The 129,778-nt window shown below is 38.1% G+C and overlaps 2 protein-coding genes, 1 long non-coding RNA gene and 1 other non-coding gene across 11 annotated transcripts; 2 read left to right on the top strand and 2 right to left on the bottom strand.

The window, feature by feature from the left end:
* Positions 1 to 17,462: 17,462 nt before the first annotated feature.
* On the bottom strand, positions 17,463 to 106,725 carry CFAP91 (cilia and flagella associated protein 91). 7 transcript variants are annotated; one of them, XM_053903408.1, is made up of 19 exons: positions 106,613 to 106,725; positions 103,784 to 103,842; positions 97,406 to 97,482; positions 96,738 to 96,895; positions 94,489 to 94,572; positions 92,901 to 92,957; positions 80,084 to 80,265; positions 64,826 to 65,003; positions 54,023 to 54,180; positions 51,575 to 51,757; positions 50,544 to 50,686; positions 43,326 to 43,442; positions 41,892 to 41,963; positions 40,177 to 40,323; positions 38,472 to 38,693; positions 34,420 to 34,568; positions 33,745 to 33,836; positions 21,747 to 21,908; positions 17,463 to 20,579 (listed from the first exon to the last, which is right to left on the bottom strand). In XM_053903408.1, the coding sequence occupies exons 4-18, from the start codon at positions 96,869 to 96,871 to the stop codon at positions 21,748 to 21,750; spliced, it is 2,079 nt and encodes a 692-aa protein (XP_053759383.1). In that variant the 5' UTR covers positions 96,872 to 96,895; positions 97,406 to 97,482; positions 103,784 to 103,842; positions 106,613 to 106,725; the 3' UTR covers positions 17,463 to 20,579; position 21,747. The 7 variants fall into 7 exon arrangements, with proteins under 7 accessions (XP_053759383.1, XP_053759378.1, XP_053759379.1 ...); XM_053903403.1 differs by lacking the exons at positions 103,784 to 103,842; positions 106,613 to 106,725 and adding an exon at positions 102,653 to 102,879; XM_053903404.1 differs by lacking the exons at positions 103,784 to 103,842; positions 106,613 to 106,725 and adding an exon at positions 102,604 to 102,779.
* LOC128777506 (small nucleolar RNA SNORA70) lies at positions 29,653 to 29,786 on the bottom strand. The gene has a single exon (XR_008422752.1). It is a non-coding gene; the product is annotated as a small nucleolar RNA SNORA70 (small nucleolar RNA).
* LOC109266440 (uncharacterized) lies at positions 35,217 to 44,341 on the top strand. The gene is made up of 3 exons (XR_002079717.2): positions 35,217 to 35,370; positions 35,891 to 35,990; positions 43,868 to 44,341. It is a non-coding gene; the product is annotated as an uncharacterized LOC109266440 (long non-coding RNA).
* Positions 106,726 to 115,549: 8,824 nt separating the features above from the next.
* Positions 115,550 to 124,352, top strand: LOC109266438 (cytochrome c oxidase copper chaperone). Of its 2 annotated transcripts, none has more exons than XM_053903402.1 (3): positions 115,550 to 115,752; positions 117,937 to 118,025; positions 120,794 to 120,816. In XM_053903402.1, the coding sequence occupies exons 1-2, from the start codon at positions 115,646 to 115,648 to the stop codon at positions 118,019 to 118,021; spliced, it is 192 nt and encodes a 63-aa protein (XP_053759377.1). In that variant the 5' UTR covers positions 115,550 to 115,645; the 3' UTR covers positions 118,022 to 118,025; positions 120,794 to 120,816. The 2 variants fall into 2 exon arrangements, with proteins under 2 accessions (XP_053759377.1, XP_019304012.1); XM_019448467.2 differs by lacking the exon at positions 120,794 to 120,816 and adding an exon at positions 123,009 to 124,352 and having other exon boundaries at positions 115,551 to 115,752.
* The last annotated feature ends 5,426 nt before the right edge of the window (positions 124,353 to 129,778 follow it).

Below are 129,778 nucleotides of genomic sequence, written 5' to 3'. Positions count from 1 at the left end.
TATCTGTTTTGTTAAGGACTGTGTTTCAAGGACTTTGTCCATTCCATCTAAGCTCTCAAATTTATTGTTATGTTTTCCAAATATTCCCTTATTCTTTTAATGCCTGTAGGGTCAATAGTGACATTTCTTCTTTCATTGTAGTGATACCCCTTTTCTCATTTTGACATTTGTGTTTTTTTCTTAAAAATTTTAAATGTTTATTTACTTTTGAGAGGCAGAGAGACAGAACATGAGTTGGGGAGGGGCAAAGACAGAGGGAGACACAGAATACAAAGAAGGCTCCAGGCTCTGAGTTGTCAGCACCAAGCCCAATGCAGGGCTCAAACCCACAAACCGTGAGATCATGACCTGAGCCAAAGTCAGATGCTTAACCAATGAGCCACCCACATGCCCCAAGAGTTGGACACTCAATGAACTGAGCCACCCAGGCACCTCTTGTGTTTTCTTTTTTAAACTAGTTTTGCTAGAAATTAGTTTTATTAATCTTTTTAAAGAACTAAACTTTGGCTTTGTTATCTCTACTGTTTGTAAGTTTTGTTTCATTGATTTGTTCTTACCTTAAAGTATCTGCCTTACTACTACTTACTTTGGGTTTATTTTTTCTTTTTGTATCTTTCTATGTGGGAACTTAATTGGTTTTAAACCTCTTTTCTAATAGGAGTATATAAAATTATATATTTCTCTCTAACCCCTGCTTTAGTTGCATCCCATAAATTTCAAAGTTCTATTTTTTCAATCTAAATAACCTTTATTTTTTTAGCCTTTATTAAAAGGTTATTTTTCTAACTTTTCTTTTCTTTTTCTTTCTTTTTTTTTTTTTTTTTTTTTTTTTTTGCTCCGATTTCCAATGTAATTATTTCTGTGGCTGGAGAATATATTTCATAAGATATCAATTCTTTGAAATTTTTTGAGACTTTTTTTATGGCACAGGATATGGCCTATCTCAGCAAATATTCTATGTACACTTGAAAATAATATATATATCCTGTAACAGTTAGGTGTAGTGTTCTAATTATCATTAGGTCACGGCTGTGAGTAGTGTTCAAATCATCTAAAACTGTACTGATTTCTTGTTTAATTTTTCTATCAACTACTGAGAAGAATGTGCTACCTTTACCATGTAACATCACAAGATTTCTCCCCTTTTTCCCACCCTAAATCAAGCCTTTCTCTGGCTGATGGGTTGGAAGACTGCCATTCATGCTGACTGAGCTGGGTGGGAGTTGCTGTTCTTATCAGAATCTTCAGCAGGTTTTAAATTTGTTGACCATCTCTGATGGATATCTAGTGCCCTAAAATGGGTGTTTTTGACAATTTTGTCTAGGTATATCTATCTATCTATCTATCTATCTATCTATCATCATCTATCATCAGTAGAGATATTGTAGAGAATTGCTGACCTCTTCTATCATAATTAGAAGCTGACTTTATGGTTATGTTTTAATATGTCTTTAACTTTTATTAAAAATAGAACATTTCTGCATCTCCTCTAAAATCTGTTGGAGGTTCTTAAGTTGTTGAATGTTGTTTGTGCAGATAAACTCCCTTCAGGATGTAGTATAGAAGGCCCCTGCTACCTTGGTGACTTACTTGGTTCGGTCTATGGCCAAAGCACCCTGATTGCCTGATCTGGTCTGATCTCAGAAGCTAAACAGGGCCGGGCCTGCCTAGTTGGTTCCTTCCTAACATTCACCAGTTGAATCACAAAAAGTTAAACCTTTGTTTGCTGGAAATGAATATTACAAATTAAAATTTTGTTTTTGCAAACTGATTTATTTCATACCATAAAATACCAAGACATCACATCATAAAGTATTTGCTTTTACAAACATTAAGTATGTAGAATTTCATTCATTATATACTTAGAGATTACCATGTGCCAGAGACGGCCAGGTACCAGGAATAAAACAAATGTATTCAGGAGGCACTGCTCCTGCCCTCCCTGCCCTCAGAGCTAACCGGCCAGTTGTTAAGAGAGATGATTATGCAGGCAATTACAATCAAGTGTGATATCTGCTACTGCAGAGGAAGTACAAGTGTTATGGTTGTGCCCAGTGCCTGAGTTTCCTCCCACAATTGTTTCCCCTGTTTTTGGAATTGTTGAGGAGTTAGAAATAAAATATCATTAAAACTAAAGACCTGCCTCCCATGGTAAATTTCTGAATGGTAAATACTTGGGGAGGGACGGTTTCCTTGGGAAAGATTTCTCCTATTCTAAATCTTGAATGTACATTAGATCACTTGGGAAGTTAAACAAACAAACAAACAAACAAAGAAACAAACAAACAAACACTTGCCTGGCTCCACTTCTAAAGATTCTATCTTAATTGGTCTGGAGAGGTCTAAGAACCAATGGTTTTAAAGTACTCAATGACTTTAGCATGCAGCCACGGTTGAGAACTATTATAGCCTGTTTCCAGTTTCCTCAACATTTGACACCTATAACAAAAGAAGCCTCCTTCAATGGTTTTTAGTTAAGTTTTCTGGGAAATTCTTCTTCACAATACTTATGGCTTCCCTCTACTGCTCTGATGTCTGGTAGAGAGTGAGCCCTTATTGTCAATATTCCAGGACTCTAAAGAACATGGGGGCACTCATTCCTCTCACTCTTCCCCAAGTGAGATGGAGAAATTCATCTAATTGGCTAGTGGCTAGTGCTGAGCCACTTTCTGCATAGGAGATGTAATTACTTTGGTATACCCATTTCTCTTTTACTTCTATCCTATAGTAATAACAAAAATAGCTAAATGGTACTTATTGAGTGCTTACCATATGCCAGCTGCTGTCCTAAGCCTTTTACATGAATGAATTCATCACATCCTCATACCAACCCCATGATGTACATTCTATGGTTATGCAATTTTAGCTATGAGGAAGCCAAAGCTTAATGAGATCAAGTAACTTGTCTGAGGACACACTGTCATTGGACTGGGATTTCAATCCAGAACACTGGGCTCTTAATCTCTATGCTACTTTACTGCTAAGAGGCTAGCCTAGCCTTTGTTCCACAACAAAGCCATTTGCTTTCAGATACTCTTGCCACTCAGCATTCTCCATTCTATTGGTGACTGGGTCTGTAAGCCTCTGCAGCTTGCTGCATAAAAGTACTTACAAGTTGTCTTAGTAGGTGCAACTCTCCTCACAAGTGGGCACCACGGTCCACAATTGAGAAGAGAGATGGGTGTTCCCTTGAACCAACATATACTTTAATTTGTCTGGGAGCTCTGTACTTAAGGATTTGGAATCTCCAACAATTTTGTGCTTAACAGTTTCTCATCCCAAGGAGATCCTTTATTCACACTACACACTTCTTCCTTGGATTTTACCTTGCCTATTCTTAAAAATGTTGAAAAGAGGCAATGCCTTTGGTAAGTGGCACAAGGATTCACTATCTGATTATGCATCCATGAGAAAAGTTTTTTTACCTTAGAATTCAGTTTATGGTGATGTATATTGCTATTGATTGTACTAATCTGGCCCCAAACCACTACATGGCTCCAGTTGTTATGATCACATAGCTTTAAACATCACTCAAGGTGTTTTATTCTCAAGAGCAAAAGTTATTAAAATTCAGGTGGTTTAACTAAAGCCATTATAAGTAGAACACCGCTACTAACAGAAAAAAGTTTTCCCCTCCTGGTAAACTTCAGCTAGCTAATGAGAATTCTGTAATACCTTGTATTTTCCTTTTTGTCTAAATACAAATCTTAGTTTTAGAAGACTGCATAAAGATTGTTTTAGAAAATATTCTAAGTTGGGGCGCCTGGGTGGCTCAGTCAGTTGAGCGTCTGACTCTTGATTTTGGATCAGGTCGTGATCCCAGGGTCATGGGATGAAGCCCTGCATCAGGCTCTGTGCTGAGTGTGAAGTCTGCTTAAGATTCTCTCTCTCTACCTGCCTGGCTCATGCTCACAGTAAAATTTAAAAAAAAATTTTATTATATCTTCTTTATTAGAAGCCACTTTAAACCCTTTTTCAAAGTACGTATTTATTTTAACTTTAGTTCATTGCTATATAGTAGGAATTGGGAAACTATAGCTCATGGGCCAAATCTGGCTGCTGCCAGTTTTTATAAAGTTTTATTGGAACACAGGCATGTTCCCTCATTTATGTGTTATCCAATGCTGCTTTCATCTAATAATGGCAGAGTTGAGTAATTACAACAGGGACTGGCCCACAAAACCTAAAATAGTTACTATATGGCTCTTTACAGAATAAGTTTGCTATTGTCTATTGTATAGCAACCCTCCTCTTCTATTCCATCATGCCTAATTTGCTTCTTCTCATTTTGTCTTGTGTTCCTGATTTTTTTTTTTTAATTTTACAGGTGAATAACTTTTTTCTTTTTTTTTTTTTCTTCTTTTTTTTAACGTTTATTTATTTTTGAGACAGAGAGAGACAGAGCATGAATGGGGGAGGGTCAGAGAGAGAGGGAGACACAGAATCGGAAGCAGGCCCCAGGCTCTGAGCTGTCAGCACAGAGCCCGACGCGGGGCTCGAACTCACGGACCATGAGATCATGACCTGAGCCAAAGTCGGACGCCTAACCGACCAAGCCACCCAGGCGCCCCAACAGGTGAATAACTTTTACCTCATTCAGGTTAGCATTTTTAAGGAACAAAACTCAACTGCCTCCTCACTTGTGCAGTACTTTTCTGTTTGTCAGTGATCCTCAGGGAAAAAAAAACATTACCCTGATCCTGGTTTTCCCCATACAAGTAAACCTTAGCCAGTTTGTATGATCAAGTATTTTTTCAGCTCAGAAAATATTTTATTACAACTTTATTTTTATTTTGTTTTCTTTCTTCTTCAAGAATTCCTACTGCTTGTAGGATTGGTCATCCCAAGCTAACCTCTTTGTCATTTTCATCTCTTTACCCTATACTTCCCAAACCATACTGGATAACTTGACAAATTTGTCAGCAACATCACCTCTTTTATTCTCTGCTGTGTTTTGTTCTTTTAACTGCATCCAAATTGTGTTTCATTGAGTTTTAATCTTTTTGTATTTTTGTTTTCATTTTAGCCAGCTTTTTCTTCTCAGCTTGCATCTGTTGGTGTCTGCTCTTATTATTCCCTACTTCGGCTTCCTAACAGTCATTTCTTTTTGCTTCCTTAAAATCACCAAGCAGATAGTTTCTGAAGCTCTTTTTGTTTCCTATAAGTAAGATATTTTCTAAGATAGGCTTTTATTCTGTTTTCAGAGTAACATGCATATGAGGCCCATGTAGATTTTTTGTTGATGCTTTTAATTTTTTCCTATTTATCAATCTTTAAATGAGGAGGGATCCTGATGTTTGTCAACACACAGGATGGGCAGATTGCTTTTCAACAGCACTCTCTCTATGGGTGTTGCATGAATATTCTTCTTAGCTCTAAAGCTCAATGGTAAGTTGATGTGCTATTGTATGGATATCCCACAGCTTATTCTTCTATGCCAAGGTCGATAGATGTTTGGGTTTCCAGTTTAGGGGCTATAATGAAAAGTACTGCTATGTACATTCTTGTCATGCCTGTTGGTGTACATACTCATATATTTCTATTGAGTATATATTTCTATTGAGTATATATCTAGGAGATGAAATGTCAGGTCTTGGGGTATGCATGCTTTCCAACCTAGTAGGTAGGGCAATGCACTATGAATAGCAAGCCAAAACTATGTAAGAAATATTCAGTAACATTTCTTTGATTTGGCAAGCCAGAATATCCTCCTAGTTAACAAATGTTGAAATGACACATGAGAAAATTTTCTCTTGAAGTAGAGCATCCGAGAAACACCAAAGAGAAGAAACCTCCTTCATTTGATTATTATTACTGAAAATCATTTAAAATTATTCAAAGTTTATGGAAAATAATTATCTTTTCTCATGAATTACACATTGATAAATCCGTAAGATATGCACATCTTGGGAGAAGTACAGACTATTGGAATTCTTTATGATGATTTGTACAGCTTGTTTTTCAAAAGATCATAATCTGTAAAAACAACCAAACACAAATGTTTATGATTATGTCATCTTTTAAGAAACAATCATTATCAGACCAATATATCCAAAAAATTACTGTGATGCAATTACACAGAGCCTTGGCTCAGAAGCTAGACATCCCCAAGCATATCCCAGCTCTGCCACATATGAGTTTCATGATCCAAATGTTTCTTAACTCACAGGGTCTCAGTTTTCAAATTACAGCTTAAAAACTTTACATTAATGGAGTAATAATTGAAAACTTAATATGTGTACACTGTAAAAAAAAATTCACACTACAAAAGGATATTAATAGCAGGAAAGTATGTCTATTTCCCCCCAGTTCCCTTGCCTACCAACAAATACTTACCAATTGCTTATTGATCTTTCCAGAAATATTTTGTGTATATTGAAGGCATCATGCATGTATATATATGTTTGTATATATGCCGACATATCTAGCTTTTAATTACAGAATATGATGCATATAGGAAAATAAAGAACACCAATGTGCAGCTTAGTGAATGTCATGTTAAATACTCATCTGTGTAAATACCATACCGGTCAAAAAATCGTATATGTTTCCACTTACTCCTTCCCAATCACAACCCTCTCCCTAAAAGTTATCACTATTCTGAATTTTATTTGATTTTTATAGTATTCACTTCCTTGCTTTTCTTTATATCTTTGCATCCTAATTATGCATTCTTACATGCCATAGTTTAGTGCTAATTTTGAAATTTACATCAATGGACTCAGTGTAGATTTATTTTTTGCATTTGGCTTCTTTCAATTCTTATTCTACTTGTGAGATTCATCCATGTTGTATTTAGTCTGTTTCATTCATTTTAACTGGTGCATAGTAGGAATTGACAAATTTTTTCTGCAAAGGGCCTGATAATAAATATTTAGGCTTTGTTGGCCAATAAAATCAAGGATATTATGTCAGTACTCAATGAAACAAAACAAATGTTCACAAATCTCTTACTGATAAAATTCAAAGGACAGTAATAATTGACTATAGTTTTTTTTAATAATTTATTTTGAGAGAGAGAGTGTGTGCATGTGCACAAACGGGATGGGCAGAGAGCTAGGGGAGAGAGAATCCCAAGCAAGTTTTACATGGTCAGCACAGAGCCCGATGTGGGGCTTGATCTCACCAATTGTGAGATCATGATCTGAGCCAAAATCAAGTCAAATGCTAAACTGAGCCACCCAGGCGCCCCATGTAGGTTTCTTTCTTTTTTTTTTTCTTAATACAGGTCTACTAATGAAAAAAAATGGAAGTCTCATTTAGGGGATAACATTTTGCCTGAGATTCAGATCATCAAAACTGATTACATATCACCATTAGCAGATAAACATTTGCAATGAGGCCCTCCCACCCCCATCTCAGCTTTGAAAATGTCTGTCACACAGATAGATGCTGCCGATACTGATATCAATCCATGAGCATATGCTTTTATTGTGCATATTTATTGCTTGGAAGGCATTTACAGAACTCAATTAGATTCTTCTCTTGATATTTCCCTCTAAGCATGTCATTACAATGCATTTTATTTTTTATTTATTTTTATTTTTATTTTTATTTTTTTTAATGGTTAAAGGAGGTTTTATTTATTACATGAACATAACATCATTTAAAAAGGTGACATGGTAAATTTCCCAGACATACAAATTTTATTTTATTTTATTTTATTTATTTATTTTATTCATTTTTTAATATATGAAATTTACTGTCAAATTGGTTTCCATACAACACCCAGTGCTCATCCCAAAAGGTGCCCTTCTCAATACCCATCACCCACCTGCCCTCCCTCCCACCCCCCATCAACCCTCAGTTTGTTCTCAGTTTTTAACAGTCTCTTATGCTTTGGCTCTCTCCCACTCTAATCTCTTTTTTTTTTTTTTTTTTCCTTCCCCTCCCCCATGGGTTTCTGTTAAGTTTCTCAGGATCCACATAAGAGTGAAACCATATGGTATCTGTCTTTCTCTGTATGGCTTATTTCACTTAGCATCACACTCTCCAGTTCCATCCACGTTGCTACAAAAGGCCATATTTCATTTTTTCTCATTGCCACGTAGTATTCCATTGTGTATATAAACCACAATTTCTTTATCCATTCATCAGTTGATGGACATTTAGGCTCTTTCCATAATTTGGCTATTGTTGAGAGTGCTGCTATAAACATTGGGGTACAAGTGCCCCTATGCATCAGTACTCCTGTATCCCTTGGATAAATTCCTAGCAGTGCTATTGCTGGGTCATAGGGTAGGTCTATTTTTAATTTTCTGAGGAACCTCCACACTGTTTTCCAGAGCGGCTACACCAATTTGCATTCCCACCAACAGTGCAAGAGGGTTCCCGTTTCTCCACATCCTCTCCAGCATCTATAGTCTCCTGATTTCTTCATTTTGGCCACTCTGACTGGCGTGAGGTGATATCTGAGTGTGGTTTTGAATTGTATTTCCCTGATAAGGAGCGACGTTGAACATCTTTTCATGTGCCTATTGGCCATCCGGATGTCTTCTTTAGAGAAGTGTCTATTCATGTTTTCTGCCCATTTCTTCACTGGGTTGTTTTTTGGGTGTGGAGTTTGATGAGCTATTTACAGATTGTGGATACTAGCCCTTTGTCCGATATGTCATTTGCAAATATCTTTTCCCATTCCGTTGGTTGCCTTTTAGTTTTGTTGGTTGTTTCCTTTGCTGTGCAGAAGCTTTTTATCTTCATAAGGTCCCAGTAATTCACTTTTGCTTTTAATTCCCTTGCCTTTGGGGATGTGCCGAGTAAGAGATTGCTACAGCTGAGGTCAGAGAGGTCTTTTCCTGCTTTCTCCTCTAAGGTTTTGATGGTTTCCTGTCTCACATTCAGGTCCTTTATCCATTTTGAGTTTATTTTTGTGAATGGTGTGAGAAAGTGTTCTAGTTTCAACCTTCTGCATGTTGCTGTCCAGTTCTCCCAGCACCATTTGTTAAAGAGACTGTCTTTTTTCCATTGGATGTTCTTTCCTGCTTTGTCAAAGATGAGTTGGCCATACTTTTGTGGGTCTAGTTGTGGGGTTTCTATTCTATTCCATTGGTCTATGTGTCTGTTTTTATGCCAATACCATGCTGTCTTGATGATGACAGCTTTGTAGTAGAGGCTAAAGTCTGGGATTGTGATGCCTCCTGCTTTGGTCTTCTTCTTCAAAATTACTTTGGCTATTTGGGGCCTTTTGTGGTTCCATATGAATTTTAGGATTGTTTGTTCTAGCTTTGAGAAGAATGCTGGTGCAATTTTGATTGGGATTGCATTGAATGTGTAGATAGCTTTGGGTAGTATTGACATTTTGACAATATTTATTCTTCCAATCCATGAGCACGGAATGTCTTTCCATTTCTTTATATCTTCTTCAATTACCTGCATAAGCTTTCTATAGTTTTCAGCATACAGATCTTTTACATCTTTGGTTAGATTTATTCCTAGGTATTTTATGCTTCTTGGTGCAATTGTGAATGGGATCAGTTTCTTTATTTGTCTTTCTGTTGCTTCATTGTTAGTGTATAAGAATGCAACTGATTTCTGTACATTGATTTTGTATCCTGCAACTTTGCTGAATTCATGTATCAGTTCTAGCAGGCTTTTGGTGGAGTCTATCGGATTTTCCATGTATAATATCATGTCATCTGCAAAAAGCGAAAGCTTGACTTCATCTTTGCCAATTTTGATGCCTTTGATTTCCTTTTGTTGTCTGATTGCTGATGCTAGAACTTCCAGCACTATGTTAAACAACAGCGGTGACAGTGGGCATCCCTGTCGTGTTCCTGATCTCAGGGAAAAAGCTCTCAGTTTTTCCCCGTAGAGGATGATGTTAGCTGTGGGCTTTTCATAAATGGCTTTTATGATCTTTAAGTATGTTCCTTCTATCCCAACTTTCTCAAGGGTTTTTATTAAGAAAGGGTGCTGGATTTTGTCAAAGGCCTTTTCTGCATCGATTGACAGGATCATATGGTTCTTCTCTTTTTTTTTGTTAATGTGATGTATCACGTTGATCGATTTGCGAATGTTGAACCAGCCCTGCATCCCAGGAATGAATCCCACTTGATCATGGTGAATAATTCTTTTTATATGCTGTTGAATTCGATTTGCTAGTATCTTATTGAGAATTTTTGCATCCATATTCATCAGGCATATTGGCCTGTAGTTCTCTTTTTTTACTGGGTCTCTGGTTTAGGAATCAAAGTAATACTGGCTTCATAGAATGAGTCTGGAAGTTTTCCTTCCCTTTCTATTTCTTGGAATAGCTTGAGAAGAATAGGTATTATCTCTGCTTTAAACGTCTGGTAGAACTCCCCTGGGAAGCCATCTGGTCCTGGACTCTTACTTGTTGGGAGATTTTTGATAACCAATTCAATTTCTTCGCTGGTTATGGGTCTGTTCAAGCTTTCTATTTCCTCCTGATTGAGTTTTGGAAGAGTGTGGTTGTTTAGGAATTTGTCCATTTCTTCCAGGTTGTCCAATTTGTTGGCATATAATTTTTCATAGTATTCCATGATAATTATTTGTATCTCTGAGGGATTGGTTGTAATCATTCCATTTTCATTCATGATTTTATCTATTTGGGTCATCTCCCTTTTCTTTTTGAGAAGCCTGGCTAGAGGTTTGTCAATTTTGTTTATTTTTTCAAAAAACCAACTCTTGGTTTCGTTGATCTGCTCTACCGTTTTTTTAGATTCTATATTGTTTATTTCTGCTCTGCTCTTTATTATTTCTCTTCTTCTGCTGGGTTTAGGCTGCCTTTGCTGTTCTGCTTCTATTTCCTTTAGGTGTGCTGTTAGATTTTGTATTTGGGATTTTTCTTGTTTCTTGAGATAGGCCTGGATTGCAATGTATTTTCCTCTCAGGACTGCCTTTGCTGCGTCCCAAAGCATTTGGATTGTTGTATTTTCATTTTCGTTTGTTTCCATATATTTTTTAATTTCTTCTCTAATTGCCTGGTTGACCCACTCATTCGTTAGTAGGGTGTTCTTTAACCTCCATGCTTTTGGAGGTTTTCCAGACTTTTTCCTGTGGTTGATTTCAAGCTTCATAGCATTGTGGTCTGAAAGTATGCATGGTATAATTTCAATTCTTGTAAACTTAATGAAGGGCTGTTTTGTGACCCAGTATATGATCTATCTTGGAGAATGTTCCATGTGCACTCGAGAAGAAAGTATATTCTGTTGCTTTGGGATGCAGAGTTCTAAATATATCTGTCAAGTCCATCTGATCAATGTATCATTCAGGGCCCTTGTTTCTTTATTGACTGTGTGTCTAGATGATCTATCCATTTCTGTAAGTGGGGTGTTAAAGTCCCCTGCAATGACCACATTCTTATCAATAAGGTTGCTTATGTTTATGAGTAATTGTTTTATATATTTGGGGGCTCCGGTATTCGGCGCATAGACATTTATAATTGTTAGCTCTTCCTGATGGATAGACCCTGTAATTATTATATAATGCCCTTCTTCATCTCTTGTTACAGCCTTTAATTTAAAGTCTAGTTTGTCTGATATAAGTATGGCTACCCCAGCTTTCTTTTGGCTTCCAGTAGCATGATAAATAGTTCTCCATCCCCTCACTCTCAATCTAAAGGTGTCCTCAGATCTAAAATGAGTCTCTTGTAGACAGCAAATAGATGGGTCTTGTTTTTTTATCCATTCTGATAGCCTATGTCTTTTGGTTGGTGCATTTAATCCATTTACATTCAGTGTTATTATAGAAAGATCCGGGTTTAGAGTCATTGTGATGTCTGTATGTTTTATGCTTGTAGTGATGTCTCTGGTACTTTGTCTCACAGGATCCCCCTTAGGATCTCTTGTAGGGCTGGTTTAGTGGTGACAAATTCCTTCAGTTTTTGTTTGTTTGGGAAGACCTTTATCTCTCCTTCTATTCTAAATGACAGACTTGCTGGATAAAGGATTCTCGGCTGCATATTTTTTCTGTTTAGCACACTGAAGATATTGTGCCAAGCCTTTCTGGCCTGCCAAGTTTCAAAGGAGAGATCAGTCACGAGTCTTATAGGTCTCCCTTTATATGTGAGGGCACGTTTATCCCTTGCTGCTTTCAGAATTTTCTCTTTATCCTTGTATTTTGCCAGTTTCACTATGATATGTCGTGCAGAAGATCGATTCAAGTTACGTCTGAAGGGAGTTCTCTGTGCCTCTTGGATTTCAATGCCTTTTTCCTTCCCCAGTTCAGGGAAGTTCTCAGCTATAATTTCTTCAAGTACCCCTTCAGCACGTTTTCCTCTCTCTTCCTCCTCTGGGATACCAATTATGCGTATATTATTTCTTTTTAGTGTATCACTTAGTTCTCTAATTTTTCCCTCATACTCCTGGATTTTTTAATCTCTCTCTCAGCTTCCTCTTTTTCCATAACTTTATCTTCTAGTTCACCTATTCTCTCCTCTGCCTCTTCAATCCGAGCTGTCGTCGTTTCCATTTTGTTTTGCATTTCGTTTAAAGCGCTTTTTAGGTCCTCGTGACTGTTCCTTAGTCCCTTGATCTCTGTGGCAAGAGATTCTCTGCTGTCCTCTATACTGTTTTCAAGCCCAGCGATTAATTTTATGACTATTATTCTAAATTCACTTTCTGTTATATTATTTAAATCCTTTTTGATCAGTTCATTAGCTGTTGTTATTTCCTGGAGATTCTTCTGAGGGGAATTCTTCCGTTTGGTCATTTTGGATAGTCCCTGGAGTGGTGAGGACCTGCAGGGCACTTCCCCTGTGCTGTGGTGTATAACTGGAGTTGGTGGGCGGGGCCGCAGTCCAACCTGATGTCTGCCCCCAGCCCACTGCTGGGGCCACAGTCAGACTTGTGGTGCTGGGGATCTGGCGTATTAGCTGGGGTGGGTAGGCAGGTCCGTGGCAGGAACTGGTTCTCTTTGGGATTTTGGCTGGGGGATGGGTGGGGGAGATGGCGCTGGCGAGCACCTTTGTTCCCCACCAAACTGAGCTCTGTTGTCCGGGGGCTCAGCAGCTCTCCCTCCCTTTGTCCTCCAGCCTTCCCGCTTTCTGAGCAGAGCTGTTAACTTATGACCTCCCAGACGCTAAGTCGCGCTTGCTGTCGGAACACAGTCCATCAGGCCCCTCCGCTTTTGCCAGCCAGACTTGGGGGCTCTGCTTGGCCGGCGAGCCTCCCCTCCGCCCCGGCTCCCTCCCGCCAGTCCGTGGAGCACGCACCGCCTCGCCGCCTTTCCTACCCTCTTCCGTGGGCCTCTCGTCTGCTCTTGGCTCTGGAGACTCCGTTCTGCTAATCCTCTGGCGGTTTTCTGGGTTATTTAGGCGGGTGTAGGTGGAATCTAAGTGATCAGCAGGACGCAGGATGAGCCCAGCGTCCTCCTATGCCGCCATCTTCCCTCCCTCGACTACAATGCATTTTAATCACTTCCAGTTGAAGGTTAGGTAGACATCCCTCCATTGCACAGGTAAAGAGACTGTGAAATGGGAAAATTTCCTTTGCACTTGTTTCAAGGTCCAAAAAAATGCCCCTAGAAGTGTATATAAGTAGTATATATAAGTCAGAAATCCATAAATGGATTAAACTGTCCACAGGCACTTGCATTATCTAGGAGGAAGATAAAAGTGTTTTTTAACATTATCTTTGATAACTCAGTAATTTAAACTCAAAACACATTCGCTGCAAATATGTGTGGGAATTAACTTCTTGTTTTAACTTTTGATAGCACAGGAAGCATATAAAGCAGCTTGCCATTACTTTGTGATTCAATGTTAGTTGTCACTGAAAAGACTTTACCATAGTGTTAAGTTCTACATATAAACTCTGTTATGCTTTATGATTTTAGGTTCGACTCATTAAAAAATACTACCAAGTCTACAGCAAAAGCTAATTTCCAAAGCCATTCAGGATTCCATAATAGTGGATAAGGGTAGTTTTCTTAGAAAAATCTCAATCTGAGCTCAAAAACTCACACTGAAACTCAACATTGCTAAGCCATCAAGTATCAGTGAGGTAGGGCAAGTCAATAGATGCAGCTATTTATGACTAAAAAAATTTTTCATGTTGCAATAATTAGCAATGGTTAAATCCATGTGACTGAGTGAGGATCACCATTGAGACAGCTGGTTAAATAACACATGATAGATTCAAACATGTTTTCACCAGTAAAAGTTTTATCCACCAAAAACCTAATGCTGATGTTCTGAGGGGAAATTTGGCCTTACATTTGGTGTTCCTCTCAATTGCAATCCATCATGATAGCCCATATGGATTTTAAGAACCTTCCTGGTTTCTGTTTCCCCTAGTAAATTAAGACTCTTCTGTCTTTGGCAAGCCTGAGCCCCAGCTTATGCCCAAACTTGGCTAATGCCCCAAGGCAAGAAAATGGCCAGTTATCTCAGATCACTTAAGAAGGACTTTTCTCTGTCCTTTTAGTTCATCTAGTCCCTTCAATTTCCACAGCTCTCCAATGTCTTTAAAAATGATTTTTACAATGTCTTATTTTCTCTAATTGTTGCAGCTACCTACTACGTCCTACCTAGAATCAGTAAACATGTCTATTTTCTGTTTTATTAAATTCTGTTATTTTAGTGTATTCTTTCTTTCCTTTTGCTTTTTTGCATCTACTTTACTGTTATTTTTCTAATTTCTTGAAAAGAATGTAGTCTTTATTTTCATCTTTTCAGATAAATGCCTTTAAGACTACAAATTTCTATGTAAGCACCACATTAACTGTGTTCCAGAAGTTTGATACGTACATTTTTGTCATTTTTCAAAATATTTTCTAGTTATTATGACACTTTCTTTGATGAACAGATTTATATCTGTAATTTTCAAACATTAGAATTATCTTGTCATTGCATTTTTATCAAAGAATACACTTTGTATGATTTCGACTCTTTGAAAGGGTTGACACTTGGTTTATGACAGTATACAGTTTTTGTAAATGTTGTGTGTGTTCTTGAAAATAATATGCATTCTGTAGTTGTTAGATGTAATATTCTATAAATGTGCGTTAGGTCAAATTTCTTAATTATGTATTTCAAATCTTCTGTTTTTTACTTTTTTCCCCTTTATTTGCTCCATCAGTTCTCAAGAGAGATTAAAGTTTCCTAGCATTACTTTGGATTTGTCTGTTTCTCCTTGCAGTTCTATTAAAATTTCTTTACATAGGTTGAGGCCATGTTATTAGATACATTCATATTTGTGACTCATACTCTCCCAATGAATTAAAACCTTTATCTTTATGAAGTGACCCTCATTTTATCTAACAGAGCTTTATGCCTTAAAGTCTTCTTTGCCTGATATTAATATAGTTGTATCACCTTTCCTGTGGCTGATGTTTTCATGGTATTTTTTTCTCTCCTTGTAAGGATTCTGTATTTTTATATATGCCTCTTACAAACAGCCTTATTTTTTTTTCAATATATGAAATTTATTGTCAAATTGGTTTCCATACAACACCCAGTGCTCATCCCAAAAGGTGCCCTCCTCAATACCCATCAGCCACCCTCCCCTCCCTCCCACCCCCCATCAACCCTCAGTTTGTTCTCAGTTTTTAACAGTCTCTTATGCTTTGGCTCTCTCCCACTCTAACCTCTCTCTTTTTTTTTTCCTTCCCCTCCCCCATGGGTTTCTGTTAAGTTTCTCAGGATCCACATAAGAGTGAAACCATATGGTATCTTTCACTGTATGGCTTATTTCACTTAGCATCACACTCTCCAGTTCCATCCACGTTGCTACAAAGGGCCATATTTCATTCTTTCTCATTGCCATGTAGTACTCCATTGTGTATATAAACCACAATTTCTTTATCCATTCATCACTTGATGGACATTTAGGCTTTTTCCACAATTTGGCTATTGTTGAGAGTGCTGCTATAAACATTGGGGTACAAGTGCCCCTATGCATCAGTACTCCTGTATCCCTTGGGTAAATTCCTAGCAGTGCTATTGCTGGGTCATAGGGTAGGTCTATTTTTAATTTTCTGAGGAACCTCCACACTGTTTTCCAGAGTACAAACAGCCTTATTTTTTATTCAGTCTGAAAAATTCTGACTTTGAGCATTTATTTACATTTAATATAAATTCATGATGAATGAGTGATAAATACCTACCATTTTATTTGGTGCTTTCTACTGGTTTTGTTTCCTTTCTCTCTCCTATCTTCCTTTTGTATTGAGTGGTGGTGGTGGGGGGGTGTGGTTAATTCAATTTTCTCCTATTAGTTTCAATGTCCTACATCTTTTTACTATCCTTTAGGATTCACCTTAGAGGTTACAGAATGTTTCCTTGAGTTATCAAAGATAATATTAAGTAACACTTTTATCTTCCTCCTAGATAATGCAAGTGCCCTAGGACAGTTTAATCTATGGATTTCTGACTTATATACTACTTATGTTGTATAACTGTATTGCTATTTTTTATTGTTGTTTTATACAGTCAATAAATATTTATCTACATGTTCTTCATTTACCTCCAACTTTCCAAGTGGGATAAATTTTCTTCTGTTTGAAAAACACCCTTGTGTTTTTCCTATGGCAATTTCTTCTAGTGACAAATTTTGTTTCATTTATCTGAAAATATCTTTCATTGTCATTCTCAAAGGATATATTTGCAAGGTATAGAATCCTATTTTATTACACTATTTCAGCATTTTGGCAATATTATTCCATTATTTTCTAGTTTTGCTTCTGATGAAAAGTCAACTATCAGCTTAATTATTGCTCTTCTGAAGGTAATTCAACTTTTCTTCTAAAAACTTTTAAGATATTTTTTCTTTTGTTTTCAGCAGTCATATTAAAATATATCTAGGTATAGATTTTTAATTTTTTTCTGTTTGGGGTTAAGAAGAGTTCCTAAATATTGAGTCATTCACTGGTTTTAGAAAATTCACATTTCAGGGGCACCTGCGTGGCTAAGCTGGTTAAGCATCTGACTTCAACTCAGGTCATAATCTCATGGTTTGTGAGTTCAAACCCTGCATCAGGCTCTCTGCTGTCACTGTGGAGCCTGCTTCAGATCCTGTCCCTGTCTCTCTCTGCACCTCCTCTTCTATCAAAAAAAAACACTTAAAAAAAAAAAAAGAAAATTCACATTTCATAAGACTTCCCAACATATTTCTTCTTAGCAGTCAAATATCTAAAATCAGTGTTCGATGTATGTCTACTATCTTTTTGTCTCTTCCTAAGGATTAAGTTATCCTACATCAATCCTTGCATCTCTTCTGTGGTTTCCATCTCTTTGTTCCTGTATTCTTTCTTAAGTAAGTTCTTCTCATCTATTTTCTAATTTACTAGTTTTCACTTTAGCTGTATTTATCCTGCTCTTAATTCCATGCATTGAATTTCTCATGTTGACTACAGTATTTTTAGATTCTAGAATTATTTTCTGTAAATCTGCTTTATCATTTTTATCATTCCAGTTCTCTTGAAAATTTCAATATTGATTTTTATCTCTTTATACATAATGTCTTAGTTCAGGCTGCCATAACAAAATACCATAGAATGGGTAGCTTAAACAACAGAAATTTATTTTTTTCACAGTTCTGCAGGCTAGGAGTCCAAGATGAAGATGTCAGCATGGTCGGTTTCTGGGGCCAACTTTCTTCTTGGTTTGTAGATCACTGCCTTCTTGCCATGTCCTCATATGGCACGGAAAAAAAGAAAAAAACAAAAAACAGAAAAAACAAGCTCTCTGGTGTCTCTTCTTATTAGGGCATCATTCCCATCATGGGGGACTCACCCTCATGATCTCATCTAATCATAATTATCTCCCACAGTCCTTATCTACACATGTCATCATATTGGAGGTTAGAGCTTCAACATCTGAATTTGGGAGGGACACAAGTCCATAGCACTCCACCCCAGCCTTCCCCTCCCCCAATTCATGTCCTTCTCACATGCAAAATACATTCATTCCATCCCAATAGCTCCCAAAGTCTTAACTCATTAGAGCATCAACTAAATCTCATCTAAATATCCTCTAAATCACAAATCGGGTATGGGTGAGAGTCAAGGTATGATTCATCCTGAGGCAAAATCCTCTCCAGCTGTGAATAAGTCATGTACCTCTAAAATATAATGGCAGAACAAATATAGAATAGATATTCTCATTCCAAAGGGAGAAATCAGAAAGAAGAAAGGAGTAATGGGTCCCAAATAAGTCCAAAGCCTAGGTAGACAAATCCTATCAGATTCTTAAGCTTGAAATTAATCCTCTCTGCCTCAATGTCCTGCCTTCTAGGTCTGTGGGGATGGCAGCATTACTCCCATGGATCAGGAGGATGGCCCAATGCTTTGGTTCTGCTGTGTCCCATCGTCCTGGCTCTTGGTGAGGGTCCTATCATTGCACCTCTGCCTGGATCAGGTCCCACGGTGGTCCCACTCTTAGGGTTCTACATCAAGGCCATCTGACCTGTTGAAACTGTTTGAAGAATTGTGTACTTTTGCCTCATAGTAGCTCTATCAGTTCATCCTGTCAAAGCCAAGAGGTCTGACAGCCTTCCTTCATTTCATCCTGCCTCCATCTCCTTCAGTTCAAACTGGCAGTATTCCTACTCTTATAATCCTATAAGCTCTTTATCAAATAGCTGTTCAACCACACCCTTAATGTTCTTTTCAGAATACACTTTCTCATTTTTTTGAAATATGGATAGACTGAGAATTTTCCAAACCTTCAAGTTCTTATTCCTTTTTGTTTAATAATTCCTTCTTCATTTCATCTCCCTTCAATATTTTACTATATCAGCAGTCAGGAGTAACCAAGTCACTCCTTCAATACTTTGTTTAGAAGTCTTCTCAGCTAACTATCCAATTTCATAGCTCACAAGTTCTACCTCCCACAAAACACTACAACAAAGTTCAGCCAAGGTCTTTGCCACTTTATAAATGATTGTGTTCCATCTAGTTTCCAGTAACACGTTCCCTATTTCTGTCTGACACCTTACCAGAATTGCCCTTAATATCCATATTTCTAGTATATACTGCACAACTCTCCTGCCTCTGGCCATTCTCTAGTTTCAAAGCTGCTTCCACATGTTGAACTATTTGTTACAGCAGCTTTCCACTCCTGGCACCAAAATCTGTCTTAGATCAGGTTGTCATAACAACATAGACTGGGTGGCTAAAACAATAGAAATTTATTTTCTCACAATTCTGGAGGCTAGAAGTCCATAGTAGTAAGCATAGTTATTTTTAAATCTAATAATTCCAATAGTTTAGATCCCTTTAGGTTTGTTTCTATTACCTGTAATTTCTGCTACTGCTTGTTCTCATGTACCTGGATATCCTTGATCATATTCTGGAAATTGTATATAAAAACCTGTTTTTGAAAAGAGGTCTAGGATGATGTCATCTTTCTACAAAGAGAATTTAAGTTTTGTTTCTGACAAGTTTTCTGAAGCAACAGGAATCAATGATCTCTTTAATTCAATTTCTGCAACTGAGATTTTTTTGGAGCATTCAGATGACTGGAAGCTAAACTGTAGTCTTTGTGAGGGACAGTTATTTCCAATTAATCCTTACTACTGGCACACAGCCTTTTAGAGTCCAACCTAAATGGAAGAGGCTTACCAGGGCCTCCAATGTGACTCCAGTTTTTGTCCCCTTAGTTTTACAAAGCTGGGGAAAGATTCACTCAGCTTTTCAGCCAAATTTTCTAGAATTTGCACATTCCCTCAGGGGAGAAAAAAAAAAGTGGCTCTAAATGCCAGAACCAACTCTCTGAATTTTGCTCCTAGATATTTGCCCAGCAATTCCTCACTATTAGGTCTCCATTGTTTTCAAGCTAATTAAAAATATTTTTAACTCAACAGTCCATGCCTACATCCTTAAGCATTATTAAATAATCTCACATCTGTCCTTCCCTCCTTCTGACAGAGAAGGGAGAGAGATTAATACATACTATGGGGGCAACTAAACATCATGTTCCAAACATTGTTTTAAGTTTGTTTTTGAGAGAGAGAGAGAGAGAGGGAGAGGGAAAGAGAGAAAGAGAGACTGAGCACAAATGGAGGAGGGGCAGATAGAGAATCCCAAGTGGGCTCCTCACCGTCAGTGCCGAGCCTAATGCAGGGCTTGAAATCACAAACTGGGAGATCATGACCTGAGCCGAAATCAAGAGTCCAATACTTAACCGACTGAGCCACCACATGCCCCTTTGTTCTAAACATTTAATAAAGCAGTAAAGAGATCCTTTATACTCAGAAGTAAATGCATACATATTTAATTTAAATTATGTAAATTATTAATAATATTAAATTTACATGTAAGAAAAATGACTATCCAAACATTAAGGGTAATTTTATCACAATAATAAGATAGGCAAAATGCTATGGTCCTTGAATTTATATTATATAGATGTATGGATAACATTCCATGTAAATACAGGGTTTATATCTTCAGTGATTTCAGAGGTTATTTCATTATTAATTAAAAACAAAAGGTTTTCTGCTATAATTTACAGCCATAGCTAGGTATTTAAGAGTCCTTTATCTGCTTTCTGTCTGCTTTCATTCTTAACTGCCCCCTCGTCTCAACATTCCTTCCATGATCCTCATTGGTTGAAACTTCAGGTCCCAATAGATTCCCCTACAGATGTTCTGTTGGTCACGTAAGTGCAGGCAAACCTGTAGTGAAGGGAATTATTACATAAGATGATGTTAGTGGCAGAGCTGGCCAACACTCAAACCTTCTGAACGCCAGGCTCAAATGTGCCCCTAAGCCTTGTGCCTTCCCTATCCTGACAGCATGCCCTCAGGCCAAAGTAGCAGGAGACATGCTTCCATCAGAGGAGGGTTGAAGAAGGTATAGGCAAAGGGTTCACTTCCTTTCTTATAAAAATTCTCATGAGAATTTTACTTTCAACTGACTCTCTAACTCTTCTCCTAGTAATTCAGTAAGACAGTTTGTCTCAAATATGTTACTAAGTAACACTGCTTGACCCCTGATTGGTAACTAGCATCTAACTGGAAGGAATTATAAATGAACTATTAATACCTAATAGGAAACCACAGGTTTATGTGCTGACTTCTTAGACTAGATGAATCCATCAGGAGGACCCTAGAAACTATGCCTATGGAATTGTTACAAGATATACTGGCCCCTGAGGCATGTAAACCAGGCAGGTCCTGCACCTACCCAATGTGAATTTCTTTTCCTTGCACCTGAGCTTTGTAAGCAGGGGACTAAAGAAAATAGCTAGTGTTCTTCTATGTGGATTTGGCAAGAGCTTCCATAGGAAGAGAAATACCGAATGCTGCCCTGCTTGAAGCTGTGGTTCCCGTCTTGCATCTTTCTGAATAGATAGATACTCAAATCATATCAAACCTGGGCTGTTTGCCTTGTGAGTAGGAATGCTTAGTTGAGCCTAGACCAACTCCTGGTGGGCTAGAATTGGGCAGGCTGTGCCTAATGCTATGCTTACAACTAGCATGATAGGATAGGTAGTTTGTCTACTCCATAAGGGTTTGTTTTTTTTTTTTTTTTTACACAGACACATTTTACAGCTTATTTATGATGGAATACCATCATATACTATGAGGACTCAAAAAATAAAACAAAATCCTCTTTTCTGGTCCCAAGAGTCCAGTTGCTATAATATCAACTCTATTCTCTAATACTTTCAATAGCAGATTCCATAACCTAGATGGAATGTGCCAATTAAAATGGGAGTGTTTCACTTTCTTAAACAGAGGACAATCTTTCCACATTACGGTTTTTAGAGTATAGCAGAGAGCTGAATGAGGCTGCCTCTCCTCCTCTCTGCTTCCTTTCAGATGAAAAATCAAACTCACCTTAGTTGTTTTTCTCATTTTGAGTTTCTTCCTCTAGTAACTGGTCAGTGTCTGAGACCTCGTCTTGCTGTTGCTCAACAAAATTCTTTCTGAGCATGGCTTCTGTGTGTCTGTGGATGATCTGATGGGCTGCAAGGATATGCTTCTGCTGTGCATTCCTCACTGTACCAAAGTGACAAAAATTTTTACTCTGAACAAAATCATTCCCAGAGACTTTCAAGAAGGCAGTGACAGAAATGACAATTTTGTAAACCACATATTCCCTTACTTAAGGCTGACTGGATTAAATGAAAATTAACTGCTGTTTTAGAAGTATACCTTCTATAGGTAACCTGACCCAAAGTTTATTTATTTAAAGTTTATTTATTTTGAGAGAGAGAGAAGAACACAGCATGAGTGGGGGAAGGGCAGAGAGAGAATGAGAGAGAGAATCCCATGCAGGCTCTGCATTGACAGCACATGGAGCCTGACGCAGGGCTTCATCTCGCAAATGGCATGGGCCAAAATCAAGAGTCAGACGCTTAACCGACTGAGCTACCCAGATGCTCCAAGATCCAAAGTTTATTATTGCTGCCCCTCTGTACCCACCCTCCAGTTCAGTCTCACCATATCCCTCCCCACCAGGCTTGCCTCTATTCCCTTCCTCCTCAGCTTCGCTTATCTGGAATATCTATGCTCCAAATCCAACCCTTTCTGCAAAGCCCAACTCAGGTCCCAGCTCCTCCAGAAGTCTCCTCTGACTGCCAGCCACATTTACCATTGCCACTCTTGAGTTTATACAAATCATGCAGCACTGAAGCACTTGATGTGAGTTCCATTTTGTCTTTTAACTAGATTGTAAATGACTTAGAGGTGGAGCACTTGTCTCATACTTCTCTCTGAACTTTTGTTCCTAATACGGGGGATACCTGTTGAGTGACGATGAGTTTCTAAGCCCATGGCTATATAAGGCGGTCCCAGCTCCATATCTTAAGAATATTTATTATTAAGAATTAGTACATTAAGTATCCCATTTCCCTTAGATGCCAGGCATTGTTTTAAACAGTTGGCATATATTGATTTAAAACACCGCACAACCCTAAAAGAGAGTATTATTAATATCCCCATTTACAGATGAGGAAGCTGAGACACAGAGAGATTAGGTAATTTACCCCAAATCCTACAGCTAGTGAAGGACAGTAAGAAGTACTGTGGATTCTGTGCTATGCAGGTATCAGTGAGTTTACATAGGATAAATCACACAGCAACTTACCCGTCACAGTACTATGGTTGAAAGAATGGGTACTTTGGAGTCACACAGACCATCGTTCAAATCTGTAAGTCATATAATGTCTCTAAGCACTAATTTCTATAATTGAAAAATGAGAATACACCTACAGCTACTGTAGGTGTAAGAAACTGAGATAAATCACTTAAATAATTAAGCTGCTTTCCCTCAGAGCCTGGAGAAGCTAGGGGAGAGAGTCACAAACTAGTAACTATTAAACACACTATTTCCCTGCCTCTTTCAAATCCCTCAGGTAGAATTGACTTGAAGCAGGCTGACCTTTGGACCTAGGAAGAATAAAAAGGAGTTGCATATTTTCTTAAAGATCTAGAAAACACATGATCCCTTCCATCAGGTGACACAGAAATATTACTTTATCTGAAAATTAAATATTGTTATCATCACTATTCTACACGGTTGACAGGAATATGAATTAGAACAATCTTTTTGTGGGGGCAATTTGGTAGTATCTAGCAAAATTAAAATGCACATATCCTATTTCCAGTGCTGTACTGCTAGGAATTTACTGTCAGAAGCATGACCAGGATATATGTAAAATATGTTGATTATAGCACTGCTCGTATAGGAAAACACAGTGAAACAAACTAAATGTTTATCACAGAGGGTACTGGTTTAAAAATTATAGTACAATTATGTAATGGGAAAATAAGATATTTTCTTGTTCTCTTCAAATGCATTAGCACTCCACCATTCCTTTATCCCCATTAGGTGGCATGAAATGTTATACCAAAACCTGTACAGAATTTTCCTACACAACACAGAAACCTTTGGAGGTGTTATTTCACTTCTTTTTTTTTCATTTTTTTGACTGTAAACATTTGAGGCTTACAAAGATCATTTTACCTTTTTTAAAAAATTCCACCATAATTAATATAGTATTACATTAGTTTCAGGTGTACAATATAGTAATTCAACAATCCTATACATTACTCAGTGCTCATCACGTCGTGTACTCTTAATCCCCTTCACCTATTTCACCCATTTGCTCACTAACCTCCCAACTGGTAACCATCAGTTCTCTCTATTTAGAAATCCATTTACTTCTTTTTTTCTTTGTTCATTTGTTCTGTTCTAATGTAACATATGGTGTTGGTCTTTCTCTGGCTGACATATATCACTTAGCATTATCCCCTCTAGACCATCCATGTTGTTGCAAAATTTCATTCTTTTTTATGGCTGGGTAATATTCCATTGTGGATATACACCATATCTTCTTTATTCATCTATCGATGGACACTTAGGCTGCTTCCATAATTTGGTTATTGTAAATAAGGCTGCAATAAACATAGAGGTGCATATATCTCTTCAAATGAGTGTTTTCATATTCTTTGGGTAAATTCTCAGTAGTGGAATTACTGGATCATATGGTAATTCTATTTTTTATTTTTTTGAGGAACCTCCATACTGTCCTCTACAGTGGCTACACCAGTTTGCATTCCCATCAACAGTACAAGAGGGTTCCTTTTTCTCCACATCCTTGCAAACACTTGTTTCTTGTTTTTTGTTTTTGTTTGTTTTTTAGCCATTCTGACTGGTATGAGGGGATATTTCACCATGGTTTTAATTGCATTTCCAAGATGATTAGTGATGTGAGCATCTTCATGTGTCTGTTGACCAACTGTGTATCTTCTTTGGAGAAATGTCTGTTCATGTCTTCTGCCCATTTTAAAATTGGATTGTTTTTGGTGTTGAGTTGTAAAAGTTCTTTAGATATTTTGGATACTAAACCTTTATCAGATATGTTATTTGCAAATATCTTCTCCCATTCAGTTGATTGGCTTTTAGTTTTGTTGAATATTTCCTTTGTGGTACAGATTTTTTTTTTGATGTAGTCCCAGTAGTTTATTTTTGCTTTTATTTTCTTTGCCTCAGGAGACATATTTAGAAAAACGTTGCTTTGGATGATGTCAGAGAAATTGCTCCCTGTGCTCTCTTCTAGAATTTTTATGGGTTTAGGTCTCACATTTGGGTCCTTAATCCATTTTGAGTGTATTTTTATATATGGTGTAAGAAAGTGATCTAGTTTCATTCTTTTGCATGTAGCTATCCAGTTTTCCCAGCACCATTTGTTGAAGAGACTTTTTCTTGCCTCCTTTATAAAAAATTAGTTAACCATATAATCATGGGTTTACTTCTGGGCTCTTAATTCTGCTCCATTGATCTATGGGTTTGTTTTTTTGTGCCAGTAACTGACAGTTTTGGGTATCCTGAAATCCGGGATTGTGATACCTCCAGTTTTATTCTTTTCCAAGACTGCCTTGGCCATTCAGGGTCTTTTGTGGTTCCATACAAATTTCAGGATTACTTGTTCTACTTATGTGAAAAATGCGATTGGTATTTTGATAGGGATTGCATCAAATATGTAGATTGTTTTGTGTAGTGTGGACATTTTAACAATATTCTCTCAACCTATGAACCTGGGCTATCTTTCCATTTCTTTGTGTCTTCTTCAATTTCCTTCATCAATGTTTTAAGGTGTTTAGGGTATAGGTATTTCACCTCCTTAGTTAAGTTTATTGCTAGATTTTTAATTCTTTTTGGTGCAATTGTAAATGGGATTGTTTTCTTAATTTTTCTTTCTGCTACTTCATTTTTAATAAATATAAAATAATATATTGGGTTTGTATCCTGCAACCCTACCAAATTCATTTATCAGATGTAGTAGGTTTTTGGTGGAGTCTTCAGGCTTTTCTTTATATATTATCATGTCACCTGCAAATAGTGAAAGTTTTTCTTTTTCTTACTAATTTGGATGCCTTTTATTTCTTTTGTTGTCTGACTGCTTGTGGCTAGGACTTCTACTACTATGTTGAATAAAACTGGTGAAAGTGGACATCCTTGTCTTATTCCTGAATTTATGGGAAAGCTCTCAGTTTTATACCACTAAGTATAATGTCAGCTGTGGATTTTTCATACATGGCCTTTACTATGTTGAGGTATGTTTCTGCCCAACCTACTTTGTTGAGGGTTTTTATCATGAATGAATGCCCTACTTCATCAAACGCTTTTTCTGCATCTATTGAAATTATCATATGGCTTTCATACTTTTTCTTGTTGATGGGATGTATCACATTAATTGATTTGCAAATACCAAACCACCACCAGGAAGAAATCCCACTTGATCGTGGTGAATTTTTAATGTGTCGTTGGATTTGGTTTGCTAATATTTTGAGGATTTTTGCATCTATGTTCATCAGAGATATTGGCCTGTAGTTCTCTTGTTTTGTAGTGTCTTTATCTGGTTTTGGTATCAGGGTACAGCTGGCCTCATAGAATACATGTGAAAACTTTCCTTCCTCTTCTATTTTTTGGAATAGTTTGAGAAAATAGGTATTAACACTTCTTTAAATGTTTGCTAGAATTCACCTGTGAAGCCATCTGGTCCTAAACTTTTGTTTGTTGTGGGCTTGTTTGTTTTTATTACTGACTCAATCTACCATGCTGGTGATTAGTCTGTTCAAATTTTTCTTCCTGATCTAGTTTGGGAAGGTTATATATTTCTCAGAATTTATCCATTTCTATGTTGTCCAGTTTGTTGCCATATAATTTTTCATAATATTCTCCTAACTCTTGGTATTTCTGTGGTTTCAGTTGTTATTTCTCTTTTCTGATTTTGAGTCCTCCAGCCACCTTTTTTTTTAAGAGAGACAGTGTGGGGAAAGAGGAAAGAGAGAAGGGGAGAGAGGAAATCTTAAGCAGACTCCATGCACAGGGCAGAGCTCAACACATGGCTAGATCTCATGACCCTGAGATCATAACCTGAACCAAAATCAAGAGTTGGATGCTTCACCAACTAAGCCACCCATGTGCACCATTCTCTCTCTTTTTTTTTTTTTTTTGTTGATGAGTCTGGCTAAAAGTTTATCAATTTTTTTTTTTTTATCTTTTCAAAGAACCAGCTCCTGGTTTCCTTGATTTCTTCTTTAATCTTTATTATTTCCTTCTGTCTACTGGTTTTGAGTTTTGTTTGTTGTTATTTTTCTAGGTGTAAGGTTAGGTTGAGATTTTGTTGCTTCTTGCGGTAGGCCTGTGTTGCTATAGTCTTCCTTCTTAGAACAGCATTTCCTGAATCCCAATGATTTGGGGTCATTGTGTTTTCATTTCCATTTGTCTCCATGTAGTTTTTAATTTCTTGGCCGATCCATTCATTGTTCAGTAGCATGTTATTTAACCTCTATCTACGTGTGTTCTTTCCAGATTTTTTCTTGTGATTGATTTCTAGTTTCATAACATTGTAGTTGGACTAGAAGTATGACTTCAAACTTTTTGAATTTTTAAAATTATTTTGTGGCTTAACATGTAATCTATTCTGGACAATGTTCCATGTGCACTCGAACGTGTATTCCGCTGTTTTAAGATGAAAAGTTCGGAGTGTCTCTTAGATCCATTTGGCCCAATGTATCATCCAAAGCCCCTGTTTCCTTACTGATTTTGTTTTGATGATCCATTGATGTAAGTGGGGTGTTAAAGTCCCCTACTATTATTTTATTACTATTGATTACTTCCTTTATGTGTGTTAATAGCTTCTTCACATATTTGAGTGCTCTCATGCTGGGTATAGAACTATTTACAATCGTTGTATCTTCTTGTTGGATTATCCCCTTTATGATTATGTAGTGTCTTTCTTTGTATCTTGTTATAGTCTTTGTTTAAACATTTTTTTAACGTTTATTTATTTTTGAGAGACACAGGGAGACAGAGCATGAGTGGGGGAAGAGCAGGGACAGAGGGAGACACAGAATCCAAAGCAGGCTCCAGGCTCTGAGCTGTCAGAAGAGAGCCCAATGCAGGGCTTGAACCCATGAACTGTGAGATCATGACCTGAGCCAAAGTTGGATGCTTTGGCTGGACACCCAGGTGCCCTGGTCTTTCTTTGAAAGTCTTTTTGTCTGATACAAGTACTACTAACCTTTCTTTTTACTTCCATTTGCATGATAAATGTTTTTCCATACTTTCACTTTCAATCTGCGTATATCTTTAAGTCTGAAATGAGTCTCTTGTAGGCAGCATATAGATGGGCCTTTTTTTTTTTTAAAGCTATTTATTTATGTAATCTCTATACCCAATGTGGGGCTCAATCTTGTTTCTTTATCCATTCCATCACCCTTTTGATTGGAATATTTAGTCCATTTACATTCAAAGTAATTATTGATAAGTATGTACTTATTTCCATTTGTTACTTGTTTACAGTTATTTTTATTGTTCTTCTCTGTTCCTTTTTTTTTTTACTCTCTTCTCTCACGGTTTGCTAATTTTCTTTAGAGATGTACTTAGATTCCTTTCTCTTTATTTTTTGCATATTACTGTTTTTTTTTTTTATTAAAACAATTTTTTAAATGTTTATTCATTCTTGAGAGAGACAGAGCATGAATGGGGGAAGGGCAGAGAGAGAGAGAGAGAGAGAGAGAGAGAGAGAGACAGGATATGAAGCAGGATCCAGGCTCTGAGCCACCAGCACAGAGCCCGACATGGGGCTTAAACTCAAAAAATGAGATCATGACCTGAGCCAAAGTCAGATGCCTGACTGAGCCACCCAGGTGCCCCTCTATTACGGGTTTTTGATTTGTTGTTACCATTAGGTTGATATGCAACATCTATGCATATAACACTCCATATTAAATTGATGGTTGCTTAAGTTTGAACCCATTCTAAAAGCATTCTAAAAGCACTCCTCCTCCCCCTACATCATAGGTATATGGTGTCGTGTTTTATGTCTGTGAGTCCTTTGACTGATTTTTATAGATGTACTTAATTTTACTGCTTTTGTGCTTCCTACTTTTCTTACTCTTGCTTACGGTGTTTGCTTTCCACTCAAGGAGTCCTCTTTAACGTTTATTTGTCCAGGAAACTCTCCCTCCTATTGTGAATAAAATCCTTGATGGATACAGTATTCTTGGTTGCAGTTTTCTTTCATTCAGCATTTTTCTTATATCATGCCTCTCTTCTGGCCCTTCTTCTGCTGAAAAATTAACTCATATCCCTATTTGATTTCCCTTATATGTAACTGTTTTCTTTTGCTGCTTTATCACTACTTTTTGCACTTTAATTTTTATGTGTTGACCTTCTTGGGTTGATTTTTGGGGGGAGCTCTATGTGCCTCCTGAATTTTTGTTTCCTTCCCCAGATTCAGGAAGTTTTGAGCTATTATTTCTTCAAATAACATTTTCTTCTTCCACCCCCTTTTCTCTGACTTCTCCTTCTTGTATCTGTATAATGTGAATATTATGTTTGGTGGTGTGGCTGAGTTCCCTTAACCTATATTCATTTTTTATCACTCTTTTTTCTCTTTCCTGTTCAGTTTGCTTGCTTTTCATTACTCTGTCCTCCAGACCACTAATATGTTCTTCTGCTTCCTCTAGTCCACTATTTTTCCCCTCTAGTGTACTTTTTATTTCAGTTGAGTTCTTCATCTCTGGTTCTTTTTTATATTTTCTCTCCTTGTTGAGGTCCTCCACTCCACTGTGTACCTTTATGACCATTAATTTATTTTTGACAAGTAGTAGGATTTATTGGTGGGCATGAATAAGGAGAGGGCAGTGCTGAGGTTCTCAAGAGTGCTGAGTCTACCATTTTCCCAGGGGCCAAAATTTGGGATGTATTTGATGCTAAAGCCATCTGAGATGTCTTGTAGGTCCCTTAGGGCCACCCATACAAACAACAGGCTATGTAATCACACACTGCCAAGGAGGTACTCTTTGCAGCCATTGTACACTGGGCTCCCATGGGAAAAGAGCACATTATGACCATTACTTTTTTTTTTTAATATATGAAATTTATTGTCAAATTGGTTTCCATACAACACCCAGTGCTCATCCCAAAAGATGCCCTCTTCAATGCCCATCACCTACCTTCCCCTCCCGCCCATCCCCCATCAGCCCTCAGTTTGTTCTCAGTTTTTAACAGTCTCTTATGCTTTGGCTCTCTCCCACTCTAACCTCTCTTTTTTTTTTTTTTTTTTCCTTCCCCTCCCCCATGGGTTTCTGTTAAGTTTCTCAGGATCCACATAAGAGTGAAACCATATGGTATCTGTCTTTCACTGTATGGCTTATTTCACTTAGCATCACACTCTCCAGTTCCATCCACGTTGCTACAAAGGGCCATATTTCATTCTTTCTCATTGCCACGTAGTACTCCATTGTGTATATAAACCACAATTTCTTTATCCATTCATCAGTTGATGGACATTTAGGCTTTTTCCACAATTTGGCTATTGTTGAGAGTGCTGCTAGAAACATTGGGGTACAAGTGCCCCTATGCATCAGTACTCCTGTATCCCTTGGGTAAATTCCTAGCAGTGCTACTGCTGGGTCATAGGGTAGGTCTATTTTTAATTTTCTGAGGAACCGCTACACTGTTTTCCAGAGTGGCTGTATCAGTTTGCATTCCCACCAACAGTGCAAGAGGGTTCCCGTTTCTCCACATCCTCTCCAGCATCTATAGTCTCCTGATTTCTTCATTTTGGCCATTCTGACTGGCGTGAGGTGATATCTGAGTGTGGTTTTGATTTGTATTTCCCTGATGAGGAGCGATGTTGAGCATCTTTTAATGCGCCTGTTGGTCATATGGATGTCTTCTTTACAGAAGTGTCTATTCATGTTTTCTGCCCATTTCTTCACTGGATTGTTTGTTTTTTGGGTGTGGAGTTTGTTGAGCTCTTTATAGATTTTGGATACTAGCCCTTTGTCCAATATGTCATTTGCAAATATCTATTCCCATTCTGTTGGTTGCCTCTTAGTTTTGTTGATTGTTTCCTTTGCTGTGCAGAAGCTTTTTATCTTCATGAGGTCCCAATAGTTCATTTTTGCTTTTAATTCCCTTGCCTTTGGGGATGTGTCAAGTAAGAAATTGCTACAGCTGAGGTCAGAGAGGTCTTTTCCTGCTTTCTCCTCTAGTGTTTTGATGGTTTCCTGTCTTACATTCAGGTCCTTTATCCATTTTGAATTTATTTTTGTGAATGGTGTAAGAAAGTGGTCTAGTTTCATTCTTCTGCATGTTGCTGTCCAGTTCTCCTAGCACCACTTGTTAAAGAGACTGTCTTTTTCCATTGGATATTCTTTCCTGCTTTGTCAAAGATTAGTTGGCCATACTTTTGTGGGTCTAGTTCTGGGGTTTCTATTCTATTCCATTGGTATGACCATTACTTTTAATTGTCTATCAGTCATATTGCTTTTCACCCTTTCCTTTAGCTCACTTGCTGTGATTTTGTCCTGTTCTTTCATTTGGGATATATTCTTTTATCTCCTCATTTTGTCTAACTCTGTGTTTCTCTGTGTTAGGAAAGTCAGCTGTATCTCCTGCTCTTGAAAGTAGTGGCCTTACAAAGAAGAAGCCCTATAGTGCCCTACAGTGCAATGTCCCATGTTCACCAGAACCTGGTGCTTCAGGGGTATCTCCTATGTGTGTTGCATGTGCCCTACTTTTGTGTCTGAGTCATGTTTGCCTCTAGTCCAGTCATCTGCAATGGCTCTTTTTGCCTGTTGTGGGCAGGGTTTGGTCCCTCTGTTGTAATTTGGCCAGTCTGGTGTTGCTTTGGGCTTGATTTGGGTCAGCTCAGATGTTTGCTGGAGTTGCAGGGTGCTCTCTCTGGGTTGACCCCTGGTCGGGGTGGGGGGGTTTGTTGGGTGGGTGAGGCCTACAGTCAGACCACATCTGCCCATTGCTGGGTCCACAATTGAATTGGTGTGTGTGTGGTCATCTTCCCCTCTCTCTGGAGTAGGAGTCAGTCGAGCAGTACTAGCCCATTGGGGCTGCTTGTACAATGCCAGGTTTGTGGCATTACTCTCGATGGACTCCTGAGTGAAACAGTTTGGAGAAGGTGAATCCACAGGAAAACACAGGGGTGGGGTATGTTGTTAGCAAGCTAAGTGAAGAGTGTGTATGCTGTGCTGGTCCTTATAGGTGTCCATTTATTGAGGGAGGGAAATGGCACCCATCAGCTCTTTTGTTTTTGGATCCTAAAGATCCTTGCCCCCAGCATGTTCTGAGATTAGTAAATAAATCTTCTCATACATTCAGACTGCTGCTTCTATGCTGTATCTCAGTGGGGCTGGATGTTATACTGTCTCTTTAAGGGTGGAGACTATTTCCTATTGTTCTCTGGCTCTCCTAGAACTAAGCCACTGATTTTTAAAGGTGTTGAGCCCTGTTGATTATAAAATGTGTGAAGTTAAGTCCCTCTGGTTTTCAAAGTCAAATGTTATAGGGATTCATTTTTCCACTGTGGGTCCCCCTTCCCTAGGGCACCTGGTATGGGGTCTGCTCCTCTCCTTTCTGCACGTTTGCAGTGTCTCGCCTATGGACAGTCTCATGGGTCAGTTTGGTTCCTGACCATGTCTCCACCCTTTCTACCATTTTTGATGTGGTCTCTTCTCCACATTTAGCTGTGGAGAGTCTGTTCTGTCAGTTTTCAGGTCATTTTCTGGGTTATTTACACTGATGGGTGTGTTATCTAGGTGTATCTGTGAGACAGGGTGAGCTTAGGATCTTCCTACCTAGTCATCTTCCCTGTAAGTCATTTCAGATAAATACATGCCTGGTTGCACCCCTCTCTGATAAACTGGCACCAATAGTCTAAAAGCTCCAGAAGAGTATTCTCTTTGTAAGACAAAAATTTTTCCCCTTCTCTATTGACTACAAGCATCAATCTTCAAAACATGCCTCTTTTGACAAATAATAAGATATTTATACTTGGATACAGTCCTGGAAAAAAACAGAAGACATCTGTAGTACAGGCAGAGCAGCAGAGTAGATTTAGGACCTTCAAGCATCCTAATTTTCCAATACCAACCTTGCATGTGTCCCACCTGCAAATGGCTACTACAGTTTGAAAATCCCATATTGTCAGCATTTGCTTTATGTTTAAATTTATTTATTTTTTAATGTTTTATTTTTGAGAGAGAGAGAGACAGAGTATGAGCAGGGGAGGGGCAAGAGGGAAAGGGAGACGCAGGGCTCAAACTTGCAGACCGTGAGATCATGACCTGAGCCAAAGTCAGACTGAGCCACCCAGGTGCCCATTTCATGTTTAAATTTTATTTATTTATTTATTTATTTTTTGAGAGAAAGTGCATGCAAGTTGCGGAGGGGTAGAGGGAGAGAGAGAATCTTAAGCAGGCTCCACACCCAATGTGGGGCTCGATCTCACAACCATGAGATCATGACTTGAGCTGAAATAAAGACTTGGCTGCTTAACTGACTGAGCCACCAAGGTACCCCCACATTTGCTTTATGTTTAAAAAAATAAAATCATAAAATACACCTCTTTTGGGAACTTGGGAAGTTCCTCTTACAGGAAGGTTTGGCTTTTGATGGTCTGTCACACTAACAAGAACTGCACCCCATCTATACTAGAGATGGTTGTCTTCTGGAATCAGACAGCATGAAGAAAACTTGACAAGCTCTAAAATAAGAAAATTCAGTGATACTTATTTTAAATCTCGGGATATTGAAAATAGTTTATATCTTTAAAAATCATAAAGTGAACCACTTACAGTGGCTTACCTTTTTCTTAAAAATTTTTTTTTAATGAGAGAGAGAGAACAAGCAGGGGAGGGGCAAGGATAGAGGGGGAGAGAGAATCCCAAGCAGACTGCATGCTGTCAGCGCAGAGCAAGATGGGGGCTTATCTCACAAAGTGTGAGATCATGATCTGAGCCAGTATCCAGAGTTGGATGCTTAACCGACTGAGCCACCCAATCACCCCCGGCTTACCTTTTTCTTTGACAAAGTCCTTTTGGACCTCTGGGATCAGGAAACTATAAACCAACTCAGCAACAATCTCCTCTGACTGAAGCTGAGTTCGACTAAAAAATTAAAAAAAAAAAAAGAAAAACAACAAATTATTTCCTTTGTTGCCTTACTTGAGCTACTGATTTATACTCAGTTTTTTCTTGCTTGTATAAGAAACTCCACTGTTCAAATCCCATCACTGCCTTTTCCTTGATTAAGTACTCTGAAATCTTACACTCCTGATGGGCTTGTTAACTCCATGCAAATTCAGATTTGATGTTGTCCTCCATTTAGCCTGCTTGCCGGAAAGGGAATGTTAGAGATATAACTTATACAAGAAGCCAAAAACTTTGGGGTGAAGTAATATTGCACATACTTATTCACATTGCTTTCATGCTCTGTGATATTCTGAAAGTAACTAATATGGAAGTGATCCAGACTACAGAGGATAACTGAAAATTCTATTTCTAGCACTCCTGCCATACAAAGGTCCAGGCATGTTGACTTCTGAAGAGTTATGCAGTTAAAACAATGGACACTGAAACAGGAGTTATATACTTGTTTCTCCTTGGTGGTAAAATCATAAGCTCTTGAAGAATATGTAGGGGTAACAGCAAATAGACTATCCATTCTGCCTTCTGTTCTCTCGGTACAAACCGGCTCTCCATTTCGTAAGCAATGTCATTGATTTCCTCAGCCATCTTCTCAATTTCTGCCCTGGCTTGTTCTTCTGCAGTATTCTCTTCAGTATTCAGTATTATGTCTTCCAGATAGGAAGTTACAGTACTTTGGTGAACTTTAACCACCTGCAAAACCAGAATACCCCTGTTACCGAGAACAGGAATAAGTACTGTAAATAAGATCCAAAAAATGCACGAACATCGGTTGACCTTTTTTTTTTTTTTTTTAATTTTAGCACATCTATTTTGTTCATTGAGTCAACAGTCCCCTGGTTGATCATTCCTTTTTTGTTTGTTTGTTTTGTTTTGTTTTTTTCACTTTCTGGTCAGTCTGTTTCTAGTCCACCTACCTGCCCATTCTTGGCAGCCCCTATCCATCTAGCCCATTTCAGAATTATGGGTCTTACTGAGGGTGGGCAGTACAACACTGCAGAAAGATCATTGGCTTCAGGCAATAACCCCGTTTTGGATCCTGGCTTTGTTCTCACCAGCAGTGTGACTTGATCAAACTGCCTGGCTGTGGCAGAGACTAAGAGGTATTTCCCAACGTCCTTTCTCTCCTTCCTCTTACATAACAGAGCCCATGAGCCAACAAGTGTCTAGAATAAAGACTATATTTCCTAGTTCCTGTAGTTCTGGTTGAGGGAGTACATGCAGAAATAATTTGTGCACTTTCTAGGAAGGATTCTTAAAGGCACTTCGTTTTTTCTTTTCTCATTTCATGGGGATGTAATGCCGGAGAACCAGGAATCATCTTAAACTGCCATGAAGGACAGAAAAGCAGAAAGCTACAAGGATCCTGGAACTCTGATGAATTTTTGAACTATCATACCCTGGACTGCTGCTGCTTTAAGCTTTCTGAAATTGTGAAACAGAACACACATTTAGAAAAGTGCACAGTGATAGATGTACAGTGTAATGAATTAAGGTAAATCCAGTACCCACGCAGCCACTGTGAGAATTCTAGGAGGCTGCTATTGGTTCTTCCTGACCACAGCCCCTTTCCACTCATGCTTTTATGGAAAACACTCCCACTTCTCTACAGTTTTGCTCCTTAAGTATGCAACTGTAAACAGTACAGTTCAATTTTGTCTGTTTTACTGGTAGATGCATAGGAAGTATCGTAAGTATCAAGTGTGCCATACTTAGTTTTATATGCATTCTGTCTCAACAGATTTTGAGCTTCTTGGGGGAAGGATACCTTTCTATTTTGTGTCTGAATATTTCTTTGCACCTGAGATAATGCTTTGGGACTCAGTAACAACTCAGTCCCTGTTTTTCTTGAGTGGCACTGCAGCAGGACTCTGAGTATGTAATGTTTAGTGTACCTATGCTTGTAAAACACCAAGTCCATAACCTTAAATCCCTAGACCTTCCCTATGGATGAGACCCAATGACCAGTTTAATACAGTATCAACCAACCAAAATATATTTGCTGCCTGTCTTAGGTGCAGAGATCTATGCTGGTGTTGTGGAACAGGCCAAGGGATATACAGTATGCTTGCTCTCATGGAGCTCACAGTCTTCTTCAGGAAGCCAATGATACAGGTGAGTCGTATAACAGTTCAGAGGTGGCAGGTTTAATGTGGCCCACCTCTAGCAGTATACGCACTTGTGTGTTTACATGTATCTTTATAAATGTGTCAGTTTCTGGACCCATTTGTGTTTGTATGTGCTTAAATGAAAAAGGAAACATATAGGTGGCTGTATGTGCATTTACATGTGTTTCTCCATGTCTTTGTTAATACTATATACCCTGCATTGTGCTTGTCAATGTCTTTGAATATGTGCATGCAAACATGTGTCTGTGTTTCAATATGAGTCCATGACTTTCTGTATCAACATTTCTCAATATATGTTATTTTTCTGGAAATACTTAATGTATACATTTCTGGGTTTTGGTATATTTATGTGCAAGCATATTTGTCTTTAAAAGGGCCATATGAAGGGAGATTAGGAATTTAAATGATGGATGGTATTTGAATCTGAGGTCCACAAATAGATACACTGTTTACATAAATGGTCTTTAAATCAGGCTGGGAGGGTCATCTTAACCCTTCCTAGAAATGGCTGACATTTCCTGAGGTCATTCCCACTTAGAACTACCTTCCTTGAAGCTCTTACCTCCTTCTTCCTTTCTGTGTTTTTGAGCATACTGGTTTCTGTGCCCCTTTCCTTTTTATTCTCACCCCCAGGTTGATTCTTCTCATCCAAGCTGGTTTTTCCTTAGTGATATTAGGTAGGGATAGTAAGTTTTGCCGATAATTTATAAGTCTCAAAAAGCAACTTTTTTTGAAGCAAAATGTGTTAGGATGGTAGGAGGCTAGAGTATGGATTATAGGCTCATACACATTATAGATGATCTGCCACTCCAGTTAAAAAGCTGTACTTGACTACATGTAACTCAAAACTTAAGTTGTATAGAAGGAGAGCAATCTGTTTAGTTAAAAAAAAAAAAATTGAAATCCACACAGAAAATACTATTCACAAATCAATCCTAATTCTATGAGAATTGGGTAAATCCTGAAAATCTTAGATCAAATAAGATCTCAAACGGATGCATATTTTTTAACTGAGGAGCTCAAAAGTATGCACACATACAATTTAGACAGTCCTCCTGGACAAGAAATTCTTTATGTTCCAAGTTTGCTCTTTCTCTCTGTCCCATGTGTCCCACATCTAGTCCAAGGGAAACTCTCACACAGCCTTTGCCTTGACATATTCTGGGTGTGCTGGCCACCCATACAGCCTCATCTGTGTCCACCTCCAAAGCATATGGTTAGCCCAGCTCCCCTCCTCTCCATTCCTAGGGGGTCAGACACCCTAAATGGAAGAATACTTATAAAGCTCTCCAGTGACTACAGAAAAAGAAACCAACCTCTGGGTGTATTTTGGTGTCTGTGTGTGTTGGCAGGGGGATAGCACAGCACAGTCCCTTTTAAAGAAATCTTCCTCATAAATCCCCTCCAATTTTAACACTTGAGCTTTTATATTTTTTTATGGTTTTTTTTTTTTTTTTTGAGAGAGAGCATGAGTCGGGAGGGGCAGGGGTGGAGAGGGAGAGAGAATCTCAAATAGGCTCCATGCTCAGTGCAGAGCCCAAAGCGGGGCTCAATCCCACAACCCTGGGATCATGACCTAAGACAAAATCAATCGTGAGATGCTCAATTGACTTTATATCTTGAATTTATATCTTGCTCATTATGCGTTGGTCAGAATTCTAATTTACCAACCTGGTACTCTAGTTTGTCTTTTTTTCTTTTAAGTTTATTTACTTTTTTTGAGAGAGAGAGAGAGAGAGAGAGAATGAATCCCATGCAAGCTCCCTGCAGGGAGACTGGCATGGGGTTCAATCTCACAAACCGTGAGATTATGAACTGAGTCAAAATCAAGAGTTGGAGGCTCAACCAATTGAGCCACCCAGATGCCCCTCTTGTTTATATCTCTAGCCAAAACCTCTTTTAAGTTCCATCTTGTCTATCCACCTGCTGAAATGACACCTCCACTAGAATGTCTTGAACCTAATATAAATCAACTTCCTGTTTCCACCCCTGCCCCTAAACTAATTCCACTAATTCCACTCGGAAATAGTACCATCATCTTCCCAGTTACTTAAGCCAGAAACTATACATCTTCCTTGACTTCCTGTTTCTCATTGGCCCAAACTACTTCAAGAGCCTCCTTCCTGATCTCCTGTTCCCACTCTGTCTTCCATCCAAACTGTTCTCCACACAGCAAGCAGAGTAACGTTTAAAATGCGTCACTGGGCCTCATATGTTTCCTTCATGAAGCTTACTATATTTTCTAATTCTACACATAACTGCATGTTATCTAAGTATTTAAGCCCTAGAAGAAAAGGGACCATGACTGGTTTCCAACTGTGCCTAGCATATCGCAGGAACTCAATACATATTTGTAGAACGCGATGAAAAACAAAAAACAAAAGGCATTTCATATCATGAGTTTCATTTGGTTTGCCTCAGCTCCATACACACAAGCAGCTTCCAGACATCCAGCTGCCCCACTTACCTCCTTAAATATCTGGTCCTCCTCCCGCAGGCGCCTTTGCTCCACTTGGCGCCGACCACTCTCCTCAGCTTCTCGCATCCTCCGCTGCCGCTCAGCCAGCATGGCAAAAGCATGGATCCTCCTCTCTTCCTGTAGTCTCACCAGCTCTTTGGACAGGAAGTCAAACATGTCTGCCAGAACCCTTCCTTCCAGTCCAGCCAAATGGTTTTCAACCAGTGACACCTGAAAAACATTTTTAATGATACAAATTCTACTACTCACGATGATTTGTAAGGAGGGTTGCTGGACTAGCCAGAACTCTTGGTCACTTCACTTTCAGAATGCACTCAGTGTTTATTATCACTAGACCAGCCCCATCCCAAGTGTTCTTACTATGAAAACTTAGGATACAAACTTAGACATGAGAAAGTGGATTGCTCAGTCTGTCACTGATAGATTATAGTCCTCAAATTATGAGGAGGACTTAGCAAAACATTTCTATTAGTATCCACACAAATTGGGTTTTTTTGTCTTTCATTTTTATCCAGAAGGTAAAGTGCTTCTATCTTCCCAGACATGAAAGGAAATGTCAAGGTTTTTATTTAAAAATTTTTTTGGGAGTTCAATAAAATAGTGTCCCCTAGAGATTCACTCAGATACCTTTTAATTTTTTAATGCTTCATCCTTTGACACAAGTTTGGGGAATTTTAAGATCCTGAATAACATGAAAGTAGAAAACTGTGGTACTTTTTATTCTTTTAAATAACTTGAAAGTCATTAGGAACTATCTTTGAAACAGAGTAGGAAAAAGCCTACAGGGCACTTTTCCATCCAGTTCCTGGGTCTTCCAGGACATTGTGTTCCCATCTGAACAGAAGTGCACCCCAGCTCTATCATTTGCAGGGCTCTTCTTCTTTCTCTGGTCCCTCTGTTGGGTCTCACAGTCTGTGGCTTTTTTCCTCCCTCCCCCAAACTGAGACCATCCACAAGCCTGATGTCATGTAAAAGCAATAATGCACTCATTTCTAAGCTGCTTACCATTTGTGCCCAATTCCACATGGCACAAGCATTAATGTGCATTACTAAGGGTGGGTCATACTAACTTCACTTTCATATAGCTTACTTTCATATAGCACTATACTGTGCAAATTGATTCTTTTTCATATTGATTTATGGATTAGTGGGAGAGATAGTAAAAGTATGTCCACTCTGTAGTCAGCACCATTAAAAACTCTATATATAGACAAATGCCAGAAGAAAATAGGAAAAACATTTACAGTTGTTGGGGTAGAGCTGCAATTACCAGCTGTTGTCAGGTGACACTGATGACATCACAGAATACCATGAGATATTAACATATTTAATATGCAGTTTAATCAGCCTGAGCTATGTACAGCTCCAACACCCAAAGTGCTGATATTTTAAAATAAATCTCATGTCTATCTTTTTTTTATTGCATTTATTATTTTTTATTCTGCCAAGCTCCCACTGAAATTTGGTAGAATCACCAAATATTTTTTAAAAGGGTTTTTTTTTCTTTGCAAATATAAGATCATGCTCAGTTCAGTGAGGGCATAGCCCATTCCATTTCTGGACTGCAGCAGCATTGTTCCAAAGTGCTGACTATTGATAGAGTGATGGGATTGGGGGGAATGTTTCTTTTTTGTCATTTCATTTACTATTATTATAATGCCACTTGTGCAATAATAAAAATCCAGGAGACAACCTTGTGCTCATGCAAGTTCCTCTGTCGCTGTAAGGCCAGGGTCACTTGCTTCTCAGCTTTCTTCAGCAGCCTGTCATCTTCTTGTAGTGCATGGCTGGTGCGCAGCTCCTGGATCAACTCCAGTCGCTTTTCCTTGCCTTCAAACATCTGTATCAAATCAAATAAAAAAGAGACTTGCAATTAACGTCCCTTGTGCAACACATCAGGACTCATCCAGGGACTGGTGAGGCACTTGTGAACAGTGGGTTCAGTCCTGCGTTCTGGGACCACAGGGCAGGGGTGCTCCAGAGAGCTAGAGGTCAGCTCCCTTTTCTACACCTCCAGCTGCTCAGGTAGAGAAAGAGCTCAGTTATCAGTTGTTTACTCAGTTTCTTAAAATGTCTCTCGAAGACAAGGTGGTTACTAAGGTGGTTATTAAGAAACTAGAACTGGAGTGCCTGGGTGGCTCAGTTGGTTAAGCGTCCAACTCTTGATTTCGGCTCAGGTCATGATCTCACAGTTGTGAGACTGAGCCCTGAGTGAGGCCCTGCACTGGGCATGGAGTCTACTTGGGATTCTCTCTCTCTCTCTCTCTCTCTCTCTCTCTCTCTCTCTGACCCTCCCCAACTTGAGCATGCATTTGTGCACATGCATGCACACACACACACACACACACACACACACACACTCTAACATAAAAAATTTAAAAAAAAGGAAACTAGAACCTTCCCCCTCATTTTCTGTGCTCCCTCCCTAAGATGCCTGAGGATGGTATTTTTCATAGCCATGTTTTCTTTTCCAAGAGATCTGCTCCTGGTTTGTAATACGGAGTCAGCTGTGACATTTTTCCGGGGAAATTTTCAAAGAGAGTAAAGAATAATGCTCAACACAAGATGAGCTTCCCATCTTCCCAGCTTCCCAGACTTACTAATTATAACTGAGTCTCTTATGAGTTATAGCTGTGTGAGGAGAAAAAAATTTTTTGCTGGTGCTTTATATTAGTCCACTTTAAAAGTGAAGTATGTTTGTACAAATAATGTGGTGAAGGCTTTATAGTCAGGAAGACCAGAGTTGAATTTGCTAGCAGTTAACATAATCTCAGACTCAAATCACTTGCCTGTAAAATGGGGCAACTGATAGAAAAAAAGAGAGATGATATAAGTAAAGCAAAGAAAATATAATGTGAGCTTATACTATGGCTTTAAAACTGTAGTTATTATTACTTTGCTATTTATTATTCAGGTGTTGCTAGCTATATGCCAACTCAAATAATTATGACTTTGTGGAAAATTAGGGAATCCACTTGGTTTGTGATGCCTTAATAGTAAAAATTCAGGGGCACCCACTGACTTAGTTGGAAAAGCATGCAACTCTTGATCTTGGGGTCAATGAGTTCAAGCCCTATGTTGGGTGTAGAGATTAAATAAACTTTTTTAAAAAGTCAAAATTTAGGTAGGAAAATGGCTGGATTTAGCAATTCTAAGGAAGATATTAATTTCACTTTGCCCTGGTTACAACTGTGACCAACAGCAAGCAGGTCCTTTCTCTCTTTGACACTGTGCCACCCACTTGGACAAACTGGAACAGAAGGGAATGGGTAGGTAACTTGAGAGTATAGAGTTCCAGAGGACAGCAGGGTGCCAGAAGGAATTCACCCCAAGGAACCAAGCACATATGCGTTCTATAAATCCATCCTCAAAGGAGAAGCACAGGACCAGTGGTTGGACCCTACACACCGTGTTCTGAACGACTCTTCCCCGGAGTAACTTTTGAAGGTAGATCACAGCCATCTCTATATCTTCTTCTTCCTAAAAGAACAAAGTGAGAACCAAGCAGCTTGAGAAGAGCAGCAGTCAGCACGAAATATTTTTTGAAGACTCAGATCAAGCAAAAGGGACTGTGCTAGATGCCAGAGACTTAAAGAGAAATAAATGAGGTCTATACTCTCATTGAACATATAGTATTTTAAATGCTACTGGATTGTTAAAATTCATTCTTTTATAATGATAAGACATCATTACAAATCATATCAACAGCAAAAAATTCATGCTATCCCTACAATTTAAGCCATTTTCATTTTTCTATACTCCTTTCCAGCAAAATCTTTCTTGAAGCAACAAGTATTGCTTACACCATCCCTTTTGCAATAGTTTTTTCATGTTTGATCAAGAGTAGACAAGGAATAAAGCTAGTTTGTGTCAGAGTCTAGAGTAAGGTGTTTCTCACAAGAATTTAGATAAGCTGGTAAAATCAGAATGGACAAGATTAGCCATCTACAAAAATCACCTTAAATAACTGTGTCAAAAGCAGAAAGCAGAGTCTGCAAATCTAATTAAGGTGCCTCTAAATGCAAAAGAAAGCAACAGAAATCAATAGCATTCACACATGTGAAAGACAATGTGTTAACCACAGGGAGTGATTGGCATAAAGTCTAGCAAAGGGGATGTCCAGAAGCACATCCTGGCAGTTCCTCCACGCAGGTGACCCATCAGAAGCCCTAATGAGATCTCCTGTCAACTCCCCTCCCTCTGACAACCTTCTCAGTACAATCTGGCTTCTTGTGAGAACTGCCCTATCCTGGGAGATGATGGGCTGACCTGCTAAGAGGTCATCTACCAGGCATCTACCAGGCAGTTATCCTTTGGTCAAGCAGGACGTTTGGATTGTGGCATCTCTAGCAGTTTCTTGGAGGTGGGGGCTGTCTAGTCTGAGTCAGTCCTAAATCCTGACTGACTCTGGTACCTCACCCAAACAGAGTTTGGAGATCTACGAAGGTGAGGTATGACTCTGGTCAAGGTGACCTCTTTGAGCCAGTCCTACCTCAGAAGCCAACCTGTCCTCATGACATCTCTGGCACTTCACTCCTCTCTGACACCAGCTGTCATCAGCCACCTCCCCATGTGGGCAAGATGGTTACAGTAACTGATCATCATTCAATCTTCTTTTTTTATTTGACATACATGAGGATTACCTTCTGATGCCTATTTTTCTTGGAAAGATTTTGTTGTGCTTATTCGTGTGTGTTTGATGTTTGAATCATAAGAATAAATGCCATATAAGTCATATCTTGAGAAGGTAACCCTGTTAAATTAGGTTTGTTTTTAACTCAAACTATCTAAGAACAGACAGCAATACTGAATTTAGCATTTCAAATCAAATTTCAAACTTACATTGGAACTCATTTCCAAAGTTGGAGTTGGAAGGCGAGGTTGAGGTAGTGACTTTCTTTGAAGAAAGCGCAGAAGTTTCTTTGGTTCAAGAACTTTATTCTTCTTATCCAATATTGCCTAGAATAATAACACCAAGTAGTGTCATTCTTTACCTTTGTATTTTCTTCCACTACCAGATCTAGTCCATAGTTCTGAAGATCAATCAGAAATTATCTTCTCTATGGTTATGCTTGGACAGTTTGAGAAAGTCCAAACCCAGGTGCTTCTGTGACCCAAGGGATGTTATGATATTCCTAAAGATCAACTAACCACTGGATAAACATGGCACATATTCTAGGTTTATCCATTTTAATCAAAGATTTGGAGGACTTAAATTTTTTTTTTTTTTGAAATTTTAAAAGGTTCTCTCGTATGTATGCAAACAAAACCCCAACTCCTATTCTTTCACAAGAGCCTATTATCTGTTTAGAATAAGTGCCTGGGCAATAGAAAATTTCCCTGTGCCATAAATGATGGAAATATTTGATGTTTTGTTGCTATAGGGGAATTGAGGAGCATTCAAGGGCAACTGTCTCAAAGTGAGGAGCTTTCCTTTGGCAGTGAAGGCCTGCACATCATGATTCTTGAAAATGAACTTGTTTCCTTGTGAAACAGTGTGTGTGTTCTGATTTCAACATACGTTTTATTTGTTTTACTTTTGATCACCAAAAGTCCCCCAAATTATATGTAACATAGGATTTTGTTCACTGGTTCTATATTCAGCCACAGGAGGGGATACTTTTAACTTAAAAGTATCAAAAATTCTAATCTCTGTCATTTAAAAATCATACTTTAGAATCACATTTTTCTGGGGCTCCTGGGTGGCTCAGTCAGTTAAGCATCCGACTTCGGCTCAGGTCATGATCTCACAGCTTGTGAGTTCAAGACCCGCATCGGGCTCTGTGCTGACAGCTCAGAGCCTGGAGCCTGCTTCGGATTCTGTGTCTCCCTCTCGCTGCCCCTCCCCAACTCACATGCTGTCTCTGTCTCTCAAGAATAAAATAATAGAATCACATTTTTCACCACATAATTTTTACATTAGTTTTCCCACAGAAAACATACAGAAGTGATAAAACAAGCACAAAGCCAAAACTTGAAATTAGTAAAAATATGCAAATTGAGTAAAATTTGAAACCATATGAAATTACTGTGGTTGTAATAGAACCTCTGAGTTTCTACAAAATAAAACTGACACAAGATATATATATAACAGCTCTAATATATAACAGCTTTACAATAACCACAACTACTGACTCAATAAAAGCAACAGCAATCAAAAAAATAATAATTCTAAACACAGGCATCTCTTCAGTGATAGGCCCTAAATAGCACCACATGAAACCACTTTAAAACCAGTCATTCATAATATGTTGGTATCGATCTGGGAAAACAGGCACTCACATACACTGCAGCAATTAGTACATCATTTATGCAAGAAATTTGTCAATATCCATCAAAACTATAAATGCAGGCATATTGTGGGCCAGCAATTCCATGTCTAAGAATTTTCTTCTAGATATGTTCACACATGTACCGAATTATATACAAACAAGATTACTCAATGCAGTATTACTTTTAATACAAAAAACTTGAGACAATATAAATAACAAGAGGGGATTGGTTAAATATGGCACATTTAAGCAATGATATATCATGCAAAAAATAATGTAACGTAATTATGGGATGATCTCCAAGATATATTAAATAATAAAAGCACAGACAAAACCATGTGTATTATATACTAACATTTGTGTAAAAAAAAGTTTAAAAAGATACTTGGAACCGCATAGCTGGGAGACAGGGATAGAAGGTTTACATTTAATACTCTCATAGAACTCCTGAATTTTGAACTATGTGGATATTTTTCCCAGTCAATAAATAAATTCTAAATATGAGAGAAAAGAAAGAAAAAAATCACTTAAATTTTGAAAAAAAGCAATTGGATTTTTACAATTAAAAATCTTTGGTCAAGAAGTCCAATCAAAATTATAATAAAACTAACAAAAATATTTGAGAATTTCTTCAATCTCAGTCTTATCATTGTCTTGAAAAATAAAGTTCCCAGGAAGAGAGAAAGGAACATGAATGAATATGAGAATATCAAGGAAATGCTCTTACCAAACAATACATTTTAACCTGTTTAAAAGACAAACTGGCTAGGCAACTGAGTTTAATCCATAGTTTTCATAAATGAAAGAAAGAACTGATTGTTACACTCTTTTAACCTACTTTAAGATGTAAGTAATTTGACAAATCTTCAAAAATATATTCCAACCTAAATTACTACCAAGAATAGCCTGAAAATATTGTGCTGTGGAAATTCTTTTATGCCATTCTAGATATTTTTCTTCCATGATTACTGTGACATAGCCCATAAAGTATTTTTTAAACCTTATACCACCTGTACCTTCATGTTTCTATGATTCTGAATTCTCAAAATAATGTTAGCCATAAGACTAAAAGCAGATACACTGTCTGGACATAAGCCTGATATTTAGTGATTCTCTTCAATTCAAACCAATATTCTAAACTAACAGACTCCATACAATGGCATCTCATCCCAAATCCAAAAGGACATATAAAAACAAGGACAATAAAATAATGTGAATCCTATGACCCCATCAGCTACAACAAACATTAAACACAGCCCAATGTCTAGCCAGATTAGAATAAATCCCACATTATGCCTATTTACTTCAGTTCTTATTGCTTGATAAAAGATGTCAGGCTATCAAAAACATTAAAAGGTATTCCAAAGGAAAGGGGGGAAAAAAAACCCACAAAAACACAGTCTAAAGAGAGAAGGCAATTATCAGAACCAGATTCAGATAGGACATAAATGTTGGAATTATCAGACAGAAAATTTAAGATAACAATGATCAATATTATGTTAAAGGCTCTAATGGAAAAGGTAGATGACATGCAAGAACAGATGAGTAATGTAAATAGAGACAGAAACTCAAAGAATCAAAAGGAAAGGCTAGAAATCAAAACACTATAACAGAAATGAAGAATGCCATCAATGGCTCATCAGTAAACTCCACATAGCTATAAAAAAAAAAAAAAAGAATCCAGGAATTTAAAGATAGGTCAATAAAAACTCCTCAACCTGAAATGCAAAGAGAAACAAACAAATAAATACAACAAAACATCCAAGAACTGTGAGACAATATCAAAAGGAGTAATGAGTGCAACTGGAATGCGAGATGGAGAAGAAAGAGAATGCAGAATAAATATTTGGAATAATAATGGCTGGAAACTTTGCTAAATTAATGACAAACACCAAGCTACAGATCCAGAAAGCTTAAAAAAACGCCATGAAAGACACATACCTTAAACACACACACACACGCACACAAACACCACAGGCATATAGTATTTAAATTAGAGAAAACCAAAGACAAAGAAAGAAATCTGAAAGAAGCCAGAGGAAAAAACACCTTAGCTACTGAAAAACAAAGATAAAAATTATAGTGGAATTCTAGTCAGAAACCATCCATGCAAGAAGAGAATGGAGTGAAATCTTTGAAGTGTTGGGGGAGGAAACCCCACCAACCTAGAATTCTATACTCAGTGAAATCATTATCCAAAAGTGAAAAGATCACAATTTTATACTTAACTGCTTCAAAGGACTATCAAGAAAGTAAAAAGACATCCCACAGAATAGGAGGAAAATCTGCAAATCATTTATCTGATAAGGGTAGGCCTCAGAATATATACAGAACTCCTATACCTCAACAATAAATAGACATTAAAAGTAATGTCTATAATAAACAATTAAAAGACAACCCAATTAAAAAATGAGCAAGGAATCTGAATAGACATTTCTCCAAAAAAGATATACAAATGAAAGGCACATGAAAGATGCTATAATTCATTAATCATTAGACAAAAGCAAATTGAAACCACAGTGACATACCACCTCACACACACTAGGATGGCTATAATAAAAAGATGGGCAGTCACAAGTGATGGCAAAGATATGGAGAAATCAGAATCCTTATACATTCCTGGTAGGGATGTAAAACAGTGCAACCACTTCTGAAACAGTCTGGCAGTTCCTCAAAAAGTAAAACATAGTTACTATGTGATCCAGTAACTCCATTCCTAGATCTAAAGCCAGGAGAACTGAAAAACTTATGTCACTCAAAAATCTGTACACAAATGTGCACAGCAGCATTGCTTAGATAAAAAGGAGAAACAACTCAAATTTCTATCAACTGATGAGCAGATAAACAAATTGTAACACATCCACACAATGGAATATCATATAGTCACAGAAAGTAATGAGGTACTGAGACCTACTACAACATGGATGAACTTTGAAAACATTATGCTAAGTTAAAGAAACCAGACACAAAAGGCCATACATTGTGTGATTTCATTTATATGAAATGTTCAGAATAGGCAAATCCATAAATTGAAAGATTAGTGGTTGCCAGGGGCTATGGGGAAGAGGGTAATTGGGAGTGACTGCTAATCGATATGGGGTTTCTTTTGGGATAATAAGAATGTTCTGGAATTAGATAATGGTTATGGTTGAACAATCTTGTGAGCATACTAAAAACAACTGAATTGTATATTTTAAAAGGGTGAATTTTATGGTATTGAATTATATCTAAAAAAAAATCATAAAAGAGAAACGAAGACTTCTTGAGACAGACAAAAACTGAAGGAGTTCTTTGCCAGGAGACCTGTCCTGTAATAAATGGTAAAACAAGTTCTCCAGGCAGGAGAAAAATGACATTGGTCAGAAACTTGCATTTCTATAAAGAAAGGAACAGTGGCACAGAAAGAATAAATGAAGGTAAATTAAACTATTTTTTCTTATTTTTAATTGATCCAAAATATAACTGTTAAAGCAATGATAGTAAAAATGTATTGGGTGATTATAGCCTATGGATCAGTGAAGTGAACGACTACAATGCCACAGGGACTATAGGGAGGAACTGGGAATAATCTGCTATAAGGGAAATGCACTATTTGGAAAGTGATAATATTACTTGAAGGTGGACTTAGATTATTTTATATGTAAACTCATATACTAGTTCACAAGACAAGCCTCACTAAATTTCAAAGAATAGGGATTCCTGACCATAGAGCAAATGAGTTAGAAGTTACTTCAAAAACGAGTTAAAATTCCTGCATATTTGGAAATTTAAAAACTTAAATACTCACAGGAGCAAAAACCATAACAGATGTTTTTAAAAAGTTAGATACTAATAAACACTTCATATCAAAACTAATGAAATATACCAAAATCAGTGTTTTGAAGGAAATGTTTAGCCTTAAATACTTTATAAAACTGATGAGTGCCTGAAAATTAATGAGCTACATGCCTACTTTAAGTTAGGAAAAGAACTACAAAGCAAAAAGAAAGAAGAGAGAAAGACATAATATGAATGGGAGTTAATACAATTGATAAAATATCTATAGTAAAGAAAATCAACAAATTTGGAGGTTCCTTCCTTGGAAGAACAATACCAAGAAAATTAATAAGCCTCCAGTAAAGCTGAATAAGAAAAAAGAGTTAAAGCACAAATAAATAATATTATGACTGAAAAAGTAGGCACGGTTATAGATAAACGCTAAGAAGATTATAAAATAATACTATCAACGTATGCCAAAAAAATTTGAAAAGTTAGGTGAAATGGACCTTGTAAAGAATGTAATTTACCAAAACAATGCAGAAAGATCTGTAAATAGTACGGAAATGAAGGAGTGGTGAAAGCTTTCCCATGAAGGTAACATCTCAGATAATAATTCTACCAAACTGAAGAAACAGATCATCTTAAGCTTAAACTCTTTTCAGAAGTAGAGAAGAAGGAATACTCTGCAGTCACTTAAGAAGACCTGTATAACTCTGACACCAATACTGTACAGAATCAAAATGAGAAAGAAAAGTAAGGCCATTTCACTCACAGATATAGAATCAAAATTCTGAAAAATAAACTAGTAAATCAAATCCAACAATGTATTAAAAGTAAGATAAAACACCTTGACCAGGTTAGGCTCATCCCCAGTATGTAAGGATAGGTTAATGTTTGTTTAAAAAAAAAAGGCAACTATAAATGTTCCTTATTATAATAATTTTAAAAAGAAAAATATATAATTATCTCAATAGATACAGCTGAAACATGTGACAAAATACAACATGAACACATGATTAAAAGCTTCAGTAAATTAGGAACAGAAGAGAACTTCCACACCCTAACAAAAAGTATCTACTAACACATCTTACAGAAAGTGAGAGAATAATGAATGCAGAGTTCAAATGGGTAAATGGAGACAGGGGGATGAGGTGGGAAGAACCACATAAATACACATGAATTACTGTTAAGGTCCTAATTTTTATAGTGAGTATGGGCTCCCATGGATTCTTATTCCATTACCAAAACCAACTGAACAAACATACGTGGACCAGTGGGGAGATTATGTCGTGGACCAGAGAGTCTCAGTGTAGTTCCTACAGATCAGCATTACCTGGAAACTTGTAACAAATGCAAATACTCCAGCCCCACTTCTGACCTACTCAATCAGAAACTTTGGGGTTGGGCCCAGCAACACGTGTTTTAACAAGCCCTCTGGGTGATTCTGATGCCTGCTAAAGACTGAGCAGCACTATCATAAACCATGAATTCTAGAGTCTATACACCTACAGTCCAATTAACACATGGGAAGCACAGCTGGTGGCTCCTCTGTACTTGTTTCATGGGGACAACCATTGCACTTTCTCATTTAGTTGAGCTTTAAACTAGATCAGAGAGGCCTTGAATGTGACTCCCTGTTACCCTGGTAACAAATCTAAAAGGGAGAAAATGAGGCCTAGTACACTATTAAAACCAGCAGTAATTCCTAACACTAGAAACTTGCTACGCCTCAACGTAGTCTCAGATATTATGGAGATCCAAAGTCAGAACCACTTTTAGGAAGTAACATGACTTCCGCCAAGAAATTGGAGAACAACCTCCAAGAGATTTTCCTACAGTTTGAAATGAGGAAAAGAAGCATATTCATTCAGCATAGTAGAGGCAACTTCCAGAAGAGAAAAACCTAGGGAGGAGAAAAAATGTAGAGTTATGTGTTGAGAACTACTGGACATTGCAATTTTGGAGGTATAGTATTTCACTGCAAAAGTCCCACTAGAAGCATCTTGTCTATGAATAAGGATTATTATACCTTATGAACCTCTGCCAACTCATGGTCCATTCTTGCTGCCCTCTTGAGAAAACCAGCTTTCGTGGTAGTGACTTTTGGCTTTGGAGGTCTGATTCGGGGTTGTGTCACAAAATCTGGGAGACATGACTCAAGTTCAACTAATCCTACAGGAAAGAAGTACATGTTTTTTAGTATTTGGTGATTAAATTTAGCATTTTGAAAGCGTATTGTTAGTTTTAGGAGCTATTTGCCAAGTGGTTTCATTTAGAATTATTGATGAGGTAGAGCCCACATAATTGGAGTGGACCCAAAACGTAAAGCAAATTTCTGCATAATTAACTCATGTTCTCAGTGACTTAAGATTGTAAAATGAGAATCCATTCTAATAAAATATTTCCCTACAAAAATTTAGTAAATTCTACGATAATAATCAAGAGAAAATTAATGGTCATACGATACATGGGATCATCATTCTAAAGTAGATGTACACAAATTTATCTTATTCTGCTCTGGAGATGATCAGCCAGAGACACAAGTTCAAGAGTGTGACCATCAACTCATGATCTTGGCCATATACATGATGCTTCAACTTGTCAACTAAAATTTAAATAATCTAAATAAGCTTCTCTTGGACTTTATAAGAGGTACAGCTCTATGAATTTATCCCCTGGTTATCCATTTCCTTGCCCACTAGTTTTCTAGCACTTCTTAAAGGGCTGATTTCGTTATATATTTCTTGTTTGCTTTGAAAATCTGATATAAAAGCTTTTTCAGTTTCATTTTTGTATAACTTTATTAGTGACACTGAACAAGTTTAAATGTTTAGTAGCTAAGCATTGATACACTGTTATATAGTATATCCATTTATTTGAGTCTTAGCAGTTTTTATTGGTTTGTATGAACTCATATTAATAATATTGAATGTGTTCATTGCTATTTCTTGAAAATATTTTTACTTGTTGTTTAGCCTTTAATCCAATACTTCTTTCTCTTCTAGTACTTTAATCTAATACTCCTCTTATACTGGACTTGTTATCATGTAAACATCTTACCTTCATAGGTGTTGAGATAGTGGTTTTTTACTACAGAGTCCTCTGAGTTGTTATCAGGGAAACGACCAAGGCGAGACAAAGGCCCATAGACCTGGGATGCATAGTCAGAATAATCCTTGATGATATTTCTTCTCTCCAACTTCCCTTCTATATTCTTTCCCTTTCCCACAAGTTTCCTGATTGCTAGAATAAAACATACCTCTGTGACTATCTCCAAAATATAGTTCTAAACAAACGCATAATAATAGGCCAGTTTTGTTTTTGTTCACAGAGAAACTACTGAACTGTGCAGTCATGAAAACCACTCACTGCAGACAGAATATAACACTAAAAACAGAGGTTAGTCCTCTGTGTGGCCCAGATCCTCATGAGACAAGTGGGAGTGACAGAAGTTGAGTCAATTAGTGTCCTCAATGGGTACTTGTCAAAAATCTTTTATAACTGGGGCACCTGGGTGGCTCAGTTGGTTGAGCGTCCGACTTTGGCTCAGGTCATGATCTCCTGGTTCGTGGGTTTGAGCCCTGCATTGGGCTCTGTTTTGATAGCTCAGAGCCTAGAACCTGCTTCGGATTCTGTGTCTTCCTCTCTCTGCCCCTTGCTCACTTGTTCTTTCTCTCTCTCAAAAATAAATAAACATTAAAAACTTAAAAAAAATTGAATAACTGCATTCCAAGCTCTGAGGTAAGAAGGTGTATTCGGCAAAAGTCTTCCAGGCTTACAAACGAAACTCAAAGTAACTGAAAAATACATGTTCAGGGGAGATTTGGAGAATTATTTTCTCCTAGGAGAATAATTGCAAGGGAGGGAGACTACAGGTTCTTCAGTAATCTGACCATCTTGGTTAACAATAGAATAAAGCACAATATATCCCAGCTTAGAGCTCTAGAAGTGTTTGGCAGTCAGAGGGAAAAGGCTGAGTTGTGCACATTCAGAGTTCATTCATCTAAGGAGTCATGCTTGCTACCTCCACCGGCTCCTTCTCTTTCAGTCCTATCACAGAGCCAGCCGGTTTGAAGGCTCTATGCTGTGTGCTCTCAATGCATGCAAAGTCATACTGTGGGACTGCCAAGTCTTGTTGCAAGAGGCAGCTGCATGCACCACTGCTGACTTGTGGGTGTTTATGTTTGACCCTCAGTGCTTCTGTGTATAACTTGGGGTTTTAGAATTAAATAAAAAGTTAACATTTTATTATTTACCTACAAAAGTTAGTCAACTCATCATTAGTTATACCAAGTACTGAAAAGAAAAAATGTTGACAATACCTCTGTCTACCTCGTTAGACATACCTAGGTATGTCTAACTACATACCTCGAAGCTAGTTAAAAGTTATTTTCTCTCTCACACACACACACACACACACACACACACACACACACGACAAGTTCAGGGGCATATAAGTGAGAGCAGATAATAGGTGCCTCACTTATGATGGGAGGGAGTGGGGTCCTTGAAGGCCTCCCTGAGGAAGTGACATTTGAGTTCTGTCTTAGCCAGGGTTCCCCCAAAGGCAGAGCATGAGACAAAAGCAGTTGTGCAAGCAGTTTATTTGGGAGGTGATCCCAAAGGGCAGGAAGAGAGGGACAGGGGGAGTAAAAAAAAAAAACAAACAGCTACTCAACCCATTGTTAGTATTGTGAAGTGCTGAAAAAAAAAACACAACAACTGTTGAACATGTATACCTAGCATCTAGTTAAAAGTTAAAGTTCACTAAAAATAATTTTATGGAATTAATTTTTATAACTGTTTTACTTTTGCTAGAAAAATAACAAATTTGATTTTTTAAGTTGTAATTACATTCTGTTATTATACATTAAATTGATACTTTGCATATATAATTGATACATTACAATTTTATAAGTAAATTATATTAAAAGTTACTAAGCAAATAAAGCTATAAAGCTAAATCCTAATAAGTTAATTTTTTTAATTTTAATTTAGTTTTTATATAGTCCTTAAAAATTTTTTATATAGTCATTCTTAATCATCCACTGACTACTCCTTTTATATGTACAGATACAATACATAAATAAATCCATGGTATTAAAATTTCATGGGAGGGGGCAAGCAGGAGAAAATATGTCTACATGTCTCATTTAAGGGAAATAATTTTAAAAAAGGTTGAGAAATTGGGCTCTCTGGGAACTCAACCCATGAGACTGGAGAGTCTCATGGAGACTACTCTCCCTCTCTCTCCCTCTCTCTCTCTCTCTCACACACACACACGCGCGTGTGCGTGCCAATGTCATTAACTTGACTACCTGTTAGAACATTACTACTTGGTTTTCTTAGAAATTTTCCTCCAGTCTTCTACTTTTGAAAGTAACTCTTTTCCTTTATTCATTTAATAACACTAGGACTCATAAGAATTCTATCTAAATCAGGTTTGGTCAAAGATTCAAAGCAAAGCCAACTTTCCCATTTTCTTCATTGTTCATATTGCACCTTTACCTGATACATGTCTGTGCTGAATCTGTGCCAGTTTTGCCTCCTTTGCTTCCTGCAGTTTAGACCACTGGGCATTCAAATGCTTCATGTTCACTTCATTTTGATTCTCATCACGCTTCTTCAGCAGCTCTTTTAGGACTTCCAGGCGAATCTCCTGCAGTCTTTAAATTACCAAACATAAAGAAGTATGTGGTATCTCCAACAGAATGTTCTACTAGAGAGAAAGGGAATGCCTGCCATAAACAGGATCTTCTCTTTGGGCTGGTATCATATTCATGTATTTTAAAAAGATCACTCTGGCAAAAGTGTGACAAATGGATTAGGTGCTTGGGGAGGCAACTCAACAATAAGTCTCTCTATAATAGGACTATGTCTGGGTGTAGTTCTGAAAGGCAAAGAGAAGTATGGCAGGTAAAAAAGAAAAAAAGGGGGGGGCTCTCTCAAGGCAGATGAGCCTAAATGAACAACAAAATGTATGTGCACAGTTCCAGGTTGACAGATATTGGCTAGAGGGTTAAGTAGTAGGAGTGACGAGAAAATGAGGCAGCATGCTATCTTAAGGAATAAATGTGAAAATGCCAGGGTCTGGCATATACAGGCACTCAGTCAATCTTTGCCTCCCTTCCCCTTGTCTTCACCTTGTTCTCCCAGAGCTACCTTGCTCATGTGTATATAACCATGTATAGATGACTTCAAAATCTGTACCTCAAGCCCAGGTATTTCTAAACGAGAATTCCTGTCTACTTGAATTTCCAGCTATCCCCTCACAACCTCAAAAACGCCGGCTCATTTTGTTCCCCCAGAAATCTACTGTTTCTTATCTCTTCTTCTCTCCTGTAATGATTCCTCCTCTAAAGCACTTCTCGCATCTATTCCCTAGCTCATGTTTTTGTCAACCCTCTCCTAACTTGGACTCTAGTTGCTAATCTAGTCTCTCTTCCTTCCAATCTTGCTCCACACAGCTGTCAAGATTTTCCTTCCTAAAATAGAATTTGAACATTTTACTCTTACTTAAAAATTCATAGACTAATTCATTCAGCCACTCATTTGTCAAATATTTATTAATTGGCATAACCGTATGCCAGGCAGGAAACAAACAATGATGAACAAGATAAAACACCTTCTATCAAGAAGCACTGTTCTATTGGAGCAGGCGTATCAACTAGCATTTTATAAGACAAGGAGATACATACCAGACCAGAAGAATGAAAAGACTGTGGGAGAAGAAATGACAGAGCATCTATGTTTAGCACTATTCCCACTAGATGTGGGGAAGGTTGGGAAGGCTTCCTTACAGGAGGCATTAACTCTGTAGTCTTGAAGATAAACAAGGATTGAGATTTGCCACATTGACAAGGAAAAAGCGATGCCTAAGCAGAGGAATCTGAATGTTCAAATCAAAGGGCTAGAGACAGAGCAAATAGGTCATGCTGGCAGGGCATCTCAAAGTGAACGTAGAGGGGAGGGTGTGGAAGTAGTGACAAATGAAAATGGAGAAACAGGTATTTTTTAAAAAATAAGCCATACACCAATAGTCACCTTTCTCTCTGGAGTTAGAAATCCAAGGTTTGGTTCTCAAGTTCATCACTTACCTCAATTCCTTCAGTCATAAAATGGACGTAATAGTATCTATCTATCCATCCCATAAGGTTGTTGTGAGTATTAAATGAATTAATGTCTACAGTGTGGCAGGACAGTGGTTCTCAAACCTAAACATGCATCAGATTACCTGGAGCCCACGGCCTGACTCAGTAGGTCAGAAATACCTACTGAGGAGTACTGGGGAGGGGCCTGAAAATCTGCATTTCTAACAAGTTCCCAGGTAATGCTAATGATGCTGGTTTGTGTATCACACTTTGAGAACTACTGGCTTGGAACAAACATGGCCCCAGCACGTGGTAACCTCTCCACAAGTGTAACATGCTCTACGAATATCATCATCATCACTAATATTATCATCTACCTGATGGCTTCTTACCCTTCAACACCCAGCTCAGAGGCTACCTTCTCTCAGTTTTCCCAAATCTCCACTCACTCCAAACAGAACTAGCCAGAAACATTTTAAAGGTTTTTAATGTCCTTCTGATAAGAATATACCTCTCTAAATTGCAGCACTAAATTTAATTTTCTACAGACAGGATTGGGTACCTGATACCTACTTTGCCCCAAAGTACTTTACATTCTATTAGCTGCAAGCTTTTACCAAAACATCACACAGTCTGGATTCAGGGTTAATAGAAAGTGTTGTAAAAAGACAAACATATTTTGAATTCAGAACCACGTTGAGTCTAACTCTCCTGGTTCTTAACTCTAAGCACACTGTCAGGGGCGATGGTAGCATTGCTATGAGTAACAAAGTGCCTCGGCGCAGCCTGGAACAAAGAACAACCTCAATAAGTTCCCTTTCTTTCCTTTCTTTCTTTCTGGGGAGCTGGAATTTGGGGGTTTTCATCATTTCTACACCTTCTAAGGACAGCCTCATTACTGAAAATACATTAGTTAAATGACTGAAAACCAGAAGTACCTTGGCATATTGTTGTTTATCCACCGTGAGTTCATTTCCTAATTGAGGAATTCCACAATTTGTCTTTAAAGTAGAAAATGCCCCTGTTAGCTGTACTAAAACCCAAGGTGTCCTGACTGTGAATCCAGTACGAGGGGGAATAAGAGACAGTATTAGCTAGGAGGCTGATGGATATGAAGAGGGCCAAGGCCTAGGCAAAATGGCATTGGGAATGAACAGAAAGGGTCAGTTTGACTGGTGCAGTCACTCTGGAAAACAGTATGGAGGTTCTCCCCAAAAATTAAAAATAGAACTACCCTACGACCCAGCAATTGCACTACTAGGCATTTATCCAAGGGATACAGGTATGCTGTTTCAAAGGGACACATGCACCCCAATGTTTATAGCAGCACTACCAACAATAGCCAAAGTATGGAAAGAGCCCAAATGTCCACTGATGGATGAATGGATAAAGAAGATGTGGTGTAGAGGAGGAAGGGAAGATGGCGGCGTAGGAGGACGCTGGGCTCACCGCGCATCCTGCTGATCACTTAGATTCCACCTACACCTGCCTAAATAACCCAGAAAACCGCCAGAGGATTAGCAGAACGGAGTCTCCGGAGCCAAGCACCAGACGAGAGGACCACAGAAGAGGGTAGGAAGGGCGGCGAGGCGGTGCGCGCTCCACGGACTGGCGGGAGGGAGCCAGGGCGGAGGGGTGGCTCGCCGGCCAAGCAGAGTCCCCGAGTCTGGCAGGTAAAAGCAGAGGGGCCTGACGGACTGTGTTCCGACAGCAAGCGCGACTTAGCGTCTGGGAGGTCATAAGTTAACAGCTCTGCTCAGAAAGCAGGAAGGCTGGAGGACAAAGGGAGGGAGAGCTGCTGAGCCCCCGGAAGATAGAGCTCAGTTTGGTGGGGAACAAAGGCGCTCGCCAGCGCCATCTCCCCCGCCCATCCCCCAGCCAAAATCCCAAAGAGAACCAGTTCCTGCCAGGGAACTTGCTCGCTCCGCGCAAACACCCAACTCTGTGCTTCTGCGGAGCCAAACCTCCGGCAGTGGATCTGACTCCCTCCCGCTGCCACAGGGCCCCTCCTGAAGTGGATCACCTAAGGAGAAGTGAGCTAAGCCTGCCCCTCCTGCCCCCGTGCACCTTGCCTACCCACCCCAGCTAATACGCCAGATCCCCAGCGCCACAAGCCTGGCAGTGTGCAAGTAGCCCAGATGGGCCAGGCCACCCCACAGTGAATCCCACCCCTAGGAGAGGGGAAGAGAAGGCACACACCAGTCTGACTGTGGCCCCAGCGGTGGGCTGGGGGCAGACATCAGGTTGGACTGTTGCCCCACCCACCAACTCCAGTTATACACCACAGCACAGGGGAAGTGCCCTGCAGGTCCTCACCACTCCAGGGACTATCCAAAATGACCAAACGGAAGAATTCCCCTCAGAAGAATCTCCAGGAAATAACAACAGCTAATGAACTGATCAAAAAGGATTTAAATAATATAACAGAAAGTGAATTTAGAATAATAGCCATAAAATTAATCGCTGGGCTTGAAAACAGTATAGAGGACAGCAGAGAATCTCTTGCTACAGAGATCAAGGGACTAAGGAACAGTCACGAGGACCTAAAAAGCGCTTTAAACGAAATGCAAAACAAAATGGAAACGACGACGGCTCGGATTGAAGAGGCAGAGGAGAGAATAGGTGAACTAGAAGATAAAGTTATAGAAAAAGAGGAAGCCGAGAGAAAGAGAGATAAAAAAAATCCAGGAGTATGAGGGAAAAATTAGAGAACTAAGTGATACACTAAAAAGAAATAATATACGCATAATTGGTATCCCAGAGGAGGAAGAGAGAGGAAAACGTGCTGAAGGGGTACTTGAAGAAATTATAGCTGAGAACTTCGCTGAACTGGGGAAGGAAAAAGGCATTGAAATCCAAGAGGCACAGAGAACTCCCTTCAGACGTAACTTGAATCGATCTTCTGCACAACATATCATAGTGAAACTGGCAAAATACAAGGATAAAGAGAAAATTCTGAAAGCAGCAAGGGATAAACGTGCCCTCACATATAAAGGGAGACCTATAAGACTCGTGACTGATCTCTCTTTTGAAACTTGGCAGGCCAGAAAGGCTTGGCACGATATCTTCAGTGTGCTAAACAGAAAAAATATGCAGCCGAGAATCCTTTATCCAGCAAGTCTGTCATTTAGAATAGAAGGAGAGATAAAGGTCTTCCCAAACAAACAAAAACTGAAGGAATTTGTCACCACGAAACCAGCCCTACAAGAGATCCTAAGGGGGACCCTGTGAGACAAAGTACCAGAGACATCACTACAAGCATAAAACATATAGACATCAAAATGACTCTAAACCCATATCTTTCTATAATAACACTGAATGTAAATGGATTAAATGCGCCAACCAAAAGATATAGGGTATCAGAATGGATAAAAAAACAAGACCCATCTATTTGCTGTCTACAAGAGACTCATTTTAGATCTGAGGACACCTTTAGATTGAGAGTGAGGGGATGGAGAACTATTTATCATGCTACTGGAAGCCAAAAGAAAGCTGGAGTAGCCATACTTATATCAGACAAACTAGACTTTAAATTAAAGGCTGTAACAAGAGATGAAGAAGGGCATTATATAATAATTACAGGGTCTATCCATCAGGAAGAGCTAACAATTATAAATGTCTATGCACCGAATACCGGAGCCCCCAAATATATAAAACAATTACTCATAAACATAAGCAACCTTATTGATAAGAATGTGGTCATTGCAGGGGACTTTAACACCCCACTTACAGAAATGGATAGATCATCTAGACACACAGTCAATAAAGAAACAAGGGCCCTGAATGATACATTGGATCAGATGGACTTGACAGATATATTTAGAACTCTGCATCCCAAAGCAACAGAATATACTTTCTTCTCGAGTGCACATGGAACATTCTCCAAGATAGATCATATACTGGGTCACAAAACAGCCCTTCATTAAGTTTACAAGAATTGAAATTATACCATGCATACTTTCAGACCACAATGCTATGAAGCTTGAAATCAACCACAGGAAAAAGTCTGGAAAACCTCCAAAAGCATGGAGGTTAAAGAACACCCTACTAACGAATGAGTGGGTCAACCAGGCAATTAGAGAAGAAATTAAAAAATATATGGAAACAAACGAAAATGAAAATACAACAATCCAAACGCTTTGGGACGCAGCGAAGGCAGTCTTGAGAGGAAAATACATTGCGATCCAGGCCTATCTCAAGAAACAAGAAAAATCCCAAATACAAAATCTAACAGCACACCTAAAGGAAATAGAAGCAGAACAGCAAAGGCAGCCTAAACCCAGCAGAAGAAGAGAAATAATAAAGAGCAGAGCAGAAATAAACAATATAGAATCTAAAAAAACGGTAGAGCAGTTCAACGAAACCAAGAGTTGGTTTTTTGAAAAAATAAACAAAATTCACAAACCTCTAGCCAGGCTTCTCAAAAAGAAAAGGGAGATGACCCAAATAGATAAAATCATGAATGAAAATGGAATGATTACAACCAATCCCTCAGAGATACAAACAATTATCAGGGAATACTATGAAAAATTATACGTCAACAAATTGGACAACCTGGAAGAAATGGACAAATTCCTAAACAACCACACTCTTCCAAAACTCAATCAGGAGGAAATAGAAAGCTTGAACAGACCCATAACCAGCGAAGAAATTGAATCGGTTATCAAAAATCTCCCAACAAATAAGAGTCCAGGACCAGATGGCTTCCCAGGGGAGTTCTACCAGACGTTTAAAGCAGAGATAATACCTATTCTTCTCAAGCTATTCCAAGAAATAGAAAGGGAAGGAAAACTTCCAGACTCATTCTATGAAGCCAGTATTACTTTGATTCCTAAACCAGACAGAGACCCAGTAAAAAAAGAGAACTACAGGCCAATATCCCTGATGAATATGGATGCAAAAATTCTCAATAAGATACTAGCAAATCGAATTCAACAGCATATAAAAAGAATTATTCACCATGATCAAGTGGGATTCATTCCTGGGATGCAGGGCTGGTTCAACATTCGCAAATCGATCAACGTGATACATCACATTAACAAAAAAAAAGAGAAGAACCATATGATCCCGTCAATCGATGCAGAAAAGGCCTTTGACAAAATCCAGCACCCTTTCTTAATAAAAACCCTTGAGAAAGTCGGGATAGAAGGAACATACTTAAAGATCATAAAAGCCATTTATGAAAAGCCCACAGCTAACATCATCCTCAATGGGGAAAACTGAGAGCTTTTTCCCTGAGATCAGGAACACGACAGGGATGCCCACTGTCACCACTGTTGTTTAACATAGTGCTGGAAGTTCTAGCTTCAGCAATCAGACAACAAAAGGAAATCAAAGGCATCAAAATTGGCAAAGATGAAGTCAAGCTTTCGCTTTTTGCAGATGACATGATATTATACATGGAAAATCCGACAGACTCCACCAAAAGTCTGCTAGAACTGATACATGAATTCAGCAAAGTTGCAGGATACAAAATCAATGTACAGAAATCAGTTGCATTCTTATACACTAACAATGAAGCAACAGAAAGACAAATAAAGAAACTGATCCCATTCACAATTGCACCAAGAAGCATAAAATACCTAGGAATAAATCTAACCAAAGATGTAAAAGATCTGTATGCTGAAAAGTATAGAAAGCTTATGAAGGTAATTGAAGAAGCTATAAAGAAATGGAAAGACATTCCCTGCTCATGGATTGGAAGAATAAATATTGTCAAAATGTCAATACTACCCAAAGCTATCTACACATTCAATGCAATCCCAATCAAAATTGCACCAGCATTCTTCTCGAAACTAGAACAAGCAATCCTAAAATTCATATGGAACCACAAAAGGCCCCGAATAGCCAAAGTAATTTTGAAGAAGAAGACCAAAGTAGGAGGCATCACAATCCCAGACTTTAGCCTCTACTACAAAGCTGTAATCATCAAGACAGCATGGTATTGGCATAAAAACAGACACATAGACCAATGGAATAGAATAGAAACCCCACAACTAGACCCACAAAAGTATGGCCAACTCATCTTTGACAAAGCAGGAAAGAACATCCAATGGAAAAAAGACAGTCTCTTTAACAAATGGTGCTGGGAGAACTGGACAGCAACATGCAGAAGGTTGAAACTAGACCACTTTCTCACACCATTCACAAAAATAAACTCAAAATGGATAAAGGACCTGAATGTGAGACAGGAAACCATCAAAACCTTAGAGCAGAAAGCAGGAAAAGACCTCTCTGACCTCAGCCGTAGCAATCTCTTACTCGACACATCCCCAAAGGCAAGGGAATTAAAAGCAAAAGTGAATTACTGGGACCTTATGAAGATAAAAAAGCTTCTGCACAGCAAAGGAAACAACCAACAAAACTAAAAGGCAACCAACGGAATGGGAAAAGATATTTGCAAATGACACATCGGACAAAGGGCTAGTATCCAAAATCTATAAAGAGCTCATCAAACTCCACACCCGAAAAACAAATAACCCAGTGAAGAAATGGGCAGAAAACATGAATAGACACTTCTCTAAAGAAGACATCCGGATGGCCAACAGGCACATGAAAAGATGTTCAACGTCGCTCCTTATCAGGGAAATACAAATCAAAACCACACTCAGATATCACCTCACGCCAGTCAGAGTGGCCAAAATGAAGAAATCAGGAGACTATAGATGCTGGAGAGGATGTGGAGAAACGGGAACCCTCTTGCACTGTTGGTGGGAATGCAAATTGGTGTAGCCGCTCTGGAAAGCAGTGTGGAGGTTCCTCAGAAAATTAAAAATAGACCTACCCTATGACCCAGCAATAGCACTGCTAGGAATTTATCCAAGGGATACAGGAGTACTGATGCATAGGGGCACTTGTACCCCAATGTTTATAGCAGCACTCTCAACAATAGCCAAATTATGGAAAGAGCCTAAATGTCCATCAACTGATGAATGGATAAAGAAATTGTGGTTTATATACACAATGGAATACTACGTGGCAATGAGAAAAAATGAAATACGGCCTTTTGTAGCAACGTGGATGGAACTGGAGAGTGTGATGCTAAGTGAAATAAGCCATACAGAGAAAGACAGATACCATATGGTTTTACTCTTATGTGGATGCTGAGAAACGTAACAGAAACCCATGGGGGAGGGGTAGGAAAAAAAAAAAAAAAAAGAGGTTAGAGGGGGAGAGAGCCAAAGCATAAGAGACTGTTAAAAACTGAGAACAAACTGAGGGTTGATGGGGGGTGGGAGGGAGGGTAAGGTGGGTGATGGGTATTGAGGAGGGCACCTTTTGGGATGAGCACTGGGTGTTGTATGGAAACCAATTTGACAGTAAATTTCGTATATTAAAAATAAATAAATAAATAAATAAAAAAGATGTGGTGTACATATATATATGTATATATATATATAATGTGTGTATATATATACACACATATATAATGTATATAATATATAATATATTTATAATTATAATATATATAATATATAATATATAATTATATAATATATTATAATATATATAATTGTATATTATTATATAATTATATAATATGCAATATATATAATATAATATATAATATAATATAATATATTATATATAATAGTATATAATATATAATATATAATTATAATATATATTATATAATATATAATAATATATAATTTAATATATAATATATAATGTATATATATAATGTTATATATATAAGTATATATATGCTTTTATATATATAATGTATATACATGCATATATATATATATATATATATATATATATATATATATATATATAATGGAGTATTACTCGGCAATCAAAAAGAATGAAATCTTGCCATTTGCAACTACGTGGATGGAACTGTGGGGTATTATGCTAAATGAAATCAGTCAGTCAGAGAAAGACAAATATCGTATGACTTCACCCATATGAGGACTTTAAGATACAAAACAGCGGAACATAAAGGAAGGGAAGAAAAAATAATATAAAAACAGGGAGGGGGACAAAATGTAAGAGACTCTTAAATACGGAGAACAAACAGAGGGTAATTGGAGGGATTGTAGGAGGGGGGATGGGCTAAATGGGTAAGGGGCATTAAGGAATCTACTCCTGAAATCATTGTTGCAGTATATGCTAACTAACTTGGATGTAAATTAAAAAAATAAATTAAAAAGAAAATAGTAAAAACTACTGAAGGGGCGCCTGGGTGGCTCAGTCGGTTAAGCGTCCGACTTCAGCTCAGGTCACGATCTCACTGTCCATGAGTTCCAGCCCCGCGTCGGGCTCTGGGCTGATGGCCCAGAGCCTGGAGCCTGCTTCCGATTCTGTGTCTCCCTCTCTCTCTGCTCCTCCCCCGTTCATGCTCTGTCTCTCTCTGTCTCAAAAATAAAGAAACGTTAAAAAAAAAAAACAAAAAAAAAAACTACTGAAAAATTTAAATGCTCAAAATCTCTTTTTAGTTTACTATTGTTAGAAATAATTGGAACAAATATATGCTTGAATTAAAAGAAAAAAATAAAAAGGGAAAAAGAACTAATATACGGTACAAGGCAGGTATACCTTTAACACATGTGAAAATAACCAGTTACAAAAGACCATATACTTCATGATTCTATGTATATGAAATTTCCAGTAAAGACAAATACAAAGATACAGAAAGTAGGTGAATATTTGTAAAGGATGGTGGAAGGGGGAAATGGAAAGTTTCTTTAACGTTTCTTTCTTGGAGTGAGGAAAGTGTTATAAAATTAGATAGTGATGATGGAGATACAACTCTGTGAATACAGTAAAGATGACTAAAATGTGCATTTTAAAGTGGTGAACTCTAGGATAGGTGCACTGTATCTCAACAAAACTGTTAAAAAATAAAAATAAAAATAAAGAGTCAGTTTGAAAGACATTTGCAGAAAGCAGTGGGATTCTGAAATAGTCTAAATTAGATTTTTCCTAAAGAGAAAAGGGAAGAGAAGAATCACAGATGCTTTGAGGAATTGTTCAAATCTGTTAAGGGTTCCACGCTTCACTTTACACACAAACAGGGCATTATACAATTTTATGTTATTAGAGAGAAAATTATAGAGCTATTACTCCTGAGAGAACCAGCAACCCAATTTCCTATCTCTACAGGTGGAGGGTTGTTATAAACCCACATATTTGGGAAAATTCTTTACAGATAAAAAGTATTTACATTACTCCACCAGTGCAGGTGCAGATGTCTGGGTAATCTAGAACTTACTTTTCAATCTCCTGCTCTCTGAAGGCCCATTCCTTCCTCTCCATCGCATTCATCATCCTCCTCCTCTTCTCAAACTGGGAGGTGTCACTCAGACAGGGAAGAGTGGCTTCCCAAGCACGTTTCTCCCGGGCACGTTCTATCATCTCAACTTCAGCTTGTCCTGCTGGGAGCCCTCGACCTGGATGGTGAAGCAAAGCAAGTTAGAAACACATGGACAAACTCATGTACCTTCCAGTATTTAATTTACTCCCTTTCAGTTCCTGTCCTTTTTAAATTCAAGGGTTAAGACAGGATGAAATGATATTGGGAAACATCCTCACACTGTGCTTCACAGCTTGTTATCTATCCCCTGTACTGCCTCTTGTTAGTTACTCAGCCAGAAGACATTTTAGTTACACATAACATGCTAGAGAGTATTTGAAGAATATTCTGTGACTACTGAACAATCATACCTTGGAATGCCCTATATTAGACAAATCAATATTTTGAAATGCAAAGAAATATCAAAGTAACTTACAGCTAGTAAGTGGCAGAAATCAGGATTTGAACATAGCAATCTGACCCTTGTGGTCTTATGTACTACTCTATACTTCCTCTCTATTAGAGAAATAAAACAAAAATGAACTGTACAGACAAGTTGACAGTTAATCACACTCAACAGTGAGGTTGAAAGCTTTTCCTCCAAGATCAGGAACAAAACAAGAGTCTACTCTTATCACTCCTATTCAACATAGTACCGGAAGTCCCACCCAGAGTAATCAGGCAAAAAAGAAATAAAAGCCAACCAAATCAAAAAGGAAGTAGTAAAATGGTCTCTATTTGCAGATAACATAATCTTAGATATAGAAAACTAAAGACTATCAAAAATGGTTAGACTGACATATGAATTCTGTAAAGTTGCAGAATACAATATCAACATACAAAAATCAGTTGTATTTAAATCAGTTGTTCATTTAACAATGAACTACCTGAAAAAGAAATAAAGAACATAATCCCCTTTACAAAAATAACAGGAATAAATTTAGCCAAGGAGGTAAAAGATCTATATGCTAAGAACTATAAAACACTAATGAAAGAAATTGAAGATGACAAAAATAAATGGAAAAATATCCCATGTTCATGGATTGGAAGAATTAATATTGTTAAAATAGTCATACTATGCAACGACATCCAAAGATTTGATATAATCCCTAACAAGGATCCCAATGACATTTTTCACAGAAATAGAAAAACAATCCTAAAATTCCTATGGAACCATAAAAGAACCCAAAGAGCCAAAGCAACCTTGAGAAAGAAAAAGGTTAAGGCATACTTTCTGGTTTCAAACTATATTACAAGACTACAGTAATCAAAACAGTATAGTACTAGCATAAAAATAAACACATAGACACAAAAAGAATCAAGAGCCCAGAAATAAACCCATACATAGTCTACTAATATTTGACAAGGAGGCCAAGAATACTCACTGGGGGAAAGATACCCTCTTCAATAAATGGTAATGGAAAAATAGGATGGTCACATGCAAAAGAGTGAAACTGAACTCCTATCTTACACTAATCACAAAAATTAACTTGAAATGGATTAAAGACTTAAATGTAAAGCTCCTAGAAGAAAACATAGGAAGGAATCTTCTTGATGTTAGTCTTGGCAATGATTTTTTGGATATGACACCAAAAGTACAAGCAACAAAAGCAAATATAAATAAATGGGACTACATCAAACTAAAAGGCTTCTACACAGCAAAAGAAATGAGCAACAAAAGGAAAAGGCAACCTATGGAATGGGAGAAAATATTTTCAAACCACATATCTGATAAGGAGTTAATATCCTAAATACATTAGGAACTCCTACAAATCAATAGCAAAGAACAAAATAATGCAACTAAAAAATGGACAAATGACATGAATAGCCATTTTTCCAAAGAAGATATAAAAAAGGCCAGTAGTTACATGAAAGGTGCCCAACATCACTAATCATCAGGGAATTACAAAAGAAAAACATGAGATATCCTTTCACATCTGTTAGGATGGCTGTTTTCAAAAAGACAAGAGGTAACAAATGCTGACAAGGATGTGGAGAAAAGGGAACCCTAGCACACTATTGGCAGGAATGTAATTGATACAGCCGCTATGAAAAACAGTATGGAGGTTCCTCAAAAAGCTAGAAATATAGGTACCATATGATTCACTTCTGAGTATATATCTGAAGGAAATGAAATTACTATCTCAAAGAGATATCTGCACCTCCGTGTTCACTGCAGCATTTACAGATGCCAAGACATGGAAACAACTTAAGTGTCCATTAACACATGAATGTTATAAAAAATGATATATGTATAATTCCTAGATAACATATTAAATATAATAAACATAATATATATTGAATAAAATTAATATGTGATCAATTTTATATGTAATATAAAATATATAAAACTCAGCCATAAAAAAGGAAATCCTGCCATTTGCAACAACATGAATGATAATTTGAGGGCATTATGCTAAGTAAAATAAGTTAGACAGAAAAACACAAATACTGTATGATCTCACTTATATCTGGAATCTAACAAAACTGAAATTCCTAGAAACAGAGCATAGACTGATGGTTTCCAGGGGTGAGAGGCATGGGAGAAATGGGTGAAAATGGTCAAAGGGTACAAGCTTTCAGTTATTTGATGAATAAGTTCTGGAGATCTAATGTACAGCATGGTGACTATAGTTAACAATACTATACTATATACTTGAAAGCTGCCAAGAGAGTAGATCTTAAATGTTTTACACACACTAAAAAAACAATGGTACTATGTGAGGTAATAGGTGTGTTAACCAATCTTATTGTGGTAATCATTTTGCAAAAAATATGTATATAAAGTCATCATGTGGTGCGTCCTAAACTTGCACAATATGTCAATTATATCTCAGGAAAGCTGGGGGGAAAATGAACTATACATAAGTAACAATATGATAATCTTTTATTTAATATTTACATCCATGATATTTTACTGTATCATTCTGCAACTTGCTTTTTTTTTTAATTTTTTTTTTTTAACATTTATTTATTTTTGAGACAGAGAGAGACAGAGCATGAACGGGGGAGGGGCAAAGAGAGAGGGAGACACAGAATCTGAAACAGGCTCCAGGCTCTGAGCTGTCAGCACAGAGCCCGACGCGGGGCTTGAACCCATGGACCGTGAGATCATGACCTGAGCCAAAGTCGGACGCTTAACCGACTGAGCCACCCAGGCGCCCCTGCAACTTGCTTTTTTACTCAACTTTGTTTTGGGGATGCTAGTCATACCACAGAGACCTAACTGCATTCTTCCATTGTAGGACTTTACCACAATTTAAGCTATCTTCTCAAAAGTGATGTTTTAAGTTGCTTCTAATTTTTTGATTACACATAGTAACACTGCAACAAACATCCTTGTACTGGTCCTCATTATGCCCATATGCAAATTTCTCTATGATTCTTAGAAAGGATCTAAAGTCTAGCAGCTAGATCATAAAATATCATCATTTAAAATTTTTCTGAATATTGCCAAATTTGCCTCCCAGAAGTATAATTTGCTCAAGCCTTCTGAGAGTCCCCCTGGTGCTCTCCCACAGCCCCATGCTTCCTTCCTTCCTCCCACATTGTTTCTGCCGAATCTCAGTTGCTTTTTGTAGTCCTAACAAATACTTAGTAGTAGTTCACAGATTTTTTTTAAGTATCACTGAAAGTGCAATTTGTGGGAGTTGTGTTGTGCTTGTTGCTTTTGTATGATTTCTGGGAAGAAAAGGAAAGATACTGATTTACATAGGCACAGCTATACTGGGATTACAGATTTGGTTTAGAATTGCTTGAAGGTATAAAATGTTTAGGGGAGAAATCCTATCTATTTAGCATGACTCTCCCCATTTATAAACATGTATGCTCTCTTTTTATCAAATCTTTGTTCATCGTGCTTAAGGAATAATTTAATTTTTCTCCATAATACTGTGCACATGTTTTTGTTAAATGATATTCCTAGGCACTTTGTTATTTGTCAATATTAAGAGTATGGTATTTTCAATATTTCTACTTAGATATTGTTCATATATAGAAAAGTTACTGATCTTTGCATGTTGATTCTATATTCAGCTACCTTATTGAAATCAGGTTCTTAGTTCTGGTAATTTGTTACTTCATTCGATTTTCTAAATGAGTACATTGCGCAGAAAGATAGTTTTGCTTCTTATTTCTAATCTTCATGCCTCAATTTTTTCCTCTTACTGCAGTGACTCAGTATTTCTCACTAAAGTGATATTACTGCCATATTGAGCAAAAAATTATTTCTTGTATGGGACTGCCAGATACAGCACAGGATGTTTAGTGTCCATGCCAGCCTACCTCCCAAAACCCATCTCGTGTGCTAAATACCAGGGGCACATCCTAATCATCATTACATTTAAAATGCAGAGCAAAGGGGCGCCTGGGTGGCGCAGTCGGTTAAGCGTCCGACTTCAGCCAGGTCACGATCTCGCGAGTCCGTGAGTTCGAGCCCCGCGTCGGGCTCTGGGCTGATGGCTCGGAGCCTGGAGCCTGTTTCCGATTCTGTGTCTCCCTCTCTCTCTGCCCCTCCCCCGTTCATGCTCTGTCTCTCTCTGTCCCAAAAAAAAATAAATAAAAAACGTTGAAAAAAAAAATGCAGAGCAAGAACTTTCAGGGAGATAGCAGAGTAGGAAGATCCTAGGCTCACCTCATCCCACAGATACAACTAAAGACACCCCCATCAGTGTAAATAACCAGAAAAACACTAAAGACTGGCAAAACAGACTCTCCACACATATGTTGAGAAGAGGCCACATCAAGGAGGCTAGGAAGGCAAAGACTTAGTGGAACCAAATAGACCCACATAACTGTCCACAAAAAGGAAGAATGAGGTGGATACAGAGATAAATAAGCACCCCAGGCACAGGGGCCATGCACTAGGAAGACAAATCCCCAGAACATTTAGCTTTGAAAGCCAGAGAAGCCCAGCTTTGTGAATTCTTAAAACCAATGGGGTTTAGCACCTGGAAGTTAAAAAGTCAATGGGCTCAGCTCTGGGAGAGCCCAGGGTGAGAAGAAACGGGAGTCCCTACTCTTAAAAAGACAGCATAACAAACAGTTCCACTGAGATACAGCACAGAAACAGCAATTTGAAAAACACCTGGGTATCCAGGAGGTGATTTGTTTACTAATCTCAGAGTTTGTACTGGAGGAGTAGGATCTTTGGGAGACTTCTCTAGGAACAAAGAGGCTTACAGGAGCCATTTCCCATCCCCAGTGTGGATGTATGGACATCTGCCAGTACCAGCACACCAGGAATAATCTCCACCAACCTTGCTAACAGCACACCCTGCCCAACAGTCTTCTGCAGATCCACCCCCTCCAACCCAGCTGGCATCAGCAGAGTTGTCCCTGGCAGCTGCAAGTCCCCTCCCTGGAGACTGACACAGACCTTGCTGACAACACTCACTCTGATCCTGTGTCTCCTGTGGAACAACCCTCTGCAGGAGTCCATCCAGGCTGGCATTGCACAAGCAACCCAAACACGGTCTACCACCACTCCAAGTGACTCTTGCCCAGGGAGAGGGGATGATAACACACACACCACCAGTCCAAATGCAGCCCTAGCAGTGGGCTAGGGACAGATTCTGGACTGACTGCAGGCCCTGCCCACCAACAAAAGCATCTGAGGGGACAACACAGGGAGAGCACCTTGTAGTCTGGTGGTATTACAGCTCTAGCAAACCCTGGTCAGACTCAACTCAAGCTCAAGGAGACCCCTGACTAGCCAAATTACATCACAGGGACCAAGCCCTGCCCAAAACAGGCAAAGAGAGCCATTGCAATGGCTGGACTGAGGGCAAATATAACTCAGCCACAGCAGGGCACATGCAACACACCCCTGAAGTGCCAGGTTCTGGTAAACAGGAGAATTATACTGCAGGGCACTATAGGACCTTTTCTCCATACATCCAAGACTTTCAAGAGCAGATGTTGCTGACTTTCATAATACACAGAAAACAGACACAGAGAGTTAGACAAAATGAGGAGACAGACAAATATGTCCCAGATCAAAGGACAGGACATAAGTCACAAGAAAGCTAAATGAAATGGAGATAAGCAATATGCCTGATAGAGAATTTAAAGTAATGGTCATAAACATACTCACTGAACTGGGACAAAAGTGAAGGATTCGGTGAGACCTTCAACAAAGAGACAGAAAATGTAAAAAAAAGAACCAATCAGAGATGAAGAATTCAATAACTGAAGTTAAAAATACACTAGAAGGGGAAAATAGTAGACTAGAGGAAACAGAAGAACAGATCAGTGACCTGGAGGACAGAGTAGTGGAAAGCAATCGAGCTCAACAGGAGAGAAAAAAATAATAATAATAAATGAAAATAGATTAAGGGAACTCAGCCACACCATCAAGTGTAATAACACTCATATTATAAGGATCCAAGAAGGATAAGATGGAGAAGAGGTGGGGAGAAAATTTTATTTGAGAAAATAACAGATGAAAACTTCCTGAATTTGGAGAAGGAAACAAATCCATTCAGGAGACACAGAGAGCCCCCAACAAAATCAACCCAAGGAGGGCCACACCATGGCGCATAGTAATTAAAATGGAAAAAAGTACTGATAAAGAATTTTAAAAGAAGAGAAAAAAAATTAGATACATACAAGAAAAACCACATAAGACAACTAGCTGACTTTTCAGCAGAAACATTGCAGTCCAGGAGGGAGTGGAATGATATATTCAAAGTGCTAAAAGAAAAAAACTTGCAACCAAGAATACTTTATTCAACAAAGCTATCATTCAGAATTGAAAGAGAGAGTTTGCCAGACAAACCAAAGTTAAAGAAATTCATGGCCACTAAACCAGATTTACACGAAATGTTAAAGGGGACTCTGTGAGTGTAAAGGAAAGACTGTAAGTAGGAGTAAGAAAAGTAGGAAGCACAAAAGCAGTAAAATTAAGTATATCTATAAAAATGAGTCAAATGATTCAAAACAAAAGGATATAAAATATGATACCATCTACCTAAAACATGGCAGGGGAAAGGAATAAAAATTTAGTGCTTTTAGAATGGGTTCAAACTTAAGTGACCATCAACTTAATATAGACTGCTATATGCATAAGGTGTTACATATAGACCTAAAGGTAACCGCAAATCAAAACCTGGTAACAGATATGCAAAAAATAAAGAGAAGGGAATCCAAGTATATCAACAAATAAAGCTAGCAAACCTTGAAAAAGGAGAACAAGAAAGGAACACAAAACTACAAAAACAACCATACAACTAACAAGATGGCAATAAGTACATACCTATCCAAAATTACCTTGAATGTAATGGGACTAAACACTCCAATCAAAAGACATAAAGTGACAGAATGGATACAAAAGCAAGGCCCATCTATATGCTGCCTATGAACGACTCATTTCAGATTCAAGACACATGCAGATTTGAAAGTGAAGAGATGCAAAAGCATTTATCATGCAAATGGAAGTGAAAAGAAAGCCGAGGTAGCAACACTTATATCAGACAAAATATACTTTAAAACAAAGACTGTGACAAGAGACAAAGAAGGAAAGTACATAATCATACATCCAACAAGATATAAGAATTGTATAAGGGAACCATCCAACAAGATATAGGGATTGTAAATATTTATGCACCCAACATGAAGACACCCAAATATATACAGCAGCTTAACAACAAACATAAAGGAAGTAATCAATAATAATACAATAATAGTAGGGTACTTTAACACCCCACTTACATCAATGGATAGATCATCCAAAGAGTAAATGAATAGGACACAGTGCTATGAATGACACATTAGACCACATGGATCGAACAGGCGTATTCCATCCTAAAACAGTGGAATACACATTCTTTTCAAGTGCACATGGAACATTCTATAGAATAGATCACACATTAGGTCACAAACAATTCTCAACAGGTTTGAAAAGACTGAAGTCATACCATACATCTTTTCCAACCACAACACTATGAAACCAGAAATCAACCACAAGACACACATACATGGAGGCTAAATAACAGGCTACTAAACAATAAATGGGTCAGCTAAGAAATCAAAGAGGAAATCAGAAAACACATGGAGACAAATGAAAGTGAAAACACTGTGGTCCAAAATCTTCAGGAGGCAGCAAAAGCTATTCTAAAAGGGAAGTTTATAGCAATTCAGGCCTACCTCAAGAAGTAAGAAAAATCTCAAATAAACCTAACCTTAAACCTAAAGGAGCTAGAAAAATAACAACAAACAAAACCCCAAACCAGTAGAAGGAAGGAAATCATGAAGATTAAGAGAAGAAATAAATAAAATAGAAACTTAAAAAACAAACAAACAATAGAACAGACCAATGAAACCAGGTCCTAGTTCTTTGAAAACAATCAACAAAATTAATAAACCTTTAGCCATACTCATAGGGAGAGACAGGGTGGGAGGACTCAGAAATACAAAATCAGAAATAAAAGTAGAGAAAAAAAAAAACAACCAGCACCACAGAAATACCAAGGGTTATAAGAATATCATGAAAAATTATATGCCAAATTGGAGAACCTAGAAGAAATGGAAACATATAACCTCCCCAAACTGGATCGGAAAGAATTAAAAACTTGAACATACAGATCACCAGTATAGGAGATTGAATCAGCAATCAAAAAACTTTGACAAACAAAAGTCTAGCACCAGACAGCTTCACAAGTACATTCTACCACACATTTAAAAAAGACTTAATATCTATTCTTCTCAAACTATTCCAAAAAAATAGAAGAGGAAAGAAAGCTTCCAAATTCATTCTATAAGGTTAACGGTACCCTGATACCAAAACCAGATAAAGGCACTACAAAAGGAGAGAGACTCTGAGACTGAAAGCGGGGGGGGGGGGGGGGGGGGGGAGGGCGGAGAATGAACTACAGGCCAATATCTCTAATGAACATAGATACAAAATCCTCAATCAAATATTAGCAAACCAAATCGAACAAATCATTCACCACAACCAAGTGGAATTTCTTCCTGTGATGGAGGGTGGTTCAGTATTTGAAAATCAATCAATATCAAATCAACATCACATTAACAGAAAGTATAAAAACTATATGATCATTTATCATTTCAACAGATATAATAAAAGCATTTGACAAAGTACAACATCCATTCATTATAAAAACCCTCAACAAAGTAGGTTTAGAGGGAACATACCTCAACATAATAAAGGCCATATATGGAAAACCCATTGCTGAAATCATACTCAATGGTGAAAAACTAAGAGCTTTTCCCCCAAGATCAGGAATAAGACAAAGATGTCCACTCTCACCACTTTTACTCACCATAATACTGAAAGACCTAGCCACAGCAAAAAGAAATAAGAGGCACCCAAATTGGTAGGAAAGAAGTAAAACTTTCACTAGTTGCAGTTGACAAGATATTATATAGAGAAAACCCTAAAGACTCCACCAAAAAACTAGAACACATAAATTAATTCAGTAAGGTCGCAAAATATAAAATCAATATAAAAATCTGTTGCATTTCTATACACTAAATTATTAGTATAGCAGAAAGAGAAATTCAGAAAACAGTTCCATTTACAATTTCAGTAAAAAGAATAAAATATCTAGAAATAACCAACGATGTAAAAGACCTCTACTCTGAATACTATGAAACACTGATGAGGGGCACCTAGGTGGCTCAGTGAGTTGAGTGTCTGACTTTGGCTCAGGTCATGATCTCACGGTTCATGAGTTTGAGCCCCACATGGTGCTCTCTGCTGTCAGCACAGAGACCACTTTGAATCCTCTGACCCTATCTCTCTGCCCCTCCCCTACTCGTGCTCGCTCTCTCTCTCTCTCTCTCTCAAAAATAAACATTTAAAACACTGACGAGAGAAATTGAAGATGACACAAATGGAAAGATAGTCCATGCTGATGGATTGTGAGAACAAATAATTGTTAAAATGTCCATACTACACAAAGCAATCTACAGATTTAATGCAATTTCTATCAAAATACCAATGGCATTTTTCACAGAACTAGAACAAATAATCCTAAAATTTATATGGAACCATAAAAGACTCCAAAGAGCCAAAGCAATTTAAAGAAAAAGAACAAAACTGGAGGTGTCACAATCCCAGAATTCAAGATATACTACAAAGCTGTAGTTATCAAAACAGTATGGTACTGGCACAAAAACAGACCCATAGATCAACAGAAGAATAGAAAGCCCAGAAATAAACTCACAGTTATATGGTCAACTAATTTTCCATAAAGGAGGCAAGAGTATACACTGGGAAAAAGACAGTCTCCTCAACAAATGGTATTGGGAAAATTGAACAGCTACATTCAAAAGAATGAAACTGGACCACTTTCTTACACCATACACAAAAATACACTCAAAATGGATTAAGGACCTACATGTAAAACCATAAAAACCCTAGAAGAGAACACAAGCAGTAATTTCTCTGACAGTGGTTACAGCAACATTTTTCTAGATATGTCTCTTGAGGCAAGAAAAACAAAAGCAAAAATAAAACTACTGGGACTACATCAAAATAAGAAGCTTCTGGAGTGCCTGGGTGGCTCAATTGCTTGAGCGTCTGACTTTGGTTCAGGTAATGATCTCATGGTTTGTGAGTTGGAACCCCATGTTGGACTCTGCACTGACACAGAGCCTGCTTGGGATTCTTGCTCTCTCCTCTCTCTTTCTGCTTCTCCACCACTCACACTTTCTCTCTTTCTCAGAACACATAATCTTTAAAAAAGAAAAATAAGAAGCTTCTGCACAGCAAAGCAACTAACAGAACTTAAAGACAACCTACTGAGTGAGAGAAGGTATTTACAAATGACCTATCCAATAAAGGGTTAGGGTGTCCAAAACATATAAAGAACTTATATAAGTCAACACCAAAAACACATATAATCCAATTAAAAATGGACACAGAAGACATGAACAGACATTTCTCCAAAGAAGACATACAGATGGCCAACAGACACATGAAAAGATGCTTAGCTTCACTGATCATCAGGGAAATGTAAATCAAAACCACAAGGAGATATCACCTCACACTTGTCAGAATGGCTAAAATAAACAAGAAGCAAGTGTTGGCAAAGATGTGGAGAAAAAGGAACACTCATGCACTGTTGGTGGGAATGCAAACTTCTGCGAAAACTGTGGAAGACAGTGTGTGTTTCCTTAAATAATGAAAACTAGAATTACCATATGATACTGGGTATTTACCTGAAGAACAAAAAAGCACTAATTTCAAAAGGTATATGTGCCCCTTTGTTTACAGCAGCAATGTTTATAGTAGGCAAATTATGGAAGCAACCCAAGTGTCCATCCACAGATGAATGGATAAAGAAATGGTGTGTGTGTGTGTGTGTGTGTGTGTGTGTGTGTGTGTGTGTATAAACATACACATACACACATACAAGAAATGGTGTACACACACACACACACACACACACACACAATGGAATGTTGCTCAGCCATAAAAAAGAATGAAATCTTATCATTTGCAATAACATGAATAGAGCTAGACAGCATAATGCTAAGTGAAATAAGTCAGAGAAAGACAAATGGCATATGATTTCACTCATATGTGGAATTTAAGAACCAAAAAAAAAACCAATAAAGAAGAGACAAACAAAAAAGACTCTCAACTATAGAGAACAAACTAGTGGTTACTAGCTGGGAGGTTAGTGGGGAGGATAGGTGAAACAAGTGAAGAGGATTAAGGAGTACACTTAATCATGATGAATGCTGAGTAATGTATAGAGTTATTGAATCACTATATTATACATCTGGAACTAATAGAGCACTGTTAATTATACTGGAATTAAAAAAAATTTTTAACTTTTTCCAAAAATTATAGTGCAACAGCAGGACAGTACAGATGAGTATGGCTGTTTTCTAATAAAAACTCTTTACAGTCACTGAAATTTTAATTTCTATAAATTTCACATGTTACAAAATACAAAATTTTTTCATCCATTTTAAAATGTAAAAATCATCCTTAGCATCCAAGCTATATTAAAAAAAAAGCAATAGGCCAATTTGATCTGTGGACCACAGTTTGCCAACATTGACCTAGAATTTTAGTACTTGCTTCTTTTTTTAAAAATTATTTTTAGAAACTCGACATCTAAAATTTTTAATTATATATTTTTCTCTTTTTTTGTTCATCATGTTCTTAAACCCTGCTTCTTCTTTTTGAGATCATTTTTCTTCTAATTGAAGTATATCCTTTAATCTTCTTTTATTCAGACTGATAGCTAACATTTACAGATGCTTATTTATATGTGAAGCACTGGTCTAATAAGTACCTTACATAAATGAATTTGCTTCATCTATACAATATCCTATGGCATAGATCCTAGGAAATGTCCTATCCCATGAAAAGTCTTTATTTCACCTTCACTCCTGAATAATAGCTTGGCTGGTGAAAGAATTCTAGATTTGCAATTCTTTTCCCACAGCACTTTAAAAATAATACTATAAAATGTCAATCTGGTGTTTGTCCCTTTGTAGGTAATCTGACTTTTCTCTCCAATAGCTTTTTCAATGTCTTCTTTTTCCTTGATTTATAGGTATGAATTTTTAAAAATTTATCCCAGTTAGTCCTCAATAAAATTTTTCAACCGGTGGGCTTACATCTTTCTTCAAGTCTGGGAAATTCTCAGCCATTATCTTTTCTTGCATTGCTTCTCTACCACTCTCTCTTTCAATTTCTGGATCTTATAATCTAATCCCCCAAGGCTCTTACCTTTTTTTTTCTTTTTGAAATCTTATTGTACTTTTGCATGTTGCATTCTGGAATACTTGTTCATTTAATCATTCATTTCACTAATTTGTTCTTCAGCTCTGCCTAGTTTACTACTGAGTTCATTTTATTTCAAACTTCATAGTTTTCCTTTCCAGTGATTCCAACTGATTCTTTTTTCATAGCTCACACTTTTGTTTTCATGTTCCTCACCCTGTTTATCTCTTTGAGGATATAAAAAGTACTTCCTAAGTCCTTTTCAGATTGTTCCATTTGCTCTGTTTGCTCAAGAAATCATTCTTTCTGGTTTTTTTCTTTTTTTGATCACTACTGGTGTCTGTGTTCTTTAGATACTTTGTGATTCTCGGGTTGAGATCATCTGTAGATTTCTCTCATGAGTACCCTGGGAAGTAGCACTCTTTGACCTGGACAGAGAGACAGCTCCCCAGCCTCATTCTTCAGAGCCCTACCCAGCATCATAGTTCAACAGACTATGCCCACCTGGAGCTACTATACTCTTAGAGACCCTGGAATTCCTTAAACAAATGGCCCAAGCCTGCTTCCAAAATCTACATGGACCTCTTCCCAGGATTCAGACTCCTGAGGGCAGACTATATGCTGTTGTTTGTTCACCCTTAAGCCCAAGGGGTGGCCAAGTGGCAGGGATGTGTACATTGAGATTGGAAAAACCAGGTAAGGTGATCACATGCACACATGACAGGCCCCTCGTGATGTAGAACAGCCAGAGAAAAAGGCAAGCCACAGGCAGCCTCTCCCCTTGCTGCCACCTTCCACCAAAGAATCCCAAGGAATCTAAGAATTTTAAACTTGTCCTTTCAACTTATTATAAAGATATATTTGTAAAAAATACAGAACATATTTTACTTAACAAATATTAACTTGATTTATAATTTTTAAACATCTATACATATAGTATGTAGGCCTCCTTTTAAACTCCTACTCAGGGCCTCACAAATGAGGGGGCAGGCCAGACTCATAGTGGTTTTTATTGACACTTCAACCTCTGTGTTGGAAGGCACTGGGCTTCAGTACCACCTGCGGGCAAGAGAAAAGTCTTGCCTCCTCTAGTCCAGGCAGGTAACTTGGATCTAGCTCCCCACCATTCCCAATCCCGGCTCACCATCATAGATTCCCAGCTATTTCTTTCTTTTAGGAGGTAATCTCCACTTCTGACGTATGGAAATTTTTTACCTTTTTTTAAAAAAGTGTGGTTATGCGCTTATTAGTGTGTGTGTATTTTAGGTGCTCAGAGCAGAAGGGAAAGGTTTCAGCATATTTTTAATCTGCCATCTACGCCTGAAAGTAGAGCCCCTGCTATAAAGTATGGAAGTCAAGAATGCTTCATCTGATATCATAAGGTGAGCCAAGAAACAAGAATCAAAACTAGAGCTCAGACATGGAAGTCTTCATTGCCTATGACACAGACTTGATCACAGCAAACCATCACAGCTGGGAAACAAAAGTAATCTCATTTTAATAAAAATCATAATAGTGTACCAACTATCTCCACAACCTGGGAGGAGGTGGCCTCTCTGGTCCTCAGTTTCCCAGCTACAATCAAGTGAGTTATATAAGCTAATGTCTAGTCATTTATAAAAGCCCCTTTTCTTATTAATTTTTCTAATTTCACATTATATAGGCCTAGGTCAGATTTTAATACCATCAAAGAGTGACTTTCTGAGCCTGAACTATATTAGCATTTCAGAGATAATATCAAAAGAAATCATCGAGGTGCTTGGGTGGCTCAGTCAGTTAAGCGTCCAACTTCAGCTCAGTCATGACCTCACAGTTTGTAAGTTCAAGCCCCACATTGGCCTCTATGTGACAGCTCAGAGCCTGGAACCTGCTTCAGATTCTGTGTCTCCCTCTCTCTCTGCCCCTCCCCTGCTCGCTCGCTCTTTCTCTCTCTCTCTCTCCCTCTCAAAAATAAATAATAAACATTTTTTTTAAAAAATTTAAAAAAAGAAATCACCCAAACTGTCCAATAGGGTATGTAAGAGAGCTTTGGTAAATTGCAAGATATTTTGTCAAAGTAAGATAATATTGTTACATATGGCGGAATATACATTCAGTATTATACACTCAAAAAAGGTTTATGTGTAAAGGAGTAAGGACTGTTCAATGAAAAGGAACTGATTCACTAGGAAAAACTGAGAACAGGGAGGTGAGTAGTCAGCAAAGCAACCACAAAATTAAGCCAAAATAAAACTTCAGTCTTCAGGGATAAAGTATAATAAGCCTCCTTGCAATGAAAACGGCATACCTCTCTTTGAACAAAAGTATCAGAAAACGTATGAGTCTATGAAGTAGCTCTGTTGAGCAAGACATTTTAAATAGCAACACTTTATACCATAGTTGCTTCTAAGTACATCATTTCCAGCAACTCAATAGCATGCATGGTTATCAAGACAGGCATCTACAAATATCCAAGACAATTACCAACTCACCCCAAGTAAGAGTAGCCAGGGTCAAGAGCTCAGGGATTGACTCCTGACATACTACATATTCTGGAGAATATGGATCTGTTTGAACTTCAGCATCCCGATAATCAGTCTGAGTGCCCACAGTACACTTTGAAGGGATCGGTGGGTACTTAGCAGAAGTAGGAGGAAAAGTATATGGCTCTGTCCTAAAAGGGAAAATTATTTTAAAAATTAAAACCTGATCCAATCACTTACAATACTACATAGTCAGGCAGAAATGAATCCTTAGCTTCACTAAGCCTATGCCCCCTTTAAACATGCACAAATTCATGCACCCAGTGTAACCAGGACTGTGGCCAATTATCTTGAGTGAACTGCCTTGCTATTCTCACCTCTGCCAAGAAACTGAAGGGATATAAATGCCCAGGTCTATTCATAAAAGTGCCTGTTCATCTGTATATCATTGGGCAGGGTTGAACATAAAGTTATAAAAGGTGGATTCTAGCTTGTCATACAGTTACTTCTGAACATGTTTAGAATTGCTACTTCCTAGTTTCTTTCTGCTCTGCTTGTAGTTACACATCCAATTTTAGCTGTTTCCCTCTAGAAATACAGGAACAGAGAAAAAAGAAGAGATTCTTTCTGAATTTTTAAAAAATAAGGCTCTTTCTAGATGGACAATTCAATAATTAATGCTGGGATCACTTGGTTAATTATGGAATAGTTATCTCATCCCTTAGACAAAAATTAATTCCAGATATTTTAAAGCATTTAATGTAAAAACGAGACTATAAAAGTAATAGGAAACATGAGTAAATATACCATCTTTGAGTGAAAGTGTTTCTCAGCATGGCTCAAAAGCCAGAGACTATAAAAGGAAGTGATCAATAGAATTAAGGTTAAGTTGAAACTTCTACACCTCAAAATGTCATAAACAAATTTAAAATATGAATGGCACACTTAGGAATACGTTTTACAACATATATGATAAAAGTTAAATAGCCTTTCTACACAAAAAGTCCTTATAAATCAATGACAGTCAAATACCAAAAGAAAAAATGGGTAAAGGACAATTCACAAAACAAAAAGTAAAACTTCTAACACATGAAAAATTAATGAATATAACTAGTAATCAAAGAAAAATAAAGTAAAACAGCAAGATGATATTTTATTACATCACATAAGCAAAGACTGAGAAGATTGAAAATACCTAGCATTGACAAAGTTGTGAAGAAACAGGCATTCTCATAAACTGTTGACTGAAATACAAATAGACACAACCTAACTAGAAGGTAACTTATCGATCTAACCTTTATCTGACAGGTTATCTTATCCAACCTTTAAAAATACCCTTTTGGGGGCATGTGGGTGGCTCAGTCAGTTAAGCATCTGACTCAGTTTTGGTTCAGGTTGTGATTTTGCGGTTCAGGAGTTTGAGCCCCACATGAGCTCAAGCTTGGGATTCTCTCTCTCCGTCTCTCTCTGCCCCTCACCAGCTTGTACTCTCCCTCTCTCTCTCAAAATAAATAAACTTAAAAAGAAAAAAAAAAACAACCCTTTGTCCCAGCAACTGCACTCCTAGGAATTTATTCTAGAAAATAACTGGACAAGTGTACAGAGATAAATACAAATATGTTCATAAAGTCTCACGTGTAAGAGTAAAAAATTACAAACTCTTTTTTTAATAGCCAATTAAAAAATGGTTACAACTGAGGTTATTAGGCATCAACCTTGGATCCATTATTTTCATCTTATTTTTTGATTCTGGCTTTTTAATTTATTTTTTGGTTTAGTTATTTATTTTGAGAGACAGAGAGTGAGCACATGAGCAAGCAGAGGAGGGGCAGAGAGAGAGAATCCCAAGCAGGCTCTGTGGTGTCAGCATGGAGCTTGATGCAGGGCTCAGTCTCAGGAACCATGAGATCATGACCTGATCTGGCTCTTTTTAAGTACAGAAAAAAATTTTTAGTTGATTCATTTAAACATATGCCTACTCTTATGCATAATTTTTGTAACAAAACATATGATAGTACATATGCTTTAATGTTTTAGTGCAGTGCTTTTTTCCTTTACTTTTGAGTTAGCTTCCCTCAATATCTTTTCCTCCTTAACACCCACAGTAGTACCCTCTCTGTATATCCTAGATCTAGAATATATTCTTGAATTATCCTTGAATCTTGCTGTATTTTTACCCACTCTTATTCTTCTACACTCACACAAATACACACATGTAGAGTGTTATTTTATTGTTTTGCTAACATGGAATCTTATTATGAATACCTTTTTGCATGTTGCTTTTTTAACTAAACCATACTTCATGGAAATCTTTCTAATCTATTCATGTGGGTCTTTTTCAAGAAAAATCAAACTTAAATGATCACCATGAATAGAAAAACTACTTCAAAAAATATGGCATGCTTATAATGAAATTTATGCAGCTATTAAAAGTAACAATGAAATCTGTATTTATGAACATACAAAAATGTCCATGATTCAATGTAAAATAGAAAAAAAGGGCACTATGAAGCAGTATGTACAACAGGAGTACATTATTTTTATTTAAAACCTGTGTTTTGTGCATAGAAAATGCCTAGATGGATATACAATAAAGTAACAATTATTTCTGGATAGTAGGATTACAGATTTTTTTCATATTATAGTTTTCTAAATTCTCTTTTTTTTTTTTAACCTGGACATGTATTACTATTAAAATGAGGAAAAAAACAACATAGCTATTTCCATTTAAAAGAATATGTTTTCTAGTTGGTAAAAGAATTAGTTAAATTACATAAACAAAAAACTATAACAGCAAAAAAGAGGAATTTCCATTTTAAAAAACAGTCAAAGGTAATGAGAGGTGTTTATATATAAGCAAAACATATACAGCTTAGCTCTTAAAAAAATGCATTTCGAATGAGCTAGAAAGAAGTACCTATTTGGAGGTTCAACCTGTAATGAAATAGTACTTTTTTTTAAATAGTACTTTAATTTGTTATTAATGCTGAATTCTAATGGTATGGAAATAATTTTTTTAGCAGCTGCTATGAATTTCTAAAATATGTAGATAATTTAAGTGTTTATAATTTCTTACGTTTTCAGCAGAAATTATTCTACTATAAAAATTCTTGTTGAGGAAATAACTTCAAATCAGGTTTATATCATCCCAGATCTTATGCATATTATTATATAATACCATTAGTTTGAATCAAAAGAATAAATTGTTTTCTGAATTAAAAATTACATATTTGAGCCATCTGATCAAGTATGCTAGGATAAGACCTAATGAGGGACACCTGGGTGGCTCAGTCAGTTAAGCGTCCAACTCCTGATCTTGGCTGAGGTCATGATCTCAGGGTTTGTGACAGCACAGAGCCAGTTTGGGGTTCTCTCTCTCCCTCTCTCTGCCCCTCCCCCACTAGCACGCACGCTCTCTCTCTCTCTCTCAAAATAAATGAATACACAACAACAACAACAAATAAAATTCATGAATCCTTCCGACTAAGCTTTATGGTGACTTAAGACCTTTGTAGGTGGGTCAAAGGAGAGGATGCAAAGGGGGAATGCTACTTTGACAGAAGTCCTATAATAACTTAATACAGTTTCTTTCCTAACTACCACATAGGCACCAGGAGCACGGACTATCTGCCATACCTGTAGTCTTCTAGATTTTCCCTTCCAGCCCAATGAAACTAAACACAAAGAGGGGTTTCACAAAGTAGCAAATCCTGTTCTGTAATTCTGTAAACTTAGACTTAATTTTTTCAGGGGCACCTGGATGGTTCAGTCGGTTGGGCTTCTGACTTTTGCTCAGGTCATGATCTCACAGTTCATGAGTTCGAGCCCTGCATCAGGATCTGTGCTGGCAACTCAGAGCCTAGAGCCTAGAGCCTGCCTTGGATTCTTCTCCCTCTCTCTGTGACCCTCCCCCACTCGTGCTCTGCCTCCTCTCACTCGCTCTCAAAAATGAATAAACATAAAAAAAAAAAAAAACTAAGGAACCTAAATTTACACATCATAATCATCCTACAGTGTACATTAGAGTTCACTCTTTGGTGTTATACATTCTATGGGTTGGACAAATCCTTATGTATATATGTATACATATATAACATGTATCCACCATTATAGGATCATACAGAGCATTTTCCCCACCCTAAAAATCTTCTGTGCTCCTTCTATTCATCCATGCCCCTCAACCCCCTGACAATAAATGATCCTTTTATAATCTCCATAGTTTTGCCTTTTCCAGAATGTCACACAGTTGAAATCATACAGTATATAGCCTTTCCTGATTGGCTTCTTTCACCAGTGATATGTATTTAAGATTTCTTTTTCATTTCTTTTCATGTCTTGAAAGCTCATTTCTTTTTAGTGATGAATAATATATTACATTGTCTCCAAGTACCCTAGTTTTGTTTTTTTTCCCCCTCATCTCTGTATTTTGTAAATTTTACTACAATATGTCTTGGTGCTGGCCTGCTTTTCTTGATTTTGATGGCAGTTCTCTGTGGCCCCTAGATTTGGAGGTCTGTTTCCTTCCCTAGATGAGGGATGTTTTCAGCTATAATTTCCTCAAACAGACTTTCTCCTCCTTTTTCCCTCTCTTCTTCTTCTGGGACTCTTTATGATATGAATGTTATTATGCTTTATGGAGTTGCTAAGTTCCCTAAGCCTACTTTCATGATCCAATACTTTTCTTTCCCTCTTCTTTTCAGCTTTATTATTTTCCATAATATTGTCGTCTATATCACTGATTCATTCCTCTGCTTCATCCATCCTTGTTGTCAATACATCAAGTCAGTTTTGCATCTTGGTTATAGCAGTTTTTATCTTGACCTGACTAGTTTTTAGGTCTTTCAACCTCTGTGGTAATAGACTCTCTGATGTCTTTATGCTTTTCTAAAGCCCAGCTAGTATCCTTATGATTGTTGTTTTAAAGTCTAGATCAGGTATATTACTTATATCTGTTTTGATTAGATCCCTGGCCATGACCTTTTCTCGTTCTTTCTTTTGGGATGAATTCTTCCATTTTGGCATTTTGTCTAAGTCTCTGTTAGGAAAGCCTGTTATATTTTCTGCTCCTGAGAGTAATGGCTTTATGAAGCAGAGGTCATATACTGTCCAGGACCTGGCACTTCAGAAAGTGTCTCTGGTGTATGCTGTGTGCTCTCTGCTTCTGTCTTTTGGCTGCTCTTTCTCTCAGGTCAGTCCTCTATAGAGTTTCTCCTTGCCTATAGTGGGAAGTATTTGGACTTTGGCCAGAGTGTGGCAAGTTTTAACTAGGTGTGCTCTGGTCTGTTTGTTAAGAGAGACCTGATGTTATTTCCACTAGTAGTGAAGCTTTGCAGCACTCTATGATCAGTAGATTTGGTGCATGTGAGGGGTTTGTGCTGGTCTTTGGGTGGGAGGGTCCTCCTGCTCTGATTCTCAAAAACATTTCCCCTAGTAAAGAAGCACCTGCAGAGTGCAGCAGGGCGGGGCTTGGTATAAGTGTTTTAGGCCACCACTATTGGTGCTGTGTTGCTTACTGAAGTTAGTTTATGCTGAGGAGCAGGGAAGGGAAATGGTGCCAGCCCTCTCCCTCATCCTGGAGTGGGAGTTCACACCCACTGGTCTCTGGGAAGCCATCACAGAAGAGCGAACAATCTCCCCTCACGTGTCTCAGGTGTCCCTCAGATCCTTGCCTTCACCCTGTCTGTCCAAGTCATCTGCCCACCCAGCAGTGCAGTGTACCTGGGTTTTATCCCAGGCAGGCCAATTGAGTTTTAAAACTCCAAACTTTAGGGACATGGCATGGTACAGACCCATGCTGGTCCTCTAGGGGTGGGTCTTGTCACACTGGGGCTGGTGCAGGTTTGTCCCTGAAGAGCAGCTGCACCAACACATAGGAACTTGGAGTTTGGAATAAAGTGCAGCAAAAAGCCAGTGTCCAGGTCAGCTGCCTGCAGCCGGTGTCCCTGTGCCTATGCTTATGGGCAGGGGAGCATAATGGCACCTGCTGGTTCTTTTGTCACCAGAGAGGCAATGCCACTTCTCCCAGATGCACTCCAAGAAGGGGGAACCACCTCTTCCAGTGTGTCTGAGGGAATCCTCAGTTCGCACAGTCTGCTTCCAGGCTCTCCTCCCTCCTTCTCCCCAGGAGCACTGCCTCACCTGCCAGATTCCATATCAGCCATGGCAGGAAACTCTAAAACTTCAGTCTTTGAACTCTACTGGTTATAAAAACTATGATAATCAGCCCTTTTCATTTCCACAGTCAATGGCTTTGCAGAAATGTTTTCCTTGTGGAATCCCTTATGCAACACTCACTCTCTTTCTCTCACCTCTCTCCATGATCAAGGCTCCCTCCCCTCCACAATCCTTTTCTCCCCCAAATCACATCTCTGCACCTGCTACCTTCCATGATGTGACTTCTTCTCTCCCTCTAGTTGTGCAGTTTGTTCTGCCAGTCCTCAGATTTCTCGGGTGTTCAGAATGATTTGATATTTATCTATGTTCAAGGAAGAGTCAAGCCTAGGGTCCTCCTACTACTCTGCCATCATAGCTCAAAAAACCAGAGGTTTTTAATTAATGAAGTCCATATTATCCATCATTTCTTTTTTTTTTTAATTTTTAATGTTTATTTTTGAAAGAGAGAGAATGTGCATGCAAGTGAAGTAGGGGCAGAAAGAGAGGGAGACAGAGGATCCAAAGCAGGCTCTGCACTGACAGTAGAGAGCCTGATGTGGGGCTTGAACTCATGAACTGTGAGATCATGGCCTGAGCCAAAGTAGGACACTTAACTGACTGACCCACCTGGGCAACCCTCCATCATTTCTTAAAAGGATTGTACCTTTGGTGTTATAGCTAAAAAGTCATTGCTGTACCCAAAGTCATCTAGTATTTTTCCTATGTTATCTTCTAAAAGTTTTACAGTTTTGCATTCTACATTGAGATCTGTGATCCATTTTGAATTAATTTTTGTGAAGGGTGTAAGTTCTGTGTCTGGATTCCTTTTTGTTATTTTGTTTTTTTGCATGTGGATGTCCAGTTGTCCCAGCACCATTTGTTGAAAAGACTACCTTTACTCCATTAGATTGCCTTTGTTCTTTTTGTCAAAGATTAGTTGATTATATTTATGTGGGCTATATCTGGCTCTCTGTTCTAGTTCACTGATCTTTTTGTCTATTCTTTCCCCAATACCACTCTGCCTTGATTACTATGGCTTAATAGTAGGTCTTGATGTCAGGTAGTGTCAGTCCTCCAACTTTGTTCTTCTCCTTCAATATTGTGTTGGCTATTCTGGGGTTCTTTCCTCTTCATATAAGTTCTAAAATCAGTTTGTTGAAATCCATAAAATAGCTTTCAGGGATTTTGATTGAGATTACATTAAATCTATAAATCAGGTTGGGAAAACCGAACATCTTGACAATATTGAGTCTTCTCATCCATGAACATGGAATACCTCTCCATTTATTTATTCTTTTATTTCTTTATCAAAGTTTCAGTGTTCCCCATATAGATCTTGTATATATCTTGTTTAGTTTATACCTAAATATCCCATTTTTTATAGTAGTGTAAATGGTTTTGTATTTTTAATTTTAAATCCCACTTGTTCATTGGTGATATATAGAAAGGAATTGACTTCTGTATATGAACCTTGTATCCTACAGCCTTACTATAATCACTTATTAGTTCTAGGTTTTTTTAGCCCTTTCTTTCTGATTGTCTACATAGATGAACATGGCATCTGCTAACAAAGAGATTTCTTCTTTCCCAATCTGTATAACTTTTATTTCCTTTTCTTATCTTACTGCATTAGCTAGGACTTCTATGATGTTGAAAAGGAGGGGTGAGAGGGGCCATCCCTGCCTTGTTCCTGATCTTAGTGGAAAAGCTCCAAATTTCTCACCATTAAGTATGTTGTAGTTTTTTTGTACACGTTCTTTATCAAGTTGAGGATGTTTCCCTCTATTCCTAGTTTACTCAGCTTTTATCATGAATGGGCACTGGGTATTTCAAATACTTTTTCTGCCTCTATCAATTTGGTCATGCGATTTTTCTTGTTCAGCTTGTTGATATGACAGATGACACTAATTGATTTCCAAATGCTGAACCAGCTTTGCAAATCTGGACAATCTTACATGGTCATAGTGCTTGGTCATTTGCTAACATTTGGTTGAGGATATCTGTGCCTATGTTCATGAGAGATAATGGTCTGTAGCTTTCTTTTAATGTCTTTGTCTGATTTTGGCATTTGAATAATGCTGACCGCATAAAGTTAGAAAGTATTCTCTCTGCTTCTATTATCTAAAGAGATTGCAGACAATGGTATCATTTCTTAAGTGTTTGGTAGAATTCACCAGTAGATCCATCTGGTTCTGGTGCTTTATGTTTTGGAATGTTAGTACTTATTGATTCGATTTCTTTGATACAGGTCTATTTACATTGCCAATTTCCTCTTGTGTGAGTTTTGACAAGTTGTGTCTTTCAAGTGATTAGCTTTTCATCTAGGTTATCAAATTTGCAAGCATAGAGTTATTCATAGTATTCCCTTATTATCTTTTTTTCATAGTAACCATCTTTATTTTCTTTTTAAAATTTTTATTTTATTATTCTCAGATCAGTTAACGTACTGTGTAGTCTTGGCTTCAGGAGTAGAACCCAGTGATTCATCTCTTACATATGACACCCAGTGCTCATCGCAAAAAGTGTCCTCCTTAATGCCCGTCACCCATTTAACTGCCCCTCCCCCATCAACCCTCAGTTTGTTCTCTGTATTTAAGAGTCTCTTATGGTTTGCCTCCCTCTCTCTTTTTATCTTATTTTTCCTTCCCTTCCCCTATGTTCATCTGTTAAGGCCTCCCAAATTCCACATATGAGTGAAACAATATGATATCCGTCTTTCTCTGACTGGTTTATTTCACTTAGCATAACATCCTCTAGTTCCATCCACATTGTTGCAAATGGCAAGATTTCATTCTTTTTCATCACCAAAAAGTATTCCATTATATATATATATATACACACACCACATCTTCTTAATCCATTCATCAGTTGATAGACATTTGGGCTCTTTCCATAATTTGACTATTGCTGATAGCACTGCTATAAACATTGGGGTCCATGTGCCCCTCCGAATCAGCATTTTTGTATTCTTTGGATAAATTCCTAGTGGTGCAATTGCTGGGTCGTAGGGCAGTTCTCTTTAATTTTTTGAGGAACCTCCACACTGTTTTCCAGAGTGGCTGCACCACTGTATCAGCTCTAGCAGTTTTTTGGTAGTGTCATATTTTCCATGTAGAGTATCATTCCCACCAACAATGCAAGAGGGTTCCTTTTTCTCCACATCCTCACCAGCATCTGTTGTTTCCTGATTTGTTAATTTTAGCCATTCTGACCGATGTGAGGTGGTATCTCACTGTGGTTTTGATTTGTATTTCCCTGATGATGAGCACTGTTGAGCATCTTTTCATGTGTGTTTGCTATCTTGATTTCTTCTTTGAAAAAGTATCTATTCATGTCTTCTGCCCATTTCTTCACTGGATTGTTTTTTGGGTGTTGAGTTTATTAAGTTTTTTTTAGGTTTTGGATACTAACCCTTTATCCGGTATGTCATTTGTAAATATCTTCTACCATTCCATTGGTTGCCTTTTTAGTTTTATAGCTTCCATCACTATGCAGAGCCTTTTTACCTTGATGAAGTCTCATTAGTTTATTTTTGCTTTTGTTTCCCTTGCCCAGTAGGAAGGTGCTATGACCAATGTCAAAGAGCTTACTGCCTGTTTTCTCCTCTAGGATTTTGATGGTTTCCTGTCTCACATTTAGGTCTTTCATCCGTTTTGAATTTACTTTTGTGTATGGTGTAAGAAAGTGGGCCAGTTTCATTCTTCTGCATGTTGCTGTCCAGTTTTCCCAGCTCCATTTGCTAAAGAGAATGTCTTTTTTCCATTGGATACTCCTTCCTGCTTTGTCAAAGATTAGTTGGCCATATACTTATGGGTCCATTTCTGGGTTCTCTATTCTATTCCATTTATCTATGTGTCTGTTTTGGTGCCAACACCATACTGTCTTGATGATTACAGCTTTGTAATACAGGCAAAAGTCTGGGATTGTAATACCTCCAGCTTTGGTTTTCTTTTTCAACATTACTTTGGCTATTCAGGGTCTTCTGTGGTTCCAAACACATTTTAGGATTGTTCTGGCCCTGTGAAGAATGCTGGTACAATTTTGATAGGGATTCCACTGAATGTGTAGATTGCTTTGGATAGTATCAACGTTTTAACAATATTTGTTTTTCTAATCCATGAGCATAGAGTGTTTTTCCATTTCTTTATGTCTTCTTCAATTTCTTTATAAACTTTCTACAGTTTTTAGCATACAGGTCTTTTACGTCTTTGGTTAGGTTTGTTCCTAGGTATTTTATGGTTCTTGGTACAATTATAAATGGGATCGATTCCTTGATATCTCTTTCTGTTACTTCATTATTGGTGTATAGAAATGCAACTGATGTCTGTACATTGATTTTACATCCTGCAACTTTGCTGAGTTCATATATCAGCTCTAGCAGTTTTTTGGTCAAGTCAGGTTTTCCATGTAGAGTATCATGTCATCTGCGAAGAGTGCAAATTTGACTTCTTTACCAATTCAGATGCTTTTTATTTTGTGTTGTTGTCTGATTGCTGAGGCCAGGATTTCCAACACTATGTTGAACAACAGTGGTGAGAATGGACATCTCTGTCATGTTCCTGACTTCAGGGGTAAAGCACTCAGTTTTTCCCCACTGAGGAGGATATCAGCTATGGGCCCTTTGTATATGGCTTTTATGACATTAAGGTATGTTCCTTTTATCCCAACTTACTTGAGGGTTTTTACTAAGAGAGGATGCTATATTTTGTCAAGTGCTTTCTCTACATCTATTGACAAGATCACATGGTTCTTATCCTTTCTTCTATTAATGTGGTGTGTCACATTGATTGATTTGTGAATATTGAACGAGCCCTGCAGCCCAGGAATGAATCCCATTTGATCATGGTGAATAATTCTTTTAATATACTGTTGAATTTGATTTGTTAGTATCTTGTTGAGAATTTCTGCGTCCACGTTCATCAGGGATATTGGCCAATAGTTCTCCTTTTTAGTGGGGTCTTTGTCTGGTTTTGGAATCAAGGTAATGCTAGCTTCATAGAATGAGTAAGTAAAGACTCCAACAGCTAAACATGAAAAGGGTATGGCTGGAGAAGGCCAGCTGGTCCCCAGACAAGTCCATCCCTGCTAACATAAGGTGGAATTATCCTCACTGCTCAGAAATTCATCACGGCCAGAATTCCAGAGCTGACTTCATTCAGGGATACTGATTGATTCTTTAAAAACTTCTAAGAAGTACAGAGATTATCTAAGATGTCAACTGTCAAAGTTTGTTATAGGAAATCCCTCATGTCACAGTTAATTTAGAAAAGAAGTGAAAAGGCCCAGTGTTCATGACTGTAGACCTCAGAACTCCCCATAATTAAATGAACAACTTTTAAACCTGATGTAATTATGACCTCCAAAGTAGATGATCCAGTGAGCCTACATTTAAAGTATTATCAAAGGTATCTTTAGGGATCTACTGGTCTCATATCTCTCCCTTTGCTCATATAAAACATTTCACTAAAAACAAGTCTGCAGCTGTCCTTGGGTAAAATGAACCACACAAAGTTGCTCTGTCAAGGGGGAAAGAAAGAAATCTATTTTCCATCTATGTAAGAGCCATAGGTATCCATGCAGTCTTAAAAAAATCAAAGGAGAATTGGGATCATAACTGGCATTTATCTTAAGGATTACAGACATTTGATAACATATATTCTATTCATAAAATGCTATATAATAAGGGGTAACCATATCCTTTAAATGCTTGTTTGAAAGGCAAGCCCTATCTAAGTTTCGATTCAGAAATCTGAGACCTCAAAAAAGGTTTCTTTTCCTGATCATTTAATTTTTTTCTCTCAGACAAACATTAAGTTATACTGACACAGGAAACAGTAATAGCAAAAACAGTATAGCCCTAAAACAAAAGACTAGGAAACTGGACATTAATCCCAGATCCGGCTCTTATCCTTTACTTCTCTCTTACCTTGGTCCAATCCTCTTTGGGACAGAAACCATGTTTTATTGATCTTTGCATATTAAACATTTTTATTTTTTATTTTTGAGAGACAGAGACAGATAGAGCATGAGTAGGGGAGGGGCACAGAGAGAGGGATACACAGGATCCAAAGCAGCCTCCAGGCTCTGAGCTGTCAGCACAGATCCCAACACAGGGCTCGAACTCGGGAACCTTGAGATCATGACCTGAGCTGAAGTCGGATGCTCAACCAACTGAGCCACCCAGGCGCCCCTGATCTTTGTATATTAAATTAACTTGTATAGCTTAGATGATTATTAAATTATGAAGTTCCAGTATTCAAAACCTATTTCATGACTGATTCATTTTCTTGATAAAATGTTGAAGAACTGTTACCAAATAAGTGTGTGTTTCAGGTAAGTAAAAAGGATATTTAAACTTTTATTTTTACCATAACTCATAATAAGAAGAAATACATTTTACATCATAACCATTACATACGAATGTATGTATGTATCTATCCAAAACAAAAGTTATAAGCAAAAAAGCAATTTACCCTGATGCTTTTGGTTATTTTCTATTCAATTTTGTTTTCTAAAATGCTGTTCATCACCCACTAAAATATTTCATGACTTTCAAATGATTTGTGATCCAGAATTTGAAAAATATTGATCTAGAGAACTATCTTCTGGAAATAAGCATGGGAACAAACAGCAAATAAACTAGAAAAAAAGTTTTAAAATAATGGCTACTTACTTGGTTACTGCAAAAACAACATTAAGTGGCATCTGTTGATGAAATGGAAGGAAAGGCCTGGCGGGAGAAAGAACACAAACATGTGGGACTTATGCATTGTGTGCTCTCTGTGCCTTATTCCAACTCTCAGATTCGTCCCTTAAAATCAGTGAGCTTGAATATCCCATAAATCTGTAATCCACAAACCTGGGAAAACACAAAATCACTGGGCAGTGGGGAGATTTTTGTTTAAAATGCAAATTACCAGGTCTAGCCCGGGAGACTCAGTACATTTAAAGTAGAGCTAATGAATCTGCATTTTTAATAAACATTCTGATGTTTTCTCTGAAGATGGTAAAGAAGCCACACTTTCAGAAATGGTGCCTTCTACCTGGACTTCAATTGGTCATTAGATCCCACTTCCCTGAGACATTCTGAAATTCCCAGTGATTTAGTTTTAAAAACTACCCCCAGAAAGTCTAGAAATTGAGTATACCTTGTTAAAAATTTAACATTTCTCTGGAAAATCAGCATCACATAACTTCCATAAGGAGGATGCTCATAAATAACAATGCAGATTACAAATTTACTTTCTCCAAGGAAGCTTATGTATATTAAGATTATTTTTCTTTTTCTTTTTTTTTCAATATATGAAGTTTATTGTCAAATTGGTTTCCATACAACACCCAGTGCTCATCCCAAAAGGTGCCCTCCTCAATACCCATCACCCACCCTCCCCTCCCTCCCACCCCCCCATCAACCCTCAGTTTGTTCTCAGTTTTTAACAGTCTCTTATGCTTTGGCTCTCTCCCACTCTAACCTCTTTTTTTTTTTTTTCCTTCCCCTCCCCCATGGGTTTCTGTTGTTTCGAGGAAAACATATGGTATCTGTCTTTCTCTGTATGGCTTATTTCACTTAGCATCACACTCTCCAGTTCCATCCACGTTGCTACAAAGGGCCATATTTCATTCTTTCTCATTGCCACGTAGTACTCCATTGTGTATATAAACCACAATTTCTTTATCCATTCATCAGTTGATGGACACAAGATTATTTTTCTAACCACATAAAACCTATAGGGAGATCCTCATTTTAATTTGACTATATGGTTATCACGTGAGTATTAATCACAAATGAAATGAAGTGAAACTTTCAACCACGTTGGTTTTGGCAACATTCACACAACAGATAGCAAACGTCACCTACATGTCCACTTATAACAACTGCCCATGTACTATGACTGTCATGGTGTCTCTCCTGCATCTCACTTGATTTGATGACTTCATTTTGTTCTCAAATATACGTTCCTATTTACAGCTAATAGCTCTGAAGTCAGGCAGATTTAGCTGGAAATCCCAGATCTGCCACTTACTAACTTAAGAGACTTCAAGCAATTTACTTCTCCTGTCTTGGTCTCAGCTTCCTTACTGATAAATGGGGATAATATATCTTATCCTATATTTCTGTTGTAAAAATTGATTATATATATCAAGCACTTAAATTGGTGCCTGGCACACTGCATGCACTCAGAAGTGACAGCTGGTATCATTATCATAAAGACATTCTCTAAAAATACCGGGGCTCATTTTCATTAGTAATTACTTTTTACCTTTCAAAGTATTTATAGCGATTCTTTCCAGTTACTTCAGGATCTGCATAAACCTCTTTGGCCATCTGAAAAGATGTATCTGTTCTAAAATGAAGCAGGAGAACATTATTAAAGTCTAACATGTCATTTCCAAACATTTCTATTTCATATTTTTATGTCTATAAAGTCGGAGATACACAGGGTATCTGAGACTGAGAGCAAAGTCTTCTCTAACATGCATCTGACTGACCTACATCTCAGACTAGATAATACAGTAAAACCTTAGATTGTGAGTAACTTGTTCTGTGAGTGTTCTGTAAGACAAGCAAACATTTCTAACAAATTTTACTTGATAAATGAGCAATGTCTTGCAATACAAGAGGTACCAGATGACAAATGTCACATGACCACAACTGAGCCAATGGTTCTTCTCTCTCTCTCTCTCACTGCGGGGCTGTGGGTGATCGTCTTCCATGCTCAGCTGTTCAGTCTCAGGCCATGGTGTTTGGCAGAAATCAGTGATTTTTCAGAATGTTGGAAGGTGCCCACAACTGACACTGGTATTTTCTTGTCACTTCAAAACACCTGTGGACAGTAGCACCTGCGTGGCTCAAGTCGGTTAAGCGTCCGACTTCAGCTCAGGTCATGATCTCACAGTTTGTGAGTTCGAGCCCCACGTCGGGCTCTGTGCTGACAGCTCAGAGCCTGGAGCCTGTTTCAGATTCTCTGTCTCCCTCTCTCTGGCTCTTCCCTGTTCATGCTCTGTCTCTCACTGTCTCAAAAATAAATAAAACGTTAAAAAAAAATTAAAAAAAAAAAAAAAGAAAAGAGAGACTGAGTCTCTTGAAAATGTTAAAAAAAAAAAAAAAGTTCAAAGCACCTATGGACAGTCCTTTGCTTTTCCATACAAGAGTAAGCCTAGGAATGCTTTGATTCATTCTAGGTCAGGTTGCCTGCAGATAAGACACTTTCCTTTCCTGCCTTATTGCCAGTTACATTAAATATAGTAAATGACAAAGAGTTTATTAATACTGTACTGTAGTCAATATCCATGTGAGTGTATACAATGGTGCCCATGCAGTAAAAGATTCCACTGAGCCAAGAGACAGCAGTGATTCCATTAGTGAAAGTCATCCTACACAATAACCCTCCTCTCTCTTGTCTCCCTCATACCAGCCATGAAGGTTTTCAAAGGTAAGTACAGGTTAATTTGTTCACTTTTCTTTATATTTTGTATTTTCCTTATGATTTTATATTATATTACAGTATTGTAATCATTTTTATATGAATATTTTTGGGTTGTGGAACTAATCGTCTGAGTGTCCATTATTTCTTATGGGGAAATTCGCTTTGATATACAAGTGCTTTGGATTACAAGCATGTTTCCAGAATGAATTATGCTCTCAAACCAAGGTTTTGCTGTAATTACTTTCCCTGAGCCAGGAAGCCAGGAACCAACAAGAGGAAGTAAGAGTAAGAAAAGAGTAGATATAGGCTATCCCACATACAAAAATGCATACTTTTAATTAATAGCACATAGGAATAACAGAGTTTTAAGAGACAATTTTTTATGTCCATGCTGAAAGGTAGCTTTTTAAAATTTACTAAGTTTGACTCAAATAATTAAAAGAATAAAGAATTCAAGAGACTTATCTCTGAAGGTGCTTTGGCTGTAAGTCTCCAAAAATATATATTTAGATACTAGCCGAAAGGTATAGTTGCAATTTCTAAGATAGATCAAAGAAACAACAAATTCAGTCCCCTCTACCTTTGCTGGCAAGTTGTTATTTAATATATATATTCACTCCAAGGTTCTGAGAATATCTACTAACCTATAAACCTATAACCATTGCCCCTGAATCAGGCTTGTTTTGGGTAGAGGGGTTAACATATTTTTTTCAATGTTTATTTACTTTTGAGAGAGAGAGAGAGAGAGAGAGAGAGACAGGGTGTGAGCAGGCAAGGGGCAGAGAGAGGCAGACACAGAATCCAAAGTAGGCTCCAGGCTCTGACCTGTCAGCACATAGTCTGACGCGGGGCTCAAACCTATGAACTGCGAGGTCATGACCTGAGCTGAAGTCAGACACTTAACTGACTATGCCACCCAGGCCCCCCAACTAGGTAGAGGGGTTAAGAGAGAGAATTGGGGGTCAATCAACCTAGGTATAACATCACAATTGTGCTTTCAAAAAATGAGGAATAAAAAATTTTAAGAAGAAAAATAAATTCATTAAAAACATGAGTAGCAACTGAAGCTACCTGACACTTACATGGCAAGGTGCCAGAGGGCTTCTCTGTGTTTCTCCTCATGTCTCTTCCATTCCTGACGGATGAATGGTGGGACAGGGTCTGCCTTGCTCCAATACAGAGAATATCTTGGATAATGAATCAGGTTACTGAACATGGTTCTAAACCTGGGAACTTTTCTCTAATATTAAGACAGGGAGGTAGGGAAGAAAAGGACAAAATTCTACCATCAGATTTTCTAAAGCATTTTATTTATTATTGTAAATTTTTTTTAAAGGTACAAAACAGTGAATGTGGCATAGAAAGAAGAGATATTGTATATGCACAGACTATCTCTAGAAAGATACCCAAGAAACTGATAATAGATGACTACGAGAAGGGGCCTGAGGGTCAAAATTTACTTCACACTATATACGCTTTTGTACTACTTGAATTCTTGTAACACAGGCATACGTAACTTTCCCCACTGAAATAAATTAGGTTATAATGAATCCTTTATTCACTATTAATTAATATTCACACTGAGCCACAAGTATCAAGATGCCTTGTCCCCTAGGAATCATGACAAAGTAATTCCTGCAGAATATAAAATCCACTGGAGATCTGATGACTAGTTAATCTGATCAGTGCAGTTAGCAAAACTAGATGGTTCAAGTTCATCAGGCTGCCTTAGTGAATGAATTAGACCTACCAGTCTGTTTCGAATCAGGTTAGCTTGGATATTTGCCTGTGCGTAGTCTTTCTCACTTGACACAATAAACAACGGGTCTGCAAAATAAGCAATAAGGTAGTATAAGGAATAGAACATACTCCTGGGCTGAGAATAATGGCAAAACAATGTAATTACTTAATTGGGAAACAAATTATAAAAATTAGATACTGCCTAAATCTGTAGCAACTCACAGCCCTGTTACTCTACCACCAGTGAGAGTATATTAGATTCATCTCTTTTCAATGTATTCCAAAGTCAGTTTATAGAAATGGAAGGCAAAAAGAAGGCCTAATAAGTTCTCAAGCACCAGAGCTTAAACATGCAATCTTCTCTCCTATGAACAAACCACTTTCTGGGTCTGGATAGGCCAGGAAATAGTCTAAGATGAAAGACCATGTATACACTCACTACACCCATCTGCAAGTGAAAGAAATAACACATTTGGGCACTACTTCCCCTAGGACAAAAGAAAGATACAAACTCTTCACAACATGGTACCTCAGAATTGATAAATGTAGTAAGTAATGTCATTGTCTAACAAGAGATAAATAAAATCAGCTACAATTCACTCCTTGAATCTGTAAGTATGTTGATGACAGGACTAAATTTTTCTCCAAAGTTCAACAAAAGATTGCCATTATTTTAAGTATGTGCTTGTTAGATATATCTTTAAAGTGACATATTCAAGCTTTATTGTACCATCCCTTAAAATTAAACAGTATGGCATTAAATTCATAAGCAAGTCTATTCAGAAACAGACTTGATTTCCCAAGTTCACATCTCTTAAGAAACAAATACCCTGACCAACTAGTCTAGATGACTTGGTAACATATTTCTTCTAATATGCTGGTATGGTGATTTATAAGTAATTTAATTTAAATTTAATTTAGATAATGTGAGTCAGTTCCTAGAGTCTAATAATTCCTCAGTTACCCAACAAAAATGATATACTGGATACAGACATTTAATATTCCCCCCAAGGTTGAAAAGCTGTAAGAGGCTCAAGCTCTCTTTCAAGAAAGATTTATTGACTGACTACTATGTTCAAGGTGCTTGGAACACATCAACAAAAAGATAAAGATCCCTGACTTCATGAGAGAGAAAGATAATAATAACAACATAACAAATTAGCATATTATATAATACGTTAGAGTTAGAGGGTAGTAAGTATTACTAAAAAAAAGTGGGGAAAGAACAGCTAAGGGAGATGGGGCTGCAATTTTACACATGGTAGTCAAGGCAGGCCTCACTGAGAAGGTGACATTTAAGGAGACTTGCAAGTGGAGAGTTAACTATACAGTTATCTGAAGGAAGAGCGTTTGAAGCAGAGAAAACAGCTAGAGCAAATGCCCTAGGACAGCGGCATGCCCGACATGTTTGGAGAACAGCAAAGAGACCAACATGATTGAAACACAGTGAGAGAGGGAAAACATAATAGATAAAAGGTCAGGGAAGTTACCCAGGGCCTACATCACATGGAGTTTTGTGAGCCACTGAAAAGAATTTGGCTTTAATCTGAGTAAAGTGGGGAACCACTGCAAGATTTTGAGCCAAGAAGCGATAAAATCTGACTTACATTTTAAAATGTTCATTGTGATTGCCCATGAAGAACAGACCTCAAGGAAGCAATGGAAGAGGCAGGGAGACCTATTAGGAGGCTACTGCAATAAGCCTAGAGAAGAGATATGATGTTGGTTTGCACCATGGTGGTGGCAACAGAAGTGATCAAATAGGGCAGGATTCTAGATATATTTTTAAGGTGGAACAGAAGGGACTTATTAATGTGTTGGAATGGTGTGAGAGAGAGAGAGAGAGGAAACATGATGGCCTCAGCAGCCAAAGTATGGGGTTGGTATCAACTGATACAGGAAAACCTGTGGTGGAGCAAGTTTGTAGGGAGAACATTAGGAAAGCATGCTTAGGTATCTATTATGTGTCCAAGTGGAGATATAAAGTAGGCAATTTCATATACAAATCTACAGTTTGGGATAAAGTCTGGACCTGTGATACAAACTTGGGAATCATCACCTTTAGATATTATCTTCTTTAGCTTCATCACCCAAATCCACCTCTATGACTCAAGTTGAGAAGGTGATGGAAACTGGGCTGATTTAGGAATGACAAGGCCAAATTTTATGGCCTAAAATTACAGACTAGTGAATTTGAAGGCAGGACGAATGCACCTGTTTAAAGGGAAGAAGGCTATAGCTTCAACATGTCTGATATATTGGGAATTGCATCGGACAAAGGGAAACTTCTATTCGTATTCTTTTTTTAAGTGATTTAAAAGATGTCACTGGGCCTATGGTTCCAACTGTGTTGTTCATCTTAAGTGAATTTAGCCTGCATTTCCCCTAACTCTAAATAATAAATTATAAACCATTCTCCTCTTATTCCTATAAGGAGTATGAAGACATGATCTATAGAAACATTCCTGCCATCTATAGAAGATAATTACACAATACTATGTGATTTATGACTACACATTCTGTAACATACCCTACAATTGTGATCATAATCATTGCTCAAAGGCAATAGAAAGACCCCTGAGATGCCGAGGTAATGGCACTCATCAGGCATCACTTGCTTATTCTTACACGAGTGTTAAGTGCTTTATGTGCAATATTCCATTTAATCCTCACAAAAACCCAATGAGGTAGGCACTAGACCTCCATTTTATAGGTGAGGAAACTGAGGCTTCAAGAAGTTAGCCACTTACTGATGGAACAGTTAGAATGTGAACTCCAATTCTTCTGGCTCCCAGGCCTTACATTATCAAAAGCCCATGAATTTTACAGGGAAAAGTTTCTCATGGAAATCACGAGAAAGCCCCTCAGCCAATTTACCCATCTTGTAGAAACTGTTCTAATAAGCCTAGGAAGTTGTCACACCAAGTAATCATAAGAGACAGGAAGTATTTCAAACCCCAAGACATAATGATTACTTTTAGGGAAAGGCATAATAAATTGCATATTCTGGGGGGAAAGATAGCAAGAAAGAGCTTATGATAAACCTAGAAAGCATTTTAAAACATTTTTGGAAGCTAGAAAAATTAAATGGACCATATATTTAAAAGGCTTTAATTATCAGGGCAACAGTGTAGCTACTAATCCATCAACAAATTTAGATTCAGGAAAGTGATAACATATGGTGGTCACTTAGACATTTGAGACACAAAACATTTAGCCAAAAATTGAGGAAACTGCAAAATGGTACACAAATGAGGTATGATCTATAAAAAAATGATGTTAACTCTAAAGTACTTTACAAATGTATCTGAATTAACCTTAATTGCTAGAGTGATCAGAGAAGTAAAAATTACATTTAATGAAGACACCCAAAGCTTCTTGGAGGAGCAAAAGCCTTGCAGACAATTAACTATGGTGAAAAGGCCATTGGGTTTGAGGGGTGTGGGTGGGTGAAGGGTGAAAAAACTTGGAAAAGTGCTTATGTGTGTGTATCACTGACCACAACACCTACCCACCACAGTTCTTTCTGTCAGGATGGAAATCTGACCCAAGCCAGTCAACTCATTGGCTGGTCAAGAACATATCTTATTTCTCCAATTTGCAGCTAAGATACACAAGGACTCACAGGTGAGCTTTACTTAGGATAAGAGGCCATGTAGACTGCCACCCCAGTCCCTGTCATAGTAAAAGAAATCCATAAACAAGTGGCTTTCTGTCAGATGGAAGAAGGACACATATATGCACAGAAAAAAGCAGGGTTAGAGTTGCCAGATAAAATACAGGATCCTCAGTTAAATTTAAATTTCACGTAAGCAATGAATAACTTTTTATATAAATACATCCCAAATATTGCATGGGACTAAAATATTACTTGTTATTTATCTCAAATGCAAATTTAACTGCACATCCTGTATTTTTACTTGCTAAATCCGACAACCTAAACAAAGTTAAAAAAAAAAAAAATAGGTCCAAGAAATCAAGCAGAAGGGCACTACACCTTAGTTCTGACCTTCCCTGTCTTGGTTCTACTTTGTCCTGGCTATATTATGCTTCCTGTCCATTAATAGACGTGAGATTGCCCGTCTAATTGGAAGAATCCAAACTTTATTTGGCCTATTTTGAGTGGGTTTCTGTTCCTTGCAAGGGACACGGAAACATTTAGTAACCCCCTGCAGAAAAAAAAAGGGGGGGGGGGAGAAACTTTTAAGGATAAAAGACAGGAAACTTGATAAATTATTTGCCTGTCTTTACTAAATAAGTATATCCCATTCTCAAATTACTTTTGAAATAAACATGGTGTGTTTACAAGGGTTTACTAGATTTATTTTACAAGACGAAACCAAGAGTGAATAAAGAAAATCACAGGCCAGAATATGTAAGCAACCATTACAAAGCCCCTATACCAGGAAATGGGTAACCTATTGATTCCCAGTGAAAGAAGATCCTGGGAATCCCAGAGGAGATACCACACGGTTAAAAGCAATGCAAGATTCAGGTGAAAAGCATGGGACTGCTGAGGGCAAAATCGGAAAAAAAAAATGTACCAACACTGGAATAGGTGCTGAGAAGGCTGCAAAAATGTATAAAACAAGAACTTAAAGAACTCAAAGAACTTAAGGTCCAGTAGAAGATACAGAACATAAACGGACAAGCTGGGCATTAAAATAAACTGGGGTTTTACTGATCCAAAGGAACACAGTGGACCTAGTTTATAAGCAGTGCTTTAATAAATAACAATAAGTTTTGAAAGAGAGAGAGAAAACTGAAAACAAAGGCGAGATAAACTGGTACTTCTTTATCTACAAAGCCAAATTTGGAGTTGCCCAGAGAATGAGGGAGGGAAGGTCATTTTTGTCTGGCACTTCATACAGTTAGAATGAGGGAATGTTGAGTGAATCTCCAAGTCTGCTAAATCATTGCATACATTTCTGGATAACAAAACACCCGGTACAGGTTTCAGAAAGATTGCTTAAAGCTGTGCAGACTATCTGGAAAAGACGGTGGGGGACAGTAAAGCGACTGCGCGCGGTGTTCCTCCTAGACGCAGAGCGCACCTGCGGCTTCCGACGCGCGCACAGGAGCACCGCCACCTGGGGAGCTCTGCGCTGCTCTCACCCAACAAAGGATAACCGTGGTCAGGGGATCGTCCCGAGGCTGGTCTTCCGTTCACCTCGCCCCTTAGCCGGGTATCACCGACCCAAAGCCCACCTAGGCCAGGAGTCGACAACTCTGGAGGGAGGTCCGGTGCCGCCCTTACCGTACAGAAAATCATACGGTCGACTGGAGGAGACGTTGCCCCAGGTCCCTGACTTCACCCCGCACTGGGTTTGAGACACCTGCGGGTTGGCCTGGGGCTCCTCGATAGTCACTACATGGCTCATAGTGTCGACTCTTCCCTCCGGTCAGCCGGGGACCAACTAGAAAAGCCTAGCTGTTGTGCGCACGGGAGCTATGGTAACCTCCGCCAGAACGCCGAGAGAAGGGGCGGGGCGAGGAGCAGGAGAGGATGGTCCGGACGAATGCGCGGGGAGGGGCTTGGAACGGAAGGGGCGGGGATTGTGTGGGAAAGGACCAGTAGGGTGAAGAAAAGGGAGGGGTGGGGCGAGACTCAGGAAGGGAAGGAAGTGGGGAAAGGAGAGCGCGGAGGAGCGTAAAAGTGTGTGTGGGGTGGAGAGCAGAAGGATGGAAAAGAAGGGCAGGCTTGAGGAGGGAAGCATGCCGGCTGGGGAAGGGCGTCCTCACTTCCCACTGCACTTACAAGAGTACCGCGAGCCCTCGACCGCCCTCCTTGAGCCCTCGCCCGGAGAGCAGCCAGATGCTGCTCTTCAAATCCAGCAGAGATTTGACCATTACAATTCTTAACTCTTTCGGAAATCCCAGGGAAATCTCAATCTTCTAGAATAGTTTAGGTTTTTCATTTCCGACATCCCCTTTCCGCAGCGCTTGTTCTGCTTTTAAAACTATTAAGCAAAATTTTAAACATAGGCAAAGGTAAATGCACTTTTAATAACCCTCACGGACTCATCACCAAGAATCAACAATTAACATTTTGCCCATCTAGTTTCATCCCCTCGACTGCTCCGTGTTTAACTATTTTGAAACAGATCCCAGACATTTTACCCTTAAATTAATCTGCATCTCAAACTGACACGGATTTTCTTAACTTCACCACAATTATCACATGAAACAAAATTAGTAATTCCTTTTTATCATCTAATACTCAGTACATATTCAAATTAACTTGGCTGAATCCAAAATATCATTCAATAGTTGGGGTTTTTTTTCCCATTAAAAGCATAAAAAAAAAGTCTTCATACTGCATTTTGGTATGTCTCATAAGTCTTATCCTAGAACAATAGATTTCTAATACTTTGAATGATTTTATTACCTGGGATTCTTCTATAAACTTTCTCTCACCAGCTCTGGTTGTCATGAAATACAGGGATCCTAGAAGAAAGGCGTGATAAATGCTGGGCTTTTTCACTTTAATTATAAAATTTCAGAGAAATTAGTCCCCTAGCAACCTCCAATGTTAACCAGTAAGGTTTTGTTTAGTTATCATTAGCAATGCATACATTTTACGTATCTGATGAATTTTAATCCATTATTATTTATGATGCTCAAATTATCTTGTTAGGCTAGTGGCACACCTTAGAGTTGACTTCTTTATCCCTTTGATGTGATCTATAGACACTTATAGAATAAGCCTCCTTGGCTGCTATCCCTCTTTCCACACATACTCCTGATTTTGCTTACTCCTAAACTTCTTGGGGCTTTTGAACCAGCCATATACTTTGTCACTCCCAACTCTTTGCTCAAACTGATTTCTTTGCCTAAAATGCTTTTTCCTATTTATGCACCCCAACTAATATAGGTCTCCTTGAAGACTCAGTGCTAACCTTACTACATTTATGTAGCTTCCCCAAATCCCCCAAATAGATTGAGGGTTCATTCTTTCTTCCAATGCTATAGTAGCACGAATATCATGGATCACCTTGCATTAGTAATGGTTTGCAACTTTCCTGCACACAACTGTGCATTCATTGTGGACACAGTCCTTCACATGGTCATTTGGTATCTCTGAAGTACCTGGTAAATAAAAGCTTAATAAAATGATTCCTAAATGAATAAATACATCCACTTATTAAACAAATTTACTGTCAGGGCACCTAGGTGGCTCAGTCAGTTCCAACTTCGGCTCAGGTCATGATCTCATAGTTTCTGGGTTTGAGCCCCACATTGGGCTCTGTGCTGACAGCTTAGAGCCTGGAGCCTGCTTCAGAGTCTGTGTCTCCCTCTCTTTCTGCCCTTCCCCCACCGGTTCTCTCTCTCTCTCTCTCTCTCTCTCTCTCTCCCCCCCCCCCCAAAAAAAATAAATTTAAAAAAAAGCAATTTACTGTCTACTATAAAATAGGTATTGAAGATTCTGAGATAAGTTATACAGCTCACTGGATGATAAAGAAAACAGACCCAGAAACAAATAAAATACAATGTTGTATGGTGTGATGATATTTTTCTGTCTGTGGGCATAGCTACATTTCCACTTTCTGTCCATTTTCCCCAGAATGCTCCTCACCCCTGGCCCCCTCATCTTACCGCTGCTGACTTCTCATCATTCAAGTTCTCGCTAAAATGTCCCCTCAGAAAGACTTACCTCACTGAATCACATAAATTAATCTTAAGTAGCCAACAACCAGCCCCCTCCATAAATACACTGGAAGACATTCACCAATAAATATGTCAAATGTGATGAGATAAGTGACTATGTGAATGTCTTACATAGACTGTACTGGCCATTTTACAGGAGTTGCTCACTCTCTCCCTTGCTGGGAGGAAGCAAGTAGCCATGTTGGGGACCCTACGTACCAAAGTACTGATCCTCTTGGAGCTGAGGGCAGCCTCCAACCCACAGCCAGCAAGAAACCAAATCCTTCAATCCTACAACTGCAGGAAACTGAATTGTGCCAACAACTTGAGTGAAATTAAAAGCATATCCTTCCCAGGGCATGTGGGTGGCTCAGTGGGTTGAGCATCCATCTCTTGATTTCGGCTCAGATCATGATCTCATGGATCATGAGTTCAAGCCCAATGTTGGGCTCTGCGTGGACAGCATGGAGTCTACCTGGGATCCTCTCTCTCCCTCTCTCTCCCTCTCTCTCTGTCCCTCCCCTGCTCACACTCTCTAAATACATACATACATATATACATTAGAAAAAATACATATGTACATACATACTTAAAAAAAAAAAGGATATCCTTCCCCATTAGAACCTCAGATAAGACCACAGTTTCATCCAATATCTTGATTGTAGTCTTGTGAGACCCTAATCAGAGGAGCTACTTAAGCCATGTCTAGATTCCTAACTATAAAAAACTGAGATAATAAATGTGTATTCCCACTAGGTTTTTGCTAATATTGCTATACAGCAAGAATTAACTAATGTGGAATCTTTATGAAATTACATTCTGCGTCTTGTGGTTTACTTGTATAAAAGTAACTTTGATAATGTAGAGAGGTGTAAGTTAATAAAAAACCCATGTTGGGAGACAGTTGGCCGTGTTTCTGCTTGTCTTGTAAGGGGGATACTGTCTGCCTTGTTCCTTTGTGTAGGAAACAACCTTGGACAATAGAGATAGTGTGTGATTCTGGAGCAAAGGGCAGGTTTGCTAACAACTTTAGAAGTCAGATGGTCTCCCTTTGAGCAAAGGGCATACATTCTTACTGCCTATTATTAAAGATTTGGGTTTCCTAATATCATTATTTTTTTCCTATAATGCAACCCAGTGTGTATGCAGATGTCATCTGGCCTTCGTTACATCACCGTGTGGGAATTGGGGCTCAAAGAACTGGCACAAAAATGCTGACACATTACTGCTATGGCTGTAAGAAATAAATTATCCCTTATCTCTAACCTAACAGTTTTCTGGCTTCTATTAGCATTCATGGGACTGTGGTAGGCAAATTGGGTAAAATTTCAAAACCTTCAGAGTTCTTGAAAAGCTACAGAGCATAATGTATTGCACATCTTTAGCTGTGAAATTTGGAAAGCTTTCCCCCATCCCCAGAGACAGAAGTGTAAATACTATACAAAATTACCTCCAAACTTATTAACTAGGGAAGTGAGAATTCAGGACCTGCAATTCTTCTGTCTCAGCATATGGTGTCACTCCTCTACCAACATCAACTACCCACCCTTGCTTGGTGAAGTCTCCATACCTGGAATTAGTTAGGCATGAAAAATAGCTAAGCACTTTCATCATGGAGGGATTTTAGTTGTTGCTTGTTACATTACTAGGGCTGTCATCCACAGAATGCTTGGTGCCATTCATAGGTGATGTTCCCATTCAGTACTTCACAATAACGTATTCACTGTACTATAAAAAAAGTCCATTACAGTCACCTTTTCAACTCTTGCTGCCTACTAATATAGCAATTACAATAGCACTAACAAAGAGCCCCAGGGGCTTAAAATAGTAATGTATTGCTGATTATAATCATAACTGGGAAGTGAGAATGTGATATGAAATGTACTAATCAAACCAGCCTCTGAGTTGCCTCTGTAAAACAGATGGTTGAATCTAATCTCTCTCTCTCTCTCTCTTTTTTTTTTTTCAATTTAAATTCAAGTTAGTTAACATACAGTGTAGTCTTTAGTATTGGCTTCAGGATTCATCCCGTGATTCATCTCTCTTTTTTTTTTTTTTTTAATGTTTTATTTATTTTTGAGACAGGGAGAGACAGAGCATGAACAGGGGAGGGTCAGAGAGAGGGAGACACAGAATCTGAAACAGGCTCCAGGCTCTGAGCTGTCAGCACAGAGCCCGACGCGGGGCTCGAACTCATGGACCGCGAGATCATGACCTGAGCCGAAGTCGGCCGCTTAACCGACTGAGCCACCCAGGCGCCCCCCGTGATTCATCTCTTACATAAGACACCCAGTGCTCATCCCAAAAAGTGCCCTCCTTAATGCCCATCACCCATTTAACCCAACCCCCCATCCACCTCCCTTCCAGTTTGTTCTCTGTATTTAAGAGTCTCTTATAGTTTGCCTCCCTCTCTGTTTTTATCTTATTTTAGTTTCCACACGCCACCTACTCTCAATTTAATCTCTAATTACAGCTCTCTAAAATTGTGTTTTTCTTGGAGGAAGTGGGTTTTTGAGATTTTTCTTGGGGGAGAATGGGAAATACTAAATGTCATTGTTTTATACTCCTACGTTTCCTTTAATACTAAAACCATCCTGTTGCTGGGTAAACTCCAGAGACCTAGGGCCCTGGGGAACTGACCCAGCCAGACCTGAAGGAGTTGCTGAAGGTTCTTGGTCCTGTCACGAGAAGGAATTCAAGGACACACACTCAGCATAGTGGATGAGTAACAGAAGCAGGAAAGTTTATTAAATCAAAAAGTACACTTTGGAAATAGGAGAGCAAGAAAGAAAGTGAGAGCGATGCATGCCCTGAGGGTTTGGGTGTCTTGTTATTGACCTTTGCTAACTAGGAGTCAGAATATTTATTACTTGGGAAACAATGTTTCATGTTTTTTCTTCCTAATTTGGTCAGAGGTTTCTCTTAACAGCATCCACAACCTTGGCTCACTCTTGTTAGATCTAGCTTCTTGTGGAGTGCTGCCAGGACAGGCTTCTGACTTTCCCAACAACTGGCCATAACTTCCTCGGTGCTGGCCTCCAGGTATCCTGTTAGAACCTAACTAACCGCCTGCTCTAACAATCCCACAAGTCTAAGACATTTAGACTGCGTAAGAAAAGTAAAGAATGACGTTAATGTAAAAACCAATCATTAACCTTAAAGCTTACCTCTTCATAAATTAAAAGGCAGAAGAAAAAGTAACCTACATGTGTGGGGTAGCTGTGCCATTCTGAAAGAAGAGGAGAGGCAAGTAGCTGGATATAAACAACTAAATATTTCACCTTGGAAAGTAATATCTTTTGGTCCTCTTTTTCATGGGCAGGAGAATACTCCATTCTGAAGAAGCAGTTGTTGGAAGGGTTTTAAGAGTCACAGTGCTCAGGGAGGAAACTAAGAGATTGTTAATATCTTGAACACAGCTCATTAAAGGAAGTGGGGGCAGGGTAAGAAGGGGCTGTTACCCAACTGCAGAGTTAATACCTATACTTCTCAAGCTGTTCCAAAAAATAAAAATGGAAGGAAAACTTCTAGACTCACTCTATGAAGCCAGCATTACCTTGATTCCTAAACCAGACAGAGACCCCATAAAAAAACAGAACTACAGGCCAATATCCCTGATGAACGTGGATGCAAAAATTCTCAACAAGATACTAGCAAATCAAATTCAACAGCATATAAAATGGATTATTCACCATGATCAAATGGGATTCATTCCTGGGCTGCAGGTCTGGTTCAATATTCACAAATCAATCAATGTGATACATCACATTAATAAAAGAAAGAATAAGAACCATATGATCCTGTCAATAGATGCAGAAAAAGCATTTGACAAAATACAGCATCTTCTCTTAATAAAAGCCCCTCAAGAAAGTTGGGATAGAAGGAACATACTTAAACTTCATAAAAGCCATATATGAAAAGCCCACAGCTAATATCATCCTCAATAGGGAAAAACCGAGAGCTTTCCCCCTGAGATCAGGAACATGACATAGATGTCTACTCTCACCACTGTTGTTTAACATAGTGTTGGAAGTCCTAGCCTCAGCAATCAGACAACAAAATGAAATAAAATGCATCAAAATTGGCAAAGAAGAAGTCAAACTTTCACTTTTTGCAGAAAACATAATACTCTAAATGGAAAACCAGAAAGATTCCACCAAGACTCCTAGAACTGATACATGAATTCAGCAAAGCCACAGGGTACAAAATCAATATACATAAATAGATTGCATTTTTATATGCCAATAATGAAGTAACAGAAAGAGAGATAAAGAAACTGATCCCATTTACAATTGCATCAAGAACCATAAAATACCTAGGAACAAACCGAACCAAAAATGTAAAAGACCTGTATACTGAAAACTATAGAAAGCTCATGAAGGAAATTGAAGAAGACACAAAGAAATGGAAAAACACTCCATGCTCATGGATTGGAAGAATAAATATTGTTAAAATGTCAATGCTACCCAAAGCAATCTACACATTCAATGCAATCCCAATCAAAATTGCACTGGCATTCTTCTCAAAGCTAAAACAAACAATCCTAAAATTTGTATCAAACCACAAAAGTCCCTGAATAGCCAAAATAATATTGAAGAAGGAAACCAAAGCAGGAGGCATCACAGTCCCAGACTTTAGCCTCTACTACAAAGCTATAATCATAAAGACAGTATAGTATTGGCACAAAAACAGACACATAGACCAGTGGAATAGAATAGAGAACCCAGAAATGGATCCACAAATGTATGACCGACTAATCTTTGACAAAGCAGGAAAGAGCATCCAATGGAAACAAGACAGTCTCTTTAGAAAATGCCACTGGTAGAGCTGGACAGCAACATGCAGAACAATGAAACTAGACCACTTTCTTACACCATACACAAAAATAAACTCAAAATAGATGAAAGACCTAAACGTGAGACAGGAAACCACCAAAACCCTAGAGGCGAAAGCAGGCAACAACCTCTTTGACCTCAGTCGCAGCAATTTCTTACTCAACACATCTCCAAAGGCAAGGGAATTAAAAGCAAAAATGAACATTGGGACCTCATGAAGATAAAAAGCTTCTGCACTGCAAAGGAAACAATCAACAAAACTAAAAGTCAACTGATGGAATGGGCAAAGATATTTGCAAATGATGTATCAGATAAAGGGCTAGTATCCAAAAATCTATACCAAACACCCCAAAAAACCCAAATAATCTAGTGAAGAAATGGTCAGAAGACATGAAAGGACAATTTTCCAAAGAAGACATCCAGATGGGCAACAGACACATGAAAAGATGCTCAATGTCACTCATCATCAGGGAAATATAAATTAAAGCCACTTGAGAAACCACCTCATACCAGTCAGAGTGGGTAAAATGAACAAATCAGGAAACTACAGATGCTGGCGAGGATGGGGAGAAACAGGAACCCTCTTGCACTGTTGGGGGGAATGCAAACTGGTTCAGCCACTCTGGAAAACAGTGTGGAGGTTCCTCAAAAAATTAAAAATAGATCTATCCTATAACCCAGCAATAGCACTACTAGGAATGTGCCCAAGGGATACAGGAGTGCTGATGCACAGGGTCACGTGTACCCCAATGTTTATAGCAGTGCTTTCAACAATAGCTAAATTATGGAAAGAGCCTAAATATCCATCAACTGATGAATGGATAAAGAAGATGTGGTTTATATATATAATGGGATAGTACTTAGCAATGAGAAAGAATGAAATCATTCCATTTGCAGCAACATGGATGGGACTGGAAAGTATTATGCTGAGTGAAATAAGTCAGTCAGAGAAGGACAGATATCATTTGTTTTCACTCATATGTGGATCTTAAGAAACTTAACAGAAGACCATGGGGGAAGGGAGGGGGAAAAATAGTTACAAACAGAGAGGAAGGGAGGCAAACCACAAGAGACTCTTAAATACAGAAAACAAACTGAGGGTTGGTGGGGGGTAGGGAAGAGGGGAAAAAGGGTGATGGGCATTGAGGAGGGCACTTTTGGGGATGAGCACTGCCTGTTGTATGTAAGCCAATTTGACAATAAATTATATTCATAACAAAAGGAAAAAAGAATTATCAGTGCCAATATGGGGGTTATTGGATATTACTAGAGGGAAAAATCAGTTCAACATTTGTTTCTCTGCTTATTTAAGAGATCTTTTCTTTTTCACCCAATGCAGGGGCCAACGTGAGGGCCCACACTGTGCCCAATGCCAGCCCAAACTCAAAACCCTGAGATCAAGACCTGAGCTGAGATCAAAAGTCAGACACTGAACTGACTGAGCCACCCAGACACTCCTGGATAAGAGATTTTTCTATGGGAAAAAATACTTCTAGATTCTTTGTAGTAACAGGGCAAAATAAAGCTTTCTTGGGAATAATTTGTCTAAATAAAACTTTATGCTGTGTCTAACATGTGCTAACTGCTGTTGGGGCACCAAAATGAGTATGATAAGATCAAAGCATGTCATCTGCAAATTCACAATATCTCTTTATGACAAAATCATTATTTTTTACTTAAAAGCAAGGACATGACTTAAGCTCTTCAAATAAAACTTAACTTTGTTCCATATCACCTAAAAGGGTAATGAAAAAGGACATCAAAATTATTAAATTCATTTGCTACCCATGAAGCAGTGTTTTCCAAAGTACATTTAGTGGGATGTGACCAGTGTAGTTTTCCTTGTTTTTCAAATGTAGATAATTGACTTCTTTATCCTACTCTGTGCACACATTGTCATCATTGGTCCCTGCAAGGTCACTTTATTTATTTTCATTTATCCCTATTCTCTTCCCCCATTCTGTCAAAAGCAAGTCTTTTTATACATATGTATTCTTGTGTGTAATTTTGGTTTTCGTACCCCTTCTTTAATTTTATGTGAATGGTATTGGGCTATGTATCCATTCTCTTTCTTACCTTTTTTCACTACCCATACGCTTCAAAAAATTTTTCTATGTTATTGTGTGTATGTTGTCAATTTCTTCCACTGTGTGCACAGTACACTCCATTTCCCTATCCACCCCCACAGTCATGAATGCCCACATTGCCTCCAGTTCTCTGCCACAGAAGCATGCTGTGACAATTATTCCCATATACGTTCCCTTATGGACTTGCTGGGAAGTTCTTCTCAATACAGATCCAGAAATAGAATTGCTGAATCACAGAATATGCACCTATTCTTAAATTAACTGGATACTGACTAACTGCCCTCCAAAATGGCAAGACCATTCCACATTCCCAACAGTCACCTGGGAGGATTCCTGCATCCTTACTAGTACTTGGCATTATTCAGTTTGCTAATTTTTGTCAGTCTAATGGGTATAAAGTGATACCTCATTGTTGTTTTATTTTCTATTTCTATGACCAGTACTCCTTTGGAATAGCTCTTTTTATGAGTGTTGGCCTCAGTTTTTCTCTTCTGTGTATTCTACATATTCTCTTGCCTTTAATAAGTAGGCAAACAAAAACAAGTTGTTTGAATATTTCTGCTTCTATATACTGTCTGTTCATATCCCTTTTCCATTTCTCTATTGGGGTTGCTATTCTCTTATCATTACTTTCTAGAAGTTCCTTAAATATTCTAGAATCAATCCCTTGTTGGATTTAGATATTTCAAATATCTTTGACCCATTCATCATTTGTTAAATTTGTCTATAGTTTCTATTAAAAGATAAACTGAGATATATTAAGATTTTTAGGGGCAAAAATTCGTTCAAAATGAGCAGCAGAAATGGTTAGGAATGCTTGCTGCACTACTGGAGCACAGAGAGAGGCTTCTACAGAGAAAAAGTGGAAGAAAAGTAAGGAAATTATTGATTGGCTACAGCGTAAATCCTAGTTGGCTGTGATTGGTTGTCCTTAGCCTTTTGATTTTGTAAACTTGAGGTATTTGTAGGTTTAGATTTTGGTTTGCTTAGTGTAGGCCACTGCAGCATTAGCGCCACATCAGTCTATTGGTTTGTTTAATTAATTTAACATGTCCTATGTAAAACCTTAAGCCTTTATTTTGATGTAAAAAAAAATATATATATATATGTGTGTATATATATATATATATATATATATATATATATATATATATATTTACTTATGATGAGTGAAAAACTCTCTAAAGACCTGATGGACAAGGGAAGCCATTTTAGATTTTTTTCTAAGTTAGCATGATGGTATATAAACTTTGTTCAAACCAAAAGCCTGATTTATGGACTGCCACACGTGCATTGTACATCTGCTTTGTGAATGAGTAGCACAAAGGAAAACCCATCCTGTTCTTGAGATATCAATCAGTGTTCTTGTTCCCTGCATTCCTTTATGATAAAATTCATGATTCCTGCCTATATGCTAATCTATCATCTTTTGAGATGTAAAGAAGTATATACCCTGTAAAAATTGTTCATTCTCCAGAGTACTTTCATTCCTATGAAGAATGTGTTTCCTGGGCAGCTGTCCTAACTTGGGCTCAAATAAAACTCTCTTTCTTTACTTTTAGAGATTCTAAAAGTTTGTTCAATTTGTGTTGACAAAATTTGTGCTTTTGAAATGCCATCAGATGTACACCACCCCTCAGTATAAAGATAACCTCTACCAACTTTATATTAATGTATTTTGGAGCCCTAAGTAACAGAGACATGCTATCAAAGTTGGGATTTTTTTTTTAAGATTTTATTTTTAAGTGACCTTACACCCAATGGGGTGAGGTTCAAACTCACAACCCAAAGATCAAGAGTCAAACACTCCACCGAGTCAGCCAGGCACCCCTAAAGTTGGGAAGATTATTTAAAAAAAAGAGATAAGCTCCTCCACTATCACTACCTTTCATTGATTTCTTAGTTTGACCTTTCACATGTAGACTTTTAATGCATCCAGAACCCCACCCTTTGATGTGGTGTTTAATTTTCTTCAGTTTGTTTTCTTTTCCCCATTGATTTGTTCAGCCATGTTTATTGTACATTACCTTCCAAAGTGATGTTGATGTTGCTAGTCCAAGAAGCACTGTTTCAATAGCAAGATACTAAATAGCAGTAGCAAACACCTAGTTGAAAGAACTGATAATAGTGGATAAAGGTGAGTCTAGGAGAATATAAGGACAATATGTTGTTATTAGTAAACATATCAATCTATAATGAAGTAAAAATCATGCTTATTAAAAGTTTTTAGATGACAAAATGGGGATGTTTTAGTAACTTGGAAAATACACATAGAGAAATTACTTCCATATAGCACCAGTTCACAGGGGCACCTGGACGGCTCAGTCATTTAAGCATCCAACTCTTGATTTTGACTCAGGTCATGATCTTGCCGTTGGTTCAAGCCCTGCATCAGGCTCTGCGCTAAGTGTGGAGTCTGCTTGAGATTCTCTCCCTCTCTCTCTCCTCCTACCCCACTCACGTGCTCTCTCTTTCTCTCTCTCAAAAAAAAAAAAAAAAAAAAAAAAAAAAGGTATATAGCACCAGTTCATAGACATACATACGGATTCCCTGAGCTAAATCTCTGAAATACAGAAACAAACCTTGGTTAGGTGACACTGAAAGTTTTATTACCTAAAATATACTAGGCAGCTATTTGAACTATGCTTTGAAGTCCTGCTCTAAAAAATAAGTCCAGGGGCACCTGGGTGGCTCAGTCCGTTGCTTAACTGACTCTTGATTTTAGCTCAGGTCATGATGTCAGGAGTTGGTGGAAAGAGGCCTGCCTCCAGCTCTGTACTGAAATCGCAGAGCCTGCTTGGAATTCTCTCTGACCTCTCTCTCTGCCCCTCCTCCCACTTGTGCTCTCTAAATAAATAAATAAATTTAAAAAAATAATAAGGTAAAAAGAAATATGTTCATTCTTTTCCCAACAATTTTCTGCATGAAAAAAATCCCCACAATTGCAAATAGTAGGTGCCAGTTTACTTATATACCTAATTGAACTCAAGAAATGCCAAGGAAAAGTCATTTTTCAATTTTATTAACTGGTATATTTGCCCTATGATTAACAATTCATACTGAAATCAAATCAGTTAGAAAGGGAGCTATAAAATAGTGTATTGGGTATGGTATGAGTATTAGAATTTTCCCCTCACATTTGTGGATTGGATTGTTCAAAGCTCTTTGCTGATCATTTTTAACTAAACCAGAAGAAAAGAGATGGAGGTGGGGGTGGGGAGGGGAGAAGGCAGATAATAACTCGAGCATGAACTATGTGGAACTAATCTGTTACTCAAGGGAAACTGGCTTTCACTCGTGTTTCTTTTGTTTAGGGTGGACAAGTCATCTCACCTTCTTGGGCTTCAGTTTTCCATTGGTAGATTGAGAGGTTAAGAGATATGAGTTACCATCTCACTACTTTTTCCTTTTTCCAGTCTTCCTCAAGTTGATTGACAAATTCTTTGCCCTTTCATCCCGCCTCTGCGCCTGCGCGAAAGAAGCGCCCTTCATTTAGCCTCTCTGCGCACGCGCCGTTTTAAATCTTTTTTCTCCCCCTCCTAACTCCCCCTCCGTCTGAGAGAGGCAGGACTTCCTGTCCCTTGTAGAGCCACTGCCGGAAGTGACTGAAGGCAAATCGGCGTTCGCCGAGCCTGGGAGAGTTTAGGGTAGCTGTGCTAGTTACTGCTGTAGGCTTGCAAGATGCCAGGTCTAGCGGCCGCAAGCCCTGCCCCGGCTGAGTCACAGGAGAAGAAGCCGCTGAAGCCCTGCTGCGCCTGTCCGGAGACCAAGAAGGCGCGCGATGCTTGGTCAGTGCGCAAATGGGGAGGGAGCGGCGGGCAGGCCCCATGCGCTGCCTTCCGGTACCTCCGTGCCCTGCCCGGCCTTGGGCTTTCACTGGTCCGAGCTTTGCCGTGCTGCCTGCAGTTTTGAGAGTTAGAGGACCCAGTACTGTGTCTGTTGACTGAGCCCGTAGCCCAGCCCCGAAAGATGGATGAAAGGTTAGGAGAGAGGTCAGATTGAACCGGGCTCGCTTCGCACACTCACTCATAGGGTTTTTGAGCATCTGTTTCTGTGTCAAGCACTGCCTTAGGTCTACTAAAGACGTAAAGATGCTACTTGATTTAAAGAAGCTTATAGGTAGTGGAGATACTAATGATTGCTATTACCACGTGGTATGTATGGGCTGTGATGGAAGATTTGGCGAGACAAAAGAGTAAAATTTTCTGGTAAAATTTTGGCATAGTGGGACCCGGTACATTTCTTAAAGTACTGAAGAGTTCCCCTTACCTCCCCCCTATCCCCCCACTCCCGGGTAGGTGAATTAAAAATCAGACAGTCTGACATAGGTGACAGTATTCAGGCTAGCACATCTGAATTCCTGTCAACCCACAAACGGTTTTGTTTGTTCTCCTTCTATACAACCTCTGTTGTGGAACAAATCTCATTAGGGGGAATGCTCAGAAAATGTGAATTGTAAACCTCTCCCTCTTTTTTGCCCTCATAAAATAATCACAAGTGGCATAATGGAGTTAAGAGTTATAGGAAAGCAGTGCTTTTTATTAATACTCAGTACTTTTCAAATAATACTGTGAAGGGAGAATTGAAAGACTACAATCTGACACTGAAATTGCTTTCATAGTTAACAGTAAGTGCTTATTGAATCTAAAGCTAGTAATGTGTCATGACTAAGAACTTGGAATCCAGAGTCAAGGTTTGAATCTGGTCCACCAACTTTGCGACTTTGAGTAAATTATTTAACACACCTGCCTCCTATGTCTGTAAAATGGGCCTAATAAAAGTGTGTCTGCCTCTAGGATTCCTGTAAGGTTTAATGATACAGGTCTTACACAGTATTCAAAAAATGATCAGGGAATACTAGCTGTTATCTTCACCAAACATTCATTCATTTGTAATGAATGAGCTATTCATTGCGCAATTGAAGGATGTATAGGATTTGGATCTCTAAAGAAGGAGAACCTATCCTTCAAATTGCTTTTGCATTAATTGTCTATGCCAAAATATCAATAGTCAGGAGTCAGTTTTTTCTTGTAATTAAATTTGGCTTAACTTGATCTTTGCTAAAATTACATTTTCAGGCCCTAGAAATAAAAAGCTGTGTGATCCTAGATTTTACTTAGTGTAAAAAGTTCTTTGATCTTGTGAGGGAGGCTCATCAGGCTGCTTGCTGTTGCCTGCCAGATCTTGCCGTTTATGTTGTTGGGTGTATTATGATTAGAAGGAGATTCATTTAGGTCTATTTGAATGTAGAGCAGAATAAAATATTTAATTCCTCTGTGATAGGCAAAAAATTCAATTCCTCTCTCTGTCCTTCATTTAACTTAAGTATTGTATTCAGGGGCGCCTGAGTGGCTCGGTTGGTTAAGCTTTGCCGTGATCTGAGGTTGGTGGGTTTGCCCCGCTTGGAGCTCTGTGCTACCAGCTCAGAGCCTGGAGCCTGCTTCCAATTCTGTCTGCCTCCCTCTCTGCTCCTCCCCCGTTCATGCTCTGTCTCTCAAAAATGAATAAACATTAAAAAAAATTTTTTTTAATTTTTTTTTTTAACGTTTATTTATTTTTGAGACAGAGAGAGCATGAACGGGGGAGGGCCAGAGAGAGGGAGACACAGAATCGGAAACAGGCTCCAGGCTCTGAGCTGTCAGCACAGAGCCCGATGCGGGGCTCGAACTCACAGACCGCGAGATCATGACCTGAGCTGAAGTCGGCCGCTTAACCGACTGAGCCACCCAGGTGCCCCTAAAAAAAATTTTTTAACATAAGTATTGTATTCAGATGATCAATTTCATTAGAGAACTGTATTGTTCCTTTGATATGAACTAGAGGCAATATTTGATATGCATAATTATTTCTTTAAGTCCAACTACATTCCATCAGATCCATGTTCTGCCTCATTCCCCATCACTGTCATGCATATTTACTATTAATGTACTAATGCCTACTTTGTTAGATAACAAGTACATTTTGTTTTATAGCATCATTGAAAAAGGAGAAGAGCACTGTGGACACCTAATTGAGGCCCACAAGGAATGCATGAGAGCCCTAGGATTTAAGATATGAAATGGTGAGCATGATACTTTCTGATTGGGAAGATAATACATAGGGTTATTGCTTCAAATTTGTGCTTTATAGATTTAGCAGTCACCAGAGAACATTCTATTTAAAAGGTAATTCACCTGGATGCTTAAGTATACTTAAAAAATAATTTTCAGTTTCTAATGTAGGGAGTAAATGATGCTAATAAGGTGAGAATCATTCAGTGGATTTAAGGAGGGGAGAATGTATCTTTCAAAAAGGGGCTTGATAAAAGCCTTTAGAGTTATGTTAGAGTCAGAAGGAATAATGGTTTTGGAAGTTCAAAATATTCAGTTGTCTGACTTAAAGGAACTAAAAGGAAAATATTCTTTATTCCTTGTTTCTGATGTGGGTCTTTTAAATAGGGAGTAGGCAGTACATGGAAGCATTGCTTTCTGCAAAAGAAAAATAGAATTATTGCTATTTCTTTTGTACCATGCTTCTAATAATACTAAAACCTCAGACCATTTTTTAAAAGAACTTTGAATCCAAATTTTAATGCTGAAAGGGACTTTAAGTTATGTGTATACAGCAATACCACAGATAAATGATCTTTTGTTTGGAACTCTTTCTTCAGATAGCAACTTAACCCATTCCTAGGTCTCTGTCCCATAGTCTCCTTATTAGAGATGCTTTCACTCAACACTCCCATCTGAAATAGCATCCCTTCCCCATCACTCTGTCCCAGCACTATCCAGTAGAACTTGCTGTGATAATGAAAATATTCTGTACCTTCAGTCTCCACTCTGGTAGCCACTAGCCCTGTGTGGCTACTGAGCCCTTAAAATGTGGTAGTAAAACTGAAGAACTGAATTTTTAGTTTTATTTAATTTTAATTTTAATAGCCACATAGGGCTAGTGGCTACTCTTAACATCACTGCCAGCATATTAGGTATGTATTTATTATCTGCATTGTTTTACTGCAACTACAATGTAAGCTCTGAGAAGAATTTTCTGCTTGGGGTGCCTGGGTGGCTCCGTCAGTTGAGCATCTGACTCTTGACTTTGGCTTAGGTCATGATCTCACAGTTTATGAGATGGAGCCCTGAGTCATGCTCTATGGGGAACAACTCAGAACATGTTTGGGATTCTCTCTCTCCCTCTCTCTGCCCTTCCTCTGCTTGCTCATTCTCTCTCTGTCTCTCTCAAAATAAATCAATAAACATTTTGTAAAACATGGGTACTAAGGAGGGCATTTGTTGTCATGAACACTGGGTATTGTATGTAACTGATGAAGCACTGAATTCTACTCCTGAAACCAGTATTGCACTGTATGTTAACTAAAATTTAAATTAAAAAATAAATAAATAAAAAATTTCAGAACATACTGGTTTTCTAATAGAAAAAAAAAAAAGAATTTTCTGCTTTACTCACTGTCATATTCCCAGGACCTATAATTTTGCCTGTCACATAGTAGGTGCTCAACAGAGGAATATTAATTAAATGAATAAATAAATGAGGAACTAAGGCCTATAGATATGGAATGACTTCCAAGGTAAGTTGCAGGATCAGATCTGCAACCTCTTGTCTCCAGGCAGATTCCCTCTGCTTTTTGCCTATCCCTTCCACTGCCCAACATCCATATCACACTGCCAGTTTTAACTTAATAATAGCTGAGAGATAATGTCAAAGTCACATACTAATATAACAGTAATAGCCTGGTTTCTTTCTCTTTCACCTCTCTACTGCCTCTTTAGAATTTCATACATAGCTAGTCTTACTCATTGAGCTGTAAAAAAAGGACAGATAAGGAACCTGTTCCAAGCTGATAAGAAGTATCACTATGTAGTAGAAAATAGTCTAGGCTGAAAGTCCTGAGGCTTAATTTTGATTGTCAAGCTTAGCATGTATTTTGCTTCAGCTACATTTAACATTCATCAATACATTAAACCTCTGTGGATTTCACTTTTTTAATTTATAAAAAGACCCATAACATATTTTGTGATTTTTATATTTAGTATGGTATATCTACTCTGTGTGTACATGACATACTTAAGTGGCTTTTAGATTACATGGTTATTTAAAGAAATTCCATAGTGAATCATTTTGTAAAATAAGTAAGTTTGGGTGTGTGTGGGGGGGGGAGGGGGTGTTCTTTAAAAGTATAATTATACCTATTAATTATTTTTAAAGACCTGGAATGTCAACATTTGTACACGGTTTCCTTGTTTATATTCTTACTCTTTTCCTAGGCAGTGGTATAAAGTGTTGGTGCTAATACCAAGCCTGTCTTGATAAAAAGGGTGATTTTTAAAAATGCTAATTTTAGGAGCATCAGAAGCATCTCTTGGACTTCATGTCTACCACAAAAGTGCTACAACTATTGTCATAATTAGCACAAATTCACAAGGACTAGAAAATATCATAGTTTTCTTTATATTATTGGGACAAAGTGAGAGGGATACCTGTGTACTTCATTTGTGTGTAAAAGAAAATGCAAGAGCTTTGGACTTAGAAAACCTGATGTTTAACTGATTGTGTGGTCTTGGGCAAGTCCTTAACTTTCTGAACCTTAGTTTACTTCAAAGAGTCATTGTGATGATTAAATGACAGGTGTACAAATAGGATTTGTAAACTATCAAATAGAAGCCAGAACGGAATAGCCCATATGTTGGGAGTTGTGGATAGCAGACATCCAATTGAGGTCTGTTGGTTATATGACCTGATTATGTGTTTTTGAATCCCAATTATGGCAAGAACAATCTGAATCCATGTAGGGCCTCTCTTAGAATTCAGATGTCATGTTTTCATTTTCAGCGTACTACTGCTTTTGGAAGAGGAACAGGTGTTTGGATCTGCTTTGGTCCCAGGTATCCTATTTCCCCAACCCCCATTGGGAAATGGACAAAAAGTGAAGTCAAAAAAAGACTTGCCCAAGTTAAGAATGGGTAGCTGGTGGAATTAAAACTAGAGTCTAGGTCTTTTATGTTCCCCAAAGCATGGATGCTTTACACTTCATTCCTTGCACTTAATGAGATCTGGTTACCAGCCTACTCATTTTTAGGACTGCACATAGTCTTGGTCTTCAATCCTAAAACTTTATTATGAATGTAAATTAGAAAGACCTGTTGCTGAAATGTGTAGGTATATATAACTCAATAACCAGGTCATTGGCTGTAAAATCCAACACTACTGTCTACATTGTTATAAGATAAACCGAACTAAATTGATATCTCTTAGACTATTAGACCACATTTTTCTGATGATAGCTTCAAAGGAAAAATATTTTTGCAAACCTAGATCTTACCAATAATGATCATGAAAGTTCCTTACTTCAAAAACCTTTGTAGATTTTAATGTTATATCCTAAATAAGACAGGTCTTAACTGTACCTTGAATTTAGTAGATTGGGAGTTAATATAAATGTGGGCTACATTCAGCCAGAGGTGCACCCTGTAATCACCTGAGGACTGTTTTCCAAAATTCACAAGCCCTGGGCCCTGATCCCCTGTTGACTCAAACTCCTAGATAATTTTCAGGTGGACCCTTCTTAAGGAACCATTGGCTTAAGCTGAAGAAGTAGCAGGGATATTGCTAAGTATAAACTATCTAAAGATTTAATAGTAGCAAAGGCAGTGACTTGAAAACTGCTCTTAAGGAAAAATAAGTGGGTGATGGTGGTGATTCTAAACACTTTCTTTTATCTTAGGCTATTTCTTTTACTGAAAGAAAAACTAGAGGAACCTAGAACCTACTTAGAAATGTTAAAGAGGAACATTAACAGCTAGTGTCTGTTTTTCTGCCTTTAGGAGTCAGAAGGAACCTTGAGAACCCAGTTTGGGTGCTAAAATCATTGAAAGAAATGAAAGGACTAGCACCAGGCAGTGGGGATACTCAGTATTTACTATTTAACAGAACTTAATAGTTGGTTAAAGTATGCTTAAAATATGCTGATTTCATATACACACATACAACTGATTATGTATGAAAATATGTTTCCAACAAAATCCAGCAAAAGTTTCCTTCCTTGCTATTTAAACATTTATTTATTCAATAGATATTTATTGTTTAATACCTAGAAAATGCCAGCATGAGAAAGGTCTCTTCTGTCAAGGACAAAGGTCTCTTCTGTCAAGGACTTTCTGTCAAGGACTGAGATATAGTTAGTGGCAAAAGAGGTAACAGTGCTGTGGACTGCTGTCTCTTACAATGTTGAGTGGCTTCATTTTTGGTTATCTTTCCTGCTCAAACCCTTCCTTAAGTGTATTCTTCCTTTTAGCCTTTTAGAAAACAGGTAAGATGTTTGTGTTGTTGATCAGGCTTATCTTTTCTAAACCACATGCTGGGAATAATAATAGCTAGATGAAGGAAGCACTTTCATTGGACTTGAAGAATTGGCTAGCCCAAATTACTTTTTGAAGCATTGTTCTCTCTGCCTTCTGGGATAGGGACTGGGGGTGAGGGTGGGTGAGAACTGTTTGGAGAGAAGCATGGTAGTGATTGACTTAGACCAGCAACCCTATCCTCTCCTACTCTCCCTTTCTGATTTCTAAGTGGATTCAAAACATTACCCTTATTTTGCCCTAGGGATAAAGTGAGTAACTTTCCACAGGAAGCACCTTGTATACAGAACTGACCTTTTGCCATCGACTTCGTGGATCTTTGCCAAACATACTTGAATCAGCAACGAAGGGTTTGCAAAGTCTCTTCTCTTGAATATCTGTAAAAATACACTGCTCTGGACTTTTTGGGACGATATTTTTGAGTAAATAAATACATATGTATAGTTTTTACTTTAACAGACTTCTAAAGATGAAAAAATGTATTGGATTGAACAGTTTCAGTGAGGCTTTTTAGGCAAAACTAGAATTTAAGACTGTGTCTTTTATTTCATGACTGGTTTAGAATTATCGTGGCAATTGGTTAATATACTTGGCTGAGGCATTCATTTCTACTGGTCTTAATTCCCTAATTCCATAGGTCTGGCATGATGTTTAAAATCTAATTTTCTAATATAATTTTTTTTTTGTAGGTGGTTTACTCTGTGAATGAATAATTCCTGAAGAATGAAGAAGATTCAATAATTTTGGGAATTTGTGGAACTTTGATAAATGGAAAAAGTATTTATAACTTATTTTTAGAAAAAGGAAATTATCTCTGGTCAGAAATCTTCAAGTGTGTCTCTTTTTGTGTTCCTCACGTCCTCACATGGCATTTATTTTTCTTAAAGGATATAGTATAAAAAAACATCCTGTAATATTAATTTCTTATGTTCTTGTGTCATTCTGGGAACTCTAGATTTTCGTTGTAACGAGAAAGCAGATCCTGATCTCATTCAGTGAAACCTCCAAAATGAGGTGCATAGAAGTAAGGAAATAACCCTTTACCAATTCAGAATGAGTACGGTACCCATATCATCTCATTCAACATTTTGTTTTTTATTTTTAACTTACTTAAAGGCAAGAACCGGACAAGCCTTCAATCTTAATATTTTAGATCATTATTATTATTCTTTACTAGTCTGTCTTTTGGGAAAGTTATTTGCTTAGATTTTGGACCACATTAGGGTTCCTTGGCTCAGAAGATCTCAAGTGTTTGGCATAATTAATCTGTAGATGTCTAGTTACATTTTAAGATAGACTAGGGGATCATAGTTTAATGCCTACTGGCCAGATAGTTGTCTCTTATTGATTAGAAGCTCACCCAGGTCAGAGGCTTGACTAGAACAAATAAGTCATCAGTGAAATTAGCTCAGTGCTCTGCTATAATAATGCCTGGGATAGAACATGGAGTTTGGTTTGCTTGCTATAGCAACCCTGTGGTTCTAGAAGCTGCTTATGGGCTAATGAAGAAATTGGCCATATTCTGCCTATTAGTAAGTTGAGTTTCATATTTCAACAACAAAAGATACTAAAGAACATAAGAGAATATGTAGTGTTCGTATGTCATTCTATGATGGGAAAATTGCCTCTTTTATAAAGGAGCTGAATTAAGGTATTCTTTAGGATTCCTTCTAGTTAATTAAGCATGGCTTTGAAGTATGACAGACTTAGGTTCAACAACTGGCTGTGTCATCTCAAGCAGGTCACAACCTCTTTGGATCTGTTTCTCTCATCTGAAAGAAAAAAAGGGGCGTCTGGGTGGCTCAGTCAGTTAAGCATCTTGGTTTCAGCTCAGGTCACGATCTCATGGTTTGTGAGATTGAGCCTTGCGTCAGCCTCTGCACTGACATCGCGGAGCCTGCTTGGGATTCCCTCTCTCCTCTCTCTCTGCCCCTCCCCCACTCATGTGCTCTTGCTCTCAAAATAAATAAACTTAAAAAAGTGTAGTAATGTGCAAGATTGTGAGCACTAATTAAAATGGTGTATATAAAGCATTTGGCACAGTAGCATTTAGTGTTATTAACATTCTCTAATTTTTTGATTCTCATGTTTTCACCTGAATATTTGGATATAATACTTTCAGTAAGTACTTCATAGCTTTCAGAGCATTCTGCTAGGTGAAAAATAGAATCTTGGACTCCAAGATAAAAATCAGCTTCCATCCAACACCAGTCCTTGGCAGAAGGCCATCCAGATTCTGCTTGAATATGTCCTGAACTACAAAAAGGGAGAAAATACAAACTTACCATCCAGTGTTAATTTTTGCTGTATGCTCTTCCAGGCTTTTCCTAGGCATTTACACATTTTTTAAAATAAAAAATTAGGTCATTTTTCTATGCTGTTTACTTTTAATAAAATCATAATATTAGTTTCTTTTTCTCCTTGATAATTTTACCAGCCTGTAATATAGTCCTAAAATATGATTTGTATTGGCTATGTATGAATCCATTCTGAGTTTAGAATAATTTAACCAATTCCCTATTGTTTGTGCATTCATTTATTAAACAAATGTTTTGTAGAATGCTTGCTAAATGTCCAATAGCATTCACGAAATTGAGCATCAGTGTTGAACAGGACCTAAACCTGATGCCTAAATTATTTGTTTTATTGTTTTGTTTATATATTTTGTTTCATTCGTTGGTTTTATGGAAACATGTAAGGAAGAAAAGAAGAAATCACCTGAAATCCCACTAGTCTACAATAGGACTTTTTTAGTGACCTTGCCTTTCATCTCTTTCTGCATGTATATACTTTACTTTTACTTTTTTTTTTTTTTGGCTGCTCCATAATATCATGCATTGGAAGTTTCCATAGGGAATCCTTTACAAATCCTTAAGTAATCACTTAGCTAAGGATAGACCAGAGGCTACACGTGTTTTCATTTTGGATGAGTACTGCCTGCCCGATCTCTAGAAAGGTTATACCCATTTGCACCTTTGTATCTGAGGGTGCCCATTTCCCTAAGTTCTTAGCAAGGCTAATTTTTTCAGCTTTTGCCAGTTTGATATGCTCACACGATATGTAAAGGAACTAAAGCACTTCTTGACATCTGCCACAGTTAGAAATACATCTCACAAGACCCTCTGCCCATCCTTCCCTAATGCTTAAGCCTTCCCAAAGATTATGCACAGCATTTTGGTACTAATAAAAGTAAGAGATGTTACCACAGTGATTTGAAAAATGAAGCACTTCACTTCCTAGTAGGTGACCACAACATTCTGACATACATCTTTGCTAAGCCCCTGCTATTCACAGTAATTCCCAAACTCTTAATACAGACACAGTCACACCATTCTTTCTAATCATTTCTTTTTTTCTAACCTTAACATTTGACTGGAAGGTTGATGAGAATGGGACTATGACCCTAAGCAGGGTTTACCTTAGGATAACTATACCTTTCGTTGGTGTGATGTAAGGCTGTTGGAAAAACCATAATCCCAATTTTACAAGTGAGTGAGGTACTCAGTTTAAGGAAATTGCTGTGGTCAAACAGCTGGCGACCTGGGATGTGAATCTTGGTGAGTAGAGGTCAAGCCCAATGTTCTCTCCTGTACCAACTAATATAAACCTATTCATAGTTATGAATTCATTTATTCATTCAGTACATATTTAGTGAAATTGTATTATATATAGGGAACTACCCTAGATATTGAATACTCATGTGTGAATCAGACATACATCTTGTCCTCAAGGAGATGAGAGGCTATTTGACTCAACATTTATTGAGGACATAATAATATGCTAACTATGTGCTAAATAATGAACAAAGGTTAGTAAGACATGGTCCCCACTGTCAAAGAGTTATAATCTAGTAGATACGTGTATATAAACTACAAATATATAAAGTTAAATACTCAGTACTATGATGACTATTCCAAAAAGCTTTCCTAAAAAGAGTGCATGTGTGACTACCCAGGGTTTCTTTAGGTATCAAAAACTAGCTAGCTGGTAGTTCCATCTGTGTGTATCATGGTGATTTTGAAATCAAGTAATAGAAAATCCTCATCAAGGGAAACTCATATGATTAGAAGTCCAGAGTTAGGGCAAGCTCTAGATGAAACAATATCATAGGTTCAGTGATACCATCCAAGACTCAAGTATTTTCATCTCAGAGCTTCCAGGACTGATGAAATCATGTGCTTTCTTGAATAAGAAAGTCCAGCAGAAGAAAGAAGCCATTCCCAAGGCACGATTTTTTTTTTTAAGTCTGAGCCAAATTAGGTTATGTGCATTTTTATAGACTAATAATAGTTGCCAACAGGATGCCTTATGCTGATCGACTTAAACAGGATCCCTGCCCCACTCCCGCCCATGGATTCATATATAATAATTAGATATCAGCACAAAACTGGAATTCTGTAACAAGGAGGAAGTGATAAGTGGATTTTGAGTAGGCAACCAATTTTCCACTAAACCATCTTGTTCACTTAACCGAGTCATTCTGAATGGTCAAATTGAGTTTGAAGGAGCATTTCCTCTCATAGTTTACTCAAACTTTTGAGAGAAAAGTATCAGTAGAACACAATAAGTTGTGTAATGTTCAGTTTTCATAGAATAAAACAATCAGCAGATGTTCAGAGAACTTTCATGAAGAGTAGTCCTTATGGAGATCTTAAGGGAGATCTGAATGTAAAAGCATTCAACTGCAGGTACCAGAACACCTAACTAAGCGCTTAAGCATTAAGTGCAGTTTACTTCCTGTCATGAAGTCTGGAGGTTGAAAGTTCCAGTTTTGAGATAGTGGCTCAGTCATACTTTTGAGAACTAGTTTATTCTATCTTTCAGCTCTTTATCCTCATCCTTAAGTATATCATATCTCATGGCTATCATATCTCATGGTAGCTCCAAGCATTACATCACTGCACAAGTATATTCAAGCCAGGATAAAAGGTAGCAGGACTTCTTACTGTCTGTCAGGAAGTATACTTTTCCCCCAGAAGCTCCTACATGCTCTTCCTTTTATATCCCATTTGTCACATGCCTACACGTAAACCAGTTGCCATCAAGGGGAATGGGATATCGTCCTTGGCTTTGACCAGTCTTATTTCTAGCCCTGGCAAGTGGGGGAGAAGCCCACCTTTCTTTAACATATTGCCTAAGCAAGATCACAGTTCCATAAACTAAGTAAAAATGGGGAATGGCTATCTGATAGACAATCGGTGGTGTCTGCCCAAGGTCACGTTGGCAGTGTGTGTCTAAAGCCTACATCATGCCTGTGTTCTGTTTTAATATATATTAGGAAAATGTTAATTTCAAGCTCAGTGTTTTTCAAACTGTATGTGGTTTAATATTTTCCAATTAACAACCACTACTAAGGAGATGGAGGCGGGTGGGAGTACACTTAAAAAACCCATACATTATGCAAGCCCAAAGTTTTTATTGAATTTAATGGCCATTTTCTCTGTCAAATTGCTATAAAAACGTCTAAATTCTCTCAGTTTCTTCCCTTATGTCATCATGGGACAGTAACCGTTCACACACCAGCCATGGTTCACCGCCACACTGGGAGGGACAGTTTAGCCAGCTGACTTCATAATCTGGCCCCAGCCTGCCTCTCCCACCTCGTGTCCTGCTGTTCCTTTTGATTCACCTAAAGCAGGCTATACTCTGTTACCAGAATATGCCGTGTATTTTTGTTTTACTTCTGGACTTGACTTCACATTCTGTTCTCCCTTCCCGGAATGCCCTCCCCTAGTTGGGGAACACCTAGTCATCTTTTTAGACCAGCTTAAATGTCACCTTCCCTGTGATGTTTTTTCTGAATCCTTTCTCCCCAGTCCTTTGGGTTTCCTTCGAACCCCAAATACACTTATTTTATTGGATTGCAGTTATTTCTGGGTCACTCTTCCTCATCATACCAAAAGTTCCCTGAAGGTGACAATTGTCTTGCTCATCTTTATATCCCCTGTGCTTGGTGTACATACTTTGCCCTAAATAAATGCTTATGGGGTTGAATCAATACCATAAATGATGTGACTTCTGTTTGTTTCCTTTTATTCTCCCCCAATATTTTCTTCTGTGCTTCTACCTGCATATTTATGGATTTCCTTATAAGAACATACCATTTTGACACAAAATGTCTTCCCTCTTCAGTCAAATCTGGATTTAAAAACAAACAAGACACAACTTTGCATTGTATTCCCATCACAGGTTCCGTCCTTCAGGCAACAATATCACTATCGTGACAGCCTCTGGGGCTTATGTACCAGTGAGGCCACACCACCAGGTCAAATCCCCCATAGCATATAAATTCCCAAACGTACTTGGCAAGGTGGGACAACACAGAGAACATAGAACTCAAATGACCTGCCCTGTAGTTCACATGCTAGTTCTTTGACCTTCCTTAACCTCTCGGAGTTTGTTTCTTCTATTTAAAAAAGAAAGGTGTCATGGCATGACATGAGGAAACAATGACTGCTTGATAGATGGTAGCATCCTCTGCTCAGATGAGCACGTATGTGGACTGACAAGGCAGGCTGAGAATAACAGTCAGTGGGTCCGTCTGTCTCTTTAAAGGGTCAGGGCCAGCCCATGGTCAGGCATGCCGAGAAAGACGACCTGCTTTGAAATGTTATCTTGGGCAGGGCCCTGGTTGCTTCTTCTTTCCTGCTTCTGATTTCCTGGCTCATAGCTGGCAGGGACAGCGGCCCTGGCAGCTCTGGGTACGTGACTAAGGTGGAGGGATGAGCAGCTGCTGCTTGCCAAAGTCAGTGGTTGGTTGGGAGGCAGGCAGGTGACATAAAAGCAGCGTATGGAAATCCCCACACTCTGCTGCTCAAATGACATCCAAGTCATCGCTGAGAGGAGGACTGGGGCAGGGCCTTTCCTTCTCCAGGCACTCTCTAGCTCTTTTCCTTTACCACTGATTTCCCCCCTCAACTTTAGAAAGAAGGGAGTAAGGTCCACATTGTTGGTCAAGCGATTTTAATTAAAAAAAAAAAAGAAAAGAAAAAACGGGCTTCCTTTAACATGCCATGCATTTTCACAACTCCATGGCTCTGCCTCTGCTGTTCTGACCACTAGAGATGCTCTTCTCCCTCTACCTACCTGGTTAATTCAATGCCTGTGCCTCAAACCCAGCATTAGTTCGTATGTATTCCTTCCTGTACCCAATGTTTCCTTCTAGGCAGCCACCTCTCTTTAAACTTAACTCAGTTATTGTGCCCAACACTGAATTGCCGTTGTGTTTTCAAGTGTCTTTCTCTTGATTGAGTGAAAGCTCTTAGGAATCTGATTCTCTGAGTGCTTGGCTCATAGCAGGGGCCCAGTAAATATTTGTTGAGCTAAAAAGTTCCACTCCTCAGCATATTTGACAATTTCTAATTTCTCACTAATTTTGGTTTGGTTATCAGCAGTATAATAAAAGTCCCTGGGGATTGAGCACTCAAGTAGTTTTGGAAAGTTACTGGGTACCACACCC

The sequence above is a fragment of the Panthera pardus genome, unplaced genomic scaffold (genome assembly GCF_024362965.1).
Source record: "Panthera pardus isolate Hobbes unplaced genomic scaffold, ASM2436296v1 HiC_scaffold_16, whole genome shotgun sequence".
Classification (NCBI taxonomy): domain Eukaryota; kingdom Metazoa; phylum Chordata; class Mammalia; order Carnivora; family Felidae; genus Panthera; species Panthera pardus.
This window is presented reverse-complemented; position numbering and strand designations above follow the sequence as displayed.

Excerpts from the sequence above, each read along its gene's own strand:
- CFAP91 (XM_053903403.1), bottom strand. The coding sequence starts at position 102,776 with ATGAGCCATGTAGTGACTATCGAGGAGCCCCAGGCCAACCCGCAGGTG. Across the intron at positions 97,483-102,652 it reads ACCGTATGATTTTCTGTACG|ACCCGTTGTTTATTGTGTCA; the intron begins GTAAGGGCGGCA and ends CTTATTTTGCAG. Across the intron at positions 94,573-96,737 it reads GCCCTCTGGCACCTTGCCAT|AACAGATACATCTTTTCAGA; the intron begins GTAAGTGTCAGG and ends GCTTCATTTTAG.
- LOC109266438 (XM_019448467.2), top strand. The coding sequence starts at position 115,646 with ATGCCAGGTCTAGCGGCCGCAAGCCCTGCCCCGGCTGAGTCACAGGAG. Across the intron at positions 115,753-117,936 it reads AAGAAGGCGCGCGATGCTTG|CATCATTGAAAAAGGAGAAG; the intron begins GTCAGTGCGCAA and ends TTTGTTTTATAG.